We start from the raw sequence: 115,413 nt of genomic DNA, 5'->3' as shown, positions 1-115,413 counted from the left end.
TAAAGGAAAATGGATTTATTTACACTTTGGCCAAATCAGAGCAAAGGGGAAGCCTGGTGTCATTCTGCATTTTCGGTAGCACTGTTACAATTTTCTAGAAAAAAGAAATAAGAGCCAGGTAAAAGACATATGCTCACTAAAGTAGTCAGAACTGTGTGAAATCTCTTCCTGGGATGCAAGTTCCTCCTCTCTGTCACCGAGGCTTCAGCTTTCCCTTGCTCTAGCATCCTTTCTACAGCCTGCAGACAACGGGAGGGGCACACACGTCTCCGGACACTCTTCTCCCCGCAAAGGTAGCTGCAGTGTTCTCCTAGAGCCTTAGTTCCCCTCACTTGCTGTGGTTAAACACAGGACCCCACTTTTGCTCATGGTTTTAGGCTAAGTCTGTCCTGGCAGAGGGAGCCACCGCAGCAGAACGTGAGCCAGCTGGTCACACTGCATCTGTAGGCACAAGGGAGGACAAAAGTAATGGATGCTTGCGGGCAGTTCACTTCTTCCGTGCTGCATCATTATGTGCTCCAGGATCCCTGCCAACGGAATTCTCCCAGCCACAGTTAAGATGGGTCTCCCCGGGCTGGAGGGATTGCTCAGTGGTTAAGGCTGCTCTTCAAGAGGACCAGGGGGTCTGATGCCTCAGGGAGCACCAAGCATACAGTGGCTCACAGGCATACATGCAGACAGAGCACTCATGCACATAAAAATAGTATTAGTCTTCCCACTAGAATGTGAATCTCCCACAGGCGTGTGCACAGGTCCTCTCCTGGGCGATTGTAGTTTCTGTTGCACTGTCATGACACTAACCGTCATATTTCGATGCTAGATTTGGTCTATGGCACTGGAAAAGAAAAATGTGAGGAATCTGTGCCTGAATGCAGAGAATTTACTGCCTGGATGGTCATTTTTGGGTGTTGTCAGAGTATGTTCTAGTCAGAATGAAGTTGTCTTAGCAGGAGGAAGAGACTTCCAAGTTTCGGGTCCTGTAGGAAAGCCCCAGGGCCTTTCTACTGTTAAGTACCCCCTTGCTTACCACATCTTGTTTTCTTCTTTGCAGGAGGCGAAAGGGACCAGCTCAGTTTTCAAATGTCCTCATGTCACCAAGTCAGTGAGAGGGATACTTCCATGCTGCCAGCATGCTCCCAGCAGCCTTCGGAGTTACCTCACCTCAGGCCAAACTAGGATTTGTGGCTTTGCTGTACAACAGAATTTCAGATCTAGCCAGTGAGAGGAGGCAAAGTTGGAGATTTTCTGAGGGCTAGGAAAAGAGTGAGATGTTCCCGAGTGTGGGTACAGGCTCCAGAGAGGACAGTTGCAGTGAACGGTCTCAGCATTACCCATTTGAGTGGCTCACGTGTTACATCTTAAAGGTTGCTAAGAACCCTTTCCCTATATTTATTTTATTATGTTTTATTTATTTATTTATATTTTATTATGCTTTATTCACTTATTTATGTGCATCTGTGGTGTATATATTTTTGTATGTAGACACAAACATGCCGCAACTCAGGTATGGAGGTCAGAGACAGAGAACTTGGAGGAATCAATTCTTTCCTTCTACCATGTGGGTCCTGGGAATCACCAGGCTTAGTAGCAAGTACACTTATTCACTGAGTCATAGTGCTAGGGCCTTTTCACATCCCATTTGATAAGTGCGCTAAGTGAGATGGCACCAGAGATGGCTGAGGTGGGGTTACAATGTGACGAGTGAAGCCAGGGGCCACTAGAGTTCCATAACGGTCCAAATGGGCCCTTTTTCCATAAATGGAATGTGATGGCATTTAATCTAGTAAAAAGTCTTTATTAAGTGGCTGGCAACTACACTGGGTGTTGGGTATTTCAGTGTAGGCCCAAGCCTTTCTCAGGGTGACCTAGGCACAAAAAACAGTTAGCTAAAAGGGAAACTCTGGAAGCCAAGACACAAGTTTTGTTAGAACTATGGACTTTGATGGATTAGGTCCTTGTTTTTGTTTTGGCAGCTGATGCTGTCTGTGTGCTGAGTTTTATGGCCTGGTTGGTCCTTCCATCGTGGAGTCACTTGTGCTAAGGTCTGGGGCCTGCATTTACTGAGAGTCCTGGGTAGCAGCAGTGGGGGTAAGCTGAGGATGGAGAAGGAGTGGTGGCAGTTGTCGCTGTACTGGGGTCCTTGCTTCTCGGCTCCTGAGAAGCTTGACTTGGTGTCCTTCAGGGCTGCTCTTCCTTCTCATGACCCATGTGTTTTTTTCCCCCCTGTCTCAATTCTTCTTTACACAACAAGGTTTCAGAAACAAAAGTTCCAGGTGGTAGAAAACGATAAAAACAGCCAGTTTTAAAAGAGGAAATAAAGTTACTAGAGACTTCATTTCTGCTCAGTACCACAGGCTCTCATCTGGCACATAAAGTACGTGCCGTTTACTATTCACTCAACAAAACCCAAGAAGCTGAAAACAACCAAACAACAATAACAACAACAACAACAGCAGCAGAAGCAACAACAACAACGATGGTGTGTTGGAGAAGAATTAGGCGGCACTTTATAATAAATGGCCGGGGACATTGGCTCCAGTGGACTCCGAGTGAGTGACAGATGCCCGACTCACTGCCTTGCACCAGCTATGTGAGGAAGAACAGAACGGAGCTGTGTTAGAAGGAGCAGCCGTGCATGCCTGGACCTTCTGAGTAAGGGCAGCAAGGGCCTTGATGAGGTTTTGGTGATTTTTCACACAAGGAACTGAAATATCTAGGAAAAAAAAATATGGGGCCTGGGAGTATGGTTCAGGGGTTGGTGTCAGTTGACCCTGGTGAAACTCATGGACCCATACCTAGCACTGCAAACATTTTAAAAGAAGCATGGGAAGAGATGGATTCAAGGCTTGGTAAGTGAAGGTACGATGCCTTACTATTTAGTTTTAATTTTATTTCATTTGGCTTAAGACAAAGTCAACCAACAGGGTCTTACCAAATAACCTAGATGGTTTGGTACTCTTTGTGTAGCCCAGGCTGGCCTCAGGCCCATGGCAACCCTCCTGCTTGCCTCCTGGGAGTCTAGGCACGCACTACCATGCCCAACCTGCAGAGTGACTAAGAGGCGGACTACTTACTTTTCCCATTGTTGTGGCAAAGTATCTCACAGAAGCAACTTCACAAAGAAAGGATTTATGGATGACAGGTTGACGATGAGTTATCACAGCAGAGAAGTCACGGTCACAGGTGCACGAGTCAGCTGGTCACACAGCGTCACAGTCAGAAAGCAGAGGTAGATGGATGCAGGTGTGTAGTTTATTTCTCCTGTTTCATTCAGTCTGGTGCCCAAGCTGATGGAATGGTGCAGCCCACATTCGGAGCGGCTCTCCCCTCAAACAAACCTCTCTGGAAGCACTCTCAGCTGCAAGCCGAGAGGAGTGTTCCCATGGTGACGCTGAGTTTAGTCTCCTGGGCAGTGAAAACGGACCTTCACAGAAGGATGCTTGACCCAGAATAGAAGCAGTGAAAATGGCAGGAATGTATAGAGGGCATGTACTGAAAGTAAATTGCATTTTAAATGTGGAGGCTGAGGGAGAGGATTTAAGTGAGGAGTCTTTGTGCTTGGACATTCCAACGTTTGCCCAGGACACCATATCGTAAGTAGTCTCACTTTGGAAATCCTGTCTTACAGCCCTGCCATTTCTGGATGTTATAAAGCCCCCATTAAAAACCCATGCAGATGTGCAGTGGAACAGATGAAGGAAAGACGCCTCCCTTCCTTCCCTCATCCCTTGCTATCTATGGCAGGAAGGAGAGCTGGCCCCAGGGTCATGGGAGTGGGAGACGTGTCCCTGTCCCTCACCTGCTACGCCCGTGCACTTGCCTCACCTGGGCAACACAGTCGATTTACCCTGATGTGATGAGCTCAGGATGAGCCAGCCCCAAGGCCACGAGAGTGGGAGAGCTGGTTCAGCCCTTTGCTAGCAGAGGCATTGGGTGAGCCAGCTAGGGGTAGGGCAGGAGAGCTTGCCCCACTGGTGTGGGTGGGGGAGAGCTGGCGAGCTGACTGGCTCAGATACCTCTCAGGCCCAGACCCAGGGCTTTGAATTGGACCATGCCAACATCTTCCCCATCGGTAAACTTCTGGAGTGTGTGAAGGGGCCGGTCCTACAGATCCAAAACTACAGGGTCTCCATGACAGGGCAACAACGGGATGCCTGAGTGAGGGTCTAAGTATTGATAGTAGCAGAACCCAGAGGACTCAAACCACACCAATGACTCATTGCAATGAACATTTGTAAGCAAAGTGTGGACAAAAAACTAAACTGTGGGACATACTATGATACACTACAGCTTCCACAATGACATTTCCCCCCCTCTGTTGGGGGGCATTGCAAGAATGGAGGGCAGGTACAAGAGGAGGGGAGATGAGTGGGATTGGGGTGCATGATGTGAAATGCACAAAGAAGCAAGAAAAAGTTTAAAAAGAATGCACACGGATATGTGCAGCATTTTTTTCTGGGGAAAATCAAGTTTTCCTCCTTGGGTTCCTGGCCGTGTCAATGAAATAATTTAGAACTGCACTGAGGAGGAAGCTTGAGGACAATTTTCTTAGAGGAAAACTACAGGGAGAGCAAGGGTTGGGGCATTTGGACTCACTGGAAGAAATCAGAGGCTTGTTTAGACTCGGTTCACTTTTAGATGAAATGAGTCTACTCTAACTGCCAGCAGGAGGATGGCATTCTTAGGCGTGCCGCGTGGACGTGGAGGCTCAGGGACTTTAAGGGCACACACCAGAAAGGTAGGTGTTACAGACAGCCATGGGATTCACACGGCAAGAAAGCTGTTTTACTTCCTTTGGTTGTCTCTTCCTGCCAGCTCTGTAGTAATAAAAGACCAGGTCACGCCTTTCCCACAGCGATAAGCAGGTTTTTACAGAGGCAAAGCCTGCGGTTAATACCCCCACAGCCCATTACCCTGTTCTTATCTCACCTGTAGCCACTAGGATCTCCGAGGCATTCCAGAACAAGAGAGCAACGGCCCTCAAGGGATGCCTGGCTCCCTGTTAAGTCTTGTTAGTCATCACAGGGTCCCGTGTAAATTATTGCTTGGGTCTGAGCATGCTAATGATGGGACAGGGCAGTTCATTCTGGGCAGACAGAAACACAGAGCCATCAGGTAGGGCTGGCTGTCATCTCAGCAGTTGTCAAGGACGGATGGGAGGGGGCTGGAGAGATGGCTCAGCAGTTAAGAACACTGACTGTTCTTCCAGAAGACACAGGTTCAATTACACCCCCCACATGGCAGCTCACAACTCTCTGAAACTCCAAGTTCTGACACCCTATACAGACATACATGCAGGCAAAATACCAATGTACATAAGATAAAAATAAATAATTGTTTAGCCGGGCGTGGTGGCACATGCCTTTAATCCCAGCTCTCAGGGAGACAGAGGCAGGTGGATCTCTATGAATTCGAGGCCAGCCTGGTTTATAAATCGAGTCCAGGACAGCCAAGGCTATACAGAGAAACCTTGTCTTGAAAAAAAAAAAAACCCAAAAACAAACAAACAAAAAACCCCAAACAACAAGAAGAAAAGGATGGATGGGGACCAAGAGGGAGAGCCACACCTTTAAGAACACAGGCACAGGCTGGAGAGAGGCCTTTGGTTAAGAGCATGGACCATTCTTTCTTGCAGAGGATCCAGTTATGCTAGCACCTACACAAAGCAGCTCACAACTGGCTGTCACTCTAGCTCTAGGGACATTCAAAGCTTCTAGCTGCCACAGGCACACATCCACATTTAGACACACCTGTGCACACAAACATAATTAAAAACAGTAAAGTAAATCTTAAAAAAAAAAAAAAAAGCAGCAGGGCGCGTGGTGGCGCACACCTTTAATCCCAGCACTCAGGAGGCAGAGGTAGGTAGATTGCTGTGGTCTACAAAGTGAGTCCAGAACAGCCAAGGCTAACACAGACCCCGTCTCAAATACATACATAAATAAATAAAATAAAAAAGCAGGCACTCTCCTAGTGAAGGATAAGGGGCTATGTGGTAGGAGGGGAGGGAGGCTTCAGAGAAAAAGAGGGAGGAAAAAGCATGACAGGAGAGAAAAAGAAAGAACGAATAAAAAAGGGGAGAGTCAGTCTTTCCTGAGTAACTCTGAAAAGCAGACAGACCACCATGCGATGAGATGGGAGCTCTCAACGATGCACAGGGGAGGGGTTTCTGGGAAGTATATGCAAGCTATCTCATTAAGGGGATGAATGTTCCTCCCCGTCTCCTTCGCGAGGCTTTAGGTGACTCTGTCTTCCGGCCAAGGGATTGGTGGGGCCCAGACAGATGAACGGAACAAGTAATAGTATGTAATGCTCTCATCCTGGAACAGATCAAACTTGGAGTCTCCGCCCAGTGCTGGAGGTGGCTTCACTTGTTGCACCAGGAAATAGCTTTTCCTGAGCGGGAGTAAGAGGGCCCTGATATCTAAGAGGCACGGCAGTATGTACCTCCAGAGCTACTGTGACAATATCAGTAGATGGTTCATTATCCATATCTACGTGCATCGACGGAGAGCTAAGGCATAGCAGTGGTACCCAAGTCTACCACGAGCCAGCAGCACCATCTGGGTATTGCTTCAACTGAGAGAAGAGGAAAAATAATAGTGAGGGTCATAACAGTGAAACAGAAGCCACTTTTGCTGAAAAGCCTCAGCTCCTCAGGCCCACAGAGGCATTGTGGGCCTGTCTGTCATTGTGGGGCAGGTGGACCATGCCACCAGGGGAACCGGCATGGAACTGGCGAGGTGGGGCATTGAGGTAGGCGGGAGTAAGAACCACCCCCTCCCTGCTTCGGTGCCTGCATGCCTGGAGGTACATAGGCTGGTGATTCTCTCCCCACCCCCCCACCAGTAGACCTGGATGCAAATCGAGCACCATCAATATCCCAGCCACAGCCAACAAAATGCATTCACCCGCAAACCCCTCCCCAAGGCTCATATAGCACTTGTTCACCACGGAATAAATGGACGTAAGTTGCTTCACTAATAACTGGGTACGAGATGTCTAACTAAGAGCTGCTGTTTCATTGGAATAGCTCTGAGCTAAGAGAGGGGTAACGCTAAAATCTCCGGAGAAGCGCACCCCTCCCCACCCCCCACAGCTTGACTGGAGTGTTACAGACCCCACCCCTTCCAGACCCCGTCATTCTTTCCAGCTGGGGTGTACAGCAATGCTGGGACACCCCGAGGCATGGAGCAGAACGCGGAACCCCGTACCATCTGCACTTCGGCTCTGCATCTGTCTTCCTGACCTTGACTCAGATGCCCGCTTAACTATGCAAAGGCATGCGAACCACTCAAGAGTGTGTTTACCTAACCTTTCCCTTTCAAGGCAGAAAGCACAAAAATAAAGCCATTGTCCGAAGCTGCAGTCCCTTGGATCCAGGGAGAGCGCAGCCTTGGAGAACAGGGCGCTTCTCAGGGGAGGGCAGCTCTCCAGAGGGTGGTGCTTCCTCCATCAGAAGCCACCGTCTTATAAGGAGTCAGACTGGTCCGCTGGACAGTAACAGCGAGTAACAGATGAACATTTTAGCAGGCAGCAGCTCAGACAATGAGGAGTTGGTGGATGGGACCACAGCCTCACCAGGGATGCCTAAGTATACCAACCTTCTACTCAAATCTACAGCTTGTGTCATTATGCTGAAGAGACTTGGAGCCACCATTTCTCTATTCTTTCCAGTGTGGCCTCCCAGACCACAGCTGATCGCTCCGCGGCTCACCACTAGTTATCTTTTTAACTGGCATGTTGGAGATGAGTGACAGAATCTAGCCTGTTAAGATTACCGGAGGCCAGGCTTCTCCTTTAAAATCTCTATTTCTAGTAGTGTCATGAGCACATTATGTCAGAAAAATAGACATGTTTGTGTTCTCATTTCTACATGTCAGGATTTACTAACAATAAAGTCGTAAGCTGTGTCCATTACATTGGCTGCAACTTGCCAAGTAGTTTTGACTTCTGTTGAGAGTCGATATGGTGGTTTGAATAAGAACACCCCCCCCCCCCCCTAGAGATTCATTCATTTATTTTCATGCTGGTCCCACTTGATGAACTGTCAGAGAAGGATTGGGCCCTGGGGCCTCCTGGAGTGGGTGTGGCCATGTTGGGGGCGTGGTCACTGGGAGTGGGCTTTGAGGTTGGCCCATGCCAGGCGCCTGCTTCTCACTCTCCTTCCCTTCACGCTCTGTGGATCAAGATGTGAAGGCCTAAGATGCCAGCTCCAGCACCTGTCTACGTGCTGAAGGAGAGAAACCTGTTCTTTAGGATCCTAAATGTGGGATCGCAACGCTCTAGTGAGAGAACAGGTGATGTTAATTCACTAGAAGAGCAACCACCTCATGCAGGAGCTTAATTGCTACCAGATGAAAAAGATCTCGTGAACAGACTCTGGGAGGAGATATATAAATGAGCCCAGAACTGGCGGCTGGGCGGATTGGAGACTTGGGATAGATTTGGCTGTTCATTGCTGCCCTTCAAGATGCTCCTAGAGAAAACCGCTTGAGGGAGAGCTTCAGAGCTCCAGCTGCTGCTGAGGCTCTGGGGGTCTTGTTACCCCCAGTTCCAGTGGAAGAAATCCTGCGGCTCCTGACCGGAGAATCGTTCCTCGGGACTGATATCCTTAAGTTTTTGTTGTTGTGTCAATTAATCCTCATTTCCTACTGTTTTGGTTAATCGGGCTATAATTGACGTAGGCTCGGTCAATAAGTTGTTAATAAAATATTTTGATTAAGAAAATTGAGTCTGGGGCTGGAGAGATGGCTCAGTGGTTAAGGGCACTGACTGCTCTTCCAAAGGACCACGGTTCAATTCTCAGCACCCACATGGCAGCTCACAACTGTCTGTAACTCCAACATCTGACACCCTCACACCAATGCACATAAGTTAAAGTTAAATAAAATATTAAAAAAAAAAAGAAAAAAGAAAATTGAGTCTACAGCGTGCCACCTTGCGCTCTACCATGACAATAATGGAGCAGTCTCTGACCGGTAAGCCAGCACCCAATTAAGTGCTTCCTTTATAAGAGGTGCCTGGGTCATGGTGTCTCTTCCCAGCACTAGAACAGTGACTAAGACTGCCGGGAAAGGAAAATATAGTTTTGTTTTACTTTAATTACAGTCTTCATTACAAATACCAAGTCTCACATTGTAATTATGTATCACACAGTGTGTTTATTACATAAAGCCTTAAGTTTCTTTTTCATTTGCTGTGATAAAATACCCTGACAAAAGACACTTAAGGAGAAAGGGCTTCTTACAGCCCACAGTTCAAAAGTAAACACAGTCCTGGAGGTGAACTCAAGGGCAGAAGCTTAAAGCAGTTGGTAACAACTTACAGCCAGGAGAGGAGACACAGGCTGCTGCTCTGTTTGATTTCTCTACTTATCCAGTCCAGGATGCCAGCCAGAAACAGTGTCACTGAGAGTGAGTGGGACTTCTTACTGCATTAATACACCAACAGCTACCTGGGGCCTGGAAAATTGCACCTTGGTGCAAGTCCCTTTATCCCCTGAGCCACTTCCCAGACCTCAAATGACTTTTGAAAGATATATTATTTTTACTTATGCACATGCCTGTGTCTTTATGTGTGTGCAGATGCCTATGGTGACCGGAAGAGATTGTGAGATAACCTGGGCATGGAGAGCTAGGTGCTCGTGAGCCAGCTGATGTGGGATCTGGGATCTGAACTAGGGCCCTATAGAAGAGCAATCCATGTTCTTAACTGCTGAGCCATCACTTGAGCGCCTCAGATGACTTTAAGGTTTTTTTTTTTTTTACTTCCAAACCAAGCTCTTTTCTGTTTTAAAATAAACAACTTATTTAGAGGGAATATAAGTGTTGTGGGTGTGTGCACACATGTATGTGAAGGCGTGAGTGCATACCACAACGATGTGGAGGTCAGAGAACAACTTTCCAGAGTTAGTCCTGCCTACCTTACTGTAGATGCTGGGATTACAGATGTGTGCCCTGGACCAAGCCTTTTACTTGGCTTCTGGGTGGAGCTCAGGCCAGAACACTCCCACACTTAAGCTGCCTGCCTGGCCCTGAGTCAAGTTTCTTGGAAACTGAAGCTGTCCTGCAGCCTAGCCACACACTCTGTGCCAGGAAGTCAGTAATACTATCTTGTAGTTCTTTGTTGAACACACTGTAGGTGCTGGTTCGTGTTTCTCAACTTGATACAAACCAGAATCATGCAGGAAGAGAGAATTCAACCGAGTCCAAGGGGACATTTTCTTGATTTGTAGTTGACATGGGAGGGCCCAGTTCACTGTGGCTGGGGCCACCCTGGGCAGGTGGGCCTGGCCTGTGTCAGGAAGCAGGCCGAGGGCTGTAGAGATGGTTCAGCTGTTGAAGGATGGGCTCACGACCAAGAAGAAAGCCAACTGACAAGGCAACAGGTACAGCTCATCTCAGCCTCTGCTTCGGTTCCTGCCTCCGGGTTCCTGTCTTGAGTTCCTGTCCTGGGCATGGTTCTGCAGGCTGACCTGTAAGCCAGGCCAACCCTTTCCTCACATCATCAACAGAAAGCAAACTGTGCAGCACCACAAGGCGCATTGGAGACAGTATTACGAGTAGCCTGCTTATGAACCTCTTGTGTCTAGTTAGACGATGGATGTCCGCGCCAGCAGGGAGTCCAAACACAGCATCACAAGGAATTGTCACAGACATGAAGGAGCAGTTAAATGTTTCTGGGTGCTTTTCTAGGACTTGTCCTTGGAGTCAAGGTGAATGACATGAGGAAGACATAATTGCCCCAAGGGTTCCAAGGAAAGGTCCAGGAGAAGGACTTAGTTATAGATGAGGAAGAGTATAGCCAGAGGCATTTGGAAGACTCTAGACTGAGCTGGGCCATAAAAGAAGAGAGAGAGAGAGACAGGAAGAGAGGAGAGCAAAGAGAAGAGAGTGCCAAGAGAGAGGGGGCTGAGGAGAAAGAGCCACGAGGGTGCTGACATGGCAGCGCTAGGTAGGGAAGAGAAGCTGGAGGAAGGGAAGGGAAGGGAAGCAAAGCCTCTGGCTGGAGAGGCTTAGGGCACAGGGCAGAAGAACTGAGGGAGCCACAGGTGTGCGTGAGCCTGGTGGCAGTGCTTTGTTATGTTAACAGGCAGCACAGTTAGCCATTTGACCCTTGTTTCTTTGGGAGCTGACAAAGGTACTTGGTATCTGCTATCTGCTGCATCATTGACCATCTAGGATGAAGTCAAACTATCTAACTATGTCCCTCTATTTATTCACTTTAAAAACGATGAGTTGCTAGGTGTGGTGGCTCATTCCTGTAATCCCAGCACTTGGGTGGTAGGGGCAGGAGAGCCAGAAGTCTAAGGCCAGCCTTGATACATAAGGCCTTGTCTCAAGAAAACAACAAATCACAAACAAAAATAAAAAGATCTGATCTGTTTACACGCCTTGCTGATATGAATGTGAAATGATGTAGCCACTATGGGAATTGGTTTGGTTGTTACATATATAATTATCACATTACCCAATAATTCCATTTCTAGATATCTACTCGAGGATAATAATTTTTAGAAAGGACCAGTGGCTTAAACTGACTAAACTGCAGATGCTCTCAGCACTCTCTGCCATATCCAAATAGTGGAGCTAACCCAAGTAAGTGTCCACCAGCACATGCATGAATAAACACAAGGTGGTACTCACACATAACAGGATACTTAGCCATAAGAAAAGAATGGATTTCTAATATGTACTTCAACTAGAATAAACCTTAGGAGTATTACAGAAGTTGGGCATGTTGGCACGCACCTTTAATCCCAGCACCCAGGAGGCAGAGGCAGGTGGATCGCTGTGAGTTCGAGACCAGCCTGGTCTACAAAGAGAGTCCAGGACAGTCAAGGCTACACAAAGAAACCCTGTCTTGAAAACCACCCCCCCAAAAAAAGTATTATAGAAATGAAATAATCCAGATACAAAAGGAAAAGGTTAAACCACTCTGTTTGTGGAAGGTGTCCAAAACACACAAAGCCAGGGACAAGGAGCACATTAGAAGGTTGTCACCTACATTATATGGTAGTGTTTGCAAGCTGTTTGAGCTTATTGAAAGTGGACTTTAGGCATGTTTACTTCAAGTGTCTCCCGAACTTCCCTTTCCTGGGGCAGGCCAGTCATCAAACTGTTCCATGGAGAAAGAAAAGTACCTAAGAGTTATAAGTATTAAAACAGTATGTCCTCAAGAGAAGGAAGAAGGCAAACCATCACCAACAGAGGTTACCATTGTTTATTTCATGGTCTAAAAATGTCTGTGGTGGAGTGTCAGGGCTCAGGGGCTGGGGTGCCAGGGAGGGGGCACAGGGCTAAAGCACTTGCCATAAAAGTTGGCTGACCTGAGTTTGATTCCCTAGAGCCCATGGAAAGAGAGAACTAACTCCACAAAGTTGTTCTCTGACCTCCACATGCCCAGCATAACATATAGCACCCCAGTAATAAATAAAGGTTAAAAAATGGCAGATGCCATGGTGCACATCTGTAATGCCAGGACTAATGGGAAAATCACCAGGAAGCTCAGGGCAGCTAACCTGGAGTAGATATCACAAACTGGCTCCCAAAAGTTGTTCTCTGCACTTCACACACATGCTTACACACACACACACACACACACACACACACACACACACACCACGGGGAGGGAGGGAAGGAGGGACAGAGGGAGGCAGAGAGAGAGAGGGTGGGGGAGCTGAAACTCAATAGTGGAGTTCCAGCTTGATGGCTTCTTATCCACTGGATTTCTGCAGGGTGATGTAAGGCCTCGATTTGATGAGGTTAGCTTTGCTTTCTCTCTCTATGGGCCTACTCCAGCCATCTCTGCTGGGTGTTCTAAGCCCCTGATTTGATGGTGTTTTGCTGTCTCTCTGCTGCTTCTATCTATTTACTATGTGCTTTTTTTTCTTTTTTTCTTTAATATTTTTGCCTGCTACGTTCCTAATATACTGAATGTACAGCTAAGGTAGATCATTCTAGACTGTACAAAACAAAGGTATAAGCGCTTGTGGGTGGGAAAGGGATTGGGAGTTAAAACATAGCAGGTAAGGAGCCTTTGTTGGAGCCATGAAAGTTTTTGGGAGTATCTATTGGTGGTGGCCAAACACATCGTGACTGTAATTAATTCCACTGCGCTAAACTTAAGATTGGTTAAAATGGCAAAGTATAAGTTCTAAAATACTTAAAAACAACAAACAGAACAGCTGTAGTTAAAGTGGGAGGGAGAGAGGAATGGGAGGAGACAAGTGATGGAATAACAATTGAGTTGTAATCTGAATAAATTATTTAAATAAAAAATATTTTACAAAAAGAAAAACAAAACAAAACCAAAAAGATGTTCTCTAATGCCATGGTCAAAAGGAGAGTGAACATCAGTGAGGAAGGGAAAGTGACACTGAGCACCACCTACCTCCCAGACATGTCTGGAATAGAGATCCCAGTATGATGACCACTTCTAGCCCAGCAGTCAGCTATACTGCAGGTAGATGGCAAGGATGGTGACCGACCACACCCTTTATGCATAGAGAAACCAGGACGGTATGACGGACTAGACTCGGGATCTCCTCTGAGAGGATGTCATGCTTTACAACCGAATGGAGCATAGAACCCCACAGTGCAAAATAAGTGGGGCACACCTGAGCAAAGAATAAGGAAGTGGAAGGAACAGCTGCCCTGAGGAGACACGCACTCACACACTTGTACACCCACCCTCCCCTTCACTGTTGAACCTGCCTCTGTCTCTTTGTCTGTCTGTCTATCCATCTATCTGTCATCTCATCTATCTATCTATCCATCCATCTATCATCTAATCTACCTATCATCTATCCATTCATCCATCCATCCATCATCTAATTTATCATTTATCTATGTATCCATCCATCCATCCATCCATCCATCTATCATCTCTCTGTCTGTCTATCCATCCATCTATCTATCATCTAATCTATTATCTATCTATCTATCTATCTATCTATCTATCTATCTATCTATCCATCTGGCTTTTTGCCATAGGTTTCAGAACTGGCTGCATGGGTAAAGAAATCCTCCCACCCCCACCTCCCAAGTGCTGGGATTACGAGTGTGTGCCATCATTCCTGGCTTCAGGCCCCCTTTGTGTCTGTTTTCAGACAGGCATTATGCTGCGTGAGGTACATCCCCAGTCTATGTGTCAGTTTTCTTGTTTTGTTTTGTTGTTTTTTGAGACAGGGTTTCTCTGTGTATCCTTGGCTGTCCTGGACTAGCTTTGTGGACCAGGCTGGCCTCGAACTCACAGCGATCTGCCTGCCTCTGCTTCCCGAGTTATGTGCCAGCTTTTAAATTGTTTTCTCTGTAATACTTGCTATGATATTGTTTGTAGCTGAACTTTTGACTACTTTATTGGGTTCTTTTGTCTACCCCCCTACACCACCCTTATTCCTTCCAACCATCCCCCCCAACACTAGGTAGGAGAGAAGGAAAGTAAGAGGGGAAAAGGGGTGTCAATACTGTCAGATGGCTTCCTGCTGATTAGGGTCCTCAGGTCCCTTGGGGCACATTTGGTCTTTGTTGTCAGCATATCTCCAACCAGCAATCCAGCCAACAGTGACAGCCAGGAGGAGCAGCCTCCTAGCCTTCTCAGGGCTCTAGCATTATATACCCTCTCAAGAGCTCCCAGAATTCCAAAGGTAAACTATCCTCAGCTGGCAATTCTACATTTCCACTAGAGCACGAGGCAAATCACAGTCAGCCGCTGTGGACAATCGGGAGCATCCTTGTATCCCACACCTGGGATTAAAACAAAAACATTCGCGTAACATTTCTACGTTTTGTAAAGAAACCTAAAATTCTCACTGCACTCATATGCCTGTAATCTTAGTTCTTAAAAGGCTGAGACAGAAGGAGCAGTAGTTCAAGTTTTGAGCTACATAGTAAGTTTTTGGTCAGTCTGGGTTTCATCAGATCCCGTCTAGATCCTTATCATTATATGGTTATAGGAGTTAGTTCAACTTTCATAGTAACGCCTGTGGCAAGGCTGTAACCAGCTCTCAAGGCACTGAAATCAGCTAACACAGGTGGACCTTCCTCCAACACCCTAGTGTGAGCTCCTTTTGAAATATGGAGAGATTAGTTGGTACTGGGCATTTGGGAGGAGGTTTTGCATATTATTGTTTGTTAGTTTGTTTCTCTTCTGCAGTATTGGGGGTAGAATTCTGAGCCTCACACTGCCTCCCGTGTTCTACCACCTCTTTTTACTCTTTTGCTTGTTTTTTCTGAGACAGGGCTTTTACTGTGTAGCCCTGGCCTCAAACTCACAGAGATCCTCCTGCCTCTGCCTCCGAAGTGCTGGGATTAAAGGTGTATGATATACCCAGCATGTTTTTACTTTTTGCAACTGTAACATTTTCTATTTACTCCTAGAGAATTTTATACATACATACAATGTATCCAAAACCATTTCTACTCCCTGCCATCCAATTTCCCTTTTAAATTCTCCTCCTGTGTCCTCCTCCAAACTTCATGTTTTTCTTGTTCTTTTTTTTTTTTTTTAAAGAATGAACTGGGCTCAATGAAGGCTGCCTATATATGCACTATATATGCATTCAGTGGGGGCAAGGACAACCTAGCATGGACCACATGTCTAAGGAAAACTGATTCTTCCTCCCTTACCAGCCATCAAATGACTTACTCTCAACTACTTCATTAATTTCTGGAAGTTGCATTTGAATTTGTGACCCCACACAGAGCCATGATCAGGTAACTTGCTTCTGAAAGCCCTACTCCTGGCTTCTCAATCACTTTAATGTGCTAACACCTCACCCCCCAAGTTCCTTTCTTACCTCATCTGCCACACCAACATAACTCACTGCACAGGGCACCAGCTTTCAGAGACTTCCTTGGAACTGCTGTGGACACGTGTGAATACCCTTGTGGGCAAGTCCTAAAGAGTACTTCAGAGGCTCTTCACGCATGCACTTCCTGAAGGCTGCTCGCTCTTTTCTGTGCTCTGCGAACTTTTATACCTCCTTTTATTTTTTTCATTCCAAGAGTCCAAATTATTACATTAGTGTTAAACATGTAAATATGATACAGAAATATCATTTTAAAGACTTTTTATTGGTTCTTTGTGAATTTCACACCATGTACCCCAATCCTACTCATCTCTCTCACTATTCCTTCATATCTGCCCACTACCCTTGCAACCTCCCCCCAAAAAAAACAAAAAATAAAAATAAAAGCACATACAAAAACAAAAGCAAAACAGAACACAATAAAAACCGTCTGGATGTGAAAGCTGCAGTGTGTAAACCGTTTTGTCCACACGTCTTTACTTGGGATGTTCAGGGCAATGAGTTGTTGCTCTGGTTCAAGGCCTCTGTCTTCTGCTACACTATTACTGCTGGATTCTCACTGGGACTCCTCTCAGATGTCCCGTTGTTGCCCTCTGTTAAAACAGGACTTGCGTTCAGATTGCCAACTCCCAAACAATGACATGGAGACCTTTCATTAATTATATAAGCTTGGCCTTAGCTTTGGCTTGTTCCCCAGCTAGCTCTTAACTTCGATTGTGCCATTTATATTAGCTTGTTATTAATTAATCTATGTTCAGCCACATGGTTTGTTAGCTTTTCTCAGTACTGACCCTTGTTTCTTCCTCCATCTCTTTTGTGCCTCCTTCTTTCCCAAAGCTCCTCTCTCTGCCCGGAAGTTCTGCCTCTCTCTCTCTTGCCTTTGCTATAGGCCATTCAGCTCTTGTATTTTTGGTTGTGAGCCTAGCCTTTAACGGCTGAGCCATCTCTCCAGCCCCACCATTCAGCTCTTTATTAAAGCCAATCAGAGGATCTTGGAGGGAGTGTTTACAAATGATGATACAACCATAGGATAACAATACCAAAGTCTGGCCTGTACTCAGCTCTCTGCTGGTATAAATATCAGCATTTGAACAGTAAAAGACAACCTTTACACAGTGCATAAAAAAGATCACCCCATGCAGATCATTTGTCATGGCGATCCTGCAGCTTTGGATCTGTAGGACCAGCCCCTTAAAGTGCATAGATAAGTTCACAGATAAGGTAGATGTGGAGTGGGCCAACTCAAAGCCCTGGATCTAGGCCTGGGTGAAAGCTCTGTTGGCCAACCCTCCAGCTCTCCTGCACCCAAGCCACCAGGACCAGCTCTCCTGCTTTGCCCAAGTGAGGGGCAGGGCCAGCTTTCTTGCTCTCTGGGCCAGCTCATTCATCTGGCAGAGCTCAGTGCTTAACAGCACTGGCTTCTCTTTCAAAGGACCCAGGCTCAATTCTCAGCACCCACAAGGCAGCTTACAAACTTTTGCAACTTCAGTTTCAAGGGACTTGACACCTTCTTCTGTTCTCTGTGAGCACCGGACACATGTGTCCCATAGGCATACATGGAGTTAAAACACCTGTACACATTATTATTTTATTATTATTATTGTTATTATTAGTTTTTTTGAGACAGGATTTTTCTTTCAGTCCTGACTGCTTTGCACTCACTTTGTAGACCAGGCTGGCCTCAAACTTAGAGAGATCTGCTTGCCTCTGCCTCCAGAGTGCTGAGATTAAAGGCACGTACTACCACGTCCGACTTCTCATAATTATTTTAAAATAAGAGTGTCTTTTATTTTTTTCTTTGACAATTTTACACATGAAAACTGTGCATCTTGATCTTGATACATTTATTTTCAGCCCTTTGACCAGGTAAAAGTCTCTGGCATTAACCTACAATTACTACAGAGAGACGCTTCTCTGGTCTAGGTTGAGGTCAGCACTTATCTGTAGTGTAAGCATAAATATTTGGAAGGAAGTTTCACAACATGTAGTTTAGCAAAACAACAGTAGTATGTTTCTCAGTTTGACCAAGATTTACAGTACCAGGCCTGAACTCCTTCCTGTGAAGCAGGATTCAAGTCCAATGCAAAAGCGATCTGTTACCCCTGTAACCTTTTTGCCAGGATCGCACCAGTGTACACATCTGTGCCTTGCAAATTCTATCATGAAATGTATCACAGCCATTTTTCTGTGTTTTATTTTTTAAATTTAATTAATTAATTATTTTTTTTTTCAAGACAGTGTTTCTCTGTGTAACCTTGGCTGTCCTGGACTTACTCTGTAGACCAGGCTGGCCTTGAAGTCATAGAGATTCACCTGCCTCTGCCTCCCGAGTGCTGGGATTGAAGGTGTGTGCCACTGTGCCAAGCTTAGTTGCTATTTTTAAAGACAAGGTCTAACTATGTAACCCTGGCTGTCCTGGAACTTGATATGTAAATCAACCTGGCCTTGAACTCAGGGATCTTCTTACCTCTGCCTCCTGAGTGCTAGGATTAAAGGCATGTGCCATAATATCCAGCAATACCTTGACTTTGTGGGTTTTTGTTGTTGTTGTTGTTTTGTTTTTTGAGTCACAATTTCTTTTTGTAGACTTGGCTGTCCTCCTGGACTTGCTCTGTAGACCAGGCTGGCCTAGAACTGACAAGAGTTCCACTTCCCTCTGCCTCCCAAGTGCTGGAATTAAAGGCATGTGCCACCAGGTCTGGCAACACCTTGACTTTTTAACAGTGCTTTGCACTTAAATCCTTCAGAGAAAAAACATGTATACATAAGTAAATAATATATTAGGTAAAAAGAGAAGTACTATAAGCTTGTATTTCAGGGGACACAAATAAATCAGAAGTGTGGTAGCAGGATTCTGAAACTGGAGAGATGGCAAGAAAGGGTTGGCAGGCCTTTTATAGGTGAAAGAAACACCATGAAGAGACAGGAGAAAGGGTAAGGGCCCACCGGGGGGCCGAAGGCAGGCTCCCACTGGCTGTGCACACCGTGGGGTGGATGGCAGGCTCCCACTGGCTGTGCACACTGTGGGGTGGATGGCAGGCTCCCACTGGCTGTGCACACTGTGGGGTGGGAGGTAGGCTCCCACTGGCTGTTCACACTGTGGGGTGGATGGCAGGCTCCCACTGGCTGTGCACACTGTGGGGTGGATGGTAGGCTCCCACTGGCTGTGCACACTGTGGGGTGGGAGGTAGGCTCCCACTGGCTGTGCACACTGTGGGGTGGATGGCAGGCTCCCACTGGCTGTGCACACTGTGGGGTGGATGGCAGGCTCCCACTGGCTGTGCACACTGTGGGGTGGATGGTAGGCTCCCACTGGCTGTGCACACTGTGGGGTGGGAGGTAGGCTCCCACTGGCTGTGCACACTGTGGGGTGGGAGGCAGGCTCCCACTGGCTGTTCACACTGTGGGGTGGATGGCAGGCTCCCACTGGCTGTGCACACTGTGGGGTGGGAGGCAGGCTCCCACTGGCTGTGCACACTGTGGGGTGGGAGGCAGGCTCCCACTGGCTGTGCACACTGTGGGGTGGAAGGCAGGCTCCCACTGGCTGTGCACACTGTGGAGTGGGAGGCAGGCTTACATTCTGGGGTGGAAGGCAGGCTCCCATTGAGCCCAGTATCTGGGATGCCTGGAAAGGGGACCACAATCTTCTAATAACCTGTTTCTATAAACTAATTGTTTTTTTCTAGTTTTAACTGTCATGGATTTTTTTTTAGTGGTGTGTGTGTGTGTGTGTGTGTGCGCACGCACACGCGCACATGCACAGTAGTCGTTGTCGTCATCATTGTCGTCGTTGTTGTGGTAGTAGCAACTACACTGTGCTAAGTGCATGAAAATGCAATTGGCAATGAAAGGGTGAACTCTGAAGTGAAGCTCCATGGCTTTAGACCAGCTGTAAGGAAGTTCATTGAGGTGTATAGACTTTGGGTCTTGGCAAGCGCTTGGTTGAGTGGCTTCACTCTAGTTGCATACACACACACACACACACACACACACACACACACACACACACAGTGTCCAAATTCTTTGCGATAAAGCGATTTTTTATTAAACAAATAAATGACCACAGAGAACCTAACACTTCCCTTTCTTCTGGGAACCTCAATCCTATGAAGTCAGTCGTGGAGCTGTTGCTGTGTTTGTTACCAGCACTATAATCTTACTACTGGGTTACACTGATTTTGAGATGAGCAGCATGTATTTTCTGGATCCAGGTTGGCTTGCTGAGCTCCAGCAGTGTACAGCAGAAGTTACAGGAAGAAGGTTTACATCACCACTTAGGTTATTCTGGACCCTTCCTTTTCCTCTCGGGAAGTAACGATCCTACATCCTATGAGAGGAGGCGTTGGCTGAGCCATGCAATGGATTTTCCTGCATACATTTGTACCCAAGACTACAGAGATGGGGAGCTGTGCTGAGCTCAGCTTACTCAAAGTGTTTTTCTATTTATAACATGTATTGTTGAGCTGGGGTGTTGGTAGAGTGCATGCTTAGAACTAAAGACGCCTGGGCTTCAGCCCTGCACAGACCAGGCAGCAAGAGCATGTACTGGAAGCGCTCAGGAAGTGGAGGCAGGGGAATCAGAAATTCAAGGTCCTCTGTGGTGCAGAGTGAGTTTGAGACAAGTCTACCTTGGGCTACTCAAGGCCTGTATAAAATAAAATCTGTTTGATAGGCATCTTACCTATCTATCTGTCCATCCATCTGTCCATCTGTCTGTCTGTCTGTCTATCTATTCGTCTATGTATCAATCATCTACCTATCTATCTACCTATCTAACCTCCTCCTTTTCATCTGTCTATATGTTTTACTGTTTATAGAAACTAACGAGGAAGGTTTACTGAGGCTCAAGACATGTTTTCTCCCTAAATCAGTGAGTTGATATATTAGGCAGGGTCCTCTAGAATAAACTAACTGATTATATATACATACACACATGCATATTATATTTATATATATGTACGTATATACATATATTCAGTTATATATAGTGGCTATCTATTATCTATCTATCTATCTATCTATCTATCTATCTATCTATCTATATTTATATATACTAGAGAAGCTTCCAGGCTGTGGCCCAGCTAGTTCAAAATGGCTGTCTATCAACAGAAAGTTCAAGAATCCAATAGCTGTTCAATTCACGAGGCTAGATGTCTCAGCAGGTCTTCAGTATATGCTAGAATCCGGAAGACGTAGGTTGGCTCTAATGTCACTGAAGGAAGGAATGCCATCAAGATGCGGGGCAAGCAGGCGAAGAGCAAGAGCATCCTTGTTCCATGTCTTTCACATAGATTGTCACTAGAAGGTGTGCCTAGATTTGTGGTGAATCTTCTCAACTCAAAGATGTTGGTGGGTCTTCCCCTTTCAAATGATTTGAGAAAAGTAACTCCTGGGCGAGGTGGAAACCTAATGCAATGGAAACTCCATGGAAGCTCTGAGAGTAACCCTAGCAAAGACTGTTAGCAATGGGGAACAGGGAGCCTGAGCCGGCCATCTTCTATACCCAGGCAAGGCCTCCAGTGGAGGGACTGGGACACCAACCCAGACACAAAACCTTCGACCTATGTTTTGTCCTGCCTGCAGGGTGTGCTGGGACCGGAGCCTAGCACCAGAGAGACTTCATCCAGCAGCTGATGGTAGCAGATGGTAGGTAGCAGAGTCCCACAGCAGACATTAGGTGGAGATCAAGGAGTCCTGCGGAGGAGGGGGAGGAGGGATCAGAGGAACGGAGGGGTCAGGGACACCATGAGAACACAGCCCACAGAATTAACTGACTGGACTCATGGCGACTCGCAGAGATTAGGGAGCCTGCAGGGGTCTGACCTAGGTCCTCTGCATTTATCTTATGCCTGAGTAGCTTATTGTTCTTGTGGGAATCCTCACAGTGGGAGTGGGGGTGGCCCCTGACTTCTTTGTCTACTTCTCAAACCCTTTTCTTTCTACTTGGTTGCCTTGGCCAGCCTTGATGTGAGGGTATGTGCCTGGTCTCACTGTAGCTTGTTATGCTGTGTTTAGCTGATGTCTCTGGGAGGCCTGCTATTTTTCTAAGAGGAGGCAGGTGGGTGGTGGGTCAGAGGGAGGGTGGCGAGTGGATCTAAGGGAGACGGGGAGAGGGGTGGGTGGGAAGAGGGAGGGAGGAGAAACTTCAGTTGGGATGTGATACATGAACGAAGAATAAAAATAAAATAAATTAATAATAATAATAATAATAATAATAATAATAAAAATAAAAGAAATAAAGCTCCTTTATGGCTGGGTTTTAGTTAGTGCTAGAAATAGTCAAGTTGATATTCACCCCGGAAGTTAGAGAAGGATGTGGCTCTTCTGATGGTGGCCTTACACTGTGATCTAATGGAACACTTTGTTTTGTTGGCTTTTGTCTTAGGATCGCTATCACTGTGACAAAATGTCACAGATAAAGCAATCTAGGGAGTAAGGGGTTTATATCACTGAAGGAAGTCAGGACAGGAACTGGAACAGGGCGGGAAACTAGAGGCAGGAGCTGATGCAGGGGCATGGAGTGGGGTGCTGCTTACTGCCTTGCTCCTCATGGCTTGCTCAGCCTGCTTTCTTATAGAAGCCAGCACCATCAGCCCAGGGATGGCACCACACACAGTGGACTGGGTCCTCACTGTTGATCACTAACTAGGAAAATATCCTATGGCTGGATCTTTTTAAAAAAATACTTATTTGTTTATTATGTATACAGCATTCTGCCTGCACACCAGAAGAGAGCACCAGATCTCGTTATAGATGGTTGTGAGCCACCATGTGGTTGCTGGGAATTGAACTCATGACTTTTGGAAGAGCAGTCAGTGCTCTTAACCTCTGAGCCATCTTTCCAGTCCCCTATGGCTGGGTCTTATGGAGGCACTTTCTCAATTGAAGTTGCCTCCTTTCAAATGACTCTAGCATGTGTCAAGTTGACACAAAACTAGCCAGCATATCTTTTTTTTTTGTATTATCACATTTTTCTGTTGAGTATAGATTATAAATGTAACCATAATAAATTGATCTCCTAAGAGAGCCATAATAAATATCTCTCCTAAAAGAATAGTTTTCAACTTGCTGGATTTCTATATGGATAAAATAACCTTAATTTATCCATGTCAGCAAACTGAGTTTACTTGTAAAGTACAGAGGAAGCAGCTGACTTCAGGGCTGGGAAGTGACACAGAGGGAGAGTGCATGTTCTTGTACACAGCATTTTTGAGGATCAGAGTTCAATCCCCAGAAACCAAACCAAACCAAACTGCCAAACAAGTATTTATCAAGCAAGAGAACCCAGGCAGTGTAAGCATTTCCATGTATGCCTCATGACATGACTACAAAGTTCTCTGACCTCCACCTGCATGCTGGGGCACATGTGCCCACACACATACATGTCATGCACACATGTACATGACTCACACACATACCAATAATAAAATCTTAAAAGTCTCCAAACCAAAACGCACCAGACTTCAGGACTAAGCAATCTGGAACGTCCAGTGGTCAAATGCTGCTGGCCAGGATTGGGAGGAAAGGTGTCTGCACATTTCTTCCACTTTTCTTTGTGAAACACAAACCACACACATATGAGCTCCAGTGTTCTCTGAGGTTTTATGGGAGGCTTCATTCAAAAAGGGAGTAGCTCAGGTCCTGGTAACTACCCCAAATAAAACAGCAACCCTAGAGCCAACTCAAGAGATACAGTGTGTGTGCCCCAAGATGCATGGCTGCCCACTTCCCTTCCTTCTTATGAATGCTGTCTCTGCTGCTGCACAAGCTGGCCGGATCTGTCCCTTTTAGTCTAAGTAAGGCCCTTATTGGAAATCTCATTCCATTAACTGGAAGATGAGGGCAGTAATGGCTCCTGTGCTGCGGGATAGTCGCAGGCAGTCTTACGTGCCCTGTCCAGCACATCAAGCATCCGGTCATGTTTGGGTTTGTTCATTGAACTAAGTTCTCTCTTCATAAAGAAGGCTCTTTATGAAGTCACAGCCATTCTCCTGCCTCAGCCTCCCAAGTGTTAGGAACGGATTACAGGTATGAGGCAACACACCTTAATAGCATACTGTGAGCTCTTTAAACACACTTATTTTTCTTTCTGTTTTGATCTGTGAGTGTGGGTGTATGGTATATATAATTGTAAGGGTATGTGTGCACACCCAGTGTCTTTCCTTGAATTCTTTCACCTTCAGTTTTTGTGACAAGTTCTCTCATAGAACCGGAAGCCAGCCCATTGCACTAGGCTATTGGCTAATGAGCTTCAGGGATCCACTCAGCTCCTTGCTTGGGTTCTGGGAATCCTAACTCAGGGCCTCACGTTTCTGCAGAACGCACTGTAGTCCCTGCCCATCTCTTGGCCTTACTAAGCATTAATGAGACTTATAAAGCTTTGAGCACTTAAATACCTTGGAGACTTTAGAAAAATAACTTTAAGATAGGATAAACCAGTAGACAAATACCTTTAAATATTTCACAAAGGGTTGGGGTACAGCTGTGTGGGAAACCGTTTGCCTAGCATGCATGAGCTTGGTTCAATTCCCAGTAGTCTTCCATCCCCAGTCCACACAGGTCAGGACGGAGAGAAAACATTAAATAAAGGTAACAGCTTTACGATGACATCAGAAGTGGCCAGGTGGCGTGGCCAGACACTGACTTGTGTCCCTGGCTGCCCCAGCCTGTGGGCGTGGCTTACGAACAGGGAAAACCCAGCAGTGCTGGCAGAAGAACAAAAGCTTATTTCGTGCTAATACATCAGTAAAATTGATGAGGAAGTTGGGAGTTTTCAGAGGCAAGAAGCTAAGTGAAAGCAGAAATACAAAAATGTCAGTAAAGTTGGCTTTCGCCATGGGGATATTTGATGACAAATCGGTGTCTGGCTTCCGCAGTCTTGGTCTTTATTTTATGCCTGTTTTTCTGAGACAGATGAGTGAGACTGAGTTTTAGGTGGCTCAGGCCGGACTCAAACTTGATATGAAGCCCATGATGACTTTAACTTTCTAAAAGATATTATTTGTTATTTCTAAAGATTGCTTTGCTATGTGTATGTATGTAGGTTTGTTGTGCATGTAGCACCTTGCCCTTGGAGGTCAGAAGAGGGTGTCAGATCCCATAGAGTTGGAGCTATAGTTGGCATCCAACCCAGGTCATGGCTTGCAGGTTCTCTGCAAGAACAGGTATGCTTAATATCTGAGCATCTCTCTAGTCCAAATATTTGCTTATTTTTATTTATTTTATTTTTTATTTTTTATTTTTTGGTTTTTCGAGACAGGGTTTCTCTGTGTAGCCTTGGCTGTCCTGGACTCACTTTTTAGTCCAGGCTGGTCTCGAACTCACAGCGATCCACCTGCCTCTGTCTCCCGAGTGCTGGGATTAAAGGCGTGCGCCACCACGCCCGGCTATTTGCTTATTTTTAAACTCTTCCTCCCCCCACCTCTCTCTCTCTCTCTCTCTCTCTCTCTCTCTCTCTCTCTCTCTCTCTCTCTCTCTCTCTCTGTGTGTGTGTGTGTGTGTGTGTGTGTGTGTGTGTGTGCGCGCGCGCGCGTGTGCACACCCATGGAGCTCAGAAGACAATTTCCTTTGCTGCTCTCCTTTCTCTGTGGGTTTTGGAGATTGTACTCCATGCCCTGATCCTCTTGCCTCCACATGTCAGGTTTATGCAGTCCTTAGTGCATGCTAGGCAGGTATTCTACCAACTAAGCTACAGATCCAGCCTCCAATTTCCAAAGGCTTGAGGGGACAGGGGCCATGGAGCCAGGCTCACCTGAGATAAGGTGCTGAAGAGCAGCATCCCTATCTAATCGGGAAGACTAGTCTGGAAACGTTGGCATCCTCCTTAGCCTGACTTCCCACCCTGAGAAGCCAGTGACCACCATGACCCATCTGCTTTCCACCTAACTGCTGTTCAGGGTTGTAACCCCTGAGCTCTTGCTTGTGTCATTACTGGTCCATAACAACTTGTGTTTCCTAGAAGTCTGCGAGATCTTCCTCCACCAGTCGGTGACTTCTGGCCTCTCTCTGCATTATTCTCCATGCTATGAACCTTCCTCTTTTGTCTCCTTCGGTCTCTTGGATGGAGCTCCTTCTGTGCCTGTCCCCTGACTGCGAAGACCACAGTCCTCTGTCCTCCAGGGTCCCCTGAAACACTACCTCTTCTGCAACACTTCCTCTGGCTTAAATTTCTTATCCTTCTTTGCTGGTAGTTTTGAGACAAGCTCTTGCTCTGTAGCCCAGCTAACATTTATGATGCCAAAGCCTGCAGCATCACTGAATTTAAGCACTGTGCTACGGGTTAACAGGGCTTATGGTCAGAGCTTGGGCCATGGCAGCCATGACACGCCAGGCTCAGTCACTCGTCCTCAGTGGGCCAATCAAAGAGTCAGGTAATCCAGAGAAGCAAAGAAAGCTGAATGACACGTGAAGCTGAAGGGTCCTGACCAAGGTGAGGGCCTGTTCCTCAGAACTGCAAGGTCAGCTGACTAGTGAGAAGGCTGTGACGTCACTTCCTGGCAGACAAGTTCCTCTTCTTACTGGTGCCAGGCCATAACCTTTCTCTACTCCCAACATGAGGCTGGGGACAGACATCTGGCTAATGCATAAATTCTCTTCCTTCCCACAAAGAATAAAGGCCTCTGCTGTCCACTGAGCACCCAGGTCTCAGGTCTGCAGTTCTTACTGCTGGTTGTTCTATCACGGAAGGAGACAAATGCAGGTGGAAGAACAGGCTTATTCCAAGCCAGCCCCAAGGGATAGAATGTCTCTACCACAGATCCTGACCAGAGAGTTTGGGGCCAAGAAGAGCTTTCAGGGGAGAAAAGGGCATGCAGTGATGGAATGGGTAAAGGGTCATTACGCACAATTGCTAAGTGTTGGGGAAATAATGGGAAGACACATTTCCCGCCCCCCTTGATACTTGGCTGTTTTTATGCCATTTTTAAACAAGGCAATAACACCGAGAAAGGTCAGGTAACCCATGGTCACATCAATCCTAGGTAGAGAATCTCTGTTTCAGTCTTCGGCCCTTGGTGGACCACGCTACAATGCTTAGTTAATATTTGAATCACCCTGGGGTTGCACAATGCAGAAAAGGAATTCCAGTGTGGTCACAGAAAGGGCGGCGAGAGGTGCCAACACGTCTCATGTGGTAAATATTGACCAAGAGCAAATGATAATGTTTAGTGCAATGCCCTTTATCAACACTTACTGAAAGGTTACACCCTCACTTTCAGATGCTAGTTGGTTTCTCCTGCCAGATCTTTTAAAGACTTAATGAGGAACCTGTCCTGCTTTGTTCTTGTCTAACAAACCATATAGACTATGTCTGATACATCACCAAACACATAGCCCTTGACAAATAAAAATGTTCAACTCAAGAATTAAGAAGGGCCTACTCAGATGTCTGTGGTCCGTGCTGCTGCCAGGAGCTGTGACGATCTGAGCGGACTGTGCTGCCACTCAAGTCCCTGGTGAGATCTGGGCCCGAGCTGCGGCAGGGGACCACGTCTGGATCCATGGTCTTACTGTGCCGGGTCTATGTTGATGTCCGTTGCCAGGTGTTGCCGCTGATGATCTATACGTGGCCTGAAGCCGTGCAATACGTGATCCCAGCTGTATCACAGGGACTTATCTGGGTCCGCTGCGCTGCTGCACTTGGGAGGCCCGTGGATGGTCTGTGCTGACACCCAGGGACTGTAAAGAGAAAATAAGCTACTTTGGCAGTGATATAGATGACTTCAGATGCCCACTTGAGAAGGAGGGACATGGAAGACTTCTGTGACAATCCCTACCTCTACCCCTGCCCTCTTCCCCTCCTTCAAAATGGTAACAGCCTAAACAGGAAGCCATTGAAGAGGATGTGGTCAAGATGCTGAAATGCAGATGGCTGCAGGAGGAGAAGGGCTCAGCTTTACTTAAGGGGCAGGCTGCTGAGAGTTTGACCACATTCCAGTGAGTATATAGAGAGCACAAATTAGACTTTTTTCTTTTTTCTGTTTGTCAGGGGGGAGGAGGGAAGGGTGGGAGGTGGAGGACACAGGGGCAGGAAGGTGGGGAGGTAGACCGAAGGACTGGGAAGCAAATGTGATAGGGGTGCATGATGTGAAACCCCCAAAGAATCAATAAAAATATTATGTTTAACCCTCCTCAACAAAACAAAACAAACAAAACAAAACAATAACAACAAAAAACAAAAAACAAAAACAAAAGTAAACCAAAAACCAACCCTCCCCCCAAAAAAACCAATATAAAAAAAGACCTAAGTAGGTGTGGAGGCAAGATGCTAATATTAGTTTAAATATTTTCATGGGTCCTGAGTTGTGTTTGTATTTGAGCAAGCAAGTAGCATCTGCTAAATGTGTTAGTTTCTTTTCCAAGTGGAAGACAGAGGAACGTCTGACTTTAAAGGAGCCAGAAAAGATGTAGTGCGTAGAAAGAGAGCCATCCAAAGCCTAATGTTGACAGCAACATTGAAAAATAAGAACCAGAGAGGCCCTTGAGAAAGAACTCTGGGCTGGAGAGATGATCCGGTGGCACGGATGCTGGTGCCGAGGACCTGGGCTCAGTGCCCCCACCCATCTGTAACTCCAATTTCAGGGAATCTGGTACCCACTTCTGGCCTTAAGGGTATCAGGCACACACACAATGCATAGATATGCATGGGGCCAAACATTTCATACACATTAAATAATTCTTTTTACAAATACAGAGTTCTCAAACTACTAGTCTTTAAAGTCCTCCCTTCTTCCCTCCCTCACTCCCTCTCTCTGGTCCTCCGTCTTGTTTTCCTTCCTTTGTTCCTTTGTTATCAGACCATTTGTAAGATAGGTAGAAAAACTGGCTTATATGCACTGTGCTCTGGAGGAAGATCCAGGCCGCCCTTTGGGTTAGATATTTCTGGAAGGTTATCTAGACGTGGGGGATGGCATCCCAGGCTCTGGGGGGACAGTCCTTTGTCTCAGGAGGACTCCTGACCCTGAGAGGGGAGAGGGGCTATTGTTGGGCCCTCTAAACTGTGGTGTCCTTTTCCTATTAGATCAGTAGATAATTTAGGCTCTGAAGGTGTTCTTTGTTTTTCTGGTACGCTTTAAAAACTTTAAATAAAGTCTATTCTTAGTACCAGGGTGATGTAAGATTAGACTGCAGGCCAGACTTGGGGAGGGGCTGGTTTGCAAGATCCTTTGTATACTGAGTGAGGAGAGGAGAGGCCGTCACTAAAGGGTGCTCAGGGAGTGACCGTCACTTTTCCTTCATAAAGATCATGTGATCCAGGGGAGTGTGTTGGAACTGGGCAAGTTCAGAAGCTGTTTGATAGTTGAGACAGAGAGGAAGGCTGAGCTGAACTAGAGTCTCCTTGAATATTTTAAAGACTGTTTTAAGGGACTTGGTGACCTTGGGCATGGAGTCATTGGGAGGCAGGATAGCACAGATGTGGCCTTGTGCTTCTGGCATCTGGAAATTGTGCGCAGGTCATGCAAAGGCATGTTCCATAGGCTGTTACGTGTGTGAGCTGCTCCTGTGTTCTGAAAGCATGGCTGCAGAGTCCTAAGCAGATAGTCAGCGTCTTCTCGGTGAATGTTAGTTTTGTTTCCTATTGTGATAAAATATCCCAGCAAAGGCAACTTTAGGGAGGAAGGGCTCATTTGGCTCACAGGTCTATATTACAGTCCGTCACTGCAGAAAGTGCAAGGCAGGCATTAGAAGCAGCTTGTCACATCCACAGACCAGAGCAGCGAGAACGAATGCACATGTGTTTGCACTCAGCCCACAGTCTCCTTTGTGTAGTCCAGGACCCAAAGCCAGGGAAAGATGCTGCCCATGTCTAGGCCCTCATCAATGAACAGAATAAAAACGACCTGCCCTGCCCCTCCTTCCCCCCCTGCCTCCCCCCCCCCCCCCGACAGACAAGCTCTCAGACAAACCTGAGCTTGACAGTCGCTCATTAAGACTATCTTCTAGGTGGCTGAGATTGTGTCAAGGTGACAAATAAAATTAACAATCATGCTGTGCCATTCAAAGGGTAAATTAAGGAGAAAATTCTTGCCTCTTCCTAGAAGCTTTGTTCTGAGAATCACTACATCAAGACGAGGCAGGAGAGATAGCTCTGTAGTCTGGCCCTGGCAACCTGGCCCAGCTCTCAAGGCCGACAACAGAAGCCAAGGCTGGTATGTGGTTTGAGGGCCAAAGGGTGGCTAGAACATCTGTAAGGGTGAGGGCTGTGGGTGCAGCTTAGTGGTGGAGCACGTTTGTCCAGTACGTTCAAGTCTGGCTTGGTTATAACCAGCTTAAACTTTTCACACAACAATAGACCCTCGTTAACACCCACTTTAGTTCCTAGCATGACTGTAGCTCTTCTGTTAACACCAGCTTTTAGCATTTCAGAAGCCATTTTGACTCCAAGTCGTCATTTTGCTCATAAGGTGAAATTAAGTTCAAGTTCTCAGGCCCTGGGTGCCTGAAACCAGGATAGTTTAAATACTTGCTGCTTAGAATAAAACAATAAAAGATGATAATGCATGTTCTGCTTGGGTTAAAGATAAGTGTATGTTCTATTACAATTAAGACCACAACATCTTGCTGTGTTCCATACCCCCAGAGGGCTGGAGAGCATCCCCACACTCTCCTACCTTAAATCACAGTCAATCAGCTTCAATGGCTTTGTCTAGCTCCCTAAACCCAATGGAGAATAATTCTTCTCAGTTGGGCAAACTTATTCTACCTGGGGGGGGGGGGGGAGATTTTTCCTGCCTGGTGGTAGTTTTTCCTTTAAAAACTCACTTAGAAAACGGCTCAGCAGCACCATCTGACTCCTGAGTTTAGATTGCACCCCTGGTCAGTCAGTTTATAGTTAAATGTTCAATAAATATCTTTCAGCCTGAGTCTGGTGTTTGAGTGGTCACTGTGCCACTGTTCCTGAGCCCTAACAGCTTGACCAGCCCTATAATGGTTTGCTAAGAGAATAAAGGATGGGCAGGGGTGGTGGTGCGGGGAGGGGGCAGGCAGTCTTGCCACCGTCTTTCACCATCTACCAGATTTAAGTTCTGAGTATCCTAGCTAGGGTTTCTACTGCTAGGGGTTGGACCTAGGCCTGATGCATGCTAGGCAAGTACATTACCACAGAGCTACATCCCCAGTGGCTGTCCTTTGTTATAATTCCCTCATTTTATAAAGTAGAACTTATTATCCATCCCCTTCCAAAATTAGATACCCTCTTAACTATAAAATATGGCCCGACAGATAGAAGAGCATGCCATGCAGCCTTTCTGTTCATCTGTGTCTGCAGGAGCCTGGGCTTTGCGTGGTACTCTCCCAGGAAGCTTGGGCCTGCTGAGCATGAAACCGAAGTGCACACTCTGGGGCGGAATAGGGTGAAACACAAGATCAAAGGTGCTCAGGGCTCTGACCGGAGCCAGGCAGAAAGGAAGGCCCGGCCTTGGCAGTTGGAGGCTGCTTCCTCAGGAACCAGTAACAGAGACTCACTGGGAGCTCCAAAGTGAAGAGACACCAGGAGGAGCCCGGTTTGTCTGAGCAGACAAAATGGCTGCTTTGGGGACAGATGTCACTTGCTGCCCCCAAACGTTCACTGCGGTTGGCAGCAGAGTAATGCTACAAAGATGGCAGCAGCGATTTGTGCTGACACACTGGTGAATCGCAGAAGCATGTGGCTTGCTGACCATAGTCAAACCTCTGGGGTCCAGCAACGGATGCTTCAGGGAGAAGGGGAGCGTGTCCTTCCCGGGAATAAATGCTGCATCTCAGCTGTTTGTGGTGAAATAGATGATGCTAGCCCGTATATTTAGTGTGAAACAGGGAGTTATATAAACCTTGGGCAGTGGGAGGCTTTTTGAGGGCGAATGTGTTTGAATCACTGGGACTGGGGATGCCAGGGATACCGGGTTTACACACAGCAACACAGTGCTATCATAAGATGGGAAACACAGCACTTAGTTATCCTATGGGTGAGGAAGAATTCCAGATAAGTCAACAGTCATTGGCTGAAAGTCAAGACATCTTATTAGCATATAGTGGATATCTCCAAGGGCACACTGGACCGATCCTTTTGTTTTCTTTTGTTTTGTTTTGTTTTTCATGACAGGGTTATTCTGTATAGCCTTGGCTGACTTGGAACTCACACTGTAGACCCGGCTGGCCTTGAACTCACAGAGATCCTCCTACCTCTGCCTCCAAAGTGCTGGCATTAAAGGCCCAAGCCACCACAGCCCTGCCCATCAACCTGTTCTTATGAGGATGAGGAAAGGGTTGAGCTTGTAATATCCCTGATACTCTTTAGAGGGTCTGGGATTCCCCAAATCAAGGAGAGAGGGAGCCTGGCTCAGAGGCTATCCAGAAACGCCAAACCTTGACCTTAACAACAGGGCGCTGCATCTTTCAACCTAAGTTTGACCCCTAGCAGCTTTTTGGTAGAAGGAGAAAATACACACACACACATACACACACACACACACACACACACACACACACACACACACACACACACATACACACACACACACACACACACATACACACACATACACACACACATACAGACACATACATACACACACACACACACACACACATGAATGTACTACAAATTTTTAAGAGATTTTGGAGGAAGCACCTCAGAAAAGAGGGGGTAAAGAGTCCTGGGGATCAAACTCAGCCCATCAGGCTTGGCAGTAGCCATCTTTACCTCTGTGCCATCCCGCCAGTCGCCCCCTTGCATGTCTGATCCTATCTGTGTCCACTTGAGAAGACCAGAGCTGACACCAACAGTGTCCAGTTCCTACTATTCTATAAAAATGACCCTCCAGCTTGGTACCCTTGAACAACCATGCATTAGATCCCAAGTTTCTGAGACTTAGGAGCTCAGGCAAGGCTCCTGGGTGGTCCTGCTGTTCCCTGAGGCAGGTAGGTTGGTTTATAATTAGAGACCCTCACTCACCTGTCTGCTATGTCAGTACTGAAACAGCAAGGCTGGGCTCATCTGGGACTATCAAGCCAAGCATAGTGCCTACATGTGGCATCTCTGGCATGCAGGCCTGTGTGTGTGTGTATGTGTGTGTGGTGTGTGTATGTGTGTGTGTTTGTCCTGGATAGATATATATTCATATATATATATTTTATATTCATATGTATGCACTATGCATGTGTCTGGTATCCATGGGAAGTAGAGGACATCAGATCACATGGAGCTGGGATCAGAGGTGGTAGTGAGCCAGCATGTGAGTGCTGGGAATTAAACCTAGGTTCTCTGCAAGAGTAATTGGTGCTTTAACTGCTGAACCATCTCTCTAACCCAAGCATCCAAGAGTTAATGTGAATGTGTTGGATGTGCCTTTGCCTCCACACAGCACCACTCCTGCGATACATCATGTGATGTCTGTGGTTTGTACTGCCACTGAAGACAAGCTGAGATCCATGGCACATGCTGATGCTTAGGACCAAAGTCCATGATCTGTGCTCACCTGACTGTAAAAGGCAAGCATATTTCTTTTAAAGATTTATTTATTTATTTTGTGTACAGTGCTCTGGCTGCACATATACCTGCAGGCCAGTAGAGAGCATCAGATCACATTGTAGGTTGTTGTGAGCCACCATGTGACTGCTGGGAATTGAACTCAGGACCTCTGGAAGAGCAGTCAGTGCCCTTAACCTCTGAGCCATCTCTCCAGCCTAAGGGCTCTTCTTTTACAGAATATTGATGACTTCAGACTCACATTAGAGAAGGAGAGACATAGAAGGCTTCTATGACCACCCCACCTACTCCCCTCCAAAAAAGATAACAGTCTACATAAGACGCTATTGAAGAAAACCCTTAAAAATTGTGATAAGGTGGCAGGTGGCAGTGGTGCACACCTGTAATCGCAGCACTAGAGGAGGCAGAGGCAGGTGGATCTCTGTAGTTCGAGGCCTACTAAGCAAGTCCAGAATAGCTAAGGCTACACAGAGAAACCCTGTCTTGAAAAACCAGAACCAAAACAAAAAAATGTTGAAAAAAAATGTGATAAGGATTCTGAAGTGTAGCTCTCCACAGTTGATGGCTTAAAGAGCTGGCCACTGGGGTTTGACCATGCTCTAATAAGTATGTAGGCACCACAAATTGGAGTTTCTTCTTTTTTTTCTTTTGGTGGGGAGTCATAAGGATGGGAAAACAGACCTGGAATACTGAGAAGTGAGTGGATGATCTAGATGCATTATGTGAAATTCCCAAATAATCAATAAAAATTATGTCGGGAAAAATATCCAATCTCTCTAGAAATGCAAAATCTCTTTTTAAAAGTTCAGTCTTTCAGGTGTGGGCTCCTGTAAAAAATCAAAATTAAATTAATTTTAAGTTAATTTAATTAATTAATTTTTAATTCTTCAAGAGGAAGAACAAGGGCACAATTACAGTCTGAACCAAGAAAATCCAACTCCATCAGTATAAATTACTCATCGTCCAACTCTCTGAGATTCACTCACAACCTTCTGGCTCCTCCACGGAGCTTGAGTCATGCCTCTGCTCTCTCAGCACACACACCTGGCCTTCTAGGCTCCGGCTGCCTCCACTCCACGGCTGCTGCTGTTCTTGGTGGTCGTCCCACGGCACTGGCATCTCTGAAACTCTGGGATCTCCTGCTGCAACCGGGCTGCGCGTTCACCAGTAGCCTCTCATAGGCTCTCATCATGGTGCCAAGCCTCAACTTTTTTGCATGACCCTTTCAGTCCTGGGCCTTCAACTGCCACTGAAGCTGTATCTTCAATGGACTCTCCTGTCCTCTCACAGTGTCAGCCGCAGCTGCTATCTGTCACCCTTTCATGACTTCAAAACCAGGACCACCTGGATGATTCTTATGCTACTAAGTTTGGCTTCCAGCATAAGGTGTGACCTCGCTACCTCTGGAACACAGCTTGTGTGTGCTGACCCTGAGGAAACATGTCCCAGATTTCCACCTCAGTGATGCTGGTCTGTTCTCAATTACCACTAATTTCTTAGCGCCAGCTGACCAGCATCAATTGTCCCAGTAACACAAAGGTTTCACTTCAGTATTACCAGTCTCTTGTTAATTAAGGCTTTGTCTTCAGCCACAGCGGACCAGAATGACAGACTTTGCTAGAGTCTTTAAACTTTCCTCTGAGGCTTTATAGGCCAGGCCTCGCTCGTCTGCATTGCTCACAAATACATCCTTAGTTTCCAAGCTCTCACAGAGCATCCCACTGAGCTTTCAACACTCAATGGCTTCCTGGCCCAAACTTCCAAAGTCCTTCCACAATCTTCCCCCAAACATGGCCAGATCTGTCGTAGTAATACCCCACTCCTGGTACCAACTTCTATCTTAGTCAGGGTTTCTATTGCTGTGATGAAACACCATGACCCAAAACAAGCTGGGGAGGAAAGGCTTTATTTAGCTTTTGCTTTCACATCACAGTCCATCACTGTAGGACAGGAACTCCAGCAGGCCTGGACCCTGGATGAAGGAGCTGATGAAGAAAACAAGAGCCCAGAGATGACACCACTCACGATATGCTGGGCTCTCCCCCATCAATCCCCAGTTAAGAAAATGGATGACTTACATTTAGATCTTATGGAGGTATTTTCTCAGTGAAAGCCCCCTCATTTTAGATAACTCTAGTTTGGGTGTCAAGTTGACATACGACTAGCCAGCACACCAAGCTAGGAATCTGCTGTGTTACTTTCAGGTTTGGTTTTTTTTCTTTCTCTTTTTCTTTGATTTGGATGTGTTTATGTGTGTATTAAGGCTGTGTACACATGTGTTCATACATATAGAGGAACCGTGCATGTTCTCAAGGAGCCACTCGCCTTGTTGTTTTGAGACAGTGTCTCTCATTGGCGTTCAGCTCTCCCATTAGGTCAGGCTAGCTTGGTCAGGGAGCCCAGGGAGGCATCTGTCTCTGTCGTCTGCATACTGGGCTTACAACCGTGTGCCAGCAGCTCAGCTTTTTTTACTTGGATTCTGAAGAGCAAACTCATATGTTAATGATTCCTGTCAAGTTCTTTACTGGCTGAACCATCTCTCCAGCTGCAAGCTCAAGCCTGTCAGAGACATAACCTTTCTTGGTCATGACCCACCTCATTCGGGCTATGTTGCCAATCTACAGGGCTGTAACTGTTCTGCCAGCTCTGAAGCCCCACCCCTGTCACAAGCTCTCCCTGCACCAAGGTTCTGCCCTCCTCATATTCTTAGGTCTATCTTCCACCCTGTGATGGACGATCTGCCCACTGTCCTCCTCTGAATCATCCTGTCAGTTTGGCAGCTTCTAGCAGTTTCTGTGACACGTTTAGTATGCCAAATACACTGGAGTTTTTGGAAAAGCTCCAAAACCCAGTGTCCTGCCTATTGTAGCTTAGATGACTCACGTCCCTCCGTCTGAAGTCTTATTGATTGCCAGGTAGCTATGAGACACAGTGGGAGTGGCTCCCTCTCACTTCTAAACTCACAGACTTGTCCCTAACACCTCCAAAGTGCTTCTAGTCTGGGCAGGCATTTTTCCCTCTTGCTTTTCACTCCGTGGGGTGTGTGTGTGTGTGTGTGTGTGTGTGTGTGTGTGTGTGTGTGTGTGTGTGTGTGTTTCCTCAGATCCATAACCTGAAAAACATGTTCCTCTTTGCTCCTGGGAGAGAAGAGCCTAGACCTTCAAAGAGAAGGTTTTGCCTTTCATTTCCTAGCTCATCAAAGAGAGGAGGTGAAATGAAAAATTAAGATTACCTACTGAAATGGGGCGACTGTGCCCCGCTACATTGTGCTGGAGAGGAAGACTAGCAAGAGGGTGGAAGAACCAGGGACCAGTAGAGGGACAGGCGATGGGGATGGGCAGTGGCTGAAGATGTCGTCATTGACCTTGAGCTCCATTGAGTTTGCATGCTCAGAGTATCCTCAGTTAGTCTGGAGACAGAAGGGACTGAGGGGTGAAGCGGACGGGGACTGGGCACTTGTGTGTAGCGTCAAGTATACTTTCTTCCTCCAGTTAAGATGGTTTCGTGGTTCTGCTGGGGTTGAAACTGGGTGCCGAGATCTTGGCTCTCATTATGGCTTGCCGAGACGAGTTGTCAGTACTGGTTTTAACAGAATTTAAATTTGTAGCCGGGCGTGGTGCCGCACACCTGTAAATCCCAGCACTTGGGGAGACAGAAGCTGGTGGATTGCTATTAGTTTGAGGCCAGCCTGGTCTACAAAGTGAGTCCAGGACAGCCAAGGCTACACAGAGAAACCCTGTCTTAAGTTTGTTTCATTTCATCTGTTTTTAAACTAGGCAGAAAAGTAAATGATAAGATTTACTTTTTGAGCTGGGCGTGGTGGCATACGCCTTTAATCCCAGCACTCAGGAGACACAGACAGGTAGATCGCTATGAGTTCGAAGCCAGCCTGGTCTACAGAGCAAGTCCAGGACAGCCAAGGCTACACAGAAAAACTCTGTTTAGAACAACAACAAAACAAAACAAAACAAAAACAACCCCCCCAAAGACTTCCATTCTGTTCTTGGGGAACCTGAAGCTCAGAAAGGCCAAGTGACTTTACCACAGTGATCTACCTAACATGTGACAAGTTCACCACAGTGCAGAATTTAGTGTTCGACAGTGACATTTAAGAATGAACGAGCTGGCCTGGAGAGATGGCTTAGCAGTTGAGAGCACTGACTGCTCTTTCAAAGGGTATGGGTTCAATTCCCAGCACCCACATGGCAGCTCGCAGCTGTCTATAACTCCAAGATCTGACACCTTCCTACAGGCATACATGTAGGCAAAACACCAATGCACATAAAATAAAAATAAATAAATTTAAAAAAAAGAATGAACGAGCTAACTCAGTGGGTCAAGGTACTTGATGGCAGCACACTTGTCACTTGTATATGCTGTGGCCTGCATGTACATGTATCCCAACAAATAAATTAGATGTAATAAAAATAATATGAAAGGGGCTGCTACTAAAAGTTGTGGATTCTACTATGTGTAGAACCCATTACTTTTTAAATTTTAATAAATTTAAAATTTCAACCAAGACTCATTTATTCATGTTTTAATACTGTAGGTTAGGTATTTTTAATTAAAATGTTCCAATTTCTAGTTTCTTTTGTTCTTTAGTGCTGGGCTTGAACCTAGGGCATAGTTCATGCATGCTAAGCAGATGTTCCACCACTGAGTCACACCCCAGTCCCTTATCTTTACTAACTTTTGTTTTGTTTTGTTTTTCGAGACAGGGTTTCTCTAGGTATTTTGGCTGTCCTGGACTCACTTTGTAGACCAGGCTGGCCTCGAACTCATGGAAATCCTCCTGCCTCTGCCTCCTGAGTGCTGGGATCAATGGCATGCACCACCACGCCCGGCCTTCTTTATTAACTTTTAAGGAAGCAATTCTAATTTTCATAAATGTTTATATTTAGAAAAAAAAGTTTTCCTATTTTGCTGATTGGAAGCCTCATTTTATTATTTCCTTCCTTGAAAAATGATAAACTAGATAGCGCATGCTTTTATGATGGCAGCACACTCTTCATTGAACCTTGATAAGAGAAAGTGCAATAAAAGCTCCCTTCGTATTAGGCTCAGTTGTGAGAGTAGATGCAAGTATCCTACTGTGCATTAGCTTTAAGGAGCAAAGAGTGGAATGTGGAGCGATTAAGGGACTCTAACATATCATGACCAATTAAAGTTAATTCTTTAGAATGCCAGAGGTAATTCTACTCCAGAAAAAAACCCAATGTTATTTAAAAAAATGAAAGAAGAAAATACAATGTAGTACTATCTTTATTTATTTTTTCACATTTACATTAGCGAAAAATTACAATATAAGGGAGTATTGCTCCACCCCACCCCTAGCTAGTTGAGTCCCACTGGCCACATTGGAACCACATGCAACTTTATTTGTATCCCACTGGCCACACTGGAACCTCATGCAAGTTTATTTGTATCCCACTGGCCACATTGGAACCACATACAACTTTATTTGTATCCCACTGGCCACATTGGAGTCACATACAACTTTATTTGTATCCCACTGGCCACATTGGAGTCACATACAACTTTATTTGTATCCCGCTGGCCACATTGAAACCACCTAGAACTTTATTTGTATCCCGCTGGCCACATTGGAACCACATACAACTTTATTTGTATCTCACTGGTCACACTTGAACACTGGTGGCACTGGGCATGAAATCCATGGCCTCGTCTTTGAGTTAGAAAGCACCCATTGAGCCACATTTCTTCCCAGAAAAGAACTTTGATGTGGTATAAAACATTCGTTGTTCATGGAAACACTTGAACATCATTATTTGCTTTAACGTTATGAACAATAGAAGAATATTTAGTATCATGAGATTCTATATCATAGTAGAGGTTTAGTTCAATGTAACGTATCAGAAGAGAGTGAAGAATGAGCTGGAAGTGTCATTTGCAAGTGTTATGATCATTATGGACATAAAAGGAAGCAGCAAGCTGTTAGAAGCAACAAGAAAGTTCTGTATGCTATTGTACAGAATCAGTAGCATTTCTCAATAGCAGCAATAAAAAAAAAAAACAAACAAAAACAAAAACCAAGAGGCTGAAAGAAAGACGCCACCCAGAAGAACAACTTAAAGCTGTAAGGTGGCAAGGGGGCAGCACAGAGAGTCCTGACACCAATGCAGACACCCTGACACTTTGCGGATGGCCACAGAGAGAAAGCTGACAGATAATAATAGATAAGTCACGTGTGCCATTGAGGAGGCGGCACTATTCTGTTCCCAGAGCAGACATTCAGTGTCGTACACCCAACCAGGCCTCCAATTCCAGTAGGACCTGATGTCCTTTTTGGCCTCCATTGCACCTGCATACATGTGGGATACACATAAGATACATATAAATTAACACACACACACACACACACACACACACACACACACACACACACACACACAAAAGAAGGTCAAGAACAATAACTGCTCTCCCTTAATTTACTACCTACTTTAAATTTTGTGTGTGTGTGTGTGTGTGTGTGTGTGTGTGTGTGTGTGCCACACATCACAGCACATGCACAGAGGCCAGAGAACAATGTTTGGGAGTTGATTTTCTCCTTCTATGCCACGTAGGTCTCAGGGATGGAACTCTGGTTGTAAGCGCCTTTCCTTGCTGAGCTGTCTCTCTGGGCCTCCCTCCAAGTTTGGTGCAATTTAGCTACAGTCCGGGGAAGGTTTGTGCAAATCTTACTGTCAGCGAGTCTTGGTGGCAGGCAGTGGGAGAAGACCCAGATGCTCCTGACTTCCTGGAAGAGAAGATAAAAGACAAAACCCGCTCTTTGTGTTTTCACTGTGTGGCAGTTAAATATTAAATTGAAAATTCTGGAAAGAAAGAATATCTAAGTAAAATGACCTTTATCACAGCATTTTGTTACAATTATTCTACTTTAAGAATTACTTTTCCGCTGGGAATTGGTGGTGCACACCTTTAATCCCAGCACTCAGGAGGCAGAGACAAGAGGATTACTGTGAGTTTGAGGCCAGCCTGGTGTACAAAGTGAGTGCAGGACAGCCAAGGCTATACAGAGAGACCCTGTCTTAAAAAAGCCACACACAAAAAACTTACTTTTTCTTTCTCTTCCTCCTTGTCCTCCTCCTCCTTTTTTTTTTTTTTTTTTTTTTGGGACAGGGTTTCTCTGTGTAGTCTTGGCTGTCCTGGACTCCCTTTGTAGACCAGGCTGGCCTCAAAGTCACAAAAATCTACCTGTCTCTGCCTCCCCAAGTGTTGGGATCACAGGCATGCACCATCATACTCGGTTAAGAGTTACTATTTTTTTTTATTAGATATTTATTTATTTACTATATATACAGTATTCTGCCTGCATGTACACCTGCATGCCAGAAGAGGGCACCAGATATCATTGTGGATGGTTGTGAGGCACCAGGTGGTTGCTGGGAATTGAACTCAGGACCTCTGGAAGAGCAGTCAGTGCTCTTAACTGCTGAACCATCTCTCTAGCCCCGAGTTACTATTCTTTTAAAAGAGATTATTTTTAATAATGTATATGAGTCTCTCTCTCTCTCTCTCTCTCTCTCTCTCTCTCTCTCTCTCTCTCTCTCTCAATCCATGGGTGTCGGAAGACTCAGATTCCCTTGGAGTTGGACCTTTAGACAGTTGTGAGCCCCTGATGTGAGTGCCTGGAATCCAATTTGCCTCTTTGCAAGAGCTATGTGTGTTCCTAACTGCCGAGCGATCTCTCCAGCCCCAATGTCTTCATTTATAAAAAATGATGCTGGTGCTGAGTGTGGTGGCACATGCCTTTAATCCCAGAACTTGGAAGGCAGAGGCAGGTGGATCTCTGTGAATTTGAGGCAGCCTGGTGTTTAAAGCAAGTTCCAGGACAGTTAAGAGAAACCCTGTCTTGAAAACTAAAAAAAAAAAAAAAAAAAAAAAAAAAAAAAAGTTAAGGTTTAAGGTTTAATTCTATGGCACTCTTCACTATCTCCAGAGGATAAGAGGCAGACAGATGTGATCTTTTTAAAAAATATAATTATTTTGTGTGTATATATGATATTGTGTGTATTTTGTATGTGTGAGTGTGGGCATGCATGTGGACGTCAGAGGATGTCTTTCCATACTTGGCTAACATTCCTCCTGTCTCCCCTCACATCTTGCCATAGAAGGGCTGAGTTTACAGAGCCCACGCCTACATCTGGCTTCTGAGGTGGATTCTGGGGCTGGCACTCAGGTTGTCAGTCTTACAAGGCATGTGCTTTCCACACACCAAGTCAGCTCCGTGTTCAAGTGTGATTTGACACAGACATAAACTCTCCTTGGCAGGACTCTGGAGCTAGTAGGTGGTATCTACATATCACACTTTGGAAGAACTCCCTGTAGGACAGCGGTGCTCACACAGAACCCCAGCAGGCTGTCTCTGCGCTTCTGTTGCCAGGTCTCCTTCCTATTGGTTCATATTCAAAGCCCGCTTTCCTGGCCTTCTCTCTCATTCTGTGAATTCTCTGGTACATTTGAAAAGAAATTTCACTTCTTCCATAGCTTAGAATCTGTTACTGTGCCTTTCAATCAAGACATGGAACTGAGAGAATTGGGGGGTGTTGCTCCCCAGTTGGTTGGTGGAACGTCTGTCTAGCATGGACGGAACCTGGGTTCCATCTCCACCAGCCAGGTACGGTGGCTAGTGCTGGTGACAACAGCGTCCTGGAGGTGGGAGAAAGAGGAATTCAAGGTCCTTGCTTCATAATGAGTTTGAGGCCAGCCTGGACTACAGGAGACTCAATACATAGCGGACTCACACCACACCCCAAACTTGCCGGTCCCCACTACAATGCCTGGATGGCGAATCTTTCCTTGCCACCAAATCTAAACTGACTAATCCTTGTGAAGATGACTTGGCAAAGGACAAGACGCATTTTAAAAGACTATTGTAAACCAGGTGTGGTGGTGCACGCCTCTAATCCCAGCACTTGGAAAGCGGAGGCAGGCAGACCTCTGTGAGTTTGAGTCTAACCTGATTTACAGAGTCAGTTCCAGACCAGCCAAGGCTGTACAGTGAGACCCTGTCTCAAACAAACAGACAGGCAGACAAGACCAGCATTTCCCATGGGAGAATCAACCTCCAGGACTTCAGTAAGGTAGGCAATCTACACACTTATCAAGCTACATTCCTGACTGGCTGTTCCTTTGACACTTAAGTCATTAGCCTTAATTATTACCTCCACCACCCCCCTTTTTTTCTACTGGGAATCAGACCAATGGCCTCGTACTATAGGCAAATACTTTACCATCAAGCTACATTCTCAGCTGATGCTAAGATTCTTTTCCTGACCGGGGATGTAACCAATGTCTTCCTCTGCCCCTGATGACCAGCAAGCTGAGGTGTGGTTCTCCTAAGTTCACTCTGGTTTACCTTACGGGGCAAGGAGAAGGGGTACAGGCAGATCATGGGCGGCCTAAAAGCAGCTCTGGTGGATGATGGGGTAGAGGGAGCCCGCTTCCCTAGCGCTTCCTCTCCTAGGTACTCTAGTTCCCCTGCCGGGAGCCGTTTGTAAAGGCCCCGCCCATAAGCATCACTCTCCTGCTCTTAGCTCTAGGGTAAGAATCACATAGATTTCAGAGACTGTGATTAAGCAAGATATTCTGCCAAGTATACACTCAAGGCCTTCTGACTATCAGAAAAAGTACACTGCGGCCTCAAGGCTGAGAGTCGATTGCGATTACACCGCTGTTCCTGTGAGAATGTCCGCATCATCTCCTGAGAGTAGTCTTCTGCTTTGTTTCCCCATGCCTGAGATGTGTATAAATTGAACTGGTGAATAAAGCTGAGGTGTCGTGTGGTATTAACTGCAGGCCCTCCCGAGTCTATGCTGTATTTCCGACTATTTCTTGCCTGTTTCTTATTTCTGTTCTTTTATTTCTCAATCCTCACTCCCTGGTCTAGGATCTGTTCCATATTGTCCAGAGCAGGCTCTGGACCTCCCCGGCTGAGACTGTGTGCGGTCAGAGCAGAATTGCACACAACTGGCTGGGAGGGGTCGGTGGATATTCAGGTGAGGGTCCATGTCTCTCTCCGTCTTCAGCTTCTATGAGGGACTTGTCAACAGCCGACCCAGCTTGACAGTTATTTGAGAGGAGGCCTACCTACACTGCTGAAGGATGGCGGCAGTCCTAAACAACACCGGCCTGTAAGTTCATGTCTCTTTCTCACCAATTAAAGTGTCACAAGGCACCAGCTGTCACCACTGCCCCTCTGATGGAGTCAGGCCACAGTGCCATTCTCCTTCCTCCTTATGCTGGTGGAAGGGTTGCTGCTTCAGGGCTCTGGACAATCAACGAATCTATGGCCTGGGGTGTGGGGGTGGGGGGCTGGGGGGTGGGACATGTCTCAGATAGCCTACTGCATTTGTAGAAAAAATAAAAAACATGCCAACAACAAAACTGCTCTATCTCCTTTCTTTCTTTTTTAAGATTTTACTTATTTTTATGCACGAATTCTCTATTTGCATGTACACCTGTAGGCCAGGCAAGGGCATCAGATCACATTCTTGATGGCTGTGAGCCACCATGTAGTTGCTGGGAATTGAACTCAGGACCTCTGGAAGAGTAAATAGTGCTCTTAACTGCTGAGCCATCTCTCCAGCCCCTCTATTTTCTTTCTTAAGGATTGAAGTCTAGGGGCTCATCAAGACAGTCTCATCAGCACCACATCACTGTCCTTTTCTGTCATTGACAGTTGAGCCATGATGACAAATGAGGGCACAAACTAGAGAACACCAGCTGGGGTTTGCCTAGCATGTTTATTGCAGCCAGTATGCTTTTGGTTTGAATGGCAGATGTTTTTATAAGTGGAAGGGCGCCCCCGTGTGGCTGTTTAGAGCATCACTGTGAATTCCTTGGCCCTCTAACCCCTGTTCTACATGATTTGATGCACGCTACTTCCATGGATACCAGACACATGCACAGTGCATATATGTACACACAGGAAAAAACTGCAAACACACATGCACACACATGCACACAGACGCGCACACAAAGGCCTGCATGCCGGAGATGCCACATGTAGGCACTATGCTGGGCTTGATAGTCCCAGATGAGCCCAGCCTTGCTGTTTCCGTACTGACATAGCAGACAGGTGACTGAGGGTCTCATAATTCTAAACCAACCCACCTGGAAATTATAACAAAGGACAGGTACTGGGGGTGTAGCTCAGTGGTAAGCATGCTTTGGGCTGGCGGGGGGGGGGGGGCGGGGGAGGGGGGGAGGGGTGTTCAACCCTCAGCAGGAGGGGGGCAGTTAAGGGGAGCATAATGATACAAATCTGCAACTTCAGCACCGAGGCAGGGGGATTATGAGTTTGAGGCCAGCATTGGCTACATAATGAGTTTGAGGTCCGTCTGGAATACATAGCAAGACCTTGTCTCAAAAAATCTCGTAAGCCGGTCGGGGTGGCGCACGCCTTTAATCCCACAATTTAGGGAGGCAGAGGCAGGTGGATTGCTGTGAGTTTGAGGCCAGCCTGGACTACAAAGCGAGTCCAGGACAGGCAGGGCTACACAGAGAAACCCTGTCTCAGAAAAAAAAAATTGTAAGACAAGTAACAAAATAAAACAAAGGTAAATTGGGGGAATTCCAGGTCTTGCTTAGAGAGCAGAGCAGTATTCAAACAGAAGTTACATTGTTTTCTTTCTGTTACACATGTAACTTAGGCGTTAATAACAGCACCGGAAGTGCAGTGCTCCTTAGCTCCACACCTGGCACAGATAGAAATGGACTCACTGTACATCACTCAGTCACGCCATCTGCTCCTTGCTTTTATATCTCTGGGCTCTATTTTTCTGGATGTTTTCAAGACAAGAATAGTACAGGAAAAAAAATAGTACATGACCAAGGAGGCAGGGGCAGGTAGATCTCTGTGAGTTTGAGGGCAGCCTGGTCTACAAAGCGAGTCTAGGAATGTAGCCAAGGCTACACAGAGAAACCCTGTCTCAAAATCAAAACAAAATTTAAAAAACCATATGAACATATAGAGGGGGAGGTAATCCCCCTCAGGAACAGTCATAGGGGAGGGGAGTAAGAGGAAAATGGGAGGGAGGGAAGAATGGGAGGATACAAGGGAGGGGATAACCATTGAGATGTAACAAAAATAAATTAATAATAAAAAAAAACTTTAAAAAAAAAAACCAAACCAAACCAACAACAACAAAAAACTGAAAACAAAAACCTAACCAAACCAAAACAAAAAAGGAATGGTACATGAAGCTAATGAAGCAATAAAGATGACAGTGACAAACCTGAAGGGGTCACCTAGGACCATCCAGGAGACACACCTCTGGGCATATTTGTGAGGCTCTTTCTAGAGAGGGGAAGACCCACCCTCACAATGGCAGCTTCTTCCAATGGGCAGCTCATATGAAAAGTATTCACAGGAAAGAGCTGTATGTCCCGATCGACCTTCACAGCCTCTTCCTGAGTGAGCATGTCCACCCCTGCTGCCCTTAGTTGCCAGCAGATCCAGTTTCTTTGGTCTTCCAACTTAGACCACACGCCAGTGACTCCGGGAATTTGTCAAGCCTCCAGCACTGGACTGGGACAGCGGAGGCACCGGCGGCAGAGGCTCCCAAGCGTGCGGAAGGGCACTGTTGAACTACCCAGCCTTTATTGGTTCTGTTGCTCCAGAGAACCTTGCTGAACGCGGCCTTTTCTTTTACAGGGAAAATCCATGTTTTTTAGTTCTAGAGTAGCCAAAACTGAATTTATTGGAGAGACACTGTCATATTTTAGGATGTCCAAAAGTCCCCGCTCCAGCAAGCTGACTTTCGGAAAGTCCCATGGTACTTCTGGAATCCTGGCAGCCAATCATCATGCATCTTCCTGGTGGAACCTCACCACCACCACCACCACCACTACCATCACCATCACCACCATCACCACCACCACCACCACCACCATCACTGACACCACCATCACCATCACCACCATCACCATCACCACCACCACAACCACCATCACCACCACCATCACCACCATCACCGCCACCACCGTCACCATCACCAACACCACCATCACCATCACCACCACCACCATCACCACCATCACCATCACCACCATCACCATCACCACCACAACCACCATCACCATCACCACCATCACCACCACCACCATCACCACCATCACCATCACCTCCATCACCATCACCACCACAACCACCATCACCATCACCACCATCACCATCACCACCATCACCATCACCACCATCACCACCACCACCATCACCACCACCATCACCACCATCACCATCACCACCACCACCATCATCATCACCATCACCACCACCACCATCACCACCACCACAACTTGGTCAGAGCTCCCAGGGCCTAGGGCTGTCACTTTGCTACTGTGGTAAGATTTTCTGGTCCACTTGCACATGAGATTTCTTTGTTTGGGATCACACGCTAAAGGTTATAACAGTGCCGGAGCATGCAAAGCAATACGTGTTGAATAAATTATTTTAAAAAATCATATTCTCCTGAAGAACTTACCTGGCTAGCTATACCTGGGGCAGAGGTCTGTTCCTTTTTCAAGTGACTAAAGCTGGAGACAAGATAGAACATACTTGGCCACTGAGGTCTGCTGAAAGTCAGGGGTACTTCTCAGAGAAGAAAGATGTGAGGAAAAAGGTCTGATGACCCAAAAGAAAGTTATTTATCTTTGCCCAAAAGAGCCTGTCAGGCATTTGTTTCTCCTGAAGAACTGTCAAGTTCAGTCTCTGCTGTGCTAGTGTTCCAGTCAGCATGATTGAATGAGTTGAGATGGCACTTACTGAAGGAGGAATTATTTTTCTCTTTTTAAAAAGATATGGTGTCAGGCATGGTGGCACACACCTTTAATTCCAGCACTCAGGAGGCAGAGGCAGGTGGATCGCTGTGGAGGCCAACCTAGTCTACAAAGTGAGTCCAGGACGGCTAAGGCTACACAGAGAAACCCTGTCTTGAAAATAAAACAAAACAAAATGATATGACTTACTTGTAATTACCTTATGCATGTGTGTTTGTGGAGGTATGTCTACGTGTATGCAGTTGCCTACATGTGGAGACCAATAACACATTGGATTCCCTGGAATTACAGACAGTTGTGAGCAGAAATCTGGCCTGAATTATTTTCCCCTACCTTGTGTTTTTTTTCTTTTTAAAATATTTATTTATTTATTTATTATATATGCAATATTCTGCCTGCATGTACACCTGCAGGCCAGAAGAGGACACCAGATCACATTATAGATGGTTGAAAGCCACCCTATGGTTGCTGGGAATTGAACTCATGACCTCTGGAAGAACAGCCAGTGCTCTTAACCTCTGAGCCATCTCTTCCAGCCCCTCCCCCACCTTGTATGTAGGGGACTGGGCACAGGCCATCTGGCAGGCTGGTGGATAGCTGACTCTGTTCCTGGAGATAAGAGCTGAGGCCAGGTGTGGTCAGGGACTCATAAGCCAGCCCTTGTTCATTGTTGCCTTCTGCCCTGAAAGCTCACCTGGATCGCAAGGCTTCTGCACAAGGGTGCCCTTTAGCAGTCTTTCTACCGTTGGTCTCCGTGTTCCTTCAGGAAAATGCCCACAGTGCTGTGCCTGGGAAGCTTGCTTCTGCTGGGCACGTGGTTTAGTTGGCAGGATGTTTGCCCACCTTGCAAAAGGCCCCGGCCCCAGCACCAGCACTGTGTGAACCAGTGTGTGCAGGACAAGCGGAAGTTAAAAGTTGTTCTTGGTTACATAGTGAGGTCTAGGTCAGCCTGAGATACAGAGACCCAGTCTCAAAAAAAATATATGTTTTAAACTCTGATGCCTGAGATTTGATCACTTCCCCTTGGAAGGGAGGCCCTGCAGGCACACAGAGGAAGGGGAAGCAGACTATCAGGAGGAGACCTGATTGGCTGTGGTCAGAAGGTAAGAGAGGAGGCCCTCCCCCCTTCCACGCCCCCCTCCGCCCCGCCATCAGAGGTGTAGCAGAGTGGAATAGGGCAGGAGAGGGAGGGAGGGAGGATGGAAACAGGAAGATATGATCGAGGGGATAATAATCAGGATGTAATGTGAATAAATTATAACAAAGAAAAAAACAAAGAAAATATAAAACACCCCAGAAATATGTTTTAAATTCACACTGTAAATATACCCAGTAGTACTAATCTATACATTATAGTTAACGTGGTAACATGGCAACTATCAGGTGCTGTGCCTTTCAGCACTATTAAAACAGAACCCAGGCCTTTATTTACTACGGAATGCCTATTAATAAGTAAGAGTCTCTATTCTCAGTCAAGGGTGACATCAGGGTGAAACTACAAACACCAGGAGAATCAGTCAAGCCACTGTGAAGGGATTTGCAAACCGAAGATACGAGCAAAAGGTCAGTTGATTGGAAGACATGAGCCAGTCCTGACAACTTTGAAGAGAGGCCCTCACCGACAAGCCGGGGAGGGCAGGACACAGGCAAAGTCAGGCAGTTTGGCCAAGCAGGACCCAGTGTGTGGCGTCTTCAGAGCCTGTCACCCCTCCAGTCCTTTATCCTCCACCCAGCCGGGACAACCTAACGTCCTGGCATTTGCAGGTGTGGCGAGAAGGCTGCGTAGGGAAAGCAGATGGCAGCCCTGCCAGAGAGAGAGAGAGAGAGAGAGAGAGAGAGAGAGAGAGAGAGAGAGAGAGAGAGAGAGAGAGAGAGAGAGAGAGAGAGAGAGAGAGAGAGAGAGCCGACTTCCTCTTGCTCAAGACAGAAGGCAAGTCTGAAGCCAGCAAAAAGGATGCTTGATGCAGAACGCCATTTGCTTACGCCAAACCCTGTGGTCCCCAGAAGCAGGAAGCCAAGTTCACCGACTTGTAACTTCCTGTTTACCATTGCGGACGTGCTTCGCTCTGCTCAAGTGTCTTTGGGCTTCGGTCAGTACATACCAGCACCTGCCATGCTGGTTGGGGCTTCACCTCCGTCGTGCATTCCTAGTGGCTGTGCGGCTGTTTCTTAGTTTTAGAGCACTGAGCAAAGTCTGTGAGTGCTATTGAAGAGGAAGGAGATGCACCTAGGTAGAGTGTGTGATGGGGGTGTAATCTATATCAGCAAAACAAAATATGTTTCTGTTTCTCTATTTCACAGGGAGAACCACGCAAGCATGAATGTGAGGGCAGCTTTGTCCTGATCCCCTAGAGACCGCTTCCTGGAGAAATACGTTAGTGAGTCTCGGAGCATGAAAAGAATACAGCAGGAAATGGAGTTTCAGGAGAAGCCTAGCTTCCAAGGGTCTGAAGGGCAGAGCGCTGGGGAGAGGAGTGGAGGGCTATAGGCAGAAGGCCATCGAGAAACGCCTGGTGTAACTTACGTGAAGGCTTCAAAGGCAGCGGGCGCACCCGGCATTATTATTTCCGCCCTCTCTCCCTCCCTGCACCGTGCGCGTGCGCGTGTGTTCAGTATGCATCGATGTGCATTCAGAGTCCAGAGGAGAGTATTGAGTGCCCCAATGTGCCGCTCTCCAACTTATTTCTTAAGAGTGAGTCTCTCAGTCTCTAGTCTAGAGCTAGGGTGGCGATCAGCAAGCCCAGCTACGCTTCTGTCTCTCCATCCTGCTCCCTCTACCACTACTCGCTTTTTTCATGGGTTGTGGAGATTTGAACCCACGTCTTCATGCCTCTGATATTACTTTTGTTCCATTATGTCATTCAGGGTAAAATCCCTCATGAATACACGTCTTTATGGCTGCAGTCTCTCCCACAAGGTCGGCTTGGGTGGGTGGGTGGAGGGCAGGGAGGGGCAGGTCCAGCATGCAGCTACGTCAGCAGAGATATGGGGCAGGAACTTGGGAGCTGGTGTTAACAATGACGCTGTACAGGCATTCTGTGGGAAGAGCTTGGCTTCCCAGCAGATTCAGAGTGGGCTTGGCCCAAACGGATGAGGAAGAGGCCATATCTTGGGAATACACCAGCGACTAACAAAGAGGTGGCGTGCCCACCTGCTCCATTTGGTGAGGATGTACCTGAAGGACCTTAGATAATATCTAAGTTCGTTTTGGCTTAGTCTTTGCCTCGTTGTGTGGCCTATCTCACGTTGTCGCTGAACTTCAGCGTGATCTCACCATGGAATACAAGCAGTGGGGTTATTTGTGCACATAACATTTATTGATGCCTATCAACTCCATGTTACCCGAGACTAGCTAGAAGGTGACCCTCAGAGGGATGTGCGACACCCGCCCACCGTACAAGCGAGAACATGGCAGGTGCTGGCATGTGGTTCAGGAAGGACCTCTGCCCATTCTGATTGTGGGATGCAGCGGAGAACCCAGCGAATGGGCGGGGAGTGTCTTTGACGTGTCCGTATCTTCTACAGCTTAGTCCTCTTTCCTGTGAAGCAAGAAAACAAGAGCATCTAGTTGTGTCACAAACCACACAGGAAACACTCTATATCTATGCAAACACAGGCTCAGTTCCCAGCATCACACAAAAGAAAAAACAAAATAAAACACCCTCCCTCCTCCAGTCCATCTGTACTGGCGGATGTGGTATGTGTGTGTGTGTGGGGGGGCATGCTTTTAACTCCAGCAACAGGAAAACAGAGGCAGGGGGTTCACTGCACATTTCAGCTTGCTCTCCACAGAAAGTTAAAGAAAGCAAGAATGACACAGACAGAACTGGCCTCAAAAACGACTATAATTTAGGAGAACGTCGCATGACTGTGTGTTCAGCACTCTTTAGTATCCTATGCATCTGAAGGCCAGCAGGCGGCGAGAGTGAGTGGTATAAAGTTGCTTATTCTCCTTAGCCAAATGAGGTAGGTGCACATCACGGGCCCTGCTGAGTCAGTGGATTCTAGGCCCGACAGCTGTTAGCAACCATTTCTTTTCCTGCAGAAACCCGTCTCCCTGAGTACAGGTCTCGCTCTCTCTCTCTTTTTTTTTGATCATTCAAAGATGCTTATCTTTTCACAGTGTATTCTCATTCCTTATGTGTGAAGAAGGTTTTTGGACACGTTTGATGAAGATGAATATGTAATTTCGGATTTTTGTGTCCATGTTACTTTAAGAAGGCGGAGATGTGGAAAGACACACCCACACCTGAACTCACCACCTACCTGCTGTTCAAGCATCTGGAAGCCACAGACCTCTGCCAAGTCACTTCTCTTCTTTGAGCCTTTCCTCCCTTATCTTTACCCAGGGATATCGGTGTTTATCCTGCCTTCTCTTTCTTTTTCTTTTTCTTTTTTCTTTTTTTAATTAATTTATTCTTATTACATCTCAATGGTTATCCCATCCCCTGTATCCTCTCATTCCTCCCTCCCTCCCATTTCCCCCTTACTCCCCTCCCCTATGACTGTGACTGAGGGGGACTTCCTCCTCCTGTATATGCTCATAGGGTATCAAGTCTCTTCTTGATAACCTGCTATCCTTCCTCTGAGTGCCACCAGGTCTCCTCATTCAGGGGGCGTGGTCAAATATGAGGCACCAGAGTTCGTGTGAAAGTCAGACCCCACTCTCCACTCAATTGTGGAGAATGTCCTGTCCATTGGCTAGATCTGGGTAGGGGTTTGAAGTTTACGGCTTGTATTGTCCTTGGCTGAAATCATGCCTTTTCATCTGTTTTCCAAATACTATTTCTAATGACCTTCATCAAGCAAATACTGACCCACACTTGCCTTTGAAGCAATATGGAGTTTGGAATTTCACCAAAACAAAGGAGAGACTGGGACATACAACATTCAGAACTCCTGTGGACAGTGACTACTATATAGCTGTTGCTTTTGCGGGGAACACTTCCCTATATGTTTATAAAGACAGAGAAACTGTGTCACATTTGCTCATGTGGGGCAACTCCTTGGCAGTGGACAGCTATGGGTAATGTCTGGGGGTGGGAGCTATCCTAATTCACCTGAGGTGAGCGACGAAGGATGATAACCTTCCATCACATAGTGGACTTCTGAAACTTAACGCATGAAACATCAGCTGGTGACATGGCTCACTCACTGACTAAGGGCTCAGATGCCTACCCTGATGACCCAAGTTCAAGTCCTGGTACCGATGTAGCCAAAGAAGAGAACTGACTCTTGCAAATTTTCCTCTGGCCTGCACATATGTGTAGTATTTTGTGAACTTACACACACACTCAATCACACAAATATGTGAAAATTAAATAAAAATAAAAATTAATATCTCTTCACATGTATAATCGGAAGCAACCTTTTCAGAACTGTGAGGCTGTTGCTTCACGGAAGCTCTTTATTTGTATTCATCTGAAATGCTGAGGAATAACCTCGGGGCCTTACACAGGCCAGCCTCACATGCTGTTGGCCTTCAGCATAGCCACTCAGGTTTAAGTCTCACTGTGGTTCTCTGGGGAAGGTTCTGTTTTCTGACATCTTTCTGTCAAGCCTGACACTCTTTTCTTGAAAGCCATAATTATTACCATATAACTTCTGAATTCCTGCAATGTCGTCCTCTGTAAGCTGGAAGCCTTCTGCAGTGTGCCTTTCATAGGTAGGGTACATCACAGCAGTGGGCACAGAAGAGTGAGCCAGACCCAGAGAGTGGCCAAATTCATGGGTGGCAGCAACCAGGAAGTTCACGCCTACAACCAGTAAAGTGTACATGGCAAATATTAAAATTGCTGTATAAAGTCCTATAATAGATCACATCATAATGAAAAATAATAGCCAGCCCCAGCCTTCCATAGTTACTTGTTACCTCCTTCAAGAGAGAGATAGGCTAAGAGGGGACACATGACCGACTTCCCTGTTGCTGTGATAAACCATGATGCCCAAAACAACTTAAGAGAGAAAGAGTTTACGTTTGATTATGTTGCTGGAAAGATGGAATCCATAATGTCAGGGAAGTCAGGGCAGCAGCAGCAGGAATCTTTAGATCAGAATTCACACACACACACACACACACACACACACACACACACACACACACACACGGAGAGAGAGAGAGAGAGAGAGAGAGAGAGAGAGAGAGAGAGAGAGAGAGAGAGAGAGAACGAGGTAGGATGCTGTAAACCATCAAAACCCAATGACCTGCTTCCCCAGCAAGATGGGCCTCCTAAAGGAGGTATAACTTCTTCACAGTGCCACTAACTGGGGACCACAGGAGTCTCAGGGACATTTCACATTCAAGTCAAAATAATAGTAAGAACCAGGTCCTTTAGCAAGGTGCTTCAGGTTAAGAATGCACACCCTAAACCAACCAGTGAGAAGCCAGGGGGAGAGCAGAGGAAAGACTATGACAGCTTTTCCCCTCTGGCCTGCACACATGGGTAGTATTTTGTGAGCTTACACACACACACACACACACACACACACACACACACACACACACACACACATTGGTCTTAATTGTGTAGTCAGTTAGAAGCTGCTCTGCGCGGCCCCAAATTCTGAGATAGCTACCTGTGTTGTTATCATGAATTTACTGTTTGGCTTTTGCTAGATTTGGGATAGGAAGGGGCAGATAACGGTTTTACCCTTTAGCTTTGTGACCAGCTTAGGGCCCCAAGCTGCTCTTCTGGTTCACTTTTTTATTATCTTATTTATTTATTTTTGTTTAATTTGTGTATGTGCGTATGCTTGTACCACAGCACAAGAACAAAGGTCTGAGGACACCTTGTGAGAGTCAGTTCTCTCCTACCACATGAGTCTCTATACAGCACACACACACACACACACACACACACACACACACACACACACACACACACACACCAAAACCAGAAGATATTAAATGAGATAAAACATTTAAAACATACTGAATTACTTGACACTTAAGGTGTCTTTTAATTCTTATAATTAAAATGATCAAATTAAAGTCGGTATAAGCCTAGGGTTTCTGGAAAGATGTGTAGTAGGAAAGCCATAGATCATTACCTGTGTTACCATCAGTCCAGTACTCATCCTTGTCAAAGTGAGCATCTCCTCCTAGGCCTGACCCAGGTGCAAAAGCATGACTTAGAGTGTTTCCTGGCCCATCAAATGGAAAGCTGTCTCCATGATCTGCAAAACAAGGCAACGCTATCTGTTAGAGGCTCAGGTTTTCTTTGGTCATTTCCTCCCTCTGCAGAGAGAGGCCAGTCCTGTTAGTTGACCCTCTTGGTACCAATTTCTGAGGTGGCTGTAGATTTGGTCCAGCCACTTGTCTTTCATTAGATGTATTGCTCATCACTGCTCATCATATGACCATCATATGAGGAAGGCTCACTGGATTCAGGATCTTAAAAATGTGTATGTGTGCGTGTATGTGTGTGCTTGTGCATGTGTGTGTGTGTGTGTGTGTGTGTGTGTGATACTAAGAATTGAAACCAAGGCTGCTCAAATGTTAAACATATGTTCACCAATCAAAGCCCTCTGTAGTGCTCATGAAAAGGTGTGAGTCTTGAAAGGAGAACACTGACATCAGGAGCAAACAGGTAAGCGAGCACACAGGGTCAGCCTGCACGAGCCTTCCTTACCTCCCCGTGCAAAGCTGATCATGATGTCCGCAGTGCCTTGCATGACTCTTCTGAAGTTCAGTGGGATCTGCTTGCTCCACATTCCAAGAGCCTTTTTCACGATTCGGTCCACCACAGGCCGCGGTAAGTCTGAGGTATAGGATGTGATTCTGAGCACACAACAAGACAGGGTGTGAGTTCTCAGGAGAAGGGATTGCTGCCTCCATCCTCATGAGCCCGGGTGAACCTCACCTGTAGGTGACAGTTTTGGAATGCCATTTTGGGCTGTTTGGCATTAGTGAGTACTTTGCAACATCTGGCACTCCACATCTGGGTCTCCGCATTATTTCCACGGTGCGCGGGGATAGCTTCCCAGTCACGGGCAGGCCGAAGAACATCTGCATTTCCTTGAGTTTCATCGCTAGACTGCTGGCCTCCTTCATTTTAGAGTTGTGAAGGTAAAATTTCCTAAGATAATTCTGGCAGACAGAGAGTAAAGACTCTTTTACGGTCGTTTATTTGGAAACCTGCATCTGTTATACACGCTGTTGTTGTGGGGTTGCATAGCGATTTGAAGATAATTCCTATGGAGTGAGGTAAGTATGTACTGGTGAGGAAAATGGAATATTGATAAGGAAGTACTGGCCTGCGGTTGCATCTGTGAAGAGAAGGATGTCTTTGCACCACTGTATCCTCCACAAATATTTTGAGGACAAACACCCACCCACCTTCTAAAGCTTGATCTTAGTTTTAGTGCAGTAGGATGTGTCAGTGTGTTTTCAGTGAGCTCACTAAGGGCTGGAACATGGCTCAGTCAGAGCAGAGCATCCCTCAAAATTTTGAGGACCTGAGTCTGATTCCTAGAACCCATGTAAAAAACTGATGTTTTTTACTCTAGTGCCAGGGAGAAGAGACAGGAAGGTTACCAAAGACTTGTAAAACTCAAACTCTGCTCCCACACCCATGCAATATTAACCTCAACCTCTGGCCTACACACACGCACACACATATACACACACACTCATACATACATTCACACACACTTACATACACACATATACTCACACTAATACATACATGCACATACTCACACATACACTCACATGCACATACATACATGCGCTCACGCATGGGCGCGCGCGCGCGCGCGCGCACACACACACACACACACACACACACACAAGAGCACACATTAAGACATTAAGACAGACCGTGGGCAGCACAGACCTTATGTAAGAGCTGCTGTGATCTGGCTGTTAACATTTTAGTAGAGGGAAAGAAATCAGGAAGTTTAACTAGCCTGAGTCAATTGTTCAGGAAGAAACCACAGCTAATAGCATCCATGGTTTGTCCAGGTTCACGCACTGAGTTAGTGGCAGGCCTGGTCTGCAGTTTCCTTGTCTGCGTTGTCCCTCTCTACTCTCTCTGCCCTCAGGCCCTTTCTGCTGTTAGCACAACCCATCCAGGAGGTGGCGGAATAAACCAGAGCCCCTGGACCTTCCCAAGCACAACTGGATGTCTGAAAGCATCCTGGTGTCGGGGAGTGCACAGGGAAAACGAGAGAACTGACAATGGTGGTGACTCCCACAGGCGTTACAATGCCTTCCCAGGGGCCAGGCACACATGCTGTACATTTTACCAAAGTAAACTGACAGCCGACATGGCCCCTGTCTGTTGCCATGGCATTTCGTTCATATAACACATTCTCAGTATTTACTCGCAATGATCATGAATGAATTCTTTCTTTAAAAACAAATAAGAGGGCTGGAGAGATGGATCAGAGGTTAAGAGCACCAACTGTTCTTTCAGAGGTCCTGGGTTCAATTCCCAGCAACCACATGGTGGCTCACAACCATGTATAGCGTGATCTAATGCCCTCTTCTGACCTACAGTTGTACATGTGGGCAGAGTAATGTATACATAATAAATAAATAAATAAATATAAATTAAGAAACAAAAACAAAAACAAATAAGAAACATCATATCCTTTCTGGAGATATAGACTTCAATAAGACATTTTTTTCTCCTTCTGTTGCTGATTTGAGATATAATTTTGATCTGCAGCACAGGCTAGCCCGGAACTCACTGTGTAGCTCAGTCTGGGCTCAAATACGGAATGTCCTTCCTTTTGTTAGACAATCTGTGTGCTAAGCAAAAGGCCTAAGTGCCTTTGTGAAAGCATCCTAGAGAAAGCTGGATCAAAACTCCTAAAAATGCTGTTTGGTAAGGTAGAAGCAGTTAGACATTGGTGATTCAGTGTGGTTGAATCTGGTTGATCAACTGGGTCTTGAAAAAAGTCAAACTGGGCCAGGCGGTGGTGGCACATGCCTTTAATCCCAGCATTGGGGAGGCAGAGACAGGCAGATCTCTGTGAGTTCGAGGCCAGGCTGGGCTACAAAGCAAGTCCAGGACAGCCAGGACTACACGGAGAAACCCTCTCTCAAAAAACAAAAAACAAAAACAAACAAACAACAACAATAACAACAAAAAGTCAAACCGAATGTGAAGTATAGTCCTATTTTTCTTATGCTTAAGGTTTATCGGTCATTATCCAATTTTACCAAATGACATTTTATACTTATTAATTATTACACTTATTCAGCAATATACTCAGAGAAACATGGTCTCTGATCTAGGAAAGCTTATCCCAATCCCTGTCTCCATTGGCAGGAAGAATGTGAATCCAGGTGCTTTTGACTCTCGGCACAGCACCAGGTGACGTGATATGCAGGCCTCTTCACTGGGAGGCCTCATCCTTAGAGTTCAGTACAGTTCATGAAAATAGCTTCAAGTTGCAATAAATATTAATAACATGTCCATTCCTGAGCGTTGATCGGATTTCGAGGATTGCATTGTCTTCTAATAGCCCTGCTTGGTGACATCATTACTATAGTTGTCCAGTTTTTGACCTGGAGAAATTAAGGTCAGAAAAGGAAGGGCACTCTCAAGTCCACCTAGATAGCCGATTAAAAAGCTGGCACTCAATCAGCACGCAGCCAGGCTCTGCAAGCCAACGTGGGCAGCTGCTCACGAAAAGTATACACTGCTTTCTAATCAGGAACATCGTGCCCAAGAATACTCACTGTCACCCTAACACTAAGGAAGAAGCCCAAGTGAGAGAGCCTTGTACCTGAGCGAGTTCCCACTGCAGTGTGCTCACGTCTCCAGCTTCCCGGGACAGTGGCAGGGCCAGGTAGCCTGGCAGCAGATACGCGGCTGTGCAGAGCAGGGCGAGTTGCATACTTGCCATCAAAAGGCGATTGTTCTCAGAGCCACTTTGATGTGTCCTCACAGGGGCTGGAGAAATTTATACAGCTTCTCAGCCCTGACTCTGGAAATAGGTGACTCATTTGTACACTTTCTTTCTTCTTAGAATTTAGCAACAACGAGGAAGTATTGTCCTTATATTGGGAAGAGGAACACAAGAACGTGGCTGAATCCATGAGAAAACTTCTTTTATTGTTGGAATCAAATTACTACTCTCTCAAGTAGATTGACCCAAAATTTCTTGGATTAGTTATCATATTATGTATCCTAAAGGATTTTTCTAAAAATTTATACTATGTGGAACAGTGCATAAATCACAAATAACAGTACTGAGCAAGTACTGTGACATCACCAGTGTCAAGAAAGAATATAGCACCAAGGGTGATGAAACATGCCTGGAACCCAGAATCCAGAGGCTGCGGAGGCAGGAGGATTGCAGTTTGTGGCCACATAGTGGCTCCATAGCCAGATGACGGGCTCCATAGCCAGATCACCAGCTCCATAGCCAGGTCACGGGCTCCATAGCCAGATCATGGGCTCCATAGCCAGATCATGGGCTCCATAGCAAGACAGTGATTAAAGTAAGAAAGGAAGAAGGAGTAACTGGAGCCTTGCTGGTCTCCCATGATTCTTTGCAAAGGGGGGAGACAGGCACTGCAGGTGCGGGGTCTGTGTTAGTGGCTAGACCTAGCCTCTAGCCTTCCTCTCACAGCCCGCTATGCCAGTCACACAGTTGGGTGGCCCTTTTAACCAGGTGGTTTCTTTTCTTACTGGATGATGATATTCCTAATTTTCTTCAATTAAGCATGCCCACCAAATCTCCTGGGAGAGGGATACAATAAGCGAGTCTGTACAATAAATGAGTACTTATAGATGTATCCTGTATCAGGCAGCCATGTTGCTATCAGATGTTTATTGATCCTTGTAGTGGAGTAAAATCATAGCTCTTTTCTTATCTCAGAGAATAAGATAAGCCACAGACTAGGAGGAAATATTGAGAGAAACAAAAACAAACAAACAAACAAAAAAACCCTAACAACAACCCAATGAAGAATTACCATCTAGATTATATAAAGAATTCCTAAAACCTAACATCAAGAACACAAGCAATCTGATTAAAAATGGACGAAGGACCTAAAAGGATAATTCACCAAAAGGACACAAAATGCTAAGTAAATATAAAAAGATGTTCCCCATTGAAGCTACCAGGGAAATGTGAATTAACAAGCCAGTTAAAACCCATTAAAATGACTCAAATCCAGAACATGGACAGCACTAAGGCAAGATGTGCTGGGAATACAAAGGTTACAGCCACTTTGGAATACAGTTTGGCATGTTCAAAACTAAACCTCTTATCACATGATCCAGCAAGTGAACTCTTTGCTAGCCATAGAAGAAATGAAAGCATATAAAATCTGTAAGTACATGCTTACAGCACTTTTAGTTAAACTGTTCAAAACTTGAAACACCCAAGATGACTTTCAGTGAGAGAATAGTTGCATAGACCGTGGTGACCCACACAAAGGAATATTATTTAGCACTAAAAATAAAAAGAACTACCGATAATGAAAAGAATAGACAAAGGAAAGGTTGTCATTTTACCCTTTAAAAATTTTAAAGAGTTATTTTTATTTTATGTGTATGAGTGACTTGCCTGCATGTATCTGTGAGTGCTGGGTGTGAGCCTGGAGCCTGTGGAGGTCGGAAACAGGCACTGTACATCCTGAAACCAGATGTACAGATGGCTGCGAGCCACTGTGTGGATGCTGGGAACTGAACATTGATCCACTGCAAGAACAGCCAGGGTTCCTAGCCACCGAGCAATTTTTTAGCTCGTTTTAACCTTTTCAATTACATTACCTTTTTAAAAATTTGATTTAAAGATTTATTTATTGTGTACTCAGCATTCTGCCTGCTCACCAGAAGAGGGTACCAGATCTCACCATAGATGGTTGTGAGCCACCATGTGGTAGGTTGCTGGGAATCAAACTCATGACTTTTGGAAGAGCAGTCAGTGCATTTAAGCTCTGAGCCATCTCTCCAGCTCAATTACATTACTTCTTTATATAGAATTTGGTTTTCCCTGTAGGCCCTGGGGACCGAACGCAGGTGGTCAGGCTTGGCAGCAAGCACCTTTACCTACGAGCCACCTCACCAGCCCCATTTTTACCATTTCTAAATGTCCAGTTGAATGATGCTAATATGTTGCCATGTTCCCAACTGTTACGATATTCATTACCAGAACTCTTCATCATTTCAAATATCCATTTTCTCTCTTCCCCTTTCTCTTAATAACATCTATTCTCTTTTCTGTCTCTATGACTATGGCCACACCATAAACTTCACCTAAATGTAGCCATTAGAGTAACTACCCTTTGCTGTATATGGCTATTTTTCTTCTTTACTATTTCCAATATTCACTGATGTGAAAACCTGCCTCGGATCTTTACTCTTCTTTTAATAGATAAATAGTACTCTAGAATTTGGACATAACAAAGTTTGTTTATCCATTCATTCCCAAACAGACATTTGGGTGGCTTGTGTAATATCATTGGTGTAAAACATTTTTGAATCTGGTTCCTGTTGTTGTTGTTGTTATTATTATTATTATTATTATTATTATCATTATTGTTTTTGTTGTTTTTCAAGACAGGATTTCTGTGTGTCACTCTGGCTGTCCTGGACTGGCTTTGCTAGCCTCAAACTCGCAGAGATCCACCTGCCTCTGCCTCCCAAGTGCTGGGATTAAAAGTGTGTGCTACCACTGCCCAGCTGGTTCCAATATATATAATCAAAAGCAGATTTTATGGGTTTTATGATAAATTTACATTCAAATTTTCACCTCTAAGGAACCACCAAACTCGTATTTAAAAAAAAGTCACTATCTTAGATTTTTTTTCAAGAAGGTTTTATTTTTAATTATGTGAGTATGTGCATGTCTGTGTCATGGACATGTGAGCTCAGGTACCTGCAGAGTCCAGGAAAGGAAACTGTAACTTTGGGACTGAATTACAGGCGGCTGTGAGCTGCCTGACATGAGTGCTGGGAATCTGACCTGGGTCCTCTGCAAGAGCAGCATGTGTTCCTAACTGCTGAGCCATCTCTCCCAACTGCTCCTGGAATTTTGTTTTCAACAGGATCTTCATTTCCCTAAATCGCCATCAATTTTAAAATTTTCTATTTATGATACTTATGACTAGGAGCCCCATATAGGCACTTACAGAGCACTTCTCTGTGGCTTTGCTTGCTTTTCCTCAGTGCCTCATGGGAACTGGTGAGTAGCTGTTAAACCCTGCTGCCTGCATCTTTGAAGACTCTCTCAAGTTTTTGGCTCATAATTTTAACTGGGTTGGCTTTTTGCTGCTGAATTGTAGGATGTTTAAACTTCCTTACATGTTCTAGATATTATGCTTTTTTAAAGTTTATTAATTATTTTATGTATATGTGTGTGTGTGCCTGCAGAGGCCAGAGAGGGCATTGGGTCCCTTGGAGCTGAGTAAGCCTTTATAAAATGTGTACCTTGCTAATATTCCCTTCCATTCTGTAGGCTGCCCTGCTACTTCCAAAATGTCCTTAGAAGTGGAAAAGTCTCTATTTATTTTTATTTTTATTTATATTTATTTTTTTGTTTGTCTTATTGCAACTGGGTTTCTCTGTGTAGCCTTGGTTGTCCTGGACTTACTTTGTAGACCAGGCTGGCCTCGAACTCACAGTGATCCACCTGCCTCTGCCTCCCGAGTGCTGGGATTAAAGGCATGTATGTACCACCATGCCTGGCCAAAGGTCTCTAGTTTTGATGACGTCCTTTTTAATTTATTTTTCTTTGATTGTTCATGCTTTCTCTGTCAGGTCTAAGAACCAATTATTATATTCAGCATCATGACAATTTAATCTCCATTTTCTATGGCAAATTTTATGATGTTAGATGTTTATATTTGCATCATTAACTCATATGCTTTGTGTTTGATGTTTTCTCCCCTATTTCCTTGTGTGTGTGTGTGCTTAAGGTACACATCTGCCTCAATTCCCCTCTCTACTTTTTTTTTTCTTACACAGGCTCTTTCACCAAACCTGGAATTCACAGACTGGCTGGGCTAGCTGGCCAATGACTCCAGGGATCTGCCTCCCAGATGGGAACGCACAGGTGTGCCTGTCTGTTTACACAGCTGTGGGCATCTAAATTTACATCGTCAAGCTTTGTAACAGCACTTTACCAACTTCTCTCAGCGAGGTCTCTTTGTATGCTAGGTTTCCCTTTGTATTGGTGTGAGCTTCCTCTGTGTTAATCAGCCACATGCATTTGGTTATTATGTTAAGAGGGAGTGCACTTTCCTTCTGTTTCATGGTGAGACAATGTTTTGTTGTTGTTTTCTGTTTTGTTCTGGTTTTGGTTTTTTTGAGACAGGGTGTCTCTGTGTGTAGCCTTGGCTGTCCTGGACTCACTTTGTAGACAAGGTTGGCTTCGAACTCGAATAGACTTGCCTGTCTCTGCCTCCCACATTCGGGATTAAAGGCATGCCGTGAGGCAGCATGTTCGGTTGTGACACAATGTTTAACCTCTTTGAAATGTAGATGCTGTACCTGAAAAACAAGGGAGGTTCTCTCTTCCTTAGGGCTAATGAGGAGACTAAGTGTATAAAAGGCTGAGCAACACTCTGGGAATTTAGTAAGAGGCCAGACCATGATAGCCAGTTTCAGTGTTGTTGCGATTATTATTCTGGGAAGGGTGTGTGTGTGTGTGTGTGTGTGTGTGTGTGTGTGTGTGTGTTATTGCCTGTATGTATATCTGTGCACCACATGTATGCAGTGCCCTCAGAGGCCAGAAGAGAGGGGGCCAGGTCTCCTGGGACTGGAGTTACAAATAACCGTGAGTCACCACGTGGGTCCTAGGAGTAGAGCTCAGGTCCTGAAGAGTAGTGCGTGTTATAAACTGCTGAGCCATCTCCCCTGTTCTGGAAGTTTTGTGTTGTAATTTTTCTGTTTCTTTCATATCTTAGAACCTAATGTGGAAATATGACAAACAGAGAAGAGAAATAAAACATTGAAATGCCCATGTCCCGATAATCTTTATTGAAATTGCTGATGCTAAGTTTCCCTGGGACAACAGGAAGTATGATAAGTTAACAAAGGAGCCTCCTTGTCTGTTCCCTCTGTAAAGACGGACAGCCAGTCTTTATCAGAAGGCTCTCTGGGTTCACGGTGCGGACAACAGACCAGACAGAGGAAAGCAAGAACAAAGACTGAAACTGGGCAAGCCGGATGTTAGGGCAAGGGACACAAGCCAAGTTCTAAATGGCTGGAAATGTCCCACATCAGGAGATGGCGTGACCATAGCCCCAGCTCAGATCCTCTTCCTATGTCGCTTTCCCCACTGTCAGAGGAAGAAGGCAAAACAAGGCTGCTAGCAGGTCTCCCTCTCCTCACCTACCCAATCCTAACCTGTCAAGAACAGTTATAGCCAAGCACATGTCCACAGGGTGGGGGTTGGGAGTGATTTTTAAGTGGGGCTAGCCATTTGCCCTGTCAGTTCAGCTCTCACAGGTTATCCCCCCAGAAAGAAAGGGAAATCTTGGTCCAATCCAACCCCTGCAGGGGGCGCAGCAGGGCACACCCTGTTGTCTGGCCTCCTCCACATGTCAGCCTGTGGGGTAGCTCGGATTTTATCGGAGAGTAATGAGCAGATAGCCCCAGATGACAAACAACTTGCAAAGTCATAATAAATGTTTGATTCTAAATACATCTTCCTTTCTTTTTTTGCATGTTTCATTCTTCATTCTTTTATCCCTTGTGTCAGCAGATTAAACAGCTATTATTTCCCCAAACTCCTACTTAGAGACATTGAGAAGCACCAGTTAGGTTCAGACTAACATTCATTAGCCTCTTTGAGTGCAATTTTAATCCTTATTATAAGCTAACTAGAATAATAATTTACTGCAGTAAGCTTAATACACACAAAGCCTGCATATCCTGAACAACACCAATGGCTTGCATATGGGTTTCTTCAACTACTTATCTTCACAGTGCAAGTCCTTACACACATGGCAATAGACCACCACCCGAAATGCCTGTCCCGATGTCAGCTTTACACGTCTCACCATCCCATGCTGTAGGCATTTGCTTGTAGGTGCTTTACTGTCATGGACAAAGATGAGAGCCACTAATGCTTAGCAAATATCAGTTCCCCTTAAAAAAAAGGTGCACTTTAGAAAAGAATATTAAAGCAAATAACCTATTAAGACAGATACACATTCCTATAAGAACTTAGCTCCTTAAAAGAAACACAAATCAGTCCATTATCTTTAATGCCGTCTCCCACCACTGTTGTTTAAAAACTTGAGCTACATAGAGCACACATCTCAGCTCTCACTAACATTAAAAGGACATTTAGGTTGCACGTCACGCAGCGATGTACACAGCTTGGACCACTCACATCTACCTAGAGCATAATCCCAGTGTCCCCCTTTCAGATGGAACTGCATGGTTTGTAACACTTTAAGTTAAGGGTCACTAAAGCCCAGAGAGCAAGTCAAATATGCTCAGAGAAATGGAAGGCTTCTTTCATTGCCTGCCTAGCCATCACGGCATTACTGCAGATAACAATTATGATGTATGGTTCCCACAGAAAATATCAACATTTCAGAAATTACAGTGGTGTTGAGATCCATAGTGGGCTCTGTCAAAAGCTTTTCTAGCCTGCTTCAGTTCTTCACTCATAGTAAGTCTTTGACTCTAGCAAACTTCCTCGGGACCTTTTGAATCAAGAAGACAATGTCTTCCATTTGCACTTGACCTTGTCTTTCAATTGACATCGGCTTGTGAGCCATTTCAGTGATGAGCTCTATGACAAGATCTGCAAGAACATCCACTGACTTCAAACCCATACGTCGAACACCGTAATTCCTGTAGAGAAAAGTCTCTTTCCTTTCACACGTCCACCTGCTGCTCCTCACCCAATTTCTTCATTTTCCTCCTCAAAGGTGGGATCTTCCTCCTCATCTGCCATCTTAGGTGCCCATCAGCCTCTGGTCTAAAGAAATCTTTCAGCAATTAAAATTGCTTCTTGCCTTGTTGCTTGGGTTTTCCTATTTCTGTTTGCTTACAGTGAGCTCCTGCCAGGGCTACACAGAGAACCTGTCTTGAGCTTACCTGTCCCCCGCCCCCAGCCTCCCCCAAAGGAAACAAAGGAAGAAAAGAAGGAAGCCAGGTGGTGGTTGGTAGCTGCAGTGGTGGCACAGGCCTTTAGTCCCAGCACTTAGGAGGCAGAGGCAGGGGGATCTCTGAGTTCAAGGCCAGCCTGTTCTACAGAGCGAGTTCTAGGACAATGGGGGCTACATAAAGAGAACCTGTCCCAAAAAGCCAAAAGAGAGAGGGGATGGGGCACAGGGAAAGAAAGAAAAATAGGTACAATTTAGTAACATTCCCAAATCATTCACAACCCACCCTTGCAGGGCTTTCTGTTACACGCCAAGTAGTAGCCAGGAACTTGCTATATGCACCAGGCTGTCCTCAGCTTCTAGAGATCTGTCACGACCCCTCTAGTGGAGTCTGTGTGACAAATGCTGTTACATAACCTGAGGTGACCCCTGCCCAGGGAGAGCCTCCTGCAGTGGGTCTGATGTTCCTGCCAGGAGTAATTGATTGCAGCATTTTTTTCTTATTGTGTTGGCATATTCTGTCTTTATTCTTTCTCCTAACCTTACTCCCACACCAGGACCCTTCAAACATGATGATGTTTCCATGAAACGCCCTAACACGGGGCTGCAGCCAGACACAGTTCAGGCCTGCAGTTCACCGCCAAGCTCTGTTGGTCTTCTCCACTTATTAAAAGAAATATGGCTAACAGTTATTCATTAGTTAATAATGTATATCATGACTAAGAAAGAAATAAAGTGTTTCACAAAGCTCCAGATAGTGGCACTCAGATATTAGAAAGGAGAACTAAGAAAAAGTTGTCTTGGTTCCTATACTCCCCAGCACACAGGTGCTGAGCAAAAGTTAAATGAGAGAACATTGACCCTTGACAAAGAGGGCACGTGCATACCGAGACCAAGCCAATAACTTAAGAATGATGACGTCTTTACTTTGCATTCTGTACCCTGTATTGTTTCATTTCAAGTCAATAATTCAAAAATGACAATACTATTTCTTTGCATTCTGTACTTTGTACTGTGCATGCCTGATTGTTTCACCGACTCCCTTGAATCTACTCCATGGAAAATGTAACCACAACACACTCCCTGTTTCAAAATGTGTATAAAAGTCTAGACTGCGTGCCTAGAAAATACACTCAGATTCAAACTACTTCTGGGTTTGTCTCTGTCACCTCGCCAAATCCTTGTGCACCGACGCTTTGAGAACTCCCATTCCCAACGTCCTATATCGACTGAGATGGTCTGTGACAGAGATCTGTCTTTATCTGCTCCCAAGTGATGCAAAGACAATTTCTTTGGAAGGATGGAAAACCTGCTGGATCCCTCAGCATCACCAGGTGAGCCCACAGCCACACCAGCTGCAGCGGTTGCCATCTGGGCCGTCAGGCCTGGCTGCCGGGGGCAGCAGCAGCTGATCCAACTGTAGATGGTGCAGCAGCTGCTGCTGAAGGCTGAGCTGCAGTACTCTTTAGGGGGCAGCCCTCATCTGAGGTGCCTGGCTGGCTGGAAGGGCCACCCAGCAAGTGCGGCTTCGGTTCCCAGGCACTGGTTCCCATGTGTTGGTAACCGCTGTCTTCAGAGACGGCTAACTGCCTATGACTATATTTTATTTTGTCATTTAAAAACAGAAGGAACCACTTTACTTTAGGTTGTGTCTATCAATTTAGTGGCAAATTTACTCCGGGTGTCTGCAGATTACTCTGAGGGTATTAGATTTTTCACTCTAGTTTCAATTAGCAATGCAAATATTAGATTAATCTGTAGGATAAAAATAATGATTGGCACCTTTTATTGCTGTGTATGTATCCGTAGCTTTAAGCAGCTTTCACAGCTAAAGCCAGCAATCATTTCTGTTTGATTTTTTTCCATTTTAGATTCTTTGACAGTTTCATATATGAAATTTAGTTATATTCACTCCTGTTTCTTTCTCTCCTCTGATCCCTCACCTGCAGGGACTTTTACTCTTTCCAACATGCCCCCCTGACACTCATGTCCTCTTCTCACACGTGCCTCTCTGGGTTTAGTGGAAATGCTTGCACGAGTGTGGGTGGGAGGCCCTTCACTGGAGCATGGGCAGTGAAACAGTGGTTAGGCTATGGGAGAAAATGGCGTCGCTTTCCCCCAGCAACCATCAACAGCTAACTCCCAGTCCTTTGTCAGTTTGCATCATCCCCATCGCCTCAGCTTCCCAGCTCACCAGTGTTTATTCTTCCTTGATCAACTCTTAGGATCCATCCACTTATCAGCACTGCAGAAATATCTTTAGTTTTCATCGCCTCTTCCATGAAATATTTTGTTTTTGTTTCTAGACACAGGGTTTTCTGTACCCCAGGCCGTCCTTGAGCTTGCTGTCTGCCAAGGACAACCTTGAAGTTCTGATCTTCCCCCTTGTACCTCCATGTGCTGGTAATCCACATCTGGAGTCCCCACATGTGGTTTTGTGTGGTACTGGGCAAGCATCTTACAGACACCCTCACCCCTACATCTTAGTCTGGTGTTTGCACTGGGAATGGGCATCCCTTTTTTGAGGAGGGCTGAGCACTAGTAAAGAGCAAAGGTCACTGTGGAGGACAAACAGCTCTTCCTGCCCTTCTCCCTCTCCACTCAGCTCCTCCCTGAGCCTCTTCAGCATGTTGGCACAGTTTTTTTTTTTTTTTACCTGTTTCTGGGTCTTCAGCACCCTGTCTTTCTCAGCAGTTTCTTGCTGTCAGTCCCTGTGCCCCTCTGGCCGCTCAGGGTGGAACATCTCATCAGACGCATTTGTGAGCCTCCTTAATTCACAGTATGTTTTTTTATTGAAAAAAGAAGCTTTCTTCAGTAAATATTAAAGTAAGGACGCAGTGGGTGGCCTTCGGATGGCTTTGGTAATAAGTGCAAGCTGCAGGAGCTGCTGAGGGCATAGCATTGCATACTGAGGACTCCAGGCAGGCGCTGAGCAGCCACAGGCTGGCGATTGCTGTTGATCTTACAGACAGGAGCCTGAGGCCCATCAACAAAGTGGCCAGCACTACGGAATGCCAGAATCAGGACACAGACCCAGGCAGGACTCGGCTCCGGAGGAGGCTGGGAATCCAGTCTTCCGCCCCTATTTGTCTCCCTGCCACCTCCTGTTCCCCTGCTGCTGCCTGCTTACTGGTGTGGTGCAGGTGGCCTCCATTGCTGAAGCTGGACCTACAAACAAGGTGGCTAAGCCTGGGGAAGTGATGGCTGCTCCCCTCCTCAGCTGCACTCTCCCTCATCTGTCCTGGATGCTCTAGCAAGCAAGGCAGGCGGACACTCCTGCCACCATGCCACCTCTTCACTCCGAGTCCTGCATCGTCCCCCCCCACCTCCACCCCCCACCCCTGCATCTCTCCACTCCCCACTCCCCCCACCTCATGCAGCCAGCCAGCCTACCTGAGCCAGTCCCACTTGCCATTTGCAATATCACACTTCTTACCTCAGTGACCCCCATGACGCAAGGAAACACGTTTCAAAGTTTAGATTTTAGCGCATACGTCTAGACCCTAAACTCTCCAAGGGAAAGAACTGCCCAGCTCCTCTGCCCTACACACGGCACATCCAGTGTTGTTTCTAGGTTTGAGGTAAAGAACAGGCAAGAGAAGGTGCCACTCTTCTGGCTTTTCAGCTACACAGGTATACAGATTTGGAGCCTCCTGATAGCCATCTTGTTAACCCGAAGGAAACTGGGGGATAAAACTAAGCAGAGGCTGCAGGTTTCCAGTTATGTTATTTAACCATACCTGAATACAGCCACACCACGGGTCTCCCCAGCTATGTAACACTCCTACATCCGCTGTGCGATGTTGGTCGGGCCAAATGAGTCCTGTGTGATGTGGGAAGGCTCTGTTTTATCCTCCACATCCCATTGGGCTGGGGTTGGGATCCAGGCTGGATAATCTGTGAGTCCCATCTGCCCTCTAATACTCATTTATTAATTAAAAAGCTCATCTACTAATTCTGCACTCATGCATTGTGTGTGCGCGCAATGCTAGGCGTGGTTCTAGGTGTTAGAACTAGAGAGACAAGGCAGATTTCTGATGCTCATTTTTTTTCTTTTTGCATTGTAGTGCTCGGAGGAGTGCTAATGAATAGATAATTGCGTGGCCTCATCAGCACAATTACTGCCTGTCTCAATTTGTCCGGCAGGCTATCAACTGAGCCTCGATCACTATGACAGGGCATAGCACAGGGAAAGAGGAAGGCACAGTATGCAAAGCAACGGCCACTGTCCTACTGATGGTTCTCAACATCCCTCCTCTGAGTGACCACATGACTTTTAGGTTCACTCACATACTGACCAACGATCCTCAAAGCACAAGCCAGGTTGTCTGGTCCTGCAGAGGGACTGGATGACATGAAGAGTGAGACATGGAAATTTTCCCAGCAGCCCCAGTTTGGGGATTTGGGGCTGGAGAGATGGCTCTGTGGTTGAGTACTCACTGCTCTTCCAGAGGACCTGGAAGTGGATGGCTAACAACCATTTATAACTGCAGGTCCCAGAGATCTAACAGCCTTTGAGGATACCCACATGCACATGGCACACACATGTACGCACACACACAGAGAGGCACACACACATATAGGCACACACACAGAGGCACATACACACACAGACACACAAATATAGATAAATCTTAAAGGAAAAAAAAGCTAGCTATTTGGCTGAAACAGACACAGAGTGAGGATACAGTGTAGTCTGTGTAAGGAGAACAGATTTTCAGGGGTGAAGATTCGAAGGTCAGGCTCAGTGGCTGATGCTCTGAGGGCAGGGAAAGTAAAGACACACATTTAGGGAACCTATCAGTCCCAATAAATGCAAATGGCTGCCCCGTGAGAGGTCACTTGCTTCTCTTGATGGGTGGTGCCTCATTTCAGGATTCAGTCTCTAAGGCTGACAAATCAGACCACCACCACCATTGCCATCATCAGCGAGAGCAACTGTGGGGGCCGCATGGAATAGCCACCGTGCGTCTTAGCAGGGCTGTGTTGTTAATGGACCAATTGTTTCCCTGGGGTGAGGTCAGAGGCAGGCTGGCTCCCACAGGCGACCTCAGGGCTTGCTCCTCAGCAGATGGCCTCTGAGGGAGGCAGAACCACCAGGAAAGCCTGTACTTCCTCCTCTAAGTTCACTCTCACTTTCCCAGAAATCTGTCTTTGATCTTGTAACCTGCAAAGCTTCCGCATCATGATGAATGAGTCAAGCTTCTTGCACTCCCCCGGGATCTGTGTGTGTTCTCACTGTGACTCCCTCACTTTCCCCCCTCGCCAACCTCCCAGGCCAAAGTGGCAGCTGTTCAGGGTGTTGACCCTGCTCTGCCCTCCTGGAGCCTTGCTCCTCTCACCTCTCAAAGTGCTCCCTGGGTGAGGCTAGCAGTAAGTAGCAGGCCTATTGTTTGAAGCCATCTTTTCTCCTGGTAGAAGAAAGGGTGGCAGAGTCACCATGCTCCCTTATCATTACAGTGTCCCACGCTATCACTACATGACAGACAAGGAAAATGAAAGTCTGAAACCTCACGTGTGTGTGTGTGTGTGTGTGTGTGTGTGTGTGTGTGTGTGGTGTGTGTGTGTGTGTGTGTTTCTGTGTGGGACATACATGCCTGTGAGTATGCATTCATGTGCATGTCCATGCATAGAGGGCAGAGGTCAGTGTTTGGCATCTTTTTCAGTTGTTCTCCACCTTTTTGAGAGAAGACTTCTCTCTGAGCTGGGAGATCAGCTAGCCCAGTGAGCCCCAGGGATGGATTCTCTCTTCTGCCTCCCAGAGAGTAGAAGCACAGGTGCCTGTTGCTGTTCCTGACCTTCACAGTGGGTGCTGGGATCTGAACTCGGGTCCTCGTGCTTGCACAATAAACACTTACCTCCGGAACCACCTCCTCAGTCCCCAACCTCTGTTCTTAATTATTCAGATTACTTTCTCATTTCTCTGGCATTATTAAAAAATGCAGCTAATTATGTACATAAAAATGATCATTTTGGTGGCATAACATCCCCAAATATGGCTGTGGGAGACCAGAGGATGCCACCTAACTTGATCTCATTAGCATATGGATTAATTTGAGCCAATTCTTTGGGGGAAGCAGTAGACTCTCAAGAAGTTCAAAGCCAGAAGTCACCCAGCTGTGAGAAAAATCTATGTCTTTAAAAGAAATCTTTACGAGTAAATTTGTCCTGTCTCTGCATTAGAAAGAGAAGTATCTTTACATCACTGAAAATTCTTGTCAGTGGGGAAGATGGACAGACCTGCGGTGTGGTGCTCACTTCACTGACCGAGCTTTTTCTGGGCCACCCTGCTGCTACCCCTACCTTTGCCAGCTCGGGCACAAAGATCCCTGCAGCTACCTACCCCTTTCTGGTGCTGTCCAGCGTGTGCCTGTGAGACCTACTGTTGTCAGCTCTGTCTGTGCTTTCTCTTGTTAGTCTGTCTTTTGCTATGTGGGTCTGTCCTCAGGAAGTGCTGTGAAAGGAAGGGAGAAAAATCATATTTTTTCCCTTCTTTTAAGTACAAGAACTTGTATGCGTTTGAGAAATTAAAAAGATGTGGCCAAGAAATATGAAAAAAGAAACTGTTTTTTTTTTTTTTTACAATGAAGAGGGATTTTTCACCTGCAACATGTGTTAGTTCTCAAGAAAGCCCAGTAGATATCAGTACTTTTTGGGGGGGGGGCTTTTTTCGCTCAGTGTTTATTGAAATATGTTCAGCACCATAAAAGCCATTAGTAGTGGGGTTTTTGTTTTGTTTTGTTTTTATGGCTTTGTTTTGTTTTTTGAAATAGAATCTATATGCAGTCTTGGAACTTATATAGCCTAGGAGGCCTTGAATTCACAGAGATCCATTTGCCTCTGTTTCCTGAGTGCTGGGATTAAAAGGATGCTCCAGCATGCCAGGGGTTTTTGCAGCTTTTGAGGGAGGCTGACCTTGTGCTTACTTTGTAGCTGAAGACCTTGGATTCCTGATTGTCTGCCATCACCTCCCAAATGTGCCACCATGGCCAACTAATTGGCTTATTTTCTCTCTTTCTCTCTCTCTCTCTCTCTCCCCCTCTCTCTTTCTCCCCCTCTCAGTACTTTATAGTACTGGAGTTTGAACCCAGGGTTGCATACATACTAGGAAGTGTTCTACCACCGGGCTACATCCATAGCTCCCAGATACTTTCTTTTTTTTTTTCTTTTTTGTTTAGAGCTTGGCTTTAATACATAAAATCTTCAGATTTACATGATATCTATCTTGTGTCAAATTATTTGGTTCAATTAAACTTACCTATAACTAACTACTAAACCGCTTTTTAGAGGAGAAGGCCTTGTGGGGAGGGGCAGTGCCCTGGCTTGCCCTTGAATATAATAGCTGCTGGGCTTTGGAAATTCCCAATTGATTACTTTTGGCCTTTACAATTTTATGTGTGTGTGTGTGTGTGTGTGTGTGTGTGTGTGTGTGTGTCTGTGTATGTGTCTGTGTATGTGTGTGTTTCTGTGTGTGTATACTATGTGAGTGCAGGTGCCTGTGGAGTCCATGAGAAGGTGTAGGGTTCCCAGCAACTGAAGTTACAGGTGGTTGTGCGCCACCTGATGTGGAGCTGAGAAAGGAACTCAGGTACCCTTGAAAAGCAATATGTGCTCTTAACCACTGAGCCACCTCTCCAGCTCCTTACTCCTGACCTTTGCCCTCTAGTGTAAGCACAGTTACTTTAGCTAGCACTACTGTGTGGTTTGCATGTTTGTGTCAGTTAAGTAGCATATTCAATCCTTTTGCTGTTCGGGTTTTCTCCTCTTCCTCTTTCCTTTTTCTCCTCTTCTTTCCCTCTTCTCCTCTGCCTCCTTCACCCTCCTCTTCCTCCTCCTTGGTCTCCCTCTTTGACAGGGCTCATGGTGCAGCTCAAGCCCTGCTGTCCTTGTCACTGTTTCCAGCCTTCCAACTGTGGGTATCATAGGCTAGCACCATCACAGCTAGCTTTTTTATTTTTTCCTTACTTCTTTGATTTGACCGAATTTCACTACCTCCATGTTCCTCCCTCATCCAGACTGGCCTGGATCTGTACACTAGCAGGGCTAGCTGTAGGCCTTGGGTTTGGTAAATGCTTATGACAGACCCAAGTTCCATGAGGGACTGCCCAGTTCTGACCCTAGTGCCTGCTGTTAACCCAGCTCTGTCAAGATCCATGTTATCTGAAGGACTAGAGCCACGATCCAGTGTTGAAACTGGGAACCACTTTGGGCAACTAGGTTTTGAAGAGTCTACCTGTCATCTTCCATCAGGAGGTGAAAGAGGGTGATTCATGTCGGTGGACTTTGGAGGCAGACCTGCCCTTCCCCCAGCAAGGAAAGAATCATTTAGTTGTCTCAAAGTTAAGTGTACATGCTCCAGCCTGTGTCTTACAGCTTTCTAGAAATTCTAAGATGGCCAAGGGCACAGTGAACAGGAAATTAAATGTCCATCCCATTTGTCTAAATTAAATATCTGTTCTACAACTTCTTCCAAAATATAGGGAATTTAAACCGTGGTGTGGTTTAACACATTCAAGTGCTTGGTAACACCCAGGTGGGGCCTGTAGTAAGCTGTTACATCACAGCAGGAATGCATGGGAGAGGGAAAACACTGACACAACATCAGAAAACCGAGAGGAGACGTGGGGCCTAGAAACTAAGTCTAGAGAAGAGTTCGTCTAATGTGCAAGGCTGGGATAGGCCTTGGATATAAAACAAAACAACAATAAAAACCACCTGACTAAATCTCCTGCTCCCCTCTGAAGGGGGTCAAGACTCTCTGGAGGGGAAAATGTGGGTGATCTGTGCCCTGGAAGATTCTAGCTGTGCATTGTGGGAAGGTGTTCCTCAGAGGCTCAGGGCATTCCGCCCAGGGTTCACCTTCAGTTTGCAAGGCAAAGCTCACTAACGAGACTGTGGGCATTCAAAGAGGGACTCCCAGCAGTGTGGCCGCTGTACCAGCCGGAGGGGGAAAAGAGTCAGAAAATCAGGATGGAAGGACAACGGCTGGAGATCCAGAATAACCGAGCAAGGAACTGGGCCCAGGGAAAGGTTAGCGCATCAGAGTACTGGGTTCTGCTCGTAGGCTTCTTGGACAGTTCTAGAAGAACCAGATGATGACCTGACAAGGAGTGATCTGTGTAAGGCACCGAGGCTGAGGGCAGAGTGGGGACAGGCTCTTGGCCTCACCTTGGGTGCTCACTGCTTAGCGTTGCCTTCCTTCCTTCTCTCTCCATGCTGCTTCCGGTGCCGACTCCATCCGGGAGCTCCTTGTCTGTCCTCCACCCTCAGCAGGTTCCAGTTCAGAGCTGAGGGCTGATGTGTGCACAGAGCTAAACACCGCTCTTCCTTCAGCGTTGTGTGAAGGCATCTGCCGCGTGCATTTGCTCTGAGTGTGACTGGACTGAAGTGGATCCCAGGAGGGAGCATGGGATGTAGGTTCCACTCCCCGCTGTATCTATCATTTTAGCTCTGTCAACTTAAGTTCACTTAGCTTGACAACGGAGAGAGAGTGACATCCGTATCACTTAATGTGACCATTAACAACCTGCAGAATGCAACAGTGTCTGGCACACAATAAGTGCTCTATAGAAAGGATGGATCACATAATGAACTCAATGAAAATGCTCACACACTGTGGGTGGGGGGTGTACATTAGTATAATTGCAATCACTTTGAAAATGACTGACTTGGTGGCACATAATACAACTCAGTCCATGCATGGAGGATGACCTAACGATTCACTCCTAGGCATGTTTCCAGGGAACTAAGCTTGACTGTTGGTTATCTACAGAAATGTGGTTGGACTTTAGCAAGGGGACATGCTATGGTCACATTGGGCATCTAGCCATTGTATCAAACACAGCGACACCTAAAATTACCCAACAATGATCAATAAACCTCAGGTTAAAGCTTTTATTATTGTATTATTGCTCTGAGTTGCTAGCTATTTCGTACCAGCATATGGTTTTTCTTTCCGTGAACAACCTGAGAGGGATTTCAATGGGTTCTCTTGTGATTTTCTCATGGCCTCTTGTTCTTTTGGCATTTGGTCTCTTCCTCAAATTCTTGTCAGAACAACTGCATCATGCAAGAAACATTTAATTTTATCCTCAAATGTGTTAAGTGGCATATTGGATTAGAGGAAGACATGTAGATTGAACTTGAGAACGGATGGCAATGAGGACATGTGCATCTGAAAACCATGCTAATTTGTCCCTCAAAGTCATTTACCAATTTCAACGTGAAATTCGTTTACCAGAAGATTCCCAGTTCTGCTCCTGTGTCAGTTCCAAGAGTCCAGGTTCTAAGGACAGAACTGGTCATTACAGCATCGGAGGACAAAAAGATGCCTTTGGTCTGACCACATTGTCAAGTCACTTTGACATGAGATCAACACTAAAGACACACTTCACTTGGCGGGTGTAAAACAACCCGAGGCTGCTGTATCTTCTCCTGTTCAGGCCTGTCGGGGGGCAGGGGCAGGGGAGATGCAGAATATCTTTTCTCTCTTAGGCTCTTCTAGTGGGAGTCAGAACTCTACCCCACTGCCAGTACTACATGATATTTTACTAGGCATTTTAGTTGTAAATATTTTCAAAGACACATTGTACATTGGGTCTTTGTGAAGTGTGTGTGTGTGTGTGTGTGTGTGTGTGTGTGTGTGTGTGTGTGTGAGAGAGAGAGAGAGAGAGAGAGAGAGAGAGAGAGAGAGAGAGAGAGAGAAACATACATATATACCATTATAGTAAATGATGAAAATAGAAATAAGGACAAAACTTGGATGTGTCTAAGTGAAAACATGCTGGAGGTCTTCTGACAACTCAGAAATACATGTTCAGTCTTCTGAATAAAACCTTGCATAGTTGTTTTAAGCATCTACTTTGTGATGTAGAGGCCTAAGCTGTCTCCTGATGAGCTTGGGGAGAGATGAAGAAAGAAATGTTACTTCCTTCTAGCCAGCTAACTTAGGGCTCCCATTTTGGATGCAGTTAAGTGGCAGAACCCCTCTTCCAACCACAGGAACTTTACAGGGAGCCACTGGGGATGCATCCACCAGGAGAATCCACCCATCTTCCCTTTCTGGTCTTTCAGAGGGCTCTGCCCACAGACTTCACTGAGGTTGAGAGCAAACCATCAGCGGCCACCAGAGAGTGCACTCTCACTATCCCATACCTATGCTGGTGCTAAGCAAAGAGCAGTGCCCCTTGGTTTTCATGGAGGTTGTCTCCTGGGCTCCATGGATACCAATGTATAGGATGTACAGGTTCCTCCTGTAAAAGGTAAGCTATATGCACGCTCACCTGTTATGCTACTTATAACATCTAATGAAATGTAAATGATATATAGATAACAGAATGGCATCATTTTAGTGAAAAATGCCAAGAGAAACAATACATATTCTCAGCACAGAGGCAAATGTTCTTCACTATATTTTATCCCTGTTTGGCAAATTTGCGTGTAAGAAGCGCTCGGGTATGGAGGTCTCACTGTGTATGTTATGAGTTATTTCTTCCATACTTGTTGCATCTAACAGGGTAAATGCCATAAGTAACGACACAAGAGCTGGCTCTTACGCTGTAGAGCCCATATCTTCCCTAAGTGTACATGAGTTATAGCTGAGAGCCACTGTGCCCCTGATTCAACAAAGAAATGATAGTTTGAGAGAATTATTATTTTGGGGGGCCATAGGGCTAACCATAGTCAGTATATTTTCTAGTTTTTTGTTAAATTTGGAACCAGGAAGAAGGATCCCAGGTTACTTACCGATTATCAATTCATATACTGTTACAGGTCACCAGATCTTGTAAGATTTCAAGGGAAGCCTATAAATTCTCCACAATATCTCAAAACATAATTAACTAGTCATTTTAAGAGCAACAGTTAATGAGCCCCTCACAACTGCACGGAACTACTCCCAGAAACTTGTATAATTTGAATCATGTGTTTCAATCGCTAAATGTCTCCAGGAGGGGGACTGTCTTACAAAGGAGGAAACTGAGACCAGATCGGAGAACTTGAAGAACAGCATCACACAGCTGGAAACATGGCCTCAGACTCTGAATGAAGCCAGTCTGTCCCCTTGGCACATGCTTTACTGCTTTCTGGGACATCCCTCTGCAGCTGAGCATCTTCGGCCTTCTGCTTCTGGTGGTGCGGGGTGTACGGAAGGCGCCCATCTGGTCGCTCAGTATCAGATGTCTTCAGCCTGCCGTTTCATTGTTCTGTGCTTCTTGCCACGGCTCCCATGGCTTTCCCATGAAATTCCCAGGAACTTCATGACTCACCACATCATTTTGATCTCTTTGCTTATTTGTGTTTTTTTAAATAACAGCTTCATCAAGATAGAATTTATAAATATACAATTTACTTATTTAAAATGTACAATTCATTGGCTTTTGTATCTTCATAGAGTTGTACAACCATCACCACCGTTAGTTCTAGAACATTTCTAACCACTCAGAAAAGAAACTTTATACCCATCACCCTTCACTCTACAACTTCTGACAAGCACTCTTTCTGTGTCTATGTGATTTTCTATCATCAATGTTTCATATGAATAGAATCACGTATGTGATCTTTTGTGTCTACCTTCTTACTTAGTATGATGTTTTCACACTGCATATTATAGCATGTCTCAGCATTTCTTTCCTTTTATGGTTTAATAAATGTTTCACTGTCTGAATCTACCACATATGATTCATGTGTGCATTATGTGACGTATTTCCACTTTTGGCCTATTGTGAATAATGCTGCCCCGAGCGTCTGTGTGCAAGTTTTTGAGTTTTCATTTCTCATAGGTATAAACTGTGTAGTTGCTGGGTTTCTGTTTAACTTTGTGAGGGCTTGCCACACTACTTTGCTCTTTGCTTGTTTTTTAAGCAATTTATTTTTATTTATGTGTATGTATGTCAGCATGCACACGTATGTGCAGGTGTCCCACGAGGCCACAGGAGAGAATCAGACCCCCTGGAACTGGCGTTAAGAGATGGTTGTAAGCTGCCCACGTGGGTGCTGGAGACTGAACTCAGGTCTTTGCGAGGGCAGCAAGCATTCTTAGCCTCTAAACCATCCCTCTAGCTTCCGATTTTGTTTTGCTTTTGCTTACAGATTGTAAGCACTTTCTGGCCTGCAATAAAAATAAAATGGCCTTGATTCTCAGTAGGGCACCTTGACTTCAGACAGCAAAGGTACCAGATGTTATTTTCAACAGTCAGCGTCTATTGGGCATACACAGTGTCTTTCAGTAGTAGAGACCTTACGGAGCTCTACCAGTGATGGAGTGTCGGTAGTCTTCTAATGAGTCTAGGAGGCAAATTTAATAAACGATGCTAACAATAACAGCTTATAGCCGTTATAAACTGTACCTCTTCTAAGCAACCTATGAAGTAAAATTATTATTCAATTTCAGAACTCCTAAAATGGTTTAGAGTTTCTAGAGGCTGGTTCTAGAATTCTAGAACTGAAGTCTTTAAATACCCTAAGACCTAATTCCAGATCAAGCTTGAATGAAGACAAACAAGCAAGCAAACAAGCAAACCAAACCTTGCCCAAGAAGAAAGCTTCTGAAGAAACGGTGGGTGTTGCCAGGAGTCGAGGCAACAGAGGAGGCCGTGGTCATTTCCTGGCTCTGTGGACTTCTGATACTACTATTTACATTTTCTATAGGTACACAGAACTTGCTGCCAAATAAAGCATGATAAGGCCAGTAAATATTACCAGAAAAGAGAACTGAAGAACTGTCCTATGACAACATTTTTATTGGGGTTGTTAAAGGCTCCCTGCTGCAGAGCGCCCAGCTGCTGGTGAGCATGACCATCAGTTTGAATGTTTGTCCACCAACTCACTTCAGAGACCAGTGTGGGGACACAGAGAACAGCCCAAAGCAAGATATCTTCAAAACATAAATAGGCACATTTATATCCATCGCTGTAAATGATGGCCATTGTTTTTAAAGGATAATTATGATTCGTGTAGTAACAACCTTGCTTAATGTAAGAACTGTGTGTGCGTGTACATGCACACAAGCAGTCTCTTTTTTATAAGTAGAAACCAAACTGATCAGTTTGCTTAAGTAGAGTAGGTAAGAAAAAAAAATGAATGTTTAGCGGTGTATTATACAATTCTGAGTGAAGGTGGCTTCTCATTTAGATTAAAGTGTGAATGAATCATTAGGAAAAACAAGGAATTGTTATTATTTTCAAGGAACTTTCAAATCACCCTCAGCACTGAAGGCCGGAGAAGAGTGTCTCAGACCCTGCTCGGTCTGTAGCTCCCGGTCATCAGTTGCTCACAACGGTCTTCATCCCAGTGGAAACTCGACCTGCTGGTTTAGCAACCAACCCAGGAGCTGGATTTTACCACACTAACCACGTCTTCCTTCTCTGTATCATATTTGAACGTTTTCGGTCCTGAAAAGAAGTAAATGTACCCTGGAAGAGGGAAAGTTGAAATGGCCGTTACTGGAGTTAGCTTGTGGATCTCTAAGTGGGAAGGGTTATGATGTAACCGCGGCTGTCGTGACACGGTACCAGTGAGGGGTTGGGGCTGGTCAGCTGACAGCGAGCTTGTCTTCTGCAGAGCCCCAGCAAGCTCTAGACCCTGCCACCTCTAACTTCTCAGATCATTCTCCATCCTTTCCTATGTTCCAGGCAGTGTTAGGGCGTCACTATGGTCTTGTGAAGGCGCCCGCATCACGCTTTGTGACTCTGACACACTGGGCTCAATTTCACAGAAATTTGCCTGCCTCTGCCTCCCTGGGTGCTGGAATTCAAGGTGTGTACCATCATACGCTGCCCAATTACTTAATTTTTTAAAAAAAGATTTATTTTATTTATCACACAATGTTCTGCCTGCATATGTGCCTGCACACCAGAAGAGGGCACCAGATCTCATTACAGATGGTTGTGAGCCACCATGTGGTTGCTGGGAATTGAACTCAGGGCCTTTGGAAGAGTAAACATTGCTCTAAACCTCTGAGCCATCTCTCCAGCCCCAATTATTTAATTTTTAATGAAAGATTTTAAAAATATCTCCTCTTTCTAGTAGGTAATCTGGCTATTTAAATTTATGATATGACTTGGACCAAAAATAAGAACCAGTGACTCCATCGAGACCCATTTTTTGTTGTTGTTGTTATTGTTGTTGTTGAGTTAAAGCAGAGCCCAGGTTTTCTGTAATCTCCCAGGGAAAGTTTTCCGTGGAGACACTCACCATTTAATTCCACAGCAGCATCTATTTGGCCACTCACTCCTGAAAATTCTTCCTCAGTGTTTTTGGGGTAGTCCTTTTCCATTTTCTTTTTTCTTTCATCATAGCTGGAAAACATTATTTTGTAAATAAGTGGCTGATGATCATTGATGACATTAAGGTGGTTAGGAACGTTATAAACCAAGGCTGACTTTGAACATATTTGAGTTCTCTGTCTCTCTTGGATGAACAATTGAATGTGTGAATAACAAGTACATTAGAACAAAAAAATCTGTAATAACTGAGTCTTTGAGTCTTTAAAAAATGGCGTTTGCTGACTTGGTTCCTTGACAATTCCAAACGTGCACACTTTGTATTCTGGGGACAAGAACCCTGCATCTTCTCCCATCCGTCCCATCTTTCCATGTTGCCCCACCCTGCAGAACTCCTGGCTCCTGATGGATCCTGGAGGATGGAGGACAACCCTTGTCTGAAGAGCCCACCAGGCTCTAAGGGATAGTTCCTTCACCTGAGCCTCTTATCTTTCAAATCATGTTACCTGAATTCCACTGCTCTTTCCTGGAAAGATGCGATGGAGCAGATAGTAGGATTCTAGCTCTGACATCAGCTAACGTCTTCCTGTGACCCAAGTTACGATTGTAAAAGCTTGTGACTGTGAGTCAGCCGTACTGTGTGGACTCAGGCCAGGTGGTGACAGCTCTCGGTCTTCAGAGACTCCACTTAGAGAATGGGAAAGTCCCTTCCTCATGAGCACAGAGCCCCAGGCTGGGGCATTCCTATGTGCACACCTCACCAGTAGGTCAGATAAGTTTTTCCTGGGTTGCTGGGTAGTTTCTTATGGCAGATTGTGCCCATCATTTCCTGAAATGTGCCTACGCCTACATGGGTCAGGGGGAAACAGCTGCCGAGATCTGAGCAGGAACCAAGCCTTCACAGAGAAGTGCTCAGGCTGAAGGGGCTGCGGGCTGTGCTGTCCTCAGGAGTGCTGTGGGCAGGGGGAGAGGTGAGTTCTCCCAACACCAGCAGGTTGACTAGGGTGTATTACTAGTCTACAGGGATCTTTTATGCAGACACAGGACCAGGGTTCTGCATCACTGACACAGTTATCTGCTTTTCTTTTTCACTTTCAACTAAGGACATCACCAACAAATTACCAGCTTACCACCTCTGTCCCTCATCACTATTGGTAAGGAAGGCAGGAGGACATAGCTGGGAAGAAAAAGAGGTCTTGCTAATGACCTTCCCGGTGCTGAGGAAGGATGCTCTTCCTTTTATGGTACGGTGCGGCTGTTATCCCATCTGATGGGAGAGACAGAGTGAAAAACACCTGGGAAACTATACTTCATGATTCCTGCCACATGATAATTCATCAAAATGACTATTATCTGAATTTGAACATTACAGAAACATTTTTCTTGCTAATCTACTACATGTTATAATCTGCTAAAATTGCTGCTGTATTTTTCTCATCACTAAAGTCTTGTCTATGAACCCTGGGTACCAAATTACAAATCGTCCTCTGCAAGTATGATTCTTTTGTTCATGAACATTTGCCTTGTCTGATTTATTGTGGGTTAAAGGATATAGCCACGAATTGTCAGTGACTTGGCGATATCACAGTACAGAGACATCTGATGTAGATTTTCAGATGGGCCTTTCCTCTCCACATTCATGATTGAAGATTCATGTTGGCAAAACCCCTGAGCTTTCGTCTAACTTAATGTAATACATCCCAGCTGAAAACGTCCTTTCTTACAAGGCATCATTTGCTGTGCTTGCGCCACTAGGCAAGTCAGAACCAACGTCCAGTGATTGAAATGATACAATGTATTCTCTTAGGTAAGACCTGACAAACTTCTCTTTATATTAGGAAATACATTTGAGTAACTGTCATAATGAAAAAAAAAAAGAAAAGACTTATTTATTATCTTACAGCATTCTGCCCACACGTGTGCCTGCTCACCACAAGAGGGCACCAGATCTCATTACATGGTGGCTGTCACCATGTGAGTGCTGGGAATTGAACTCAGGACCTTTGGAAAAGCAGCCGGTGCTCTTAAACCTTTGAGCCATCTCTCCAGCCCTGAAATTTTCTTAACAAGTGAAGTGTGTTTCCCTGTGACAATCTATGGGACATGGTGGTATCCACTAGGACCTAATCTCTCCCAGCAACTGAACTCCATAGAAAGCCAGCTGTCTACAGGTTCAATAGTACATCTGAGGCCAAAATTAAAATGAGGCAAAATTTTATATAACTTTTTAGCTAGACTAACAGTCGACAGTGTGATAATCTTTAGCTCTTACAAAGGAAGTAGGGGCTGAAGAAAGATGGCTTAGTGGTTAAGAGCTCTGGCTTCCAATCCAGAGGACCTGGGTTCTATTCCCAGCACCCACAGAGAGGCTCACAGCCACCAGTAACTCCAGTCCCAGGGAATCCGACGCCCTCCTCTGGCCTCCACAGGCATTGCATGCACGTGGTACACAGACAAGCAAGCAAAACAACCCTACACATAAAATACAACTAAATAAAGCTTAAGAAGAGAAAAAGAAGGAAGTAGCTGGGCATGGCAGCAAACACCGGCAGCTTCAGTTCTTTCAAGACAGCTCAGCTCAGCAGGCGAAGGCATTGCCCCAAGCCTCACAACCTGAGTTTGATATCTAGGACCCATGAGCTGACTCCTGCATTGTCCTCTGATCTCGGCATGCAGGCCTCCCCTCCAATAATCAAAGAGATGTAAAATAAAAATAAGTTTAAAAAATGTTCCTGATAGACATCATGTAATTGGGTCTTCTAATCTGATAATCTGCCATACTTGGATTTATTATTGATGAAGTTAGCCTTTTGCTTGCTGTTTCATTTTTTTAACATATCTTATTTTTTTCCTCTATTCCTCCTTACTGGATTTTAAAAATTAGTAAAACATTTCTAAAGCAACATTTTATTTTTAAAATATTTTCTTAGCTTATGTCATCAGTGGTTACTCATGGGCTTACCATGTGTATCTTTTTTTTTTATGTCATTGAGATTTTTTGTTTGTTTCATTTTTATTTGAGACAGAGTCTCATTTAGGCCAGGCTGGCCTGATAGTCCCTACGCAGCTGTGGCTGGCCTTGAACTCTTGTCCTTTTGCCTCCATTTCTCTAGTGTGAGGGTCACAGGCATGCTGTGTACCATGCTTAACTTCACCCATGTCTTCACCTCAAAAATTCAGCTTCCAGGCCTGAGGCCATGGCTCACTTGGTGACAGGCTTGCCTTGCACACCTAGGCATCCAAGGCCAGTCCACAGCATCCCTACAGAAAGCTGATCACGGTGGCACGTGCTTATTATCCCAGTGCTAGGAAGGGAGAGACAGAACGGATGCCCTGCGGTTCTACTTAGCAAGTCCCAGGCCAAGAAGGAAAGAAAAAGGTAGACCTTGTCAGAACAGCACTACTTAGGGCTGTCCTCTGGCCTCCACATGCACACACACCTGTGGACTGGTATGTATGTACACAAGCAGCTACATGCACACACACACACACACACACACACTCAAAACTCAAAGCAAAAACCCCAAACTGAGCTTCGGGTGTACAGCATCTTAATTCAAGTGAAACTGAGATACGCCTCTCAGAAGCTCCCCTGGATTCCTGTTCTTTCTGTGTTCCTTTGATATATATTACAAGCTGTAAATAATTTTGTAGCTATAATTTTATATAGTTGCATGTCTTGTAATGATACTGGGGGACAAGAACGGAGGTATTTTCTGCTTTTTTTCCTGCCACGTCGGCTGTCTTGTTTGACACTGTCTGCGAAAGTGTGTTATCCTTTAGTATCACTTCCATAGCTCAAAACACCTTTTCTGCCACACCTGCAGTGGTGAATATGTGTGTGTGTGTGTGTGTGTGTGTGTGTGTGTATTGTAGTCCACAATATGATTATATGCATGTATGTATATATATGTATATGTGAATTAAATAGATTCTCAAATAAGCTAAGAGAAGACAGAAGAGGAAAGACATTTATATTACTCTGCAATTATGTAATTACATTTTCTGGTGCCATGTGAATGTGTGTATGTGTGTGTGTGTGTGTACACATGTGTGTGTGTGTGTGTGCACATGTGTGTGTGTGTGAGAGTGTATGTGTGTGTTTTGTATCGGATTACTTGCCTTCAGCACAAATAGCTTCATTATTTCTTGTAAGACAAGTCAGTGAGCCACAAATTCTCTCAGACTTGGTTTATTTGAGAATATTCTGTTTCTATCTATGTACCCCTTGGCCTCATATTTGTTTTAAAGAGGCTCTCTCTATGTATCTCTGGCTGGCCTGGAACCTACTGTGTAAAGCAGGCTGACCTCAGACTCACAGACATCCCCTGCCCATTCCTCTCAAGGCTGGGACTAACAGAAGGCACCACCTTGCCTAGCCTCTTTGTGCTTAAACATTGCTTTGCTACATGTAACATTTTTGGTTGGGAATTACTTCTTTGAACATGTAGAATAGGCTTTCTGTGGCTTTGTGGCTTTGAGCCTTTGAATTTTAGTCATGTCACATTGCTGACAGAGGGATATTTCTATGTCACATGACATGGTGAGTTAACCGTTTATTATTAATGCCCCCTTTTCTACAGAGTTGACATGGGGCTCTGTGGAAAGCCACAGGTCCTCCCGATGTGTTCTACCCTGCCTGTCTTGGACCTCTCCTCTCCTGTGGCTGGGTGACTCATCCGCGGTGGCTTCCCCAGCACTCACCACCGGTTCTGGCTGCCTGCGTTATGTCAGTTGCTCTCCCTGCCTGGAAGCCACCTGTCCCACCCACTCCTGCCTGGGAAACTCCCCCACAGCTTCACAGGGAAGCAGTCATCAGTTCGCCTGGGGACTCTTTCCTGATCCCTTTGCTAGATTGCCTGTTTCCTCTTTGATCTGGCCCCCTGGAAGCCACGCCTTCTCCACTGAGCTCCCTCTTACACCTGAACTTGGTAGTTAGTCAGTTATCTATAGAGTTACTATGGGCTGCTGGACGACTTGTGGGTACACATCAGGTGACAGGCATCTTTTTCTTTTTCAGTTTGGTAATTCTGTGAAGTTAAGTACAGTTTCTGCCTCTATTTTGCAAATAAAGAAACAGAGCAATTGCCTCACCATCGCCTGACCTATGACTTTCTGCAGAGACCCATGCCATCTGTAGAAAAGGGGCATTAGTAAACATCTTAAACACCAGGGCTACCTTATTCCTGCTCATGTCTCTTTTTTGTCTTGTGTTTGCTACACTGGGGACTCAGGACCTTCACCTTGCTATAAGGATGCTGGCAATTGAACTCAAGGGTTCAGATTTGATAAGGGAACACATCACTTCTGAGATATGTCCGCAGTCCTGCTGTGCACACTCTTAGCTGGGAACTCTGTGCTTTCTTTTGAGCATCAAGATTTCAGTAGAGAGCCTGTGGGGTACTCATACCCCAAAACTAAGTTTATTGAAGTGATTTAATAATGAGCCTTGTTTTATTTTAAGATATTCACAAGTAACTTTAATTTTACTTTAGTAGTCTTACCTTTGCTATTTATTATTTGTTTCTCTATAGTAACTAACCATAAAAATCCTTAAATAAAAGCATCTTCCAGTCTCATAGCCATCCAGAAAGGAGAATGTGGCAGTGCCACCTCAGCCCACTTTATACACAGGCTGTGTCCTCATGACCAGGGCCAAAGGAAAGGGGAGGGGCCTGTGAATATGCAAATCACTCCACAGCAATTCAAAACCCTTGATCATAAGAAATGATGATGCAGACGGTGGCACTCCCATCACATGAAAACCCTTTGGTACCATCATCCTGTTGCTATTGGTAGAGAGCACTTGAAGGGGGCGGGGCAAGTAGCCATTGATAATGGAAGGAAAGGAAGAAGCTTTGTAAGAACTCCTAAAGGCCCTCCCTTGCTGGTGGGATGGCTCAGTGGATACACACACCTACAGTTAGGTCTCACAGCTGGAGGTGAACCCTAGGACTCCCAAAGTGGAACGAGAGACGCAAGCCTGGCAAGTCATCATCTGATCTCCACCGAGTGCCCTGGCATGTAACAGACAGTCACAGAGAGCCATCTCAAAAGACATGATGCTGACTTAGAGATCACTAAATCAGAGATGCTTCCTTCCCTAACCTCTAGTCCAGAGAGAATCTGAGACTTCTGCCCTCACCAGACTGCCAGATTAGAGGGAAGAGAGACTGTGAGAGTGCAGGCAAGTCCTCTAGTGAGATCACTTGACACTGAGAAACAGGCCGAACAATCCTCATGTGCACTTCTTCCCCCGGCCCCATGCTTGTCCAGGCATCTGTCCATCTGGTTTACTGAAACTCCCCCATGGGAGTCAGGTTGCTCAGCTGTCAGCCTGTCAGTCACATTGGCACAGCGTGTGTCTGCTGGCCTTAGAGAAAGTCTGAGGAGCGAACTATAGCCTGAAGATGCTGCTATGTCCTCTGATGAATTTCAGGAGTATGTTTCAGACAGAAGGTGTTGGGAGAAAAAGAGCTGGCACAGTGGTTTATGCTGGACTTGCAGCCATGGTTCTCACAGGAAGCTCTGCTCAGTGCTCTGAGCAATGTTACAGGGCTCTCTGGGGCCAGGGAGACTCAGTAGGGCCAATATTTGTTTGGCATTTCATAAAATAATAGTAATCAAAACATCCTCTCCCTCTCTCCCATAATATATATATATATATATATATATATATATATATATATATATATATATATATATATACATACTTCTTTGAATGTGTTACTTTCTTTTGTCCAGATTGAAAATGAAAATATTAGTCAGGTGGGAGAAGATAGGAATATTTTTTTGTCAATTTCTTTTGCAAATGGTTATTTAAGAGAGACGACACAAAGCGATGGCAGGAGTAGAGGTGCACACCTTTCATCCCAGCCCTCGGGAGGCACAGGCAGGCAGATCTCTGAGTTTGAAGACAGCCTGTTCTACAGAGCGAGTTCGAGGACATCTAGGGTTACACAGAGAAACCTTGTCTCAAAACACCAAAGCAGAGGGGGGGGGGAAGGAGGGAGGGAGAGAGAATAAAGTTAAATGGAAGCTCTCTAAACAATGCTGGGTGCTCTGCTCCCTCGCTTTCCTCCAGGGCCCCACCACCACGGACACAAGGTGTTTGCCACAGCCACCTGCTTAAAAACCATTTTTGCTTCTTGTTTGATTTTAATGAAAATGAACAACAGAAAGGAGAGAATGGAAGTGGGGGTGCAAGCTGAGGTGGGCATTGAGGGTACTTGGCAGAGAGCCTCACATCTCATAACAGTCATCTCAAGACAGAACCTTAGCAGGTAGCTGCAGTGCGGCCCTAAGTGTGCTGCCTAGATGCTGGGCCAGGCTTTATGCAGACTCCTGTAGGACAGCCATGGGGTTATAGACAGCGACCTCCACATGAGTATTTATGTACTAATATATGTTGAATGACTTTTCCATAAGCCTTTCCTTTAAGCAGAACTCTCCTCTAAAGAGGGCCACATTTATCACCACCTCTATTTTGTGGCCCAAATCACAAGAATTTCTAAGATCTATTTTATGAAATGGTGGAGTCTGTCCAACTCAGGCATTTCTACTGGGTAGTTATGACTCCTGGGACATTATTTTCACTCTTTCAGGTCACTGGGCCTAGTTAATGAATTCACTGAGGTTTAGGATGTTGGTCCTACAGACAAGCAGGTGTCAGACTGTATACTTCTGCATCTTAAAGACTTGCCTCTGGCCAGAAGTCAGCAGGCCTGCTGCCAAGTTGCCTGCCTTAGTTTTTGCAAAAGATTTTTTTCCCTTCCCATGAAATACATGTCAAGAATAAAAGGGCAAAGCCGCACCTGTAGTATTCCTCTCCCACGAAGAAAAGGGTCTTCTGAGGCTTCTTGAGGTAGACAGCAGCATCTATTCGCTGCACGCGCCTTGGGAACCCAAAGTCATAAATCGTCCGAGGAGGCCCTTGCATCTGGAATCCTCGTGTTATCCAGTAGTGGGGACCTGGACACAGAGGTTGGAGTCGACAGCAGCTCTGTGACACTCACCATGCGTACACTTCAGCGGCTCTGTGACATGCTCCATGCGTACACTTCAGCGGCTCTGTGACATGCTCCATGCGTACACTTCAGTGGCTCTGTGACACGCTCCATGCGTACACTTCAGCGGCTCTGTGACATGCACCATGCGTACACTTCAGCGGCTCTGTGACATGCTCCATGCATACACTTCAGCGGCTCTGCGACACGCACCATGCGTACACTTCAGCGGCTCTGCGACACGCATCATGCGTACACTTCAGCGGCTCTGTGACACTCACCATGCGAACACTTCAGCGACTCTGTGACACTCACCATGCGTACACTTCAGTGGCTCTGTGACACTCACCATGCGTACACTTCAGCGGTTCTGTGACACTCACCATGCGTACACTTCAGCGGCTCTGCGACACGCACCATGCGTACATTTCAGCAGCTCTGTGACACTCACCATGCGAACACTTCAGCGGCTCTGTGACACTCACCATGCGTACACTTCAGTGGCTCTGTGACACTCACCATGCGTACACTTCAGCGGTTCTGTGACACGCACCATGCGAACACTTCAGCGGCTCTGTGACACTCACCATGCGAACACTTCAGCGGCTCTGCGACACGCACCATGCGTACACTTCAGCGGCTCTGTGACACTCACCATGCGTACACTTCAGCGGCTCTGTGACACTCACCATGCGTACACTTCAGCGGTTCTGTGACACTCACCATGCGTACACTTCAGCGGCTCTGCGACACGCACCATGCGTACACTTCAGCGACTCTGTGACACGCACCATGCGTACACTTCAGCAGCTCTGTGACACTCACCATGCATACACTTCAGTGGCTCTGTGACACTCACCATGCGTACACATCACCGGCTCTGTGACACTCACCATGCGTACACTTCAGCGGCTCTGCGACACTCACCATGCGAACACTTCAGCAGCTCTGCGACACGCACCATGCGTACACTTCAGGGGCTCTGTGACACGCACCATGCGTACACTTCAGCGGCTCTGCGACAGGCACCATGCGTACACTTCAGCGGCTCTGTGACACGCACCATGCGTACACTTCAGCGGCTCTGTGACACGCACTGTACACTTTGCTCAGGAAGTGAGTGTGTTCACTCTATTCTGGCCCATAACTGGGGCTAGTTCATGTGAGTGTAGGAATCTAGTTACTCAATTTGAATAGTAACAGGCCTCACACTTCCCTGGCTGCAAGCCTACATTGATACCTTGAGAAAGCAGCAATATTAATATGATTGTGTGTGGAGGAATTTTCATCTAGCAACATGGCAGCTCTGGCAAGGGATCACAGCCAAAGACCTAGGTCTGTGTGATCCCACTGGAATAATATGCATTTTAATCTCCCTGGCTGGAATACAGACAGGCCCTTAGTATACACCTTCAATCCCATAAACTACAATGAAGGTCAAGTTAGTTGGTAGAAGGGACAACCCGTGTTTGAAAATGAAGGGCAGACAAAGTGATGGATCAGAGAACGATTTGACAGAATAAGTCACAAAGAAGATTCTCCCAACTCTCATGAGAAGAGAGAGGAAAGAGTTTTTGAATTGTGTTCTGTTTGTGCAGTTCATGTAGCGTAGGCCAGTAGACGCCAGAGAATACAAAGGAGTGTGCCATGCTGTTCTAAGAGAGAAGCCAGGGACCTGTTTAAGCTCCTGGCCAAGCAGCACAGTGCCCACTAAACTCAAAGGCTGGTGCTGGGGATGGCTGATAGGCAGGGCCATTCCTTTCCATGGCTACATCAGTACTGAGTGACACCTAGTGTCCAAGCTGAGAAGGAGCAAGTAAACCCTGCCCCAAGATCACTGAGGTGACAAAGGCGTGCCACCAAAGTCCTGGCGTTTCCTTCCTCGAGGGATCTGTAGGTACCTTTGAAGAAGAAAGCAATGCCCCGCTCAGCCACCTCATAAGCCGCATCCACGTTAGACATGAGCTGGGGGAAGGAGCTAGTGATGGTGCTGGGCCGAATCCCTGCTGCTAAGTGCACTTGCCTTCTCCAGAAAATCCTATTGGGTGGGCCAAACAAAACAAAGCAAAACAATATCAAGTATTGGTTGAGATCTTAACGTGCACAAACTAAAATGACGCTGTAAGCGACAAGGCAGAGAATATCGTGAAATGTAAGGTGCGGCCGCACTCGATAATGGCGGCGACCGTTACCACTTGGCGGCGACCGTTAACGTTCCCGTGCATACGCAGACATAAGCCCTCTCAATGCACCCCTCCCGAACAGGGGTATGCAAATGAAGCACTCCAACATGGCCCTCTCGCCTGCGGGCATGCTAATGAGGCATGCTAATGAGGCATGCTAATGAGGCATCCAAATGCAACCAATGAGACTTTGACACGCCACGTACAGACAGTATTTAAACGACGTGCTCGTGGGCATTCGGGGTCTTTCGCTTCAGCTTCAAGGGTGCTCCCAATAAAGCACGATTGAGAAGAATCCTGGTGTCTGCGTCGTTCCTGCCGGTGGGAGGGCGCGACAGTGAAAACCCCTGCTCTGTTTGCTAGGTTTTAGAGAGTAACACATCGTCATCATCACCACTACTATTTTTATTTTTATTATTTTGAGACAGGGTCTCATGAATTCTAGGCTGACTGTCAACTCACTCAGGATGACTGTCGTCTCTGGTGTGTGTGTTCCCACCTCTTGTATCCTGGATTCCATGGTGCACTGCTGTCTGATTTTCATTTTTTTAAAAACCTTACAAAGAGCTTCTTCTTCTTTTTCATTGTATTAGCACCTTTGAGACTTTCTTCCATTTATTTGACAATAGTCAAAACATAAATGGTAGAGCAGTGGGATATCCACTGAACACATCCTTTGGTCCCAAAGATTGCTATATACAGATTTCTCTTCTTATTCTATTCTGATCTTTCAAAAATTAAAATCTCAAAAGTAAACTGGAAACTGAACAAATGACTAGGCAAAAAAAATATTAAACTCTACCTGTCATCTGAAGTACTAGAACTCAGCAATGGCTAATAGCGCAGGCAGTCAACATGTTTCTGGAGATCTTCCCAGGTGTTAGAATCTTAATTTTCATACTGGACCAATTTTGATTTAAACTATTGCAGATATTGTGAGGACTAAACTGAAGCAGAGTCATCATTCTAGTTCAAAATTTGTGCTCATGGGGACACAAACTTTGATACTGTCTGGTGACAGTGTTGGTTGTCATAGTTCAGTCTGGGAAGTAGGAGTAGCCGACGTAGCCAACTTAGCGTGGTGACACTGCTTTCAATAGTTCATGACAAGGTACATATTCCACGCAGTGATATATTTTATATAGTGCTGTCTACTATGTAAATTATCACTATTTCCCAAAGGAATCTGTTATCTTGAAAACTTTTCATAAACTAGTGGGTACGAAAACATGTCTGATAGACAATAAGACAACAGAACATGGATTAAGTGGCAGATTGGAGCAAAAGATGAATTAGATTTGAACTAAGAATATAAAATGTAACCCCACCCCCCAAGTGAGGCTTGCTGGCAAAGGACAGGGCAGGACGCAGGGGAACTATATTGAAGCAGATGGATGCCGGCAGCCTGTAATCTAGTCTTTGATAAAGAAAGAAAAACAGTAGGACTTGATACAACCAACCAGCTGATACGATACTTATTGCCACTGTTTCTCTTTGTGTGTCTGGTAGCTAATCCTGTGCAGCAAATCAATATTTAATAGACGTTAGCCAGCTAATGTTAGAGGGCTGAGAAGAATGTATTTGATCAAGGAATTTTATAATTTATGAAATTTCCATTTCCCATCACTAGAACGCTAACTAGTTCGTTCAATTTGACACCAATGTACTGACGGGCTTCTCCTTGGCCTCTGTCTGTGCCTGTTCTGGTATTCTGAAGGCAGGATCACGGGTTACTGATCTTTTTATCCTGGGGCTTAGCACAGTGCCTGGCACATGTCTAACTTTTTTTGGGTGTGTGTGTGTGTGTGGGGGTGCGGGATGGGACTTGAATTCTGGATCTTGCCACGTGATAGAGCTACCTCTCAGTCTGAATGTTTCCCTTAACATTTCCTTATGTATAACTCTTACTTTTGAGAAAATTTTAAACCAGCTAGGTATATAGGCATATAAAATAACCATGTACATGATAAACATTTATTGGTGATAAATCACAAAGAATTTTATCTTAATTTTAAGTTTATTTGGCATAGATATAATTTTTAAAAATCTCTTATTAATGAGGAAAACAAATATGCCCTCCAATGAGCTGCTTGCTTGTCTAATACAGAACAGCCCAGGGATGCTTTAATTTGATACTTTGATAGGAGGGATGGTGACTCTAGAAACATGTTTTAAAAAATCTTTGTTTTTCCATAAACTATTATAAAAACAGAAAACGTTATACACACAATAATATAATACACACAAAATTCATAACAACATTATACCCAGTACAACCTGCGCATGTTGTGAGTTCAGAACCGAGGCTGTGATGAAGTTGCACAGCACAGCACAGGGGAGTAGTGCTGGCCACACCTGGAACCCATCACACGGTGGGGTTTTAGCTGAATTGTTGTCCTCTGCCTGTTCAGAAACATTTCACTGTTTGCAAGCTTTTGCTTTCTCTACGTTCAGTTGCCCGCTCTATGGAGTATTGTGACCTTCCTTGTTCTAAGCCTGTCTAGGCAGATCCATGCCTTTCTCTCTCAGGAGATGCCCTCACCCCGTTTCTCAGATAGTGAGGACAGCCCAGCCCCAGCTGCACCAGAACTCACACCGTCTTCGTCCACATTAGCCGCACTTTCCTTGACTCTGCTTCTCTGTCCTTTCCTGCTCCTCAGGGAGGAAGAGGCGCCTTTCTCCTGCTCTGGATGCTCCTAGTTGCTGCTAGTTCTCTTGGGGATCAGGCCGTGGGATATAAAGAGAGAAAAACAGGACACAGAAGACATGCAGACATGGCCTGCCAGGATCCCCAGGAACAAACCAGGAAAAGTTAGGTAACAGCTGTCAGAGGACATAGGAGATGGTTCCAATTACAAAGCGAAATAGCGTAGAAGAAGGGAGAAAGTCCAGACTCCATCCCAGAGGGGTGGTGGTACTTTGGGGAGCTCTCACGTTCCAGCCACCTGCCAGACTGGGACCATGGCCTAAGACCTTTGAAAATCTGCTCTGACTTCCAGTAACAGACATTCTAAAGAGCAGAAAGCCAGGGAGAAGAGAGTTAAAAGTTGTGCCCTGGCAGAGGAAGGTGAGGTGCTAGGGAAACCTGCAACTGTAAATTCTTGAGACTACAAGGGCCAAAGTTTTAATTACTAGGTCCAAGGGATCCATGAAGCGGAAATGTCTCTTATCTGTACTCCCTTATCCAAGGTCAGGCACTTTTCTGAAATGCTGGAGGCTGTTGTTTACGGGAGATAATAAGCCCCAGGCTTTTTGTTTCCCTAAACAAGTTTCTTTGACCAACCACACTGGATGTGCCTGATGACGTGTGTGCCAGAGGTACACCGGGAGGAAGTACGTCAGCATCTACGCTTGCCCCTCATTAGATGTAGGTAAGAGGTACACAGGCCGGAGCGGAGTACGTCAGGATTTGTGACTGCCTCTCTCTGGACCCGAAAGCAAATGCGGTAAATTGGGCGGTTTGCCTTTTTAAGCCCCTGCAAACGGTAACTCGGGGGCCATTTTCTGGGAACCCAGTAATGGACCTGGCCGGAAAGTCCATCAAGCTTGCAAATATTTAAATAAAGTTTGCTTTAAATTGAGGTACTGGTCTTACTCTCTGCCCGTGGGATAAACAGGGACCCAGAGCAATAGCTACTGTACTGTGTGAGAAACCTGGCCGACCGAATACCTCTAGACAAATAGGGAGTAACTTGTAGTGACTGCCATAAAATCTTCAGCAGGTGGGGGTCTAATCAGATGTACTGACAGCCCAAGGTGGGAAGGATCGCCCATGGATGGGACCAGAATTCTCAGCCCGGCTTATGAAAGGCTGCCCAGAGGCGTGGACAGCATCTTCTATCAGACCTGGGGAACACCAGGGACCGGACAGCTGGGATGGTTTTAGGGTACCTGATTGCATCTCTGTACCACTTTTACTTTTCATCCACCTCTAGCCAGGGCTGCCTCATCTTCCCTGACCTTATCCTTTGTTCCCTTTCTCTCCCACCCGGCACTAATCACCAGCCGCACGCTGCCATCTTCCCGTCTGCTCTCTAATTTCTCGGCGCACACGGTGTTATTGGCACTCTTTCACTTTCTAAAATGATTGCTGTTGAAGGAGCGACTGCACTTTACTTGATCTCTACTGTATCTTCAAAGTCAGGGTACCCTTTGATAATGATGGTTCTGTAAGAGCAGTTCACCCTCAGAGCAGCGCTGGGGTTGACTGAGCCTGCTGGTGAAAGCACACACGGGCTTAACCACTAAGCTGGCTCCCAGTCTAGTGGGGAAAAATGATGACTTCAACATTACAACTAGCCTTACTTGAATAGTGGAAAAAGTGCTTTATAAAATCCCATATTTTATTAGCACTTCCAGGTATACACATAAATTTTAAGAAGACATATTGTTAACTCTACAAGGTTATTAATTGATGGTATGTAAAATTTAAAAGATTTTCATGATTGGAAGAGAACCGAAAAAGTCTCTACGTAAGTTTCAAACATACAGTTTACCAGCATGGGTGTGGTTCCTTCTAAACTTACTCCTGAAAACTTTGAGTTACATACCATCACATCATTGGCTGAGAAGACATTCATTTGGGGTTTACTAGTCAGTTGCTTCACGGGTCAGAAAATCAACCAAAGTCCAGAAAGTGAAGCTTATAAAAGACAAAACCCAGGTGTGGGGAGTGGTGTGGGTTAAACATGGTCAAGAATGTGCACCACAGCTTTAATTCTACCCACATGAGGAGCAAGGGGGTTACGCTGTCAAAAGCCACAGCCCACAAAGACAAAGAGGGACCCATCCTCACTCAGAAGAGAGAGCTTACAGGTGACAGACAGACAGAGGTCTTGGCTCACCAACTGTCCTTTTGTCTGGATTGTTAATACACGAAAACCACCGTAAACTAGCACACCACCACCACCTGTTCTCTTCTAAGGCAGCAGCCCTCACTGGAAAGACAGAGCTCGGGGCTGCAAAGATGGCTCAGTGGTGAAGAGCACTGGCTGCTCTTCTAGAGGATCAGGGTTCAATTCCCAGCTCCCACACAGAGGTTCACAGCTTTCCGTTAACTCCTGTTTCAGTGGACGTGACACCCTCTTCTGGCCATCCTAGGGCTAGGCTTGCAAATGGTTGCACATATATACTAGGAATAAAATTGAATAATCTTTTTTTTTAAAGAAAAGAAAAAGCAGAGCTCCAGACACAATATGCAGACTGGTGGCTCTTTGCTGGGTTAGGTGTGTCTTCCTCCGTCCCATAGGATCATGGGAAATGTGATTTCACATATATGATCTAATGCCTGTTGTTTCTGATTTCTTCTCTCCTTTCTATTTTGTATTTCTTTTTCTCCACTGACTCCTTGTCCTGTCTTCAAGCATCTTTGAAATTCTGTTTTTGGGTATGTTGCCAAAATTCTTACACTCTTAGATCTATAGCTACCCTTTCCATTTTACCCTGTGCACTCTTTGACAGCCACCATTGTCTTCTCCCCCTGCCTCAGCCTTCTGATGGGACTACATTCCCTCAGTTACCCTTCAGCCGTGGGTCCCAGGTGGTCCCGCCCAGCCCTCACTATGCCCTGGGATCATTTCTTCCAATTTTACTTGGTTTACTTTTTTTTGTAAAGTGAAAGCTGCCAAAGTCAAAAGTTCTTTGTGGCAGGCTCAAAGCAAAACAGAGCTGTGTGGTCACGAGGGAGGCCTGATGTATCTGAGATAAGAGCTACTACAGAGCCAGGCATGTGCCTGTGACGGCCACAATCCAGTATTCAAGAGAATTGTTTGAGCTCTGGAGTTTGGTACTGGTCTGGACAACACAAAAATCCATCTCAAAAATTAAAAAAAGCCCAAATCAACAAAACAGAACTACCTCAAGAATTATGGGGGTGAATCCAGTGCCCTTATAAAAAGAGACACCGAGGTTGATGAGATGGCTCAGTGGGTAAGGATGCTTAACACCAAGCCTGCCAACCAGAGTTCAATCCCCAAGCTCCTCACTGTGGAAGGACAGGGTCAACACCAAGCAGTCCTTTGACATCCACAGGCACATCATGGCACATATGCACATACACATTAGAAGTCAGTAAATAAATGTAAAAGAGAGAGAACAAAAGTACCTCACATGCAAAAAGTGCATGCGAAGAAATCGGTGAGCACTTAATGAAATGGCAGCTGCCTGTACAAACTGAGAAAAGAGACTCCATATTGAAACCCCTCTCCGAGGTTTGGTCTTAACCCCTCAGGAACTGTGAGAAACAGATTTTGTTGTAAGTAACCTTTTTGTTTTTGTTTTTTGAGACAGGAATTCTCTGTGTTACCCTTGGCTGTCCTAGACTCACTTTGTAGACCAGGCTGGTCTCGAACTCACAGCGATCCACCTGCCTCTGCCTCCCGAGTGCTGGGACTAAAGACTCGCGCCACCATGCCCAGCGTTACAGTGCTGTATTTTGAAAAGAAGGTTTCTGGGTACATTCTAATCCCTCTTTCTCTTTCCCCTGCAGGCTGGCCTCGAACTCATGATCCTGTTGCCTAGCTCCTAAGCAATAAGGAACACATGCTACCACACCCCAGCCTCTCTCTTTCCTGAATAAACAAAAAAGTATTCTTATAATAATCTCTTCCCAAACAAAGAGCACGTCTCTCAGCCGTCGCCCCTTCAGGAATCCTCCATGGACCCCACTGCTCTTCCTTGGTTTCTAGCACAGCTCCGCCTCCTGGGAGCATCCTCACTCCTCACACAGTTCCAGCACCTGAGGGTGTCCTTACTCCTGGGCACAGCTCTCACTTCTGAGTTTCTGTCTTGCAATGATGAAAATAAAGAAAAATGCTCGAGCATTTTCCTGTAGTCTAGGCTGGCCTCAAAACTCTGTATAGACAAGGCTGACCTTGAATTTCTGATGCTCCTGACTCTACCTCCCCAGGGCTGGGATTACAGGTGTGTGCTGTACACAAGACTCGGGGTTTAAACCAGGTTGTATGGTGGTAACCGCTATGCAGACTGAGCTACATCCCTGCCCCTGAGGTGCGTTTTGAATGTTGTCTCTCAAGGTGTGCCAAGGCAGACCAGCTTCTGTAATTTTGACACTATGTCAGTTCTTGGTATCCAATGTGGACTAAATGAACACTTTTCCAATGAAGGAAAAAAAGTTGCACATATATTCCTGAGGTCCTCCGTCTATCCTGGCACTATGACATTTCCTCCTCAGTAAAGAAAAGAATGTAAGTGAGTGTTGCTATGTTTCCATTTTCTTCCATGGAAGCAGAGAGTTACCGTGAGGACAACACTCTGCCTTTCTCAGAGGCCAGAGTATGGGGACAAAAGATATCTACCATGACAGCTGACTGACATTGGAAAAACCTGGAGGCCTTGAAACTGAGGAGTTTAGGAAGAGCTTTTCGTTACAATTACCTGCCTATGCATAGACCTGTTTGATCGTCCATCCACCCCCCCTCATCTGCTTCCCATTCATGCATGCGTGAATTCACCCATCTCTCATCTGTCTCATTGTCGTTAACCAACGTCAATGAACTCTCGCTGCTCCTCTCACTAGGCACATGATAACCAACAGTTGCCCGATACACTTGGCCTGGTGCCTAGGGGAGCCATATTGCTATTCTTTAACTACGTTCTTTGTTCATTTCTTCTCCATTGGGCTTCTTCTTCTTCTTCTTCTTCTTCTTCTTCTTCTTCTTCTTCTTCTTCTTCTTCTTCTTCTTCCTCCTCCTCCTCCTCCTCCTCCTCCTCCTCCTCCTCCTCTTCCTCCTCCTCCTCTTCCTCCTCCTCTTCTCTTTCTCCTTCTCCTTCTCCTTCTCCTTCTCCTTCTCAGCTTTTCAAGACAGGGTTTCTGTATGTAACAGCTCCAGCTGTCCTGGACTCGCTCTGTAGATCAGGCTGGCCTCAAACTCACAGAGATCTGCTTGCCTCTGCCTCCCAAGTGCTGGGATTAAAGGCGTGCGCCACCACTCCCCACATGGATTCTAATCTCTACCGCCAAAGCAGCTGTTTCGTGAGCACTCAGCAAAGTGCCCAGACAAACCAGTACTCCACCCACAGTTATTTGCACAGTTGTGTATCTCCTAAGACCCCTCAAGATGGCAGTAGCAGTTCTGCACTATCTTTAGCCATTGAGGCAATGGTATTGGTTGACAATGGGCTGAGGCCTGAGGGCTCCTTGGTCTTACCGGTCCTTGAAGAACAGAAGCTCCTTCCCCAACATTGTCACTGCATCGAAGGATGAGCTGGAGTCGCAGAGGTCTGGGATGGATGGTTTGTGAGATGGAATATGAGGAATGGTGGGCTTTCCTGGGAATGTTTTCCGGGGTCCTAGGATTCAAAGTGTAAAGTGATGTCAGCAACTCAGAGCATGTATGCTTCTACTCTTGAGAACTCTAGAAGCCTGCGCACACTCCCACTGCAAACACCAGCGTCTGGAGGAGATGGCTATCCGAGGTAGGGAGACCTGGCTTTGAATCTCAGCATCTCTAGCTGTTAGTTGTGTGATATGAAACAGATAATTTAACTTTTTTAAAGCCTTGGCTACATCAGTTGTAAATTGGGAGGGGTACTAGTAGAATCTACCTGTGACTATTGTGTGACACTTAAGTAACACCTTAAGTATAGTATTAAATATACATGGGTAATAGTTAAGTATTTTAACTATTAAAAGCTGATGTCTACTGGAAAGCCAATTTTGTCTATGGGTGTGGACTTTACTAGGCCAAATATTGCTCCAGGCAATACAAATTGGACTTAGTGGACTGTAAAATAAGACGGCATGGAGTTGGGAGGAGTCTATGGGAGCCCATGTGAATCTGGGAGGAGAGAGCAGAGGTGTGGGAAGTTAATGTGATCAAAAGGCACTGTATATATGTGTGAAATTTTCAAATAATTAGTGAAAAATATTATGTAACAGGTGATTGCTTTTTTATTGTTACACATAATTAATTTGATAGCTAAAAATATCTTAGGATCCTTACTGCCTTTGATCCTCAAAACTGTCACTTATGAAATGACCTTGCCATGAAAAGGGCATGGATGACAAGTGTGACCATGTGTCATAAGCAGCGGATTGACTATATAGTCGAAGGGTAGAATATTAGCATCATTATCACTACTTTTAGGGAGCTAAGACTACTTATCTATAAAGAGGTAAGTGTGTGTGTGCTATAAACTATATTTACCACTTTCTATCTTCCAATGCATAAATTTTATTTTGATTTGGAAAATTAGGCACATAGACTATTTTCTTTGGCTTTTCACAGTCAGAATGTTCTGCAAAGGAGAGGTAAAGGCATCTTAGGAAAGATGCAATGTTCTTAAATGGTGCATAAGCTCTTTTCAACCAGACAAGGCTGTGGCGGTCACTAGTCATCTTATCTAAGCAAGTAACTAGTGGAAAAATACACTTTTTCTAAGTTGGAGGCCAAATGCCCGTCACTGTCAGGGTTAGAGATGGTGATGCTGCGAGCGTACCATATAATGCTTGGATCCCTTTCACGTCATCCTTGGGGAGATGGAACCGATAGGGGTTCTGGTACTTATAAGTTGGGTACATCAGTGCTGACGGGTCTGTAGAATGGCCCAGGCCCAGAGCATGGCCAAATTCATGAGCAGCAACGGTGAATAAGTTGAATCCTAAACCACATGAGAGAGAAAAGCATCAATGCAGACTTCTGTTTTTGTTCTCTTGTCTTACAGGAGAATGTGCCCACATCACAGTTCTCTCTCTTTCCCATGAATGGCTTCAGAGGTTGGTGCTATCCTAGCAGCTGGTTTTTCTGACCTCCATTTATTCTAGCTCCTTTGCCCTTGGGGGTAAGGGGGCAGACAGGGAAATGTGAAAAATCCACTTCCCATTGTCAGCTATGCATGGTAGAGGGGTAGCAAAGAGCCATGTAGTGGTGGCCACAACATTTATAATAATACATAGATTTGGATCCTAAATACTGGAATCACATTCTGTTATTACAACCTACTTCTTTTTTGTACTATAGATTGGTTTTATTAAAAAAAAACCCCACTCAGTAGAAATTGAACATAATGCAATGAGATCAAATTATCTTTTGCTATAGGTAGATTAAAGGCTCACACATAAAGCTGAATTCATGTATAAAAAGGTTAATTTACTGCTTCAAAATAAATAGCTTTCATATAGCTATTTTACACATTTAATGTGTTAATCAATGCCATGAGGGAACTAGGTTCAGAGAGTTGAAATAATTTATCTATGGTTACAGTTAACAGCTGGTAGAACCAGGAATTGAGATTTTTAATTTAATTGGCATCAAAGTTGGAATTATAATGACTATACCCAAGGGTGCCTGTGGAGGGGCATGTACCAACCTCCTCTTTTCTTTCTTTCTTTCTTTCTTTCTTTCTTTCTTTCTTTCTTTTTCTTTTTCTTTTTTTGGCTTTTTGAGACAGGGTCTCTCTGTGTAGCCTTGGCTGCCCTGGACTCACTTTGTAGACCAGGCTGGCCTCGAACTCACATCGATCTGCCTGCCTCTACCACACCCGGCTACAGCCTCCTCTTTTCATTCACGTGTTTCACACTGAAGATGCCTAGATGACCTGAACGTCATTCCAGAAAGTTCACACCATCCCCCGTTACACTCTTTAGGAGACTATTAATTCATTTCTTGGGGGCCATTTCTAAATAAAGTCCATTTCCACATATAGGCAAGGAGCCCTAAATCTGGCGTGCTTGAAAAAGAAGCAAGCTGTGAATTGGGAGGGGCGCGGCTCTCTCGTTTAACTGCTAAGAAGCAGAGAGCAGGCAAGTCTATAGCCTCATCTTGGGAGGGTCTTTTCCCCTGTGGTGGTGTTCCCTTCTGGATTTTTGGCTTACTTGTTTTTCCTAGCCAGCCCCCCTAGTTAAAGGGTGGCTTGGGACGTTGAACCTCAAGGTTTCATGATGGAGGCCCAGAAGAAGGTACAATAGTTTCCAGGTTATGGTGAATTGTGCATATATACCGTTCGTTCCCATAGTCCACTTCTCAGCATTGTCGAAATGTGTGTCTCCTCCCAGGCCTTCTCCAGGTGCAAATGCGTGGGCCAGAGTCCCTCGCGGCCCATCAAATGGGTAGGAATCCCCATGATCTAGGCAGGAAATACCAAGTGGGTTAAGGCCTACTCATCTGGAAGGGGGGTCACAAAAGGTGGGCAACATCCTTGACAGCATTGACCCTTAAATAAGGTTTTCAATATTCATCTTTTAAAGATCCATTTTTAAATTATGTGTATGTGTGTGTTTCTGTGGGAGTTTTGCACAAGGAGGTCATGAGAGGGCAGCAGATCTCCCTGGAGCTGGAGTACAGCACAGCATGTGCTCTAAACTGCCAAGCCATCTCCCTAGCCTTAATGTATTTTATGTATTAATATTATCAATATATTAATTATATATCATAATATATAATATAAATATATCATATTATACGTGATAGTACACAACACATTTATTATATATGGATATTAATTATTAATATATCTATGATATGCTTATAATTTATAATATAGGTTTAATATTAAATGTATTAATATTAATTATATTGTTGATATGTATTAACATAAGTATTATGTAATAACATATAAGTATTATATTAATAACGTATATGGTCACATGTTAAGGAATTGAAAAATAAAAAGGACTACTTTATATTTCAAATGAGGCATTGCAAACTCACCAAGTAGTACATGGTAGACTATCACACAGATTACAGAAGGAGAAAGAACTGAGGGACATTTGATAGCAGCGTGCTCCACTGAGTAAACAGGAACTTGTTGGCAGAGAGAAATTTCAAAATCTGATTCCTTTAAGAGGGTTTTAGTAAACTGAACGTGTGCTTTCTGTTTGTATTGCACATTATAATTTAAGTGTCAAAAAATCAAATGAAAATGTCACTGTAATTCTGATACACCTGGGCATGTAAAGCCTCTGAAAGTAAAAGTAGTCAGGGAACTCTTAGCGCCTGGAGACTTCAGCGCTTTGTTCTATCATTTGTAGTTAGCAGTTTTATGAAATTAACAGAGAAGAGAAACATTTGAAGAATGTGACAGGAGCACTGTTCACGCTCTCTCAAAATTTCTGTGACAATGCCCAATTTTTTTGTTTACTTAAAATTGTATATTTTATTTTATTAATCCATTAATTAATTCTAAATTTATTTACTTTGTACATGTGTGCATGTGAGTGGTTGACTCACTCTTCCATGGAGATCAAAGACAACTCATGGGAGTTGGTTCTTTCCTCCCACCATGAGGGTCCCTGGGATCGAACTGGGGTAGCCAGGCTTGGCAGCAAGTGCTCTCCTGGCTGAGGCATCTCACTAGCCATTCATAGCTTTTAAAGCTAACACCCCAAATTCAATACCCTACTTCTCAGGCCAAAATAAATTGCGATGTACTTTAATCAGGTCTGCGTGTTCTGAGGACTTGAGGTGGCTGCCTGGTCTCTAGTCAGCCTTTGTGCTAGGGGACAGAATGCCAGCTTAAAAGAGAAAGAGAAAGTCAACTCCATGTCTCCTAAACTTGCCTTAGTTACAATGTCCTACCATTTCACCAATGCCCTTGGATGCCTGGTGGGAACAGGACCCATCAAGGGCCAGATTTCCGTTCAAGGCCATTTCTGACAGCTGTTCCAGGCCTCTCTTGATCTCCTCTTCCTTCCTCCCTTCAGCAACGTCAGATTAGAATAAAGTCAAGCTCAGAATGTCACGCCTCTCAGCAACTCGGTCAGGGCAGGGAGAAGCAGTGGTGCTCCACCTCACCTTGGAAGCTGAGGAGGAGCCAACTTCAGGGGACTCTGGTTTCAGCTACTTCCTGCATGTGTTTTTCTGCAAAGGGCTCAGAGCTTTACCAATTGTGCTCAAAGTCGAGCTGTGTTCCGTAAGCAGGTTTGTGCAGGAGAATGGAGAAGCAGACAGGTAGTGGCAAGCAACCCATGCGCTTCTCAAAAGTTGTCTCCAGCCATGGTGGAGACTCAAATGCTGCTATTTTGTATGTGTTTGGGGTGGGGCGGGGGGTGGTGGTGGCATCCAGAGGCTACCGAAGGGCCCCTAGGGAACTAATTTCCTCAGTGGGGACTCTGGGTGGGAGAATCTTGGGTAATACGGAACTAGATAATAGTGATGAACAGTCTATTGGAAGAAAGCGTTGGTGTCAGTGGGCCCCCTAGCCAGTGGGAAAACTAAAGCTGACAGAACTTGCCCTCACATAGGACAGAGCTATAGCAAAAGTGAGTCTCAGTGAGTCTGTCCCCTGTTCCACCTTCTTTGCCGTGGCCTTTACCTCTGCCCCTCCTAATGCTGTGTGGTGGAGCCCTGTGCTGTCACCCCATAAGTCTGTCAAAGGAGCAAGGTTGGGGCAATTCCCCTTAGCATTAGAGACAGAACCCAAGAAACAGGACAATACCTCCAGTTTCAAAAGAGATCATGATATCTGCTTCCCCAGAGTTTATTCTAACGAAGCTCAGAGGGACAGCCGTACTCCAGGCACGGAGCGCCATCTCTACAGCCTTGTCCACCTCGATGGGACTCATGGAAGGAGTGTACTTGGAGACCCTGGACAAAGGAAAAGCAGATGTTTATGTGTTAGTGACTGTTCTCGAACACAGGGTGGGGGCGGGAAGGGGGCATTGTGCAGGCACACGCAGGCCACAGCCCTCAGTCTCTGTGTTACAGTTCTTTCTCTGAGTCAGAAGCTCTTACTCTGTTTTGGAGCATCTTGAGTTGGAGAGACCCAGAAGGCAGAGACAACCCAGGATTCTAAATGAAAATTTAGTTTTCATTGGTATTTGAGGTTTTGCTACAAATTCTTTATCAAAAGCCAATGGGATTTCCCCAGGGTTAGGAGTGGAGCATGCAAGTTTGTGTGGGGGTGGGGGGAGGGGAGAGAGAGAGACAGAGAGAGAGAGAGAGAGAGACAGAGAGACAGAGAGACAGAGAGACAGAGACAGAGAGACAGAGACAGAGACAGACAGAGACAGACAGAGACAAAGAGATTTAAATTTTTAAAATTTTACTTTAAAAGGGTTTATTTTTATTCTATGTGTAGTGGTGCATGTTTTGTGAGTGCTCATGAAAGCCAGAAGAAAGGTGCATCCCCCTGGAAGTGGAGCTACAGATGGCTGTGAGCTGTCTTGTGGTACTGAGAGTTGAACCTCTGCAAAAGCAGCCAGTGCTTTTAACTGTGGAGCCATCTCTCCAGCCCTGCATGTGTTTTTCTTAAAGAGAAAAAGAGTGCTCACTGGGGCTGGACAAGGGGTTGAGCAGTTCAGGGAGCCCCTGAGTGACAACACAGTTGAATTTTTGGACACACAGTGTATGGAAATGGAGTTGGTGGGCCTTGGGGGTTCCTCCTGCTCTGAAGCACAGAGGTTTGGGTTCTGCTAGCAGGAAAAAAGGGCAGGGAGACTCTGAGCTGGGCAGGACTTTGGAGGCAGGGCTGAGGCCACGCCCTCTCTCTCACCCTTTGGCTCCATTGTCTGACACAGATGAGGTGCTTGGCCAATGGAAGGACAAAGGCTAGCTGTTTAAGGATACTCAGGGACTGTCAAGCTATAGGATCCACAACTGCTTAGCAAGCTTGAGTGTGTCCTGAAACCTGTGTTAGCAAGTTATCTTCTGATTACTCTCATGTGGGTGATATGATTCCAACCAGCACACGTGGCCAACATCCCAGGGTCAAGAGAGAGAATGGGAAGTTGTTCAGCTCTGGACTATTTGATGATTTCAAATTATGGCCTACTCCTTTGCCACACAAACAAACCTAAGATGGAGAGCCAGGTTAGACAGTACGTGCCTTGTCACTCCCTCTATTATAGGCAGGCCAACAGTATTCTGGCCCAGGATCTACAGATTAAAAAAAAAATACCCATGCACTAATGGTAATCGTAGCCACCGTTCTTTGAAGATGCTGGGGTTCCAGCACCGTTTGATGTGGTGTGCTACCTAGCCCTCACAATCCTGAGGAGGCCGGCCATGATGACGATTCAAGGCCTGCAACTGGTGGTTAGTCAGGAGCCTGGCTCAGTTCTGTCTGCCCTGCTGTGCCTGTTCATTTGTACTCATCAGGTGTTTGTTACAAGATGTTATCTTCACAGCCAGGGACTTTAGAGTGTCAAGACAGCCTCTAGGGTCCTGGAGAGGAGAGCGCCTACTGGGGTGGGGCTTGTTGAGAGTTGTGGGTTTTGGGGTTATGTTACTTATCACAGAATATTGCACATCTCCAAGTGTAATGCTACACACAGCCTTAAATTGTAGGACACGGCTGAAAAAAAAATGAGGAAAAGCCTTCACAAAATTGCATTTTTAAAGGTCTTAACTCTAGTTGTTTTTCAGACTATGGTTAATTTTTCACAGGCTGCCCTGTGTTTGGATTTCTTTGTTCTGAGTGGTACCTTGTGGACATAGGGTCTAATAGGAGTTAATAGATGCTCAGCTAAATTCTCCTTTCACAGTGTTAGCCAGAGCAGTTACCAACCAGCTTCACAAGGGAACATATCACCGTGGCCTGTAAGGCTTACTGGCTTCTGTACTGTAAATAGTGACCTACTATGGGGGACGCTGCATTGACGACACTCAAGAAGGCGCTGTGTAGTGTGGAAAGTAAGTAGGTAAAAAAGAAATGAAAATAGAAATAGTGTGGATAAGCTTTTGAGTCTGGGTGTTAATAAAATGTAAAAGCAGGAAGTAATAGTTTTGCTTATATTTGCTTTAAAATATAATTTAATTGCAAATTTACACCATCAAAGGCAGTCATTTCTTAACAACAAGCACACAAAAGTTCTTGGAAACACAGTAACAGACCCCAGAATTCCTGCCATTGTAGTTGGCTCCTGGGCGAGGCTAGGAGGCTGCTCTGCTCCAACCCTCTGAGGTTTGCAACAGCTCAGACCTCCCTCATCTCCACGTGGCATCCAGATGCACTGGTCCTGGAATGGTAACCTATCCAGGCTTCCTCGGTAGCATTTCTTCCCGCTCAGACTGTCTCCTAGCTCAGTTCCCAGCACACCCCTTGCTGTTCCTTCCACTCCAGTTTCAGTAAGTGTACGTCACTCAACATGAGAGCCCATGCCACTCAGCTTGGCTGGTGTGGTTTCTGCTTGGAATTGGCCTAACGTCTCCAAAACCCTGGCATGGAGCCCCAGAGCTATGCCCACTGGTCCCATGTGAGGCTGGAACGTGGCCGCCTCAGCCATCTCCATTCGGCCCACTGAGGCTGAGGAGTGTGGGCGTCTTGGTGATGTGCGTTAGATTGGGCTAACCCATGCATGAACCCTGGGAGTGGACCAAGGAAGCCAGAGCCCAAAGGGCAACAGTTCAGCCAGGCAGGTCTCCTTGGTCTAAACAGGAAGATGCCAGAAGATGAGGACTGTGGTAAGGCAACAGGGGCTTGGAGCTGTGACAGCCTTCAAATGAGGATCAGGTGATACCGCTCTGTGGCTGGCCATCTTGATAGCTCTCTTCACTGCTGCCTCAGAGCCATTGTGGGGTCACCTCTCTCTCCCTATTTGTATGCTGATTTTCCCTTAAAGACTAGAAAGAGAGAAAGGAGCGGTTCACCTTTATACCTTATAAATTGAGCGCCTACACTAGTCAAATCATCAGCAAATGGTTTGCAGAATCAGTGAATGAATTTTATTAAAGAGTCTTTTCCAGTGTATGAGTGTGTGAGCATGTGTGAATGTGTGAGTCTGTGTGTATGCGTGTGTGTGTGTGTGTGTGCACTTCGAGCTTGCATGCTTGAGTGCATGCATGTGTGTAGGCCAGAGGCCAACCTTGAGCATTGTTCCATAGGAGACCTCCATCTTGTTTGCCAGCTAGCCAGACTAAAAGATTCTCAATCCTACCTGGGTCACCTCACTTTAAACTAATACTGAATTCTTCCTAGCTGGTTGGGTCTGCAAGGTGGACAGTTATCTTGGGATAAAAGCTAGAGAGCTTCTATTCTTTCTTATGGCTGTTGGAGATTCTGCCTTTCATCCAGATTAAGAGAAGAGATCTTGGAAAGAAGAGAAGAGGAGGCAGTGTGTCTTTCTCTTTGAATTGGGAAAGACTCAATCTTATTACCTGTATGTCAAAATATTTTTTTTCCATTTGGGTTCACCTGGGAAGAGGCGGTAGTTAGCCACATCCGGAACTCCGCAGCGAGGCCTCTTGATCACATCCATTGTTTTCTGGTCCAACTTCCCAGTGACTTGGAGGCCAAAGAAAGTCTGTAGCTCCTTAATCTTCCTGACGGCGGGCGTGCCTTCTCTTGCCACCATCTCGCCTGCCTGGGGGCCTCCCTTCTTTGTATAGTACTTGTCAAGATATGCCTGAAACGAAGAGGCAGGCTGACACATCCACACCGTGGCTGGAGAGCACTCATACTCAGCTAAGATAGGGGACAATATTCTTGGTATAAAAATAGGATGTCTATATTTTTTAAAAGAAAACTTAAGTGGAGAGTGGTGGCACATGCCTTTAACAGCGAACTAGAGGAGGCAGAGGCAGGCATATCTCTGTGAGTTCGAGGCAGGCCTGGTCTATAAAGTGAGTCCAAGACAGCCAAGGGTACACAGAGAAACCCTGTTTCAAAAAACAAAACAAAACAACAACAACAACAACAAAAAAAAAAAAGAAAGAAAGAAAGAAAAGAAAAAAAGAAGAAAGAAAGAAAAAAGAAAGAAGCAGAGTCCAAAGAGGAGCAGGGTGAAACAGTGTCTTCTGGACTCATCAGAACCACTGCTCACAACAGCTGTGACTGCACAAAGTCAATACTGCAGCATGATTACAGAAGCACGGGGCCCCTTCCCCAGCTGAGGCATGGGCCATTGATGGCTGCTAAAGGAGTAAAGGTCAGATGACCACGCTCCAGTGGGTGGCCCTGTGCCTCTGTGCGTATGGGTAGTACCAACCAGGAAAAAAAAAAAAGTAAAAAGAAAAGAAGAGGGCTGAAGCTAGGAGTTAGGTTGGGCAAGGATCCAAGAGGAATTGTCGGGGCAGTGGGGGATCAATGTGGCTCAATACATTGTATACATGTATGAAATCCTCAAGGAACAAGTAGAAAAATATTAACCCTTTCCCCAAATGACCAGGGTTCATCTGCACATACAGACCTCAAAGCCCTTAGGATACCTTGCTCACCACTCTTGTGGATGTTCGGCTGGGATTATGGTGACCTGAGCTGCACAGGGCTGCACAAATGCAGGCATGAGGTCCATGTGTGGCCCAGGTATTTCCCCTGTCCAATTTATCTTAGGAAAATGACCAAAGAGCATCTAGAGAGTTGGATATATCATAGTTTAGAGTTGATTACTTATTATATGTAAATTATGTTATTTGTCTCTACATTAGCCATAGATTTATTAATCCATAAATTATGCCTATTATATATTACATAAAGATTGTGTATTATATATATACACATACATATACATATGAAAGTTGGAGGCAAGCTCAATGCTTTACAACAGGGGGTTTGCTTTTTTTTGTTGTGCTGGGGAGTGAACCTGGAGGCGCTGGCTTGCTGAGCAAGTGTTCTACTACTGAGCTACACCCCACCTACAACAGGAGACTTGCTAGAAATATTATTATATATCCATGTGGCACAAAATGAGATCTGTATGAAGATGGTATTTTTGAGAGATAAATATTTAATGGCACAGAGACTGTTCTCAATGGAACAGTAACACAGTGTAAAACAGGAGAGAAATCTCTATCAGATTATAGCAATTTCAGAAGTAAAGAATGCACTAAGTGATAAAAGAGGTGGGGATGTCTGGCTGCTAGTGTTGCTGCTGTGGGTGGGGTGACACAGGGACCACTACGATTCTCTTTTATGCTCTTGTTCCCACTCATCTTCCATAGGGTTGGCCGTTTGTGTTGTTCACATTGTAATTACCAATTCCCTGTCCTGCCTGTAAGACGAGTTCCCTTTGTTGGTGATCGCCCCTTCAGAAGGTTCAGCACAGGATCTAGAGGGATGGTTCAATAATTAGAATTGCTTGTAGCTCTTCCAGAGACCTGAGTTTGGTTCCCAGCACCCAGGTTAGGTGGCTCACAGCTGCCTGTAATACCAGGTTCAGGAGATCTGGCACCCTCTTTGGGCCTGTGTGAGAATGCACATATATGATGTACACTCATACAAACAGATGCACAGAAATAAAAATAAGTAAGCTTAGCCAGGATGAGTGTCTATGAGGAAAGAGGACAGGCCTTCTACCTTGGTGGAGGGGATCTGTTGCCCGGGGAGTCTGGCTCCACCTCCATCTTTGCTGAGGAGTTTTATGTGTTTGTTTTAGGCTGAAGGTTTTTGAGGGCTTCTGGGTTGTGCTGGGGCAGCTCGAAGTGATGTCTCCATTTTGCTCCTTGGAGAATAGAGAACTTCATCTAAGACCTGACATTGTATTTCTGAGATGGTTTCAGTTTCAAGTATTTTTTTTCCCTTGCTGACAAATGTGCTATACTCAACATTCTGACGTCTGCTTCATGAGATGTCATCATAGAAGGGAGGTGCTCATGATAACTTAGGCAAAGATCATATTTACTGCTACTGTTAAAGTGACATAGTCATAAACAAGGGACTTGGGGAAGCCAGTGAGAGGCTTGCTAAAGTCTCAAGCATAAAGATAAATAACACATTTTTTTTTTTACAAACACTGGGCAACCTCCCCCAAATAAATCCAAAAAGCCTCCTCACAGCTCAAACTTTTCCATGATAGCAGGATATGATGGGGGATAGGTACAAGATGCCCCCACTCCCACATTCCCACATCCATAGCAGAGGAGAGGGAGTCAGTGCTCCTAGTGATGCAGTCCCTGGCAGGTTGACCATGGACCCACAAACGCATGGATGGCACTAAAGGACTTAGTGGGCTACTTATTAAAAAAGAAAGAATGTGAGATTGGGGTGGGGGATGTGGACAGGTTCTGGGAGGAGCCAGAGGCTGGGGTGAATATGTTTGAAATATATTGCTTGTATGCAAACAAACCTCAAAACCCAAGCCAGGCCCGTGCCTGCTTTGTCCAAAGTCTTGTCCCATGTAACGGTAGTTACAGACTAAAGCATTAACACTGTTTGCATGCTGATGACGGAACTTGGGGCATTTTGATTTTGACTATAGTTTATATAAGCTTTTTTTAAATGACTCCCCACAATTTTTATAATAAAGTGTTTTTCTTTTTTAAAAAATTATGCATGGGATACCAAACCTATAGCTTTAAAAGTTTAAGGTGGAACTTAGTAGACAGGAGTAAACAGTCAATTGTAAGGAGATAGAACAGAAGTTATTCTTACTTAATAAGGAGCAAAAACTTGTCAGTACAGTGACATAAAGGAGATGGAGATGTAGTGATTTTCTTACACATATGAAAGTATGACTTTTTAGCCAGGCACAGTGGCGCACGCTTGTGATCCCAGCACTCAGGGAGGCAGAGGCAGGTGGATCTCTGTGAGTTTAAGGCCAGCCTGGTCTACCAAGCAAGCCCAGAACAGGCAGGGCTACATAGAGAGCCTGTCTCTAAATAACAACAACAAAAAACTCAAACAAACAACAAAAAAGGACACCACGCCTCTTTGGTGCTGTCTCTTGGTCAGAAGTTTCTGGGCTCACTGCAGTCTGCCCAGTTGCCGTGTACCTCCTGTGTCTCCCTGCTATTAAAACCAACAAGCCTCAGCATTTTCTCCAAGCTGACTTCTACCGGCTTTTTTCCCAGTGTTTGATGGATAAGAGGGCCTGTTTCTGCTTGGCTGGGGGTCCCATCTCTCTGCCACTATCTTAAGGCATCTAGAAATATCCCTCCTGAGTGTAACTGGTCTAAGGGATGGTCATTTCCTCTATGTCTAAGAGTCGCCAAAAGAGATATGTGTAGACTTTGATGCTGTCTGAAAAAAAATCATAGGTTCAAGTGCAGGCTGCTCCACAAACATACTGGTACATTCTTTGAATTTCTCTTAATTTGGCTATCTTGCCAGCTTTAGCCTTCTCACCTGTTCTATCTACTGATCTCACCAGTGTGAGGATAACAATGTGTTTCTTTAACAAAAGCAGTGGGCAAGGAAGTGCTAGCTTACACATATTCAGAAACATGTGTGACTTCTTGTTCATTAATATATTTTGAATAGACATGTATATAAACTATTTTATGTGTATGTGTGTGCTACTGAGTGAATGTATGTGTGTCGTGTGCCTGCAGGTGCTTGTAGAAGCCATAAGAAGGCTGCCATTGCAAGAGAATTGTGAGTGCCCAAGTGGATGTCGGGAACTGAACTCTGAGCCATCTCTTTAGCCCCTATTTGTGCCTCCTTAAAAATAAAGTCATTTCAAAAATAAAAAAATAAAATAAAAATAAAGTCATGGCAATAGTGTAAAAGCCAAAATGTTTTTATGATATAATACTAGTGAGAAAAGTAGAGGCTAATGTCTAAAGATAATATAGTTAAAAGTTCTTTATCACAGAAGAAAAACCACTACCAACAGTTTCCAGAGTGTAGGAGTTCCATTGGATGGTTTAATATTTCATAACTATATGGTAAATGAGAACTTATACCACTTTTAGAGGCACCTTAGAAGCTTGTTTTAAATGTTGTAGCAACACCACCAGATGGCTCTCATGTTACAATAGGCCAACTGACTGAATTTTGACTTTATGTTGGTATGAAAGTGATGTGCTCAGTACAAACCACAGTGCAAAATTTGCCTCTGGTCTTTCCAAAGCTGGGAGCACATAGTGTAGCTCTCTCACCTGAGCCTTAGCCACGACCCGCAGCCCGCAGCTACACAGTAACAAGCGGCTGTGCTGCTAAACAATGGCTTTTGGTAAGGTGTTTGACTCATGAGACTTTGAACCTATGATGAGGTCATCAAGATACAAACCATCGTAAACCATCGTAAACCAAGAAACATCTGCACCATTTAAAAAGCAAGCAATGCCCCTAAAAACAAATCCTTGACTGTAGGAAGAGGCAGGCATTTGGTCATTAATCCATAGTTTTCTGTGAAAGCGCATGCGTGCGTGTGTGCGTGCATGCGTGCGTGCGTGCGTGCGTGTGTATGTCATGTTAGACAAGTACTCTGCTATTGATCTATATTCCCAGTTCCATTCACACTCTATCTACAACCCCATTCTATCACTTTCAAAGCCCCAATACATATTAACAAATCAGAATTTAAGCACACAAATGAGCATTAGATGCATTAAGTACGAACTGTTTAAGTTCTCAAGTGCAGATGTTTATGTCTGTGGGTTTGGGGACAGAAGTGTCTGGAGTTATTATTTCTTAGCCAGTGATTTAGAAAGAAAGGAGCAGTGTGGAAGATACCTCCTAGTCGCCTGTGACCTAGTGACCTCTTCCATGGTCTCTTAGCTCTAGCCACAAGATGACTGTACCCCACACTCCTCTAAGCTGGAGTCCAACACTAGAGGATGCTTTTTTCAGCCTGCCCTGTCTCCAGGAGTTTATAGGGCAAGCTCTTTCTACAATCCAGGTTCACCCCTGATGTGGCTGTCTCCGAGAGGCTTCTCTGACGGCACACAGTCCCCGTATCTTCCCACTTTCTGACACAAGCTTGTGAGATTGAATGACTGGCATGCCTTCTCACTGACCCTCCCACCTGCCTTGTCACCATCCTGTCAGTGCCATGAGAGCAGAGACTGCCTTGTTCTCTTCACAGTGCTGCCTGCAAGGTGATCAGCAACAGATTATAACTGCTTGTTTGCATTTGAGATTCTCCAAGCTCACAAGGCTTGTGGATGCCAAGGCTGGTAGCTCACGAGTTATGAGATGGCACATAAATTGTTTCTATATTCTGAACAGGAGAGCTCTGTCTTCATCTTCGTAGCCTCCTAGGGGAAATGCTCTTTCCAGAGCTGGTGTTGGGGACCACTGCAGCAGGACCTTCTCTGTCCCACCACGTGACAAGGAATGGACAAGTTTTCATGATCGCAAGGGCACACCCGAGACCAAAGAGGGCTGACTTAGAGAGCAAGAAATGAAGATGTTCTGACATGCTCCAGCTTCCCAGTCACAGCATATTCTTTTGAAATGGGCCCCCACCCCCAGCTGAACCCTGACTGGTCAGATTAGCAAAGATGGCTTCACCAAAACTTCTTTACCCTAATTCTATTTAGAATGGGACCATCTTATTCTCTCTGTAGAGAGCTGTGGTCAACATTTTTGGTTTTGCAGACCTTAGTTAGCCGTTATAAGCACAAGACCCTGTAATCCAATGGTCTGGCCAGGACTGGCTGGTAGAATGATTTTGCCCAAACCCTGGATCAGGATCAGAGCCCCACACTGGCTCAGATCTACTACACACCAGCCTGCAGTGTGTGTGTCAGGAAGAGGGCATAACAAAAACTTTATAGTTTCTGAATTAGAGGAACATGAGTCTGGAAGGAGCTATTACATTTGGAGAGAAAGGTCCCATACGGGCACCAGTAAAACACAATTTACAACTTTAGTACCTGGAGCTACTTTGAATTGAGTTCATGTACGCATGGGCTCTGGTCAAAGAAAGCTTGACTCAAGTGGGCATCTACTGTTGATACAGGCATCTTCTGTGGAAGTGAGCATCTTGTTTTCACCTGCACTTGCTTCTGTATATGCAGGACTGCTATTGAAAATGCTCCCCGACTTTGTAAAAGAAACTTGGTCAGCTGGAATGCATGAGTGGCAAAGCAATTGGAGGGGACAGTCCAGACTGCATGGGTGACAGATATCTAGTCCTTAGGCCCAGGTGGCCATGGGTGCAGCTGGGCAGGGGAACAGCAGCCCCAGGCAGAGATGGAATCACATGCATGCTGTAGTTTCTCCAGACTCTTGGCCCCAGTTGGCACATCTACGAACACCTTTCAGATTGTTGGCAATTAGGTCATCAGAAATCCAGGACAAGCACCACTATCTTCCTTCAATTGACTTCTTTGTATTTGGTGTGATTTTCAGCCATGAAATCATTACAAAATTCTCACATGATTGGTTGTACCACTTCCTTCATATCACAGGCAGATTCGAGAAGCCATAACGCAGAGAGTGAAGTTGAGGTAAGGGTTGTGGAGAGACACAGACTAAAGAGGAAAGCCCTCAAACAAGAGGGAAGCTTGGCCTGTCTTAAATTCTCACCAACGTTACCTAGAGCACCAAAGCCAGTGTTCAAAATGTGAACAGAAGAAACCTTCCCCTTGTGGCTGCTAAGCGCTCACTATTAAATCCCAGCCACCCAAGTCTTTATATTTCGAATCTTATTTTTCCTCAAATATTTGTTTTTGAGTTTTGTATGTTATAACCCCACTCAAGTTCTGTATAATGCAAGATGCCTACATAGATATCCAATCAACCATGTATCACATGCCTCTGATAAGCACCACACATTAATCTCAGATGGTATTGCCCACTGGGCTTCTGTGGAGTTGTAAATGATTTTTAAAAATAATTAATTTTTGTTTATTTTCTCATCATGCCCTGTTAGGTGTTCTGTGTTAGGAGAGGGAAGACAGAGTGCGGCAGAGAGTCACAAACCTGTGCAAGGTGGTAGTTGCTCCTGAAGGTCTTAGGGGTGGCTGCAAATAGGTTGGGGGCTGCAGTGGCAAACTTTAAAGCCGTGACAAGGACAGCAAGGCCAGAGGCAGGTAGCACCTTCATCTCCTCTTGGTGGCGCGGTGATTATATCAGCCCAGGGGATGGCGGACGGTGCACATTTGCACCTGCACCCCAAGCTCCTTTTATAGAGTCGCACAGGTCTGGGCCCTGCAAATGATGATTCACGTCTCAAGTGGTAATTACACAGCTTACTTCCCCGCCTGATGACCGGGTAGCAGCCGAGCACAGGGCTCAGGGAAAGTTTCATTCTTTGTGACTGACCAAATCATAAAAGGAGAGAAACGGTCAGTTTCAGTGGAGCTTGTTAGCTATGGACAAAAA

The 115,413-nt window shown here is 45.5% G+C and overlaps 2 protein-coding genes across 2 annotated transcripts; both read right to left on the bottom strand.

The window, feature by feature from the left end:
• Positions 1–50,391: 50,391 nt before the first annotated feature.
• On the bottom strand, positions 50,392–57,957 carry MMP7 (matrix metallopeptidase 7). The gene is made up of 6 exons (XM_084783133.1): positions 57,825–57,957; positions 54,947–55,173; positions 54,716–54,864; positions 54,135–54,260; positions 52,679–52,840; positions 50,392–50,623 (listed from the first exon to the last, which is right to left on the bottom strand). Exons 1-6 carry the CDS (start codon positions 57,942–57,944, stop codon positions 50,604–50,606), a joined length of 804 nt encoding a protein of 267 aa, XP_084639259.1. The 5' UTR covers positions 57,945–57,957; the 3' UTR covers positions 50,392–50,603.
• Positions 57,958–79,168: 21,211 nt separating this feature from the next.
• Positions 79,169–115,134, bottom strand: MMP20 (matrix metallopeptidase 20; the record flags this gene model as incomplete). The annotated part of the gene is made up of 10 exons (XM_084783130.1): positions 79,169–79,526; positions 80,308–80,411; positions 88,151–88,307; positions 90,244–90,380; positions 98,694–98,835; positions 99,985–100,146; positions 101,485–101,610; positions 103,921–104,069; positions 107,580–107,827; positions 115,012–115,134. 10 exons carry the CDS (start codon positions 115,132–115,134, stop codon positions 79,426–79,428), a joined length of 1,449 nt encoding a protein of 482 aa, XP_084639256.1. The 3' UTR covers positions 79,169–79,425.
• Positions 115,135–115,413: the final 279 nt, after the last annotated feature.

Source organism: Acomys minous, assembly GCF_964271855.1.
Source record: "Acomys minous genome assembly, chromosome: 5".
Lineage (NCBI taxonomy): Eukaryota > Metazoa > Chordata > Mammalia > Rodentia > Muridae > Acomys > Acomys minous.
This window is presented reverse-complemented; position numbering and strand designations above follow the sequence as displayed.

Bases quoted from the DNA above. Each gene is read 5' to 3' on its own strand.
- MMP7 (XM_084783133.1), bottom strand. From the start codon at position 57,944: ATGGCAAGTATGCAACTCGCCCTGCTCTGCACAGCCGCGTATCTGCTG. The intron at 54,261-54,715 runs GTAAGGAAGGCT...CTTGTTTTGCAG, and splicing joins GATCAGCTTTGCACGGGGAG to ATCATGGAGACAGCTTTCCA. The intron at 52,841-54,134 runs GTAATGATCTAT...TACTGGTTGTAG, and splicing joins CTGGACTGATGGTAACACAG to GCGTGAACTTCCTGGTTGCT.